We start from the raw sequence: 144,179 nt of genomic DNA on the forward strand, positions 1-144,179 counted from the left end.
TAATAGTGTTTAAGCTAAAAACTTGAACTTTCAGTGTTTGGATTACTTTACAAAAGCTATATTACAGTTTTTAAACAACTAAATATAATTCAAACTATATAACCTGAAAAAATAAACATTATTTTGGAATAACTGACAACAAAATGTCTGGCAGAGGAAAAGGTGTTCGAAGGAAAACTAGGAGTTCTCCGTATGAGACCCAATGGGATTCTAATAACCCTTCTAACTGGACAATAAACAAACTAAAAGAAGAACTTAACAAAAAGGGAATAAGAACACCTTCTGGTATGTCAAAACAAGTGTTAAAACAACTTTATTTAGAGAATTGTTTTGATGGAGTAACATCTTTAGAGACACAACAGACAGACACCGTTAGTGATGAGATTAACGCAGATTCCTCACCAGAGAGCACTCTTCCAATTACCTTAGCAGAATCAGTGCCTCAACACAGAAGCAGTGTTTCAAATGGTGAAAATGAGAATGGTGGAACAGACAGGAACATAGCTCAGTGTTTTGAAGGACTTCAAGAAACATTCAAACAGCTAATTTACAGAGACAATTGTACTCATGACACAGGTAGAGATCGCGAATTCAACCTTCAACAGTGGTACAACCATGCAGGGATTGGGAATAGGAGTGAAACGTCTAACAGAGGAAATAATACCGTTTTACATAGAAATACACAAGAGCATGCATCTTTCATCTCAGGACCACAAGTTGGAAATGTTTCATGTGGAGTGCGTTCGGATGAATATTCTGATGTGGACATTATATCTCCTTCTATTCAAAAGCAAATCATTGACGGTAAGGATGTTAATTTGGCATCTCTTCTTATCCCAAACTATGAAACTCCCCAAATTCACTCTGTTGCAGCTAATGGGTTAGAGTTAAATATTTCTGGGAAGCCAGATCCCCGTCTTAATAGAAAACTCACAATTCAAGAATTCATTAAGGCATTTGGCAAGTTTAAGAGGGTCATGTCATCAGTTTACCCTGACCGTAGAGCAGAGCTAGATGCTTATGAAGATGAGATTATAGATATTAGTAATTTTTATGGTGACAGATTTTATGATTACCATAAATTGTTTTCTGCAAAATCAGCAGCTCTTTTAAGGGAGAGAAGGATTAAAGTTGACTGGAGCAAAAGAGATAGGGATCTTCTTTCATTAATAGTTGCTGGTGGGAATGTAAATGTTTGCAAAATTTGTAATTTGGTTGATCACACTACTGCTTTTTGTCCTATGCAAACCTCCATGACATATCAAGACTACCCAGATAAAGTATCAAGGCAGGTAGACACTACTGATAAGTTAGGTAGAAAGAAAATTTATCATTCTGGGCGGGAGGTTTGCAATAATTTTAATACCAGTAGGGGTTGTACCAGGAGTTTTTGTCATTTTTCACATATCTGTAGCAGATGTAAAGTCGCTGGTCATACCCTATTATCTTGTCAAAAAGTTTTCCCCTCTCAAGGTAGGACTGAAGTACAATCTAAGCCACATACAGTAAACTCTTCACAAAAGTTTGAGAAAATAACAACAAATAAGCAAGGTCAATGACTACATGATTTCCCATATCTGGCTACTACTCCAATTAATGTTATTAAACTTGCAAAAGAATTAATTTCTCATCCTGACAAAAAATTTGTTAACTATTTATGCAATGGCTTAGAGAAAGGATTTGATACTATGGTATCTACAACAGATTTACCTATAAAAGAATGTAGGAATAGTTTATCTGCTAGGACACAACCAGATGTGGTTTCTGATTTGATAGAGAAAGAAGTTTTTAAAGGTTTCTTGTATGGGCCTTTTAAGGATCCCCCTTTTCAAAAATATAGGGTAAGCCCAATTGGTATTGCAGAAGGGAAATATTCTGGTAAAAAGCGTTTAATATTGGACTTATCTTCACCACATAATGATGATAAACATCTAAGTATTAATGATCTTATTGACAAACAGGATTGCTCAATGTCTTATGTTAGAATAGATGACGCTATTGATGTTATTTTGAAATTTGAAAGAAATTCCTGGCTTTGCAAGTTCGACATATCCGACGCGTTCAAAAATTGTCCAATTGTACCAAGTCAGTGGCCTCTTTTCTGCATAAAATGGGAAAAAATGTATTATTTTTATGTCCGTTTAACTTTTGGATGTCGTTCAAGCCCCAAAATTTTTGACCATTTATCCCAAGCTTTGTGTCATATTGCAGAAAACAATTACAAAGTTAATAGCATTTTGCATTTATTGGATGATTTCCTAACCATAGATCCACTAGATGCTGATGGTGAGAGGACTATGGCTATAATGATGATGATTTTCAAAAAACTGAACATTCCTATAGCAAAACATAAGACAATAGGTCCTGTAAAATGTTTAGAATATTTGGGTATTATTCTAGATTCTGAAAAAATGGAAGCTCGACTACCTCTTAATAAAGTTGATCGCATTTGTGAATTCATCAGAAAATTATACAGGAAAAAATCTTGTACAAAAAGGGAATTGTTGCAGCTTTTGGGTCACTTAAACTTTGCTTCACGTATCATTTTACCTGGTAGATCCTTTGTTTCATACCTCATAGGGCTGTCCACTACTGTCAATGATTTGCATCATTATGTTAAATTAGATAAGGAATGCCGTGTTGACCTAGAATTTTGGTTACTTTTTCTGAGCAGCTGGAATGGTGTGAACATGTTTTACAGTAGACAATTTTACTCAAGTTATGATATGGAACTTTTTACTGATGCCTCATCAACAAAAGGATTTGGTGGATATTTCAAGGGAGAATGGTTTTATTCATCATGGCCATCAAACATTGCTTATCCTGACAAAACATTTTCAATGGCTTTTCTTGAATTATACCCCATTGTAGTATCCGCAATACTGTGGGGCTCACAGTGGACAACAAAACGCATTCTTTTCTGGTGTGACAATGAAGCTACAGTGGCTATAGTAAAAAAGGGCCGTTCAAAGTGTTTACAAATAATGAAATTAATGAGAAAACTTACATGGTGTGCTTGTAAATTCAACTTTCATTTTAGTGCCAAACATGTTCCAGGATATCAGAATGATATAAGTGATGCTCTATCTCGTTTACAGATAGACAGATTCCGCAAACTAGCTCCCAGTGCAGCACAACATCCAATGAAGTGCCCAAGCAGCTCAGATGTAATGTGGTCCTAAATCAAGCAGTGAATGAACTTTGGAACAGTGCTATTGCTAATACTACAAGAACTGTGTATGATACTGGGTTCAGAAAATTTGAGACTTTTATGTTATTGAATGGTTTTCAATTTTCTTATTTACCTCCTATTTCTGAGGATATTTTAATTTATTTCATAGCCCACTGCTTTAAAATTCTGAGTTTACAATACTCTACCATTAAACTATATTTATGTGGAATTAGGTATAAATATGTACAGGGTAATCAAAATGATCCCTTACAATCTGCTCATAATACACCTTTAATCAGACTTGATTATGTTTTAAATTCTGTAAAAAGACTGCAAAAACCAAAAAATCACATAAGATTACCAATAACTTTCGAAATTTTGGAAAAAATTGTAAATTGTTTGAGAAAAGGTTTTTGTTCCAAGTTTACTGATTTAATGTTAAGAACTGCATGCATTGTCGCATTTTATGGATTTTTGAGATGTGGCGAGTTTACAGTGTCAAAGGCCTCACAGTTTGATCCACATATTAATTTATGTATTGAAGATGTTGTATTTCACTCAGACTTAGTAGTTTTGAAATTAAAACAATCAAAAACAGATCCTTTTAGAAAAGGCATAAATATACAGCTACATAAATTAGGTCAGCTTATCTGCCCTTACACAATTTTGTTAGAATATATACAAATAAGGAAAGAATTTTCTCCTACTAATCAAACTGATCCACTTTTCATAACCATTGATAAGAAACCTCTGGAGAGACAATATTTCATCACTTGTATTAAAAAAGTACTGGATATATGTGGTTTCAACTCAAGTCATTATAATGGTCATAGTTTTAGAATTGGGGCAGCTACAAGTGCTGGTAAGGCAAAAATAGAAGATCACTTGATAAAAACATTAGGGCGCTGGACTTCAGATAGTTACATCAGATACATTAGGGTAACGCCAGCATCTATTAAAACAGCTCAAAGTAGGTTAGGTAGAATTTAAGGGCATGCTCATTTTCAAATATTCCATACGCATGTTTTTTACAGAGATTCTGGATGATATTGTTTTTGTTTGACAATTGATTTTGATATTGTGTATTATTATGCGATAACATTTACTATTTTTATTTTTTTTATTTTTTTTTATTTTTTTATTTCATGGCTTTATTGAAGGTACCCCCTCCCTAACCTCACAAATCCTTGGGGACACTCAGCTGTTACCATCTGTGTTATGGCCATTTATGAAATTTTATCACTGGTTGTTTCAAAAATTTCACTCATCCCCCAAGAATTTCTGGGGATAAACTGTCAAATTTCATACAAATTCATTCCAACACCAATTCAACATCAACACTACTAGGCTTCCTCATAGCCTCCTTACAGGCTTCCTCATTGTCTCATTATAGGCTTCCTCATAGCCTCATAGGCATGATAGCCTCTAGGAATGATAGCCTCATAGGCTTCCTGATAGCCTCATGCATTTATTTTGAACCATCGTTCCAATTGGGTTGGTGTGATGTCAAGCCAGGGGTCTATACTTTGCTACTTTTCAGTATGCACATAGCTAGGCTCTTGGTTTAGGCATGGAGCAAAAAATTAAATTTTTTAGCTGAGTAGTTTCCCCAAGGGCCAAATTATAATTGTGATGTATATATATAAAATAAAAGTTGTAATTAAATTATGATTTATGATTAATTCAAACATGGATACCAATGGCATTGCTACACAGTATTTCCCAGGAGTTTATTTACAAGATAGGTGATAGCAGGAAAATTAGGTTGATAATAATGTGAGCACTAAATCCTTAATTTTACATATCATGAGTTCAAACGGTGTGTTCTGAAAGAAATCAGGGGTAATTAAATTATTTAAATTACTATGAAATTAATATGAACTCATTATGTGTGACTTTGAGGATTTTGTTCACTGACACATTTATTAGCAAAATTAAAATATAGGGCCGAAAGTTAGATCAGGATGGTTTAATTGTCAGGTCAAAGAATTTGCAAGAAGATATGAGGTTGGATGTTTGCTCAGGTGTTAACACACATTTCCCTATTACATAACAGATTACAACAGAAAAGATACAGTATAAACAAAAGACAATTAAAATAAGATTAGAACAGCATCACATCAAACAGAAATAAATTTACCCTAAAAAATATTTACAAAGAATCAGAACACAATGCAAACATGGAACAAATGACAATTAAACATATTCAGGATCATTTCTGAGAATTTTGTATAAATACTAATTTTAAAATGAATTTTTACACCTATTTACTGAGACTGTTAAAACAATGTTGTAATATTATAAGCTGATCAAAAGTTATGGTTATTTTAGCTATAGAAGATCAGAATCACTGAACCAACTAGTAAATACATGTAATTACTAAATTGGCTAGTAATTACAGGTATTTACTGAAATGTTTAGTAATTACGTGTAATTTCTAATTTCACCTATTTACTGTAACATATATACAAAGAAACGTCGCACGATACTGGTGTCACCTAAGGTTACACACTCAAAGACGTAAGACAAAAAAAAACGTTGGAATGCATGTAGTTCAGATGGCTTTTTACAATAAATTCTAAAGGATTGATTTTTTATATAAGAAAGGATTTTTGTTCTTAGATAAAAGATGTTAAGCTTTAGTTTTATAAACAAATTAAAAAATAAAAAAGTAACTTGAATTGAAACCATTTAATTATATACATTTTAATTATAAGGGCAATCGATTTCTTTTTTTATGGATAAACTATGCACTGCAAATGCATTCATTTTTGCACTCCATAATTTCAAGATGTCAAGGCAAAAGGACTACGCCATATCTAGCATGGCAGTTCTGCACAACTTGAATATATGCAAGGGAATAAGCGGGAACAATTATTATAGCTGTTTTTTTTCTATTAATTTGTATTATAGCGTATCCGACTAGAATCGGTAGGGCTTCAAAATAAAACATTAATTTTAAAGTTTTCTTAAGTTATTAAGCAACAAAATAAAATAGCCGTATTCCAAATCGTCTGTGAAAACTGCAATCATGACGATTAGACGGAACGTTAGAAGCACATTTTATTAAATAACGTCAAAATCGTATGTAGGGACATTGTATCGGACATTTTAGATTTATCTGATATCTCGTAAATTAGATTTAATTTATGGGAATTAAATATCAAAATAGAGATTTTTTTTTAACTTTTATCCATTATAAAAAAAATAATGTACCGAATGGCACTGTATTAAATAAACATCATGAAAACACAGAAAACGTAACCCTACGTTTAATTTGGTTGGCAGGGGACAAAATGTCGGGCATTGCTAATCAACTCGAATAAAAAGAATTTGTTTTAAAATTTCCTGATTATTGCATGAGGCGAAAGTGTGATCTTTGTACAAAATACTAGTATACGAATTATTTACTTTCGACACGGGGATTGCTCTGGAATTCCCTTTTTGGGACAATTTAAAAAAAATTACGGCAACCTTTCGTGCATGTATTTGTATCATCTTGATCCCTTTTTCTTATATTTTCGTCTTTTCGAGAGAGAAAAATCGACATTACGTCATCGCCCACTTATAAATTGCTTGTTCTAAACAAACTTTTATATCGTTTTGTAAAACAGATTATATGTTTTTTACGGTATTCAGAATTTCACAAAAATAAAAGTGTAACGCGGGACAATGAAATCATATTGCAAAATAACGGTTTTATTGAGTTTTAATTAATGAAAATGGTCTGTTACATATACAAAATTGCAATAATCTGAAAGAAGGGTTTAACAGCTTTAAAATAATATACAACACTTTATAATATCATTGTTTATGTTTAAAAATTAATAAGATGAATGTGTCTTGTCCGTGATTTCACCAAAGTAACACCAGTTCGACGTTTCAAAACAAAAGAATGAACTTATTTAAGACGAAGACAAAGTAGGACAATTAGAAGTATGATGCATGCAAATCTTACCAAATGCTGCGTCTTTTATCAAAGCTCTTTGTAATTGGTGTAAAGTTGAATGGTGGTGCCCACGGCCAAGAAAATACCTTTGGTCCAATAGTATGACTTAAATCAATGACGTCAAAGTCTAAATGACCGCAATAACTGGCATTGAATAGAATCCAAAAAAGAAAAATCCACATCCTGTTAAAAACAGTTGATGTATTAAATTCTAGTTCAACTCATTAATGTGAGTGACAATATTTAAATAGTTACTACTTATGTTAGAAGGTCTGTTAGATTACAAAGGGTCTCAATTATAGATTCAGATTCAATATTTTATTATAGTCTCACCACATACAAAACAAATAAGATTCAAAAATAAACATGAAACATTTTTAGACCTGAAGGAAAGGAAAAAGCTGACTGATAAGTCTATCAAACTTTTACTCTTAGAATTAAATACATTATAAAATGTTTCCATAATTTAAGAAAATATTTACCATAAATTAGACTTAAACATTGAAAAAGATTAAGCAAATACATTGGAAAGTTTTTAAACGTCCAATTATTGAAATTGTACCTAAAAAAGTAGAACTTTTGAAGAGATACAGCAACTTCTTTTTTTTTCTTTTTTTCCCCATAGTTTTATAGTATTCTACATCAATTTGAAAACTCATTTGATTCTGAATTAAAATGTGTTCAGTTATACTAAGGATTGTCTAAAGTATTGTCTCAACATTGTTAAAGAGTATCTTGTTCATTGACACAAAAACATCTGTCATTTGTTGTATTGAAATAAAAAATAAACGACTTATGTTATATAGCTACATATATGACGAATATATCGATAAATTTAAGTAAAAAAAAGTAAAAAATGAAATAAAAAAATAATACACATAAAATAAATTAAGTGATAAATAGTTATCAGAAGTACCAGGCCTATAACTCCATACACCAGACGCGTGTTTCGTCTACATAAGGCTCATCAATGACGCTCAGATCAAAATAATTTTAAAGCCAAAGAAGTTGTAGATCATTGAGAACCCAAAATTCAAAAATACTATGCCGAATACAACTAAGATAAATAAACTCAACAAAGATACCAGGACTAAATTGTGTATATACGCCAGACGCGCGTTTCGTGTACTATCGACTCATCAGTGACGCTCGAATCCAAAAAAGTTAAATAGGCCAAATAAATTATGAAGTTGTAGAGCATTGAGATTTGAGGGCCAAAATTCCTAAAAGTTTTGCCAAATACAGCCAAGGTAATCTATTCCTGAGGTAGAAAAGACTTAGTATTTCAAAAAATTCAAAATTTTGTAAACAGTTAATTTTTAAATGTAACCATATCAATGATAATTCTTGTCAGTACTATATGCCTGGGGTTAAACAAAAAATCCTAAGTATTTCGAAAAAATATTTTGTAAATAGGAAATATATAAAAATGACCATAGTGATAAAACTCATATTTAAAAATAAAAACTTACCTGTAACGTAGAAATTTGTGAAAGTTTAATATATCGAAAGTCTTTGAAGTTGAAAATTACGGAATCTTGAAAAAATCTCAACATCTAACTTTATATGCCATAATTTTCCAGGGGTAATGACGGGAGATAGATAAATATGCATAGCCTAGAAATAACAAAAAATTCCCCTACGTGTTTTTAATATATAACAGTAACATTTGTTTATATATGCTTCATTTGAAACAGAAGGGAAATCACTTACAGATATTTAAATTTCTATGTTTAGCCTCCAAGTACATGTTTACCTACTTAGTTCATTAATGTCTTTTTCTATTTAATCTTCATTGATTCAAATATATTTGTTATGACTAAAATAGGAAGATTTTGAGCTTTATCATAGCGTAAAATACGGTATTCCCATTCTTGAATGTTACATAACTTTTCTTTTATCTCATTTGTATGTTTTAAAATTGAGAATGGAAATGGGGAATGTGTCAAAGAGACAACAACCCGACCAAATAAAAAAAAACAAAAAACAAAAACACAACAACAGCAGAAGGTCACCAACAGGTCTTCAATGTAGCGAGAAATTCCCGCACCCGGAGGCGTCCTTCAGCTGGCCCCTAAACAAACATTTGTTTGTATACTTCATTTTGTTTACATTCCATGGGAATTAACTATCAAATTGTCTAACAGAAATAGGATCTCATTATTAGACATGTATTTGTCTTACTGTTTAAGTTTATTTTGGTAATTTTTCTGTATTAAATATAAAACTTAACTGAAGTGGCAGAATAATTCGTGTTTTGTCTAGACTTGAATGGACTATTAGGAAGTTTACTTGTTCAAATATTACTTATAAGAGATAAATTATCAAGCAGAAAAAGATTATTCACCGTTATCAGACGGATCTCAAATTGAAATTAAACAATGAAATTGAAGGATTTTCTATAGATTTTTCAGGTAAAGAAACGACCAAGTTGACAGTTTTGGGTGTTTTTAACCCTTGGTTCAGCTGTACAGGAATATATTTGTCTATATTATATACTTATTCATACACAAATTATTGTATGGGCTTAACAACTAGATAGGTGCAATTACTTTTGTAAAAATGAAGTAAAGAAATATTGATCGAAGCACATTTTGTATGTTCAATGTGCTGCCATATTTAATATTGCACACGATCAACAATTGATTACACATTATAAAACTGCAAATAATTGAAACATTTGATCCTTATTAATACCTTTATATGATATACAACAATGCACAACGAGTTAAATCAAGTATTGTTGCAAACGTTTTCACTGACACCACGTGTAATCATAAATCATGATTCATTTTATATTGTTAAAGAAATGACTGTAAGTTATATTTTTTCTGTTTTTGAAGAAATAACATCAACAATGTGTTACAGCAGATTATTTAAGAGTGTCCACCACAATTTTTAGATATTTCGAGCTGACAGAAAAATTATTTAAGTCATTCCTTATAATTTAATTTTCTTTTTCATTTTTTTAAGGAGTAAATCATAAAAGACGTTGATGACGTCAAGGTCACATATCAAAATTATGTCTTTAAGCTAATGGACAAACTACTATCCGCCAATCAGAAGACGTGTCTCATCCAAAATTAAGTTATCAGAAAATAAAATATTATGTAGGAATGCCTCGTGAGTGTGATTACAAATCAATATTCCGGATCATTATGAAATTATTTTAAAGTAAAATCATAGATAAACTGAACTCCGAGGAAAACTCATAGCGGAAAGTCCCACACAAATAGCTTAATCAAAAGCCATTTAGCTTTTTATAAGGATTGGTTATTTTGTATGAAAAACTATACATTCAACAAGATATAGATATATGAAAGTATTACACAGCTTAATTTAATAGATTCTTCATTGTACTAGCTTTTTAAAACAAAATGATTTTACAATACGGGAAATTTTGAACAACATTTCAACGCAAACATATTGTGTTATAGATAATCATTTAAAGCACGGGTGTCTTGCTTGTGCTAAATATTGTTGTGCATCCGCAAAATTTGTTTTGTTGTTGGTTTGTTTTTGTTTGTTTGTTTTTTTTTGCTTCCTTATTCCTGTACCTCTAGTTGCACTATATTTTTAACCTAAAAAAAATACTGAAAACAATTCGGCCTAAGGTTTACCAAAAAAAGACTGGGTCGATAACTATCAGTCCCCGAGTGTATCATCAGCTCAGTAGTCAGTATGTCGGTACTGACATGATTTAACAAACTATACTTAAGTATGTATTTTTAAAATATAGATCTTCAACAGTTTTGGTACTTATACATATTCGGATTTCAAATGTTTGGCTTTGAGCATTCCTGACGAAAGTTATTCAAGAAAAGCGCTTCGGACGCAAGAAATTATTAAAAATGATGTTTTCAATTTTTTTCAACATATTTATGAAAAGAGCAAATTAAAGTCAAGATAGACAAAACCTCGCTTTTTTTCTAAATCTATCAGTATTTTTTTGTAATCTGGGTATGCAAATTATGTTTATAAGAATTTTGAATATTACAACTTTTCGTATAAATCAATAATATTCTGTTAAAGTCTATAAGGTGACAAAAGGAGGTCAACTCGGAAGTCGCACATTTATTTTAAAGATTATAATATTATATAGATACCTTTTATGCTAGTAAATTTTAAAGTGTATGGTATCTTATTACACTGCATTGTTTCTTAATGTTTATTCCGCAATTCATATTCACGTTTCTTAGATTGATATCAAACTACTAGTTTGCTCATGCAATAGTAAATTTTAATTTAATAAAATCCCAAAACAATCAACAATTAGTTGTTTATTTCAGAACACCATAGAAAATGTGGGACCATCAGAACTCTAACATGTTCGAAAAGTGGTACAATCAAAACTGGTTCAGTTGGTATGCGTTCTACATTTATATTAACGGAACAAAAACACCATTTCTTTATAAAGTGCTATATCAATTTAAGATAAACATGTAGTTGCATATGCTTGAAAAACGTAGTTTAATGAGTTGCACAGAATGATTTTAAATGCATTTTATTAAACCCATTTTACTTTTATAAATGTAGAAATCATTATTTGATGTAGGTAACACATTTTGTAAAAACTTATACAACGCAACTATTGTAGAACATGAAACACGTGGAATGAAACGATACAACTATGTCATCACATTTAATTAACGTTTGTATTAAATATAAAACACAAATAATACCTACGCCAAAATGTGAAGTGCAGTATTCATTACGCGGAATTATTTCATACTTATTTATACATATTATAGTGTAAAGACATATTAGAAATACGAATAAGGTGCGTCAAATCAAAAGAGAAAACAAAGTGTATGATAAGTCCCTTAAAATTGAATATCAAGATTTTTAAAATCTACCAAATTCTTCAGATGTTTTGAAAAATTCGATTAATAAGAAACCTTTCTAAATTTGTCCGTTTATAAATTTTTAAACTTTTATGAAACGTAGGTTTTAACTTCTACCGGCATAGTTGACCTTAGTTGTTTGTTTGCGTTGTTTTTGGTATGGATTGTTTCGGTACTTATCAGTATCGGCTTTCAAATATTTAGCTTTGAGCATTCCTGATGAAGGTAAATGCAGAAAAGAGCTTCGGACGCATACAATTATCAAAGAGTTGTTTTCATTTTTTTTTTTATAATTTTGAATTTTACAATTGGATGAAATTTTGAAACTAGAACACAACTATAATTGAAATTAAAGAAATAAAACTATGCCGCCCTACAAATCGTATTCGTATAATATCATATAATTTTGCATCAATATCAAAAGGCAAAATATATTAATCATAAGAGGAGTTTGAAAGATAGAAAAATAAATGAATATCTCCCAAATCCGCCAATACAGGTAGATTTTACAAGGCAATGAAGCTGAAATATTCTTTGTTGCCAGTTTCTTTATACTATTGTCCTAGGTTAAATGAACAAGTATTTTCACAAACGATCTGCATTATGTGTTGAATCATCTGATACAAATGCATCTCAAGAAGAATGACAAGAGGTAGCGTTATACTTTCACTTTATGTTCTGCTATATACAGATGTCTTCTCTTGAAATAAATCATAGATTTTGTGGATAGTGTGTTGATCTCAATCTTTCACAATGAACTAAAATTAAATGAGATGCCATTGTGTTATAAACTAAACTTTCAGCAGCACTAGAAATGAATTAATATGTGTCATGTGATAAACGTTGAATATATCTATTGGCTGAACTGGATCTACTAACCATTCTAAAGAATCATAGTTCATCGCTGTATGTGTATGGTCTGTGTTTGCTCAATCTTTGGTTTAATTTCCTTGTAGTGTTTGATGGGCTGGGTTTTTTTTTTGCTCAAGTAATCTTGCTGTCTTTAAATACTATTAATCTGATTGTCCGTTGGTTTATTCTGACTTTTTTTCTCAGTTTTCGAAGTCTTTTATATGATAAATTTAACTTGATTCATATTTTGTTTAGTAACAAAGAATCGTATGACATTAATAGTATCTCACTTCATAGAGTAGAAAGAAACAAGAATGTGTCCCCAGTACACGGATGCCCCATCGGCAATATCATTTTCTATATTCAGTGGACCGTGAATACGGTGGAAAATCTTTCATTTGGCATCATTAGATCATATCATAGATAACATGTGTACTAAGTTTCAAGTTGATTAGACTTCAACTTCATCAAAAACCACTACGACCAAAAACTTGAACCAAAACTTTTACCTGAAGCGGGATGAACTGACAAACGAACAAACGAACAGATGAAGGGACGGTAATATCAGGGCCACAACTTATCAATCTTGAATTTCAAATATCAAATTCTTAATAAAATGTAGTAAAACAAGTTCAATGTATCAAAATATTGGTATTCATAAGAAAGGAACCGAGATGATAATTGGGATCAGACTTTGAGTGTATATATGTAACCAACACAATCTGACAGGTCATGAAAACCATAATAAGAGACATAGATTGTCTCATTAAAATTTACCCAACAATGCTTTTAATCATTTTTTTACTCATTGGTTGATTGATTTGTTGCAGGATTTTTATTATTTTTTGGATCTGCTAACCCTTCCGGGACTAAGGTCGCCCCTGATTTTTGGTAAGGTTCGTTTTTCTTACTCTTTTAGCTTTCTATGTTATGTTTTGCAAACACTTGTTTTGTCTTTTTGTAGGTTTTTTGTTTATTTTGCTATAGTGTTGACAGCTTGTCATTAATTTATCAGTTTGAATAATCCTTTGGTGTCTTCTGCATTTTTTTTAATAAATAAACAATTCAATTCTGCACTTTTTATTTAGTGAAAATAATTTTGTGTACAATAAATAAATTCTTAAAATCATTAACCAAATTATACAATATATTGATATAATGGTAATATTGTGGACGGCAAATATTTTCCTTAACAATCATGATTTTTTAAAGGTAAGATGACACAAAGAAAATTGCATATGACACAACCTCATACTAGAACATAAATATTACATAAATGACAAGGACATTGATTGATAGATGTGAACAAAAATCTTATCTAACTAAATAAATTATTCTCATCTAATTATACAACTCAACACAACCAATGTTAAACAACAAAAATGAAACACTAACAAAAAAAACAAAAAACAAAAAGATACAACAAATTTAACAAGAGTCAATCAAAATATATCTTCAGCGAATTATCGGTGAAAACAAACCAATGATGCTGTGGATTCATTATCATTTGTTGGATACCAATTTTCATGGATTTCGTTAGTATAAGGAAACAAGAATGTCAAGAATTTCAGTGCAATTGACAAGTATTCTATTGGAATGTATACAGAGTTTAATAACCTGTTATTCAGTGAAAATTTCAATCAACAACTTTACTGTTAAAATGACATCTAATTTACCTTACTCGCAAGCTTAAGTGAACATGAATGCCAAAATAGACAGTTATGCAGTTTATGGATTGCAGGACATACATCAACAATAACATGGACTCTAAAGAAATGTCAATTGGAACTTCCAAAATTTACAGACCATTTTAAAAGGACAAGAAACATCGACAGCAAATCGTATCAAACTGTTAGTTTCTATTGCAGATTGATGATAATGTATGATTTTCCATGTTTTCTGAAGAATATTGCAGAAAAGCAAAGAAAAATAAACATACCAAACAAGTTAAATATATTTTAATGAACAATCAATCCTAAATTGTAAATACTACTATATGCCATGAAACTACAATATGTTAAAGTGATTACAGAAACAACCTTATGTCCTATTTAAATGTCAATTGAATATCTATTTATCTAGCTAGCTAAACTCATCACATTAATCCTGATTAAAGCTTTACCCATATAATACAGCAACATCTGATTTGAATTGTTTGACTAAAGATAATGCTTTTCAGGATAACTATCTCAAATGATTTCTCAAGTAACATAAACAACATCACAACACAAATCATATTTTACTCATGAAACAGACTAAGGATGTAATAAATAATTTGAAAAAAAATGAACATTTTCAGGCTTACAAATTAAGATTCCTCATGGCAATCAAAGTCAGGTATCCTATTTAGATAAAAAGTATTAATTAAAAGATTGGGGGGAATAAAAATGATAAAAAGACCAAGAAAAAAACCTTTACAGAAATTAAATATTAACAAACTGAAACCCTGTAAAATGCTAACTAATTATTACTTGAAAAAAAACCAATAAATTAATAAACCTTATCATGCTTATTGAGTCCAGAAGTGAGTGGGAATCTGGTGTCAAATCATTTCTATGGAAAGGAAATGTGTCAATGCTTTTACAACGACACAATTTCATTCATTTACCTTTATTGGTTCCCCTAAAACTGACCCTATCACAAGTTTTATCAAGTATTTGACACTGTTGGTGCTTCCAACACTAGCAAGATAAATAAAAAGTGAAGATGTAAATAAAAAACTGCATTTTCTTTTCTTTTCTGTATAGATAGTTAATTTCAGCTTCAGTTTTGGAATGATCATATATACTATCAAATACAATCAGTCTCAGTATACAAAAACATAATACATTCAATGCATACAAGTGATAAAATGATACTTTTTTCATATACATAAAAAGCATACTTTTAAAATGTATTGGAGATTTAACGAGTCACAGAAAAAATGAAATTTACTGGTTTGAAGCATTTCAAATATGCTCAAAGAATGTATCAGATTATTCTTGTATTATCTGACTAGAAGCTGACTAGAAGTTGATGAATATTTTACTGAGGTACAATGTAAAACTATTATTTCTTATACATGTTATATATAAAAGCACTAATAAATATAACCAAGTATAATACAGAAATGACAGCCAAAATATATTTTACAGCACTGTCAGGAAAAAAACTGAGTCAGTATCTTAGTCAAAACTAAAGCAGCTATATCCCACTCCAAAAAAAGAGAAAAGAAGGGAAAAAAACTTAAACATCTTTGCCATCCTACCGTTTGTTTTCCACACCAAACAAGAAGTAACTTTATACTTCTTAAACTGACCTTTCTGTATGACAAACACATGTCCATGATGCAACTGCATACTAAGGACAAAAGTTATAAGCAGGGCATAAATTGAATAAGCTTGACTATCATAGTATTCAAGGTCAGAGTGAGCTTACATTCTCATGTCACACGTTCACAGATCCTGATGATAATACGTTTAGTTATCCTTTGTTTGAGGGGGAGGGAGCTATAAAGATGGAGTCTAAATTATAGTTGAAGTTCATGAGATATTCAAATATAACTTTCATTTCATATATGAATTTAATTTATCCTTATTTATCAAAGTACAGTTCTAATGGCAGTATCATTCCTTGTTATATTTGTATGCAGATTTTCATTAATTGCATTTATAAACTAATCTAGCACTTGAAATAACAGCTAAATGAAGTTCCTTATACACAATGTGTCATACAATAACAACAGATATGCACTGAATAAATAGCACTCAGATATGCTTTTTGAGTAATTTTCAATAATATGTAAACAAAAATAAAACTGAAATTGACTTTATATAACACTGTTACACTTAAATAACTATGTGACTTGGCAAAATAAAATTGCCTTATATAAGAATACAAGTAATAACATTAATGGAAGAGTAAATGTGACTTTTACTGTAAAGAAAATGAGATTCAGACATGACAATGCCATAGCATAGTAAAAACATTAGATATTTATCTACTCTGAAATGATGGCATTATCAAAACTAAACAACTAGAATAGAACAAATAGGAAAATTATGCCATTGGAAAAATGAATATAGCTATGTGTCTTACAATTGTAATGACAGGCACAGTATGAACAAAAAACAATATAAGATGAGTAGACAGTATGAATCAAGTATTGATATGTGCTAAAGTCTGCTGAATAACTAACAGACAATAAATAAAATTAAAGCTAAAATTTCCCAACTATAATCATTTCTGGTTTTCTGTTTTGTCATTTGACATGGCTGAAAACTTCTCATCAATCGTTTCTTGTAATCGTATAAAGAATGTATACAATGCTAATGCTTGGTTCTTTTTCATTTCTGTCCAATGCTCCTTTGTCTCTGTATCCATTATACTGTCCCGAGTCGACATTGACCAACTTGTTGACATGTCTTTAAAGGAGTCTATAACAACCCACTGGTGTGTTAAATACGAAAGCAGTTTTTCATAGATTTTGGTCAGCATATCTTCTTCTAAAGGTTTCAGTTTGTAGATGATTTTCATTATGTATTCTATGGTGTGTCTTGTACCCTGAAAACAAAACAAAAAAACATAAAATAAAGAATAACAAGAATGTGTCCTAAGTACATGGATGCCTCACTTGCACTATCCTTTTCCATGTTCCATGGACCATGAAATTGGGTAATAATCTAATTCTAAATTAGAAAGATCATACTAGAGGGAACATATGTACTAAGTTTCAAGTTGATTGGACTTCAGCTTCATCAAAAACTACCTTGACCAAAAACTTTAACCTGAACGGACGCACAGACGGACGAACAGAGACACAGACTGGAAAACATAATGCCCCTCTACTATCGTAGGTGGGGCATAAAAATATCTTAACTTACTAATAATTCTTCCAATTAGGTCTATTCTAAGCACACTAATAAATTTGTTTCATACATTTTGAAAATACAATTATTCTTATTTTTTTCAGGCTGACAATCAGGAGTATTTACAGAATACAGACTTAAGATAATCAAGTAAACTTAAATCAACAATTTCAATAACTATAATCATGATAATATTGCTATGAAATGCATTAAAATCTTTGCAAAACAAACCACTCAATCTAAAGAAAACAAATACATTGACTTCATTTATATATCCTCATATATAAAAAAAAGATATATACTCAACACTAAAAAAAAATCTGTCAAGTCATATACATCACTAAATTAAATAAAGAAAATTTTGACAAGCATTTGTGACAAACAGGCAGTAGGACTGAACAAGCATTTGTGAAAAACATGCAGTAGGACTTAGCAAATATTTGTGATAAATAGGCAGGTCTTAGCAAAAACAAGATGGCCACAACAAAAGCACTGTTGGTATTCCTATTTGCCATATGTTCTGAAATAGGTTAAATAAAAATACTATGTGCAATCCTAACTTCCTTTAGTGGCAATGGTCCTATGTTAAAAACTAATGATAAAAGGTCAGTTAGAACATAATTTTTCGCGTAAGAACTGTTTTTTTTACAGATGGACAGCAATTATAACAACAAAACCACCATGCCTTATTGACCCTCCAAGAAAAAAACATGTATGGTTGCTAACCCGATAATTTTTAGGACACCCTATATCAAAATACAGTCACTACGTGTAGTCCTTTAACCAATCATATATCTATAAATCTATACGAGGTAAGATAATAGTCAATATATAACTTAAGTTTCAAGGAAATAAAGTTTGACCTACCCTTTCTAATTTCTGGAGAACAGCATCTATTTCCCTAGTCTTCATAATTACGCTTAAATCTTGAGCATTCAATATAGGTTCCTTAAATAAAAATAAGAGAAATAAAATAAAATAAAATCTATTGACAAGAACTATTTAATATGGATTCTGCATATCTTGTATCTTTCTTCTAGATATGACGGCCAGCAATTGTATATATATATATATATATATCACTTTTAATGTAATTTGAGTTGGGAATTGGTAGTTTGGCAGTCTTGTTCAAAGGCAAAGTGGTATATTTTCTTATTCAACTAGCCAAATTAAAACATTTCATGTGGCTTCAACAAAAGAAATTCTTTGGAAAACCACTCTTTCAAAAGTCTGATTGTCAATATAATCAAAGTACTGAACATTGGGATGAACACAAGTTCTTGTAGATCATGTAGATGGCCACAAGCACACGTCTCAGAAAAAAAATCATATCTCTATACCCGAAAGAGAGGTTAATGTACCAGTTTCAAAACAAATCTGAGACAAGTTTGTGCATAGATGATAAATAAATGACAGGGAATTCAACCTCATCGTAATAACTATTATATTGTATTGTACAGATATAAATCAGTGTACTCTGGTTTGTTGTTATATTACATAAATAACACATAGCTGAGAGGATGATAGAATAGACTGTTACCCCAAGAAGACATCGTCAACCACGGCGAAGCCAAGGTTGACAATGCTTTTTCAAGGGGTACCAATCTGCTCTATCACCCTCAGAGCTATGTGCAATTTAATTATTTATACTGAATGTCCTATCATTATGATATTTTACATATTAATTTTATTCTAAAAGTATTTTCTATGACGTCACAACAATAACAACGTTATGGGTATGCTAAACAAACAACAAAAGATGTTTTATTTTTTATTTTGACAGTCAAATAATAAAATCTGAGCCACAACATAGAACTTAACCATTGTATTTAATTAGGCAATTTAGAAAAGGTATAGTGACATAAGTAGTCTCTAAACACATTAACTCCAAATGAAGCTTTGTTAGTAGAAGCCACATTAACTATGTGTATCAGTGAGAAAAATGTAAAAGCGTAAAACTATAGTATATATTTACCAATACACATAATTAACAGTGCCTGGTGATGTTTCAAAGCCTGACCTGTTTCGGTCCAAAAAGGACTTTCATCAGAGGCAGAATTGTGGATTAATGTTTGCACCCTATTTATATAGATATGGTAACCGGCAGTTGAGTTAACCAGCAGTTAAGATTTAACTAGCAGTTAAGTTAACCGGCGGTTCAGGTTAAACCGGCAGTTGAGTAAACCAATGGTTGAGATTTAACCGGTGGTTCAGAGTGAACCGGCAGATCAAAGTTATCCAGTGGATAAATATGTATCTGGTTGATATCTAAACAGGTTCAATTATCCTTTCAGTGAAAAATCCCGGTGGGATTTTCCATGGTTACAGTTATCAATGGTTATCTATATTTAGCTAATGTACATGTTACACAGTAAACTTTTTTTTACATTTAACGGTTAACATTTTGACCGTATACGGAAATCATGTGACCCGATGATATAACCATATTTTGGCTTTAGCATTGGATAAAGGGTGTTTTAATAATTTAAGAAGTACATGGTAATCATTAAGTCTTGATCTTTGGCTCATGATACACCTAAATATCAAGTCTTGGAATAGTATTTCATGTACTTCTTAAATTATTAAAACACCCTTTAACCATGGAAAATCCCAGCGGGATTTTTCACTGAAAGGATAATTGAACCTGTTTAGATATCAACCAGATACATATTTATCCACTGGATAACTTTGATCTGCCGGTTCACTCTGAACCACCGGTTAAATCTCAACCATTGGTTAACTCAAAACCATTGGTTAACTCAAGTGCCAGTTAAATCTGAAATGCTGGTTAACTCAACCGCCAGTTACCATATCTATATAAATAGGGTGCAAACATTAATCCACAATTCTGCCTCTGATGAAGGTCCTTTTTGGACCGAAACAGGTCAGGCTTTGAAACATCACCAGGCACTGTTAATTATGTGTATAGGTAAATATACACTATATTTTTGTGCATTGTATTTAATTACTTGATGCAAATTCTATTTATTGTCTTTTAAATTATTGATTTTGATTGGTCTGGAAGAGAGGGTAACATTAAAAAAAATTGTCGCACGCTCAGTCATGTGATAGAGTAAATTAACACCCTCATATTAGCCAATCAAAATATGGCATTTTAAAGTGAAGTATAATAAATTGTATTGACATATTTATATTTGTATATTACAGTTACATGTACATATAATTTTCATCCAATTGCATATCATTATATTCTAGGGCTGATAGAACTTCACCTAATTAACATGTTTACCATCATCAGATTGGCTCTAAAGGTTTCAGTGTTTGAGATATATACGCCAAAAACTGCATTTTACCCCTATGTTCTATTTTTATGACAAAACAGAAAATTCAAAAAAAAAAACCTTTATTCTAAATACCCTCAGGATCATTCAGCTGAAGTTTCGTTGGAATTGGTGCAGTACTTTAGGATCTAGAGGAGAAGATTTTTAAAAGTTTGAAAATTTGATAAACATGATAAACAAATGGTGTTAAATTGTCCTTAAAGGGAAATGACTTCTTAGGGGGTCAATTGACAATGATGGTCATTAACTTATTTGGTAGATCTTACTTTGCTGAACATTTTTCCTGTTTACAGTTTATTTGTGTCATTAATTATACTAAAGATATTAACCAAAAACTGCAAAATTTCCTTCGGAACAGTGAGCTTAGAGCTATGAAACAATAGCAAATATTTTACAAGATTTTCAAACATGGCTTTCAAAACTATATGAAATAATATTATGAAAAGAAAAGTAGGGCTTTGTTGGCAATTTTTTTAATAACACTTCATGGATTAATCAAGAGGAGAAAACATCCTTTAAAGCTGATGTAACATTGTTACCATGACTTTATTCACCTAAAGGGTGCTCACGGGTATAAATCAATTTTTTTTAAAATATAGAATTTCACTATGTTTTTCTATAAATAAACTTTGTCCTTTACTTAATAGAAAAATAAAATAGAAATATGGGGTCACCGTTCATTTAAGCTCACAAACAGCCTTTGAAAGAAGCCTGCATTATTATTAAGGTACTTTTTTTCTGTTGAACTAATAGGAGAAAAAAAAAGTTATATCGAAATAAAAAAAGATCTAAATTACAGAAGTCTCTTTAATTTTAGAATAGTTTAGATCAAGTACAGCTTATTAGAAAATGATAATAAAAAATATAGGTCACTGATGACTTTAAAAAAATATTTCAATTTTAATGCAAAAAATGGCATTTATCACCAAAGGGAGATAATTTGGAGATTTTTCAATGGTATAATTTTATGTCATCTGGGGCCAAAACGAATTGAATTTTTTGGTTGATTTACGTACCATATCATAAAGTAATAACTAATAGTGTAATAATTTAAATTTGTAATGAAAAAAAAATGTTAAAATTTGTTGAATATTTATACCCTCAATGCTATAATGACCATGACCATATTATTTACCTTAAGCTGATCTAACCAGGACCACATAATTTCAGCCAGTACATATTGGTTCTGTTCCTTGGCTAAATCTTTCCATGCTGAATCTTTGTTATTCAGTTTTTGCTAGAACAGATAAGCAATCATTTTTCATAATTATTCAAATAATTGTACTTTTAAAAATTGATATAGGATTGTGTATTGCAAGGTATTTAATACCCAGTTTATTGTTTTGTCCTTTACCATGTTTACAACACTGATAAATACTATTGTCATGTGATATAACTGATAGTACAAGTTATATTATTCAATGAAGAGATTATTAGCATGTGGATAGGTATATTTGATAACCCTAAGTATAGTACATGTAGTATCTTAGTCTAAATTTATCAATATGATTTTTCTAAAATTAGTAAAACCAGTGGCTATCCTATATAAAATCCATTTATAAAATGTGTATTCTTCTTCTTATACTAAGTATTATAGTTGACTGTCTATTAAATGAATTTGATAAATATGAAGTTGGGATCAAATCAACCATGAAGATCAAATCAACTTATTTGCATTCTAACGATTGACCAATTTTGCTGGAAGACAACAGATTGCTGGAAGACAACAGATTGCTAACAGACAACAGATTGCTGACAGACTATTGTTAATTGATGGCCAATCAATTGTCCAATTGGACAGAGTTTGAGGAAAAACGATGATAAAACAATATCAATAGCATTGGTGATTTATAGAAGTGATTACATTATTGTCATGAAGTGGATTTCAACAGTATGCGTTGAAACAGCTGGGATGCAATGAGTGTAAAACATCAGATGTCAAATTTAAAGAATTTCACCTGAGCAATATCTGTTAAAATATCTCACAACATTTTAACCGATTTCAGTATTTAACCCAACACTCTTTTACCTTTTCATAAAAAAACTTAAAATGCATGTCCATCATTTTGTCAATTGTAAGAATGTTCTAGCTATTACTATAACATATGTTAAGTATACCATGGTATACTGCATGTGGATTTACTATTATTGATGGGTTACCATTTTCTTAAATTTTGTCAGATCTGGCAAACATTGAAATAAAATGCTCAACACTTTACAAATTTTTCATACATTTGCAGGCAGACTTTGCCAAAACCATGGAATAAATTATCCACAAATAAGTTTCCTGCATTTTGAGAAAATTAGTGCCAATGAAAATAAATAAATCCTCAGTATATGTATCCAATATATAAAATCTCTACCTGATAAATATCAGCTGCAGTGTATATTTCTTCCTCAACATCAGTTGTTCCAAGAGCCTCTGCTACATCAATCGTTGATAAACTTCCTAAATCCTCACATACACTATCCAAATCATCACTTTTCTGTGACACAATGTCTGATGTAGAGAAAACATCAGTCTCAGTATCTGATTTTATACTCAGCTCTCGTTCAGGCTTAGGTTTTAATGCTAAAAGTTTTTCATCTGGCAAGTCTTCCATACAAACACTTTTTCTCCTTCCAATACGTTTTAAATGACTAGAAGTTGTACTAGTTTGAGATTCTAGTGACGGATGAGAAGTCACTCTTGGGATGTCAATTTCTGATTCGATGTTACCATTTTGATTTAGTTTTTTATCAAAAGAAGCTACACTTGGACATTTTCGTATTTGAGACAATGAATTTCCTTTCTTTGAAAGTTCTAATAGTCTTTCACATACCACATATATAACCTGAAAATAAAGACACATTTTAAGTGTAATTAGCTAGCTCAATTGTACAAGATTAGTCCACATTAGATAGTAATTACATATCTTTATATAAATACTCCTGAAGTATACAAAATACTCATACTCTTCATTATGACATGGTTTTTTATACAAATGTTTGCAATATCTATGTATTAAACATCAAGACTGACAGGAATATTATGATAGTTTTGTTAAGATTTGTTTTTCTATTTGTCTAGAACTAGTTGATAATATCCAGCATCTTCTACAATACACAAATGCAGAAGAGTGTTGACATCTATCAAAGAACTTCTTTCAATGTGGTGCTAGGTTCCGACTTGAAATTGAAGTTAGCAGCTGGTCAATATTAGAGGACTGCACTCTGATTTCAGATGAAGAATAGTAATAGAAGTGCTGTTATTTTTCTCTAGTATTTGCTGAGCATATGTAATAAAATGTATTTACCTTTTTTGTATATTTTACCTTTTTTACCACACTAATAATAGTAATTGTTTATCTAGGTTAAATAGTATCTCTTTTTTTTCACATGTGTTTTATTTTTGCTTTGTTAGCAGTAGCTAGTAAATAATGAAAAATTTACACTGATCCATTGAGTGGTGACTATTTGTCCATTTTGCATATAATGTAAAAGAAAACTAAATCACTTTTACCTGGATATTTGCATACATATGCTTCATAAATAATTGTTGTACCATCACAAAAAAGTTTAAAACCTCATTTTATTTGTAAGCATCTGAGATGAACATAGTTTCATTTATTGAAAGTTTTCTATAATATGTGTAGTTGTAGAACTATTATTTTGTCAGTAACTATAAAGTTTACAACTTACAACTTACCTATCTGATAAGCCTTATGTGTTGCATATAGGGCACCAACAAGGTCAGTCAATTATAGGTTGATAAAACTGATTTTGTAATATACTGTAGATTTTTTTTTCGTGGGGTTAAAATTTTGTGGTTTTGTCTCTATGTAAGATTTCATGTGGATTTAATTTTGTGGTTTCCAGTAAATGGAAGTGATATTTTATGTAGGTTAAATTTTTGTGTTTTTTTTAATTTATTTGATATAATCTTTCCACAAAATAAACAAAAATTAAATCATCCAAAACAATTTCTGTTTTTATAGTACTACATTGATTTTTCTTGATACAAGATGATCTGGCAGTAAACTTGTTTGACAATCAGAATTGAAGGGTATTATTTTGAATGAGCACCGTAAATCAAAATATGGCTAATTTAAGTCAACTGGTTTTCATGAGAAAAGTTCAAAGAAAGGATCTGAATGTAATAGAGGGAAAATGTAGTAAGAGTATTGGCTCTTTATAGACCAGTTGAGATTCAAATCATAATCAGTTTTACCTTTGGCACATATTTAAGTTTTCTTGCTTCGTAACCATGGAGTATTTGTTTCTGTCTATTGAGGAATTGTTGTAGACTAAATTCTCTACTATCTGAACCTCTAAATAAATAAATAAAACATGATTATTTAAACTATTTCAAAACTATATCAATGATTTGCTATTTTCCTTCTCTTTTATTTATCAATTGTTTGTTTACACTTATATTACAAAGTCAAAGGAGTAGGCCTGGGAAATTTAAGGTTCATCTGATGAAAAATTTTGAACACTTTCTCAACACTTACATGACTTTAATGTCTACTTCAGTCAATACAATTATTTACAAAAGGCTGTCACAACGACAGCAAACCAGATTTATTAACATTTATTTGTGTCCTGGCAATATCACAAGAACCATAACTGATGAACGGTGAAAGTGAAAATCTTCAATATCAAATTTGACCTCCATTTTTTCATCAGTATCAACATATTAAAATTTGAAAGAGCTTAGGTTGAATGGTTTATGAGTAAATGCAACAACATGAATGGAAACACCATTTTTTCATCTTTCAAGAACCATAACTCCTGAACCGTAAAATTCAAAATCCACATTATTGAACTTGACCTCCATTTTGACATCAGTAACAACATATTAAAATTTGAAAAGCTTTGGTTTAACACTTCATGAGTAAATGCACAGACACGACTGGAAACGCCATTTTTCAATCTTTCAGAACCATAACTCCTGAACACTAATAGTCAAAAAAGTCATTCTTAAACTTGACCTTCATTTTGTTGTCAGTAACAACATATTAAAATTTTAAAGACTTTGGTTGAAAGTTTCATGAGTAAATGCACGGACCACATTTGGTTGCTGACCGCCCGCCGTACATCCACAAATCAATAACCGACATCTTTGTCACAAATATTTTTGTTCTCATTTCAATTTCTTCCTATCTATTGATAAGTCAGAAAAAACAATGGTCAAAGAATATCAACATAATTTTCATAAAATGATATTTCTATGGAAATATTTTGCAAAAGATAACAAAAACCATATTACATACGCTATAGAAAATATAATCCTGAATGGTTTTAAGTACTGTTCAAATTCTCTTATCACTTCCATTTGTCCTCGGGTCTGGATTGCACCATGTCTATAAATAAAATAGTGAATTAAGATTATTTCAAATTTTTATTTTCATTGACATATATAGGGAAAAGTTCATACTTTCATGTTATCAGAATAGCCTAGCCTTCTTTAAGCATCTCTCAAAAGTATATGTTTTTTTAATGCATAATTTTCTAGGTCAATCAGAAGCTCAGTAGTCAGTATTTCAGTACTTAACAAACTTAACTAAAATTGTCCGTTTATAAAATTAGAAATTATTAAGAAACTAAGGTTTTAACTCCATCAGGTAAAGTTGGCTTTAGACGAATTTGGCTATCTATTGAAGGTATTTTTGACATATAGCTCTTCAACGGTTTGGGTACTAATATACATCTTTGGCTTTGAGCATTCCTGATAAAGATAAATCCAGAAAAGCGCTCCAGACGCAAGAAATTGATAACCTGTTGTTTTCAATTTTTCCCAATATTACAAGATTCTGTCTACGACAAACCAGTTTTATAGGTTATTCTTATGTAAAAAAGGTCTAAGTGAATTACACCAACCCAATATCTATACATTGTGGAGAAAGACACTTAGTAGCACACCCCTAACATACCTAGATTGTCTAAAATCTATGTATCAAGGCAACAAAGATTTTTGTGAAAAATATGTACTTAATTTACAGTCCTCTTTTAGGAATTCTTTGTCAAATTTATGTTAAATAACATGGAATAAATGGTTAATATACCAGAAGTCTGATCTGATTATCCCTAGTTTGACATGTTTTGTTCAGTATTAACTAGTAACATATATGCACAACAAAAGATGAAAATCCTGTCACACCATTTTATCTATTTTTATCATGTTTATTTAGAGTATTTGTGATTCTCTCTCTTAGACACAGATGTTTCTGTTGATTTGAGTTACAAGTTCATACATTTGATAAACTACTGTCATATAATAAATGTTCCTGGCCTAAATAAGGCAATATTGTAAAGTTATACACATTAATTATAGAGATAATAATTAACTCACCTCTTTGATCTTACAAACTGTATTGCATCATCGGCAGGAATTCTATTTGTAAACACTAAATAGGAAGCTATAATGACACCAGTTCTGCCTTAAAATAATATGAAGAAGTTTACATTATTTTATATTACATGTATTTGTAATTTATTTTCATAACAGTTTAGTAATTATTTTTTTTTAAGAAATAAATAAGAATTTGTGAATTTGTGAAGTAAATCACTTATTGACTTTATAAAAGTTACATTGCCCAGTCTAGCAAGGCAATCAATGACAACTTTTCTTTTTTGATAAACCTTTCTAACCCCAGTACGACAATGAACATTGATTGTTGTGATCAAACTTAATATAAAGTTCATCATGGAAATGGATGGTAATATTTTCTTGTAGATTGAAAGTTAAAATTCTAATATGGCAATGACTATAAACAACTTTTGTCTTTTCTGAAAAAAATAGAGTCAAGCATGATAACCAGTAATAAATTTGACTTATGTTAAAACTTACCAAGACCAGCATGGCAATGAATGGCAACTTTGCCATCAGAGACAGCAAATTGTATGACTTTAACCATATCCAGTATGGTACTTAAAGATGCTACACCATAATCATCCCTGGAAATGAAGCACAATTTTGTAAATGAACAATTCAAAATAACAATGTCATATGAGGGCACATATTCAATGGAAGTTTTTATAAATGTATAAAATATGTTTTATGCCTTTATATATTAATGTCTTGTCTGGTTCTATTGTGTCGTGGGAATGCTGTCTTTTCTTTTTTCATTTTTCATTTCAAATTGCGCAAAGTTCTTTTTAGCTATCCATGAAATTTTTTTCTAATTACATTTTTCATCTGAGCAATTAAGCTAAAAAATTGAGAATACTTTTTAATTTCAGATGTCAAAACTTCTCCAAATGAACATATCATTTTCAACTGATTATGCAAACCTAGAAATGTTGATAATTACATGAATTTAAAACAATTTCCTCTTCCTTTTTCAAGAATTATTAAATGTCATAAGTATATAGTGTACTTACCAGCCAAAATTGTAAAAATATACTGAAATAAACAATAAAAAAAATATATATAAAATAACATATCTTTTCATTCCAATTAATCTTGATCAAAACTAATTCAATTAAACAAATGCTAAATTTGAATAAACCAATTGTTTTTCTCATGGGCAAATGTATCTGTTATATCTAAGTACTTTCCTGTTGGTGATTACCTTAAATTTTTTAACAAGAATGCCCCACTCGCACTATCATTTTCTATGTTTACTGGACCGTGAAATTGGAATAAATTCTCTAATTTGGCATTAAAATTAGAATGATCTTATCAAAGGGAACATGTATACTAAGTTTCAAGTTGATTGGACTTCAACTTCATCGAAAACTACCTTGACCAAAAACTTTAACCTGAAGTGTAACAGACGAACAACGAACGAACAGACGGACGGACAGACGGACGGACGAACGAACGGATGCACAGACCAGAAAACATAATGCTCCTCTACTATCGTAGTTGGGGCATAATTACGTTCATAATTCAAATCAAATGAATAGCTGATAAAAACAAGTGAAACTGCCAGCTACTGCTCACTGATGATACCCACGCCACAAGTGGATAATTTTAATAGTGTTAAACAGGAAGTTGTTGAGTGATGAATCTGAAAACATGTCATAAGTAAACATTTCTTGTAATTCCGTAAAAACAAATTGTACTCATATATCAAATATGATAAAAAATATTCAAGACCTTTAATCAATGAACTTACTTCCATTCTCCATGAACATCTGTGGATCATAAGTAAATCCACTCTTCTCTAAACCATATCCACAATCAGCATGTTCTCCTGGTTTCTGTATACTAATCACTGAGGTTATACCTTTTCTGTTCAAATATAATATAAGTTGTCAACTTCAATGCAAAATATCATTGGTGATACATGAAAATCAAGATTTCAAAATTCATTACAAAGCAATGCTTAGACATATAAATATGTAAAATGAGGTAAATATACAATAATAAATGTGAGATATAATAAAATGTTAAGAAAAGCTGTTTTCAACTGATTTTGATAGTTTGTTCTTATGTTGTACTGTCAAACAACTGTCCCAGGCTCGAAGGAGTTTTTGATCATATTATGTATGTGCCTGTCCCAAGTCAGGAGTCTATAATTTAGTGATTGTCATTTGTTGCTGTTTATTTGTTTTTGGTATATTGTGAAGAACATAAATCATGCTGTTCGTTTTCTATTGAATTAACAATATTTCCTTTAAGTAATATGCAGTATGGGTTTTTCTCATTGTTAAAGGTTGTACATTGACTTGTAGTTGTTAACTTTTAAGTCATTTGTTCTCTGGAGGAGAGTTGTCCCATACAGACAATCATACCAATCTTTTTTTATTTTTATAGGGTCTGAAAACATTATTGATAGATTATGAATAATGATATCTTACTCTTTAAACTGTTTTATGATATCAAACTTTTTAATTGCTTTAGATGATGGTCTTGCCATGGCCAAAATATTGTCTGTTACCCTGAAATGTAGTAAGTTGATATATGAGATTAAACATTATGCTGTCAATTATATAAATATAGTAACTTTACTCTTTTAAATACCAATAGCCTGAACAGCAAAACAAGTAAAAACAGCAAAGATAAAAAAATATGTCATAACAGTATGATACTTGTGCATAAATATGCACCTAATAAAAACTGAATGATAATGTTGAAATTATATATATTTATTGGAAAATAAAGGAAATGGATGCATGATACACTGTTTTCATGTGGTTCCTTATAACCAATCATATTCCTAGAAATGTAGAAGAGGTAAGTATTTATCTTTGAAAAGTCACATGTCACATCAGTAGATAATTTCTAATTAAAACTTGTGAAGATCCTACAATTCTATCATTGCTGATTGCCAAACATAAGAATTTTTTATCATTAAAACTAAATTCAAATCATATGCCTTGTGAATACGAAGGTTGTCTAAGGAATTTGTAAATTATAACAAAAGCACAAACCAATTAGAGTAGAGTCCTTTAATTTCTGTTTTGTCTTCTGTCCAATTTTCCCATGTACAATATTTACATTTTTTTCCTCCACAAAATAAAGCACATTGTTTCTCTGTTGATATCAACGTTCTTGCATGCTCAGAAAATTTATTGTATCTTCCTTTTGGCTTTTTTCCTACATATTCAGAAATAATAATATGATTAATAGAATTTTTTTATGAGACTTTTCCAAGTATAAAAAGCAAAAAGCAAAAATGTCCCTAAAAAGGACACAAAAAAACAGCAAACAAGAGACTTAAGTCTCCATACAGTAATTTGTCAAGTTCCAAGTTCTAACTAGCCCTAATTTATAAGTCTAAAAAAAAATCACTAAAAAATATAAAAAAGAATTAATCAGAGGAGACAGGTGAGCCATCAACATCAATGCTGAAGATGACATAGGACCACAACACATAAAGTTTAAGATTTAAGAATTTGAGGTAAATGGTCACATGTTGCGGTTCAACATGTTCTTGGAGATCTCAACATTCCCCAATGTATCTTAATCATGAACTTAAAGATGTATGAAAAATATTCAATTTCTAAAAATAGGACACCTTTGCCATGTTTGCCCCAGCCTACTTTGCATGTGATGTGTCCATGTTTACTGAACCAAATGAAATCATGGTAAAAATCATAATTTGCCAAATATTTCAGTATATTCATCTCGTAATGACGATTTATATTCAGTTATAAGTTGATGTGATGACAACTTCATTGAAACTTCCTTAACAAAAAATTTAATCTGAAAATGTACTTTTATTACGATTACACTTCTTTGCTGAAGTCACTGGTAATCAGAATCAAAAGATTCAAAATTGCAATACGTCATAGAATTTAGTATAATTCATACCAAACCCATAATGTGCATATACCATGTAAACTATTGTACATGATTGTAGGTGGGTCATAACTATTGTATAACCAAGATAAAATCATAGTTATGTGGTTCAAGCTCAAAGCAGTTTTCCCACAGCAATTCTGCTAGCCATGTAATTACAAAAGAAATTTTCCAGAAACTCTTTAAAAATCATGACTGAATTGAACAGTTATCAGAAAATATGAGTTCTGTTCATTCATTTTCACTTTGAACATGTGGTACTTCTCACAGAACATTTGAACAGGATTTTTTTCAACTATGTTAAACATGTTAAAGTATTCAATGAAAATGAAGTTTGAATGTGATAGATATATAAACTATATATAAAGTTACCTTTGAGATTTTCATGTTGTTCTGACCAGTTTAGCTCTTCATCCCCTGGATGGAATTGTTCGTCAGGATGAGGTTCCATGGCACAATGTTATTTTCTACCACTAAGTAACTGATAAAATAATCAAACTTCACCTGAGGATAAACAAAAAATCAATCATCAAATCAAGACATTATCGATTGACTTTAAATAAATTTGTTATTAAAATGGAATCGTTACACAAAATTTCCAATGCATCAATTCCATTACGAAATCAAAATTTGACTTTTGGCTTCCTAATTAACTATCATTGTTTTTCCTCTACAAGTTATTGCTTTGAAATACCTGACTGCTACTAAAATATTGATGCTTTTCTTGCAATTACTCATTCAAAGGATTCACTTAACATGCTTAATTGCATCGGATAGTTACATGAAAGTAACTATATGTCAGAGAGACCGATTCTTGTATAGGAATAAAATACAGATATTATTGTTAATTGGTCATTAGTTTCTTTTCTTGCAGTCAGATTGGTTATTACACTTCAGAGGCCAATTTAGTACAGAAAATTGGTTATAAACCATGTGATACATGTACTTTTTCTACAAAGAAGCCTTATTCAGTCATGTCAGTATCGTATTCTTTGCCATAAATAATTACCTACTACAGCTAATTTGAGATTGATTATTACATAAAGCACATAAACCAATGAAATCAATATAAAGCAACATTTTATGGGAATAAAAATATTACATAATGATTACAAAATGGAAAACATTTAATTCTGGGATGTTCTACATGTTTCAAGGCAACTATAAATAATACAATGTCTTAGAAATTACTTTTTAGTTTGCTTCAACATGATTTATGATATTGACGTGTCAAAGCAATTATATTAGTAGGAAAAAAAATTATATAATGCTTAGAATGACATTACTCTCCGGACAAAAAACTAGAGGCTATAAAGAGCCTGTGTGGCTCACCTTGGTATATGTGAATTAAACAAAGGAAGCAGACAGTTCATGACAAAATTGTGTTTATGTGATTGTGATGTGTTTGTGCATCTTACTTTACTGAACATTCTTGTTGCTTACAATTATCTCTATTTATAATGAAGTTGCCCATGTAGTTTCAGTGGAAAATGTGAGTAAAAATTCACAAATTTTATGGAAATTGTTAAAAATTGATTATAAAGGACAAATACTTCTTAGGGGGTCAATTGACCATTTTGGTCATTTTGACTAATTTTTAGTCTTAAATTGCTGTATATTATTGATGTTTACAGTTTATCTCTATCTATAATAATATTCAAGATAATAACCCAAAACAGCAAAATTTCCTTAAAATTACCAATTCAGGGGCAGCAACCAAACAACGGGTTGTCCCATTCATCTTAAAACTTCAGGGCAGATAGATCTTGACCAGATAAACAATTTTACCCCTTGTCAGATTTGTTCTAAATGCTTTGGTTTTTGAGTTATCAGCCAAAAACTGCATTTTACCCTTATGTTCTATTTTTAGCCATGGCAGCCATCTTGGTTGATTGGCCTAGTCAAAAAACACAAATTTTAGACTAGATACATCAATGATGATTGTGGCAAAGTTTGGTTTAATTTGGCCTAGTGGTTTCAGAGGAGAAGATTTTTGTAAAAGTTAACGACGACGGACGCAGGACGACAACGACGAGGGACGCCGGACGCCAAGTGATTGGAAAAGCTCACTCGGCCTTTTAGGCCAGGTGAGCTAAAAAATAGGTAAGGCCACACTTTAAAATATTTTTTAATATCTTAAAATGTCAGAAATTTTTTAGTCTTCATGCCTATCTGATTAAAAAAACAAATTTATCCACATCAGGATAATAAAAGATTTTGTAAAGGCAGTTATTTTCTGGGTTGAAAGAAAAAGGGCAAACAAACTTTTTCTAAGAAGAATAATAAATTTTTGAACATAATCAAGAATCAAGAAATCTTTAGGGCACCACCAATTAAATTTTATTCAACAATCAAGTTGCAGACTACTGAAATAATTTTTTAATCCTGTGGCAGTTACCCAACAGACATTTATAACATGATGATGTCTAATGTCCTTCCATTTTCATACATGTACATGTATTAATTAGTACAGACTTATGGCTAATGGGCTTACAAAAGATTAATCTGACATGTACATGACAATTTTTATATAATTCTATTCTGATTTCACATTAAACTGCATTAAAGAGATTAAATTTATTGGCGTAAAATCTAAGATCAATAGAATATGACACTTTTAGATTAATAACAAGAAGATCCAAATGTCATTTTCCCACATTATCAGACTATAGGTTTATAAATTACAAGCAGCAGGCAAAGATTGAACGGATATTGTTTCCTAGGTAGAATCAATTAGGTTGAATCCAATTTGATAGTCATGAACAGAAAATTTACGAAAATTATGTAAAACAGAGACAATATTAAAGTATTTTGTTTCATTTCATTTTGTAGTACATGTACTTGGTATACAGGTATAGTAAATTAAGGCCTGGACAAAACACTCCATTGTTTAACAGTTTAAGCAAACATTTATAAACAAAAAACTAAATATTTCCAAATCAATTAATTAATACATGTAACATAAAAATGACTTACATCGCAACTTTTAGCTTCTTGCTAATAATGACTTAACCAACTGGACAAGAAAACTTGTGTAAAACTTGTTCATTTCATTTTACTTTATTTATAAAGAAAGTATATATGTATCTTACATAAAATATCCATTCTACAGATATCATTCAATATTTCTACATAAATTCTTCACTTTAAAACCTGTGATTTAAGTTTTATAATAAATCCAATTATACTTTCAGCATGTTCAAGTTTCAATTGTAAGTATAAAATTCATGCATAAGAAATTGAATTTGGATTAGTGTTGGGAACATTCTATTCTCTTTAAAATCCTTTTTAAATAAAAACAGGAACAATAATCCAATATTCATATTTCATGATGACCATGACGCGACAGAGTTTTTTTTTAACATCTACCGGTATAACTAGAATGTCTTAGACGTCACATGGTAGAGGTGAGAACAACCTATATATGCCATATATATTTATCAGGTTTATAGAGAGAGATTATAAGTTAAAAATCAATAAATCAAAATGGTTCGAGATTAAAAATGCATTGGTTGTGAGAAAATTATGTAAATGAAGCTATAGAATTTCTTGCATTTGGGATGTATATTTTACATAAACATGATATATTCATATAACATAATTGGATATTTTATGTTCAACTAACTGAAGTTGAACAGGAAAAACATTTTATGGTGAACTAGTATATATTTGTTTATGGGCCAGCTGAAGGACGCCTCCGGGTGTGGGAATTTCTCGCTACATTGAAGACCTGTTGGTGACCTTCTGCTGTTGTTTTTTTCTTTGGTCAGGTTGTTGTCTCTTTGACACATTCCCCATTTCCATTCTCAATTTTAAGTTCAACAAGTTCAAATTCAAAATGTCTTACTTTAATCTAAGCTAAATGTTGAAGCATTTTAACTAAAGAGTAGATTGGATTAGGCAAGATTTAATATTTCAAAATAGCATTCAATGGCTACTATATAAATAATATATTGCTAAGTGCGTGATATCTAGTAAATTGCTAACCTGAGAAAACTTTGTCAAACAAGACAAAGCTATATGTCATGTATGTGTTATCCAATTTATTATACTGAATGTGTTGTCATAATTCATACTTACATACATTGACATATGTGTATTGTCATTTAAATTTAAAATTAACAATACTTTACTTTGATTTCATGTACATAAATGTAATACCATTATTAGAATAAACAGCTATGCCATGAGCGCATGATACGCCAGTCGTTTTTTAAAAGAATAAAGTTCAATAACTTCTCAAATTGAGAAGAATGTAATATCAGAAATTCATGAAAAAACTGAAGGGAGCTTAAGTTTACTTATTAAGATTACTTATCTTAATTGATATAAATTAGTCATCAAAGTTTAATGATAACTGCTCAAAGCATTGTTAGAAAAAGGGAAAATTTTGCTTTTTTATGAATAAAATAACATACATCTGATACATGTGATATGTAAAATTAAAAATTGATAACAATCAAAAGAGAGCTTAAGTCAGTAGATATAATTTATAAATATTTACCAAACTTTCTTGCATATTGATGAAAGTGTTTTTGAGTTATTGTCAGAAAAACTGGAAAATCCCCCTTTTTAATGAAAAAAAAACCCAAAACTTGGAAACTTAAAATCTGAAATTAAAAAAAAAAAAAAAAAACGGAGCTCATGTCGGTATATGTAGATAATCAATTCATTGTTTTTTGAATGATCTATTTTTTTTATTGGTATGCACAAGAGGTTGACATTAACAAAACTGTCTCCCGCAGAGCACTGGGATAAAGTAAAATGTAAATTATCCCTCTATCATTTAGCAATCAAAAACTGGCTTTTTGACATGAAGTATAATATTTCAAAATATCACAATGACTAGATGAAAAAATATCCTTTCTCTTGATTTAAGAAACAGCATTTTTTTAACAATTAGCATCATTTTCATTTATATCATGCTGCTTTAAATTGCATCTTTTAAAAAATAATTAGCTAGGTCATGTAGGTGATAATTTAATTTTTCAACATTATGTTAAAAAAAAAAAATAGGTGTCAATTTAATATTTCAACAAGTTTGAAAAAAGTAAATAGGTGATAAATCAATCTTTCTTCATGTTAAATTACACAGCATTATTTCAACTAGGTACCACAACTTAGGTCTTAGGTCCTTTTTTGTCCTTTTTTTATTTTTTGAGAATTTGCAAACTGCATCGACTGTCTGCACAAATAAAATAATATAATACATGAAAGAAGGACCATTACTGGCATTAGACATGTTCAAGATGTTAGAGAAGGGGTTCTGCAGCTACCGTATATTTCAACATGCCCCATTTATTCTTCTTCATGTGTTCCTACATGTTGTATATGTCATGTTTCAAACACCCAAACATATTCATATAATTACTTGATTTGTTTTATTGATCTGATGTACAACATGGACAATGATGTAATTATAAAGTAATGAAATAAAAATATTTATTCAAACATTTGAAATGTTTATTTGCCATAAGGAGTTTTATAAATATTTCAATTCCATTTATACTTGCTAAACAGCATGTATCATATGTACAATATCAACATGAACAACTTTATTTATTTTCAAAGTCTTAAAGGTACAAATGTACTGTAGTCAAATCGCAGTGGTTCAAAACTCATTCTTAAAGATATGGTATATTTACAACAAAATAATTAATTGAAAATAGAAGAAAAGTTTAGTTATCATGATTATGTTCAACTTTCTTTAATAGTTTACAGTTTACACATCAGTAAACAATAACATGAATATAATGAATTCAGACATTTTTTTAAAATGTTTTTACTTTTTATTGAGAATAATTGCGACAACGATAAATTAAGGGGGAAAATCAAACCTTAGTTTTAAATTTGACAGTATTATTCCATTACAGCATCTCTTGAAAATGTCATGACTGTAATTAATTATTAATCTTCCATCTGCTTAACAATCACATATGCAATATATTGCTTTGCCAAGCACAGTTGGATACGACCCCAGAGGTCCAACCCTCAATAGTTGGGGCAAAAATTGACACAATATTCACACTTGATACAGCTCTGAATTTGGATTGTAATTAAATATTTGACACATACAAGTCATACATTGACATAGTAGGTTTCTGACACAGAATAACTGTCATGACTGTAGAACTTAGAATTAGTTATACGATTTGAATTTATATTTAATTTTTATGGCTAATGTGCAATACACCATGCTATTGCGAATTAAACCATACTCCCCCTCCCCCCCAAAAAAAATTTACCCCTCCGTTTTTTTTCTTTTGTGCAATACACCATGCTGTTGAGAACTGTGAGAACTGACCCTCCCCACCAAACAACACCCCCCCCCCCCCCCCAATATTTGTTTACACTCCACCCCACCCTTTTTTTTTGGCAAGAAATTTTCTTTTAAATTAGAAATACCCACCACAAATATGGACTTGGAAAATTTAAATCGGCTGAAACTCGGTTTTCTGGAAGTGTGCCGGGCTTCACATCTGTGTCTTACACAGGTCGTTCAGAGGCTTAAAACTTGCAAAAATAGTGCAAACCCAGGGCTATATAACTACTGATTGTTATTATTATTGAAATATGCATAGGAAACGACTACTTATGGTTTCAGGTCCATTTGAAGTAAAAAATTGGAAAAAACGTGAAATTCTGTATTTTTGGTGCAAATGACCTTATGTAGACTGCTGAACCAAGATCAGATTCACTCCCACCTAACAACTGTTGGGGTCATTTTGTTAACAAGGATCCACTCTACATGCTGGCTACAGCTGGCTACTTTTACCAGCATTCCAGAAATGGGTCTTCTGGGTCACGAGAATGGATGACGAAACTTCGTCAAAATTGATGTTTTTTGCACCTGATGACCAACTTTGTCATGTTTGTTACATATTTTTTTTTTTTTTTTTTTTTTTTTTTTATAGATTTCAGTATAAAGACAATACCCATATAGTGTCTTGAAGTATAAAATATATTTGTATTCCACATGAAATGGGAAAATGCTCAGTACAACCTCACATTTTCCCCGTTTCTAAGTTTCGATCATGCAAATAAATTTCATATTTCAAGAAACTATACATATATATTGTCTAAATACATATGTAACAAGATTAAGGTTTAGTTTTGCTATTTTGCCCTTCTTATTTCAGATTTTAGATCAGGTACATATGTATGTTAGATAGGGACAGAAATTTTGCCTTGCAATAGTCAACAAACAAGTTGCAGTCCTGAGTTATTAACCATGTGCACATGCAGAGAGCGTGGTACTCTCACTACATGCATCATTCTGACTGGACAGTGGCACTCTCACTACACGCCCCATTCTGACTGGACAGTGGCACTCTCACTACACGCCTCATTCTGACTGGACAGTGGCACTCTCACTACATGCCCCATTCTGACTGCACAGTGGCACTCTCACTACATGCCCCATTCTGACTGGACAGTTGCACTCTCACTACACTCCCCATTCTGACTGGACAGTGGCACTCTTACTACACCCCCCATTCTGACTGGACAGTGGCACTCTCACTACACCCCCCATTCTGACTGGACAGTGGCACTCTCACTACACCCCCCATTCTGACTGGACAGTGGCACTCTCACTACACCCCCATTCTGACTGGACAGTGGCACTCTCACTACACTCCCCATTCTGACTGGACAGTGGCACTCTCACTACACGCCCTATTCTGACTGGACAGTGGCACTCTCACTACACGCCCCATTCTGACTGAACAGTGGCACTCTCACTACACCCCCATTCTGACTGGATATACAAATGTAGCTGCATATTTAATAACTTGTACTTTGCTCAAATTTGACTGTCATACCATTCTTTAGTCACAAACTCAAAAATGACAAAAACTATTTTTTTTTTAAATATCCCTTTCATCCCCTTTTTCAAACAGACATGACAGACAGCGGTGGATTTTTTTTGCAGAGAGCCCACCAACCACTAATTATACTTTTTAAAAATGTTTTAAATAGACATGTTTTTAGAGACTAATTATCAGATTATCATGATTATCAAGATTATTAGTGTATAATATAAAAATTGAACTGTCTTAAGACGAGTACTATATATATACTAATACTAAATACTGGTGTATTTTTAAGTTTTGCGCCCCGCATATTATCGTATGCACAGGTAATTTCATTCTGTCATCAGAAAGTATATTAACAAAAATTTCGGATTCCAGCAACAAGGATTAAATAATTATTCTTGTGACAGTAATAATTGGTTGTTTTTTTTTGGTTTTCAAGGTATCATACAAATTAATCATATTTTACTGCTTCTTCATAGCATTGAAAAATGCATATTTATACATTTAAAGTTTTCATACAAAATGCTTTTCTTCTGTTATTTTGTTAATGTGATTATTAGACTATTTGTTTAAACACTAAAAAGTGGCAAATTCAGGAATCGTAGATAGTGTATGTCCCACCTATTTGATCACAAAAGTCATAAAATGATTATAGCCGATTCTAATTCCTTTTTCTATTGTTAACCCCCCTTTTTTTTGAATCAATATTTAATTGACTTTTGCAAAAGGAAATTAAACTAAATATTACATTTTATTTTTTTCAGAGACAGAACTGAAAGAACATGAAGAATGAAAGAAGAAACTTTAAGTATTTTTTTCCCACATTAAGGGAACTTGTGACAATCCTATATACATGATATACATGATATAGTTTGAAAATGGTTTCTTAAGATGTGGTACACATGATTTATTGTGTTTTGTTATAGATCTTGACCTTTTATGTTCTTCAGTTTTCTCAATATTTCAAAGGCGGATACATAATTTATATTGATCCCTCATAAAACATGTAAAAGGGATATTTATAACATTAAGGGGTTGCCCCCCAAATTATTATGACTTGGATGGAAAATTGTCTCATTGTCAGTCACACATACATAGACCAGATTTAATTATTTCTTGGTGAACGGGGAAAAATGCTTCAGAAATTAAAGAAATGTCAAAGTACAAGTGATAAATCAAGTTTTAATATTGTCAAAACCTTCTATTTTATGTTTACAAAAAAAAAATATAATCGCTCCCCATCACTTTTCAAGCTTCGCCTAAAAAATTTGCAAATTAAATATTTTTTTAATAAAATTTTCAAATAGCTCGCCCCAAATTTTGGAGTCCAAAAATCCGTAAAAATCTGTAGAACAAGAAATTAAATTGGTGTGGCCTTAGCGTTCACATTATCTTTAATCTCTATCGGTCTATTCTGAACCACCGCGTCACACTACAGTTAAAAATGCAATCGATCTAACTTTTTTACCTGTACAACTGTAAACATTGTGTATTAATAGAACTGATTTATCAAATTCATGTTTTGATACACACACTTGAAAAAAAATAATTGGATAAAGTTATTGTTTCTCTTGAATCAGAAGATAAAATTTTGGTGTTGTTGCAGTTTTCTTTAATTTTGAAAAAAAAAAACTGGAGCAAGGAAGTTACATGTACAACACAACGCCAGAAATACCGCGGTTCCTGCAATGAAAAATAAATCAACATACACAACATAAGAAAAAAAGACACAGATTTTGCAATCTATGCTACGGCGATGACATCATGTTTTCAGTTCATTTTAAAGGCCTTTTAACAGAGAAATAATGGTTAAACAAAGAACATCTGAGATAGTTTTGCCGCTTTACATGCACATAGTATTACATTATTTTCAATTCAATATTACTAGTTTAAACGTCATCCAATCTCTGCGTTAACATTTACAGTAAGTCTAAGATCAGTTAACTTTAGATCGATTCAAACTTAACTACCTCTTGTGGTGTTTTAGTTTAGACTGATTGAAGATCAATTCAAAGCATTTACATTAGCCCCTATCATTTTGCCTATACCAAAATGAACCGGTCTAGTTAAACATTTGTTAAAATCAATAAATATGTCCTAGTGTGAACTGTTAGAAATAACCTAATTATGAAGGTTATTAAAGTTATGGGTTGTTTACACATTATAGGTGATTTTAATTTGTTGTGCTTTTTTGTCATATAAAAAAAACTGATAAACGTCATAAAATAATTTTTAACAAAATTATCCAATGATGACTTTACAATATATCAATAAACTGACAATTTTGAAAATAATTTGTAAAATTTTATAAGGACCTCTTCCTCTTTCACAGGTAAAACCTATCTCATATTCTGTAAGTCTTACATTTTAAATCGGCTAAATTACACTTTCGGTTTACATCGCCATGTTGTCGTCAATAAATAACTTTATTCGTACACCCTTGTTTCTTTTTCATACAAGTTGAGAAAAAGCTAGATACGATATTTGAACCCGAACGTTCATTTTGTTCGATTGGAATGATTTGTCTCATCTTTACAAGAACTATAATTTAAATTGAAAAACAGTCTTTGTTTTGATTGTTAGACAAATAGTAAATTTCACAAATATAAAAACAATATTTTTATATTCTTAAATAATGCTTACAAAACATAGGTTACCAAAAAAAGACATCATGCAAATCAAGCGCACCCTGAGTTTTGTGGTTATTAGTGGTTATGTCCCCTTTGATTCAGAACTGTGAGAAATGAAAGTTTATTTTCTGGATTGATGTGAGGTATTGACAAACATTTTTTGGGATATTTGTTTTCTACAAATGATAACCTATATAATATCCAACAAAAAGTTGTTTATCTTATCCCTATCCTGGTTGTCAAAAATAAAAGAGAAAGGGGGAAAAGGGGGGGGACCAGTTGATTGAATGTATAGGTGATATCACTTTGATCACCAAAATACATAACAAGGCACAGGCACTTGTTTCTATACAAGGGCCATCATGCATTATGACATCTAAGGGGGTCTAAGCGTGACGCGGGATTTTTTGTAAGTGTGACATGTAAAAGTCATTGTGTTGTGAAAACGGGAAATGAGGTCTTGCGGGACCTGGGAAATGACAAAAAATGAAAATTGCTTACGTAAATAGTGTAAGCGGGATACTGGAATCTGACAAAACAGTGAGCGGGATCCGAGATCAGAACCCCTAAATGAGACCCCCATCTAATCTAATTAAAACCGATCTCCCATCACTCCTATTTTCTGATATGTTGTGTGGGATCAGCAAACAGGAGTGATGAGAGATCTGATATTTATGATTAGATTGCATGGCGTCAAACTGACCTTTTTCTCATAGAAATTTATTATCTAGACAGGGACATTCTATATTTACTAGTAGAATTATTAAACTGTCCCGGATCTAGACCAGTTTCCAATTATGATTTTATGAATGAACTGCACATGTTGGACTGTCATGACTGTGTCATTCAATAGAACATGTGTCATATGATATAATTGTGACATGACTCTGAAAGGTAAATGGTTCATTCCTCCTATTAGCATGAATAGTCCTATTCCATATTTATCTGACTTATTCTTTATATTGAGGTAATTCGTAAAAGAAAAAAAGACATGATGCATGCATGACATGTATTACACATGACATAAAAAGTGTAATATTATTTTTAGCTCACCTGGCCCAAAGGGCCAAGTGAGTTTTTCTCATCACTTTGCGTCCGTCATCGTCGTCTGTCGTCCCTAAACTTTTAGAAAAATCTTCTCCTCTGAAACTACTGGGCCAAATTTAACCAAACTTAGCCACAATCATCATTGGAGTATCTTGTTTAAAAATTGTGTCCAGTGACCAGGCATACCAACCATGATGGCTGCCACAGCTAAAAATAGAACATATGGGGTAAAATGCAGTTTTTGGCTTATAACTCAAAAACCAAAGCAATTAGAGCAAATCTGACATGGGGTTTAGGTGTAATATCAGGTCTAGATCTATCTGCCCTGAAATTTTCAGATGAATCAGACAACCCATTGTTGGGTTGCTGTCCCTGAATTGGTAATTTTAAGGAAATTTTGCTGTTTTTGTTTATTATCTTGAATAGTATTATAGATCATGTAGATCATGTAGATAGAGATAAACTTTTAACAGCAAAAATGTTCAGCAAAGTAAGATCTACAAATTAGTCAAACATGACCAAATGGTCAATTGAGCCCCTAAGGAGTTATTGTACTTTATAGTCAATTTTTAACCATTTTTCGTAAATCTTAGTAATCTTTTAGAAAAATTTTCTCCTCTGAAACTACTGAGACAAATTAAACCAAACTTAGCCACAATCATCATTGGGGTATTTAGTTTAAAAATTGTGTCTGGTGATCCGGCATACCAACCAAGATGGCCACCACAGCTAAAAATTGAACATAGGGGTAAAATACAGTTTTTGGCTTATAACTCAAAAACCAAAGCATTTATAGAGCAAATCAGACAACGGGGTTAAATTGTTTATCAGGTCGAGGTCTATCTGCTTTGAAATTTTCAGATGAATCTGACAACCTGTTGTTTGGTTACTGCATCTGAATTGGTAATTTTAAGGAAACTTTGCTCTTTTTGGTTATTATCTTGAATAATCTATAGATAGAGATAAACTGTAAACAGCAATAATGTACAGCAAAGTAAGACCTAAAAATAAGTCAACATGACCAAAATGGTCAATTGACCCCCTAAGGAGTTATTGCCCGTTTTAGTAAATTTTTAACAATTTTCGTAAAATTTGTAAATTTTCACTAACATTTTCCACTGAAGCTATTGGGCCAAGTTCATTAAAGATAGAGATTATTGCAAGCAGCAAGAATGTTTAGAAACGTATGATCCAAACACATCCCCATCACCAAAACATAATTTTGTCATAAATCCATCTGTGTCCTTTGTTTAATATTCACATAGACCAAGGTGAGCGACACAGGCTCTTTGGAGCCTCTAGTTTTATTATAAATCATATATATCTAATCGATGTAATAAATATGTTTCCTTTAACATGTTTTTTATCAATATGGTACACTTACATGTATATCATGTATGCACTTGACAAATACTTGAAAGGAGGAATTTTCCAGGCATGAATACATCAGGGCTGTCGCTTAGAAGTTTGGTGCCAGGGTAGACATATAACTTTACAATAGTGTATCATGCTTAGAATAACTCCAGTGTAAACTGTTTTCTTTCATGTTTCATACATTGTCATATTAGGTGTTATAATGATCACGCTTATTTTATAACGCAACTGTGTTTCATTTAGGTTTAAACATTACAAGTGTGGTTTAATGTTGACTTATTTCTGAGTAGGAATTAATTTAATTTTGCAAACAAAAACTTTTATTATCAAAAGTCTTTTTTTAAATTTATGTTTTATCCTATTTACCTGTATTTACCAGTCAGGGGTACTACTTAAACAAGTGATAGAAGGGGCCTTCAATTGCTACGGCGGTGTTTTTTGTCCCTTCCAAAAAGAAAAATATGAAAATATTAACTTTACAGAAAAACCAATTAAAAGTCTAGGGATATATTTTGGGCATAATAAAAAAGAGTGTCAAAACCTAAATTTTGATAAACAGCTAGAAAAGTCTGTAAAAATTATATCAAACTGGAAAAAAAGAAACTTAACCATGATAGACATGATAGAAAGAATAACAGTAATTAAATCTTTAATTATTCCTATAATCACTTATTTGGCTACAGTGAACCTTTGGCAAAGAATACTTGGACAAATTTTAAAAAAATCAAACTATGGAACAATAAGTCAGAAAAAGTTAAACGCACCGTATTAAGCTATAACCAACTAGATGGTGGATTAAAAATGGTAAATAAAGATAAATATATAGAATCTATAAAGATAGGTTGGATAAAAAGATTAACTGCTGATAAATTACTTAATTTGATGGTTTTACCAAAATGTTATCTAAATAAATTTGGTAGCAATCTACTTATCTTAAGAATAAATACTATTAATATAATATTCTTTACCGGGTACTAAAGAGCTACCAGTATTTTATCTTGATGTGATTAAAGTATGGTTAAAAAATGAAAATAATAAAAATAAAAATCCTAATAATTACAGACTTATCCGCCAAGAATTAAACACTTCTTTTTCAAAATTGGATAGACAGTAAAATCATTCATATAAATGATATCATTGATCATGTTGATGAAAATGGAGTATTATAAGTTTAAAGTTAAAAAAATAAATCAAACTGGATAGCTGAATTCTCAAGATTAAGAAAAGCAATTCCAAAAGAATGGTTTAAATATTAAATGAAGAATGTTCAATAAAAACTAGTGTTTTAATAAATTACTCACTATATATAAGTGAAAAAAATAAATGCCAACATAAACTAGAAAAATTAGATTCAAAGAAAATTAATTCAATTTTGATAGAATAGGATAAAGAAGTCCCAATAGGATATGTCATAAATGGAATAGAATTTTAAAATGTGAAAACATACTAATTGCATGAAGCTCAATATGTGCAAAAATTTATTCACAATTGTATACTTAAAAGATAATAAACTGAAAATGTGCAGATGGAAATTATTACACTTTATTCTTCCAAACAAAGTCTTATCAAAACAATGGAAAATAAGCCATAACTCTACTTGTAATTTCTGTAACATTACCTGATTACAGAAGACTATAAACATTTTTATGTAACATGCCACTTTTTAGATGAGTTTTGGGGGCAAATATATAAGATACTTGAATTATTTAAGATTGGTAGACACATTTTCACTGAAAAAAATTTAATCTGGGGATATAAAATTAATGATGAACATTATCATGATTATTATGAAATAAACTTTTTACTTACAGTTATTGTCATGATTGTATTCACTATTTACAAAATACATTATTTGTCAGAATATAGAAAACAAAATATCAACATATATATATATAATGTTTTTAGGTCAGAATTTAAAATAGGATTATTATGACAATTTTTTTTTATTAATGTTGAAGGTAAAGGGATACTAGAAAAGATATATATATTCTTATATTTGACAGCATTGGTTAAAATTCTACCGTGCTTGGTCAAAATATCAGTATTGTGATTTGTCAAAGGTGTCAAATAATTATCTTTATTCTCATTTTTTGGGAAATTTTAACGTGATTCGTCAAAATCAGTCGACTTTTTTATTGTCTAAAAGAAAGTGTACATTTTATTGTAATGCACCAAAAAGTACCGTTAGCGTTATTTGGCTAGAATTTTTACCGTTATTCGTTATGAAGGTACCCCATTACCACCCTCATGCATCCTTGGCTTTCAAATATTTGGCTTTGAGCATTCCTGATGAAGGTAAATCCAGAAGAACACATCAGACCCTTGAAATGTATTATATGTTGTTTTCATTTATTTATTTAAATTTGGTTTTGAGCTCCATGTGAGTACACTATAACTACATGTACAAAATGTATAGAAGTTTTCACATTCATCAAATTTCTGTTGACTGAATACGTCCTTGAGTGTGGGTATCTTTGTTGAACAGTAGCTCACTGCACTTTTTAAACCGAAAGTAAAAAATCAGTTATTGTATTGAAGATGTACAGTGAGCAGTTGGGAGGGCAGGTGGGCAGGTGGAGGGCTGCAGCCAAATGTTGTCTGTGCATTTGCTCATGAACCATTTAACTAAAGCTTTTAAAATTTTATAATGTTGTTATATAATTACTGACAACAAAATGGCAGTCAAGTTTAATAATGGTAGTTTTCACTTTACCTGTTCAGGAGAAATGGTTCTTGAAAGATTTAAAAACAGTGTTTTCAGTCATGTTGTTGCATTTACTCATGAACCATTCAACCAAAGCTTTTCAAACTTTAAAACGTTGATACTGTTGACAAAATGGAGGTAAAATTTGATTTTGATGATTGTAACTTTTACTATTTAATTTTTATTTAGGAGTTTTGGTCCTTATGAAATTGATAATTGCCGGGACACAAATAAATGTTAAAAAATCTTGTTTAAATCACTGTCATGACTGTCATTCTGACAGCTCTTGTTTTTTAATTATTGTCGGAAAGATATACATGATATATATGAACTAACATGACTAAATCATTAACTCATATTTATTGCTTTTTGCTTTTGTAGACATTTTGTTGCACACAGAATAAAGATGAATCAACAAGAGCTAGATGAAGTAGCTGAAAAGTTGGACATAAAATACAGTGTTCTGGACAATCTTGAGGATGGGAAGCTGACATACACAGCCAATATTGTTTTCAAAAACTGTAGTTCTGTAACATTAGATCATGAGAAGAAATGGGCTATTTATTTCTGTCACATAAGAATGATAGAACCTCCCATTCTTCCAGATGAAGAAGCAATCATTGTCGCCTCAGGGATCAAATTTAGACATATCAATGGGTGTTTGTTTACACTTGAACCTATCAAAACTTTCAAACCACTCGGTAAAAATGAAACATTAGAAGTTATGTTCAAAGCTCAGTATTATTCAGTTGCAAGGTCTGACCTTATGCCAAATTGGTATATCACATCAGAAAACCTCAAACCTAGAGTGTTGAAATCTACTAGTCATGATGATTTACAATATGTGCAGTCATTTGACGAGGAGGGGAAATGGAAACGGTTTTCATATAAATTAGATAACGGAACTTTAAGACTGGATAAATATAATCCATGGACACCGCAGGAGAGATTCATTAAAAATAAAATTGAAGACCTGAAGAAACCTGGAAAGGATGTAATACCAACCCCTCTTGAAATGGATATTGATAGAGTCAAGGACGTTGATTTGTCCTCTGGTAACTGGGTTATATATGCTAAAAAGGAAGTCTCCAAAGAGGCACATCTTCTTAAAGGTAACAAAGACTGCTTTTTGTCTTGTCTTGGAATGTTTGTCATTTGAGCACAGTTGTTTGGCTTTATAATTAGAGCTCACAGATGAGACATATATCTGTGTTGGGCAGCAGTCTATTTTATTGAGTAAGCATACATGGCATATGATGCATAAACCATGAATTTTGTAAAGGTTTTGAAAACTACTTGATAGAATACATGTATATACATTGTATACTCATGTGAAACATTGTCATGATCATGATGATTGTTAAATTCAAGAAAAAACTGCCTGTCAGAGTTTTCAGTAAAGGTATTGAACACATGGAATATATCATCAAGTATTAAGCAAAATTACCAAAATTTTAAAACATACACAAAAGTAGCTGTACATGTGTACTTTTTAACCACATGAACCATGTTTAATTATACATGTTATAGAAAAATAACTTCAATACAAGTCAATCTGTTCTTCACTTCAGCAAAGATGAGACACGTAATACATGTAGATTGTGCCATTTTCACTGTCCTTGGCACATGTGGTACATGTTCATATGTACATGTAGGAGTGAGACAGTTGACAAATTTTCTAGAGCCCTGTATGACTACCAATAGTGTAGACATTCAGTTTCTTTTGTTGTTCATATATACATACATGTACTGAGTAAATGACATGAATGAATTTAGCTTTTGGGTACCAAAATTCATGTAACTTTGCTACATATTTGATACCATGATATACAGCGTATCTTTCAAATTGATGGTAAATCATGTAAAAATTTAATTTGAAATGTTATCATAAAGAAAATTTATTTTACAGGTAGTGTTAAAATAGATTTTAATGTGAAAGAAATGAATACAAATGACAATGCAAGATGTGAAAATGTGATAACCTTGAAATTAGGACAAGTTTTTGATGGCCAAAATTCTGAAGCTTATGCCTTGACAATCAAAGAAAATCCTCCATTGGTTGAAATCATTGGAAACAAACCCTGTGGGGTATTCTATGGTGTGCAAACTCTGTTAGCATTATTAAAAGACAACAGAATTCCAGTAGTGAAAATTAAAGACTATCCACGCTATCCTTACCGTGGGATGCAGCTGGATGTGTCGAGAAACTTTCACAGTAAAGCTCAGGTCTTAAAGCTTTTAGATGTGATGGCCATGTATAAGATGAATAAATTCCATTTCCATTTAACTGACGATGAAGGATGGAGAATAGAAATTCCAGGGTTAGAGGAACTCACTTTGGTAACTTAAGAAGTTTAAGTGTTTATAATTAACATAATACCATATATAAAATGACTAATAAAAGTTTAGCAGCAAATGTTTTAATTTGATATACTTTAATTTTGGATGTAACGCGTCCACTAATTGGCTAACGTTATTTTGTTATGAGCATATAGACATAATTTAATCATGTGTCCAGGACGTCATTAATGTTTTTTCATGGTTTTTTACGGTTTAAATTGGAATTTAGAATGAAATTATAAGAAATGACTGTAATATTTTTTCTGTCTATTCAAAATAACATAAAAAATGTGGTGCACACTGTTAAATATTCCGCTACACGTGTTATTCAGTGTGCACCAAATTTTTTATGTTATTTCTTTATAGACAGAAAAAATATTACAGTCATTCCTTAAATAAATTTTATAAAATGAACCATAAGGTTCAATTTCCACTGCAGAAATATATATTCATGAAAGTATTGTTTCTGCAACTTTCAAAAGATTTAATTTTAAGTTTTACTTTATGAAACATGTTAAAAATTACATCATACGTTCATTTTGAATCTTGCACATATTCCTGCAGTTTTATGTCTCAGTTACACATCATGATGCATGTGCTGTAACGGTAAAATTGAACCTTGTAAATTTGAACATGATCACTGTACCCTGTTATCTGTTTTATAAGTAATTATAAATATTATGACTATATGATTTAAATATACATTGTGTTTTCAGGTTGGAGGTAGGAGAGGTCATGACCTTTCTGAGAGAAGTTGCATCCTCCCAATGCTTGGTTCAGGGCCAGATTTTGATACATCAGGTACTGGATATTACACAGTTACGGAGTACCAGGAAATATTGCAGTATGCTGTAGATCGACATATTGAAGTTATTCCAGAAATTGATATGCCAGGACATAGTCATGCCGCCATTAAAGCAATGCGAGCAAGATATCTGAAATACAAAGATGAAGGGGATTTAGAAAAAGCCAGAGAATATGTCTTGACAGATTTAGAAGACTCTAAGCATATCTTATCTTGTCAACTTTATGCAGAAAATTCCATGAATCCTGGACTTGAATCAACGTACAGATTCATTGAAAAAGTTGTTGTAGAAGTACAAAAAATTCATGAGGATGTTAGTCCGTTAAAATTGTTCCATTTTGGGGGTGATGAAGTTCCATATGAATCATGGTTAGACTCCCCTGCTTGTAAAAGACTTATTGACACAAAGGAAGTTAACAAGTTTAGTGAATTAATGGAATATTTTATTAAAAAGGTGGCTAAGATTGTTGCTCAGCATGACTTACATTTAGGAGCTTGGCAAGATGGAGTGATACATGATGAAGTACATTTAGAACCAATGAAAAGGGACTCTTTTCCTAATAAGGAAGTTGTTGCCTATGCTTGGCATAATGTTTGGGAGTCTGGTTTATCAGGTTGTGCATATAAACTTGCAAATGAAGGTTACAAGGTAAGATCCTATGACCAGGTTTTATTATATCCCTCTGTTGAGGTTTACAGACAATTATGCCTCAATAGCTTTGTGACCTTAAAAAGATTGGAATGGACAGTACAAATGTATCAAGTTTGATCCTATGTTTCCATTGAAATTGAAATGATTTGATCTAGAAAAATTAAGTTGGACGTACACAAGTAACATACAACATGTACAACAGTTGGTTTCAAGAACAACAACAAAATTGTATTGGACCGAGAAAAGGAATACCATAAACCAAGTATCATATTAAAGCACACATAGCCTTGAATAAAAGCTGCTTGACATACATGTAGTTAACATGGTTAAGATCAATAAACTTAATATCATTCAGCTGATTTCCAATGTTCAGCATGTTAAGTAATAACAGGTTAGTAGCTGAAATATTGTCATGGTATCCATATGTAGAAAACCTCACGATCCACAAAAATGTATGCATACATGTACAATAGGCAAATATATGGTGATAATATATATATAAGGTCAGAGATCATTTGTCTATCCAGTGTTGACTGAATCACAGCAAAAAAGAGAGACAATTCTGAGTGTCTTACTCACAATGTCAATGAATGTCCAGATTTCACTCTGAAACCTGCAATCACCAGCAATCACCAGCAATTATACCCTGTTTCACTGTGAACGTATGTGTCAGAAAGTGATTTAAACTAGTTTGCCCTATGTGGATATCTATATTTATGTTATAATGCAATAATTGATAACTGGCTGTTTTGTAGGTTGTGATGGCTCAGGGTACGCACCTTTACTTTGATCACCCACAGGAACCTGACCCAGAAGAAAGAGGTCTGTACTGGGCTGCTAGATATATAGATACAAGAAAGACATTCAGCTTTATGCCAGATAATATTTATGCAAATGCTGATTTCAAGCTTACAGGAGATCCAATTACAAAGAGAGATTTAGACCACAATGCTAAAGACCATCATCAATTGAAAAAGGAAAAGAATATCATTGGTGAGTTTTACAATAGCAATGGCCATAATGAGCCTGATAATATTTTTTAGAATAGATTGAATGTTAGTCAAAGATATATAAATGTAGGATTGATCACACATAATCCTTTATTCAAGTCTTATGCTTGATTTCTAAAGAAGTTTCAAAAATCATTGTTTCCTCCTAACCTATAATATAATAATGATATGATGTGAATAAAATTCAAGGAGACAGCAACATAACAACATAATCAAGAAAAGAAAGCAAAATGTCAACATAGGTATACATTTGTTCCTTAGGGTAGTTCTTTTAAATTATATTGTAAGTTCAAAAATTACTGAAATATTTCATTAATCTGTTCAAAAAAGTGGCAGATTTTTGTTTCAAGATCTTCAATTTACAAATCTTATTAACCACATGGTATAGCAATTGTACAGCTCATAGGTTCAATCTCATTTGGTCCTTCCAATTTAGTTATTTAGAACCATAAGAGTTTTTGTAATATTTATCTTTTATTGAAGATAGCTGATGCAGATTTTTGTTGTAATGTATTGAAAAATAAAAGGAACTCCAATTTCTCATAGAAATGTGTTGAAATGAAGTACATTTTGTATATATACATATATTGAGATAGTTGGTGAATTTGTGAACATGAAAATATTTGTTAGTGAAGGTAAAATTTAAAGAAATATCGATATTAAAATTTTATTATCATGCAAAATTTCAGTATCTTCTTATCATTATCAACAAGAATAATTTCAGGCATGCAAGGACAATTATGGTCAGAACTTGTCAGACTTCCAGACCAAATGGATAGTATGATATTTCCTAGATTACTTCCTTTGGCTGAAAGAGCTTGGCACAAATCCCAATGGGAGAGTGAAGAAAAGCAGGACAGCAGAAAAAGACAAGAGACAGCTGATTGGACATTATTTGCTAACAGCTTAGGATATAAAGAGCTAGAAAGATTAGATAATATGGGAGTGGCTTATCATATACCACCCCCAGGTGCAAGGTATATTTTAATATATTTAATGTTCTGATTGTAATTATTAGCTTTTCTGGTTGAAAAGACCATAACCATATATATTCAAACCCTTTAAAAATTTACAAAATAAATTATCCAATTCTTTAAATTATAATTCTCACACTAGATGAATATGAAAATATAATTTTGTTAAATTAGTTTGTTAAAAGCACACATTTGGTTATATGATTTTGCTGCATACTTACCAAAAATGATATTTGTATAGAATATTTTTAACAAAATCAATATGAGTAGCAGCTTTTACTGATACTGATTTTGTGAAAGTCATTGGTTATGAAATGTGTTTTCAAACTGGCATTTAACATACCAAATCCTCCCCCTATTATGCATGTTGTGTGAAAAGTTGATGTTTTTCTCTCTTGTGTTTTCAAGAATTGTAAATGGAAAATTAGAAATGAATGTGGCATATCCTGGACTAAAGATGGAGTACAGCATAGATAATGGTGTCACATGGTCCTTGTATGACAATCCAGTAGAAGTCAAGTCTAATGCTGATATATTGTTAAGAACCAAGTAAGTCTATTTATAGTATAAACTGGATAACAATGTGAAGTTAAGGGCATACCACACAGTAGAGGGAGGCGATGTCTAGGCAGTTAAAAGGAGTATGTCCTGTAAGGGCCGATTTTGGCCTCAAATTTCAGGTTCCTCTGACTAAAGATTTTGACCACTTTTTAAACACTTTTGTGTCTATTTTATTTGAATCAATTAGTTTATGTGAAATATTTTAACTGATTCAGTTATAAAAACGCACCAATTCAAGCTGAAATATGAAAAATTTACCGAATATGCCAAAATATGTCACTTCTCAGATGTTTTTTGTCAAAAATGAAAGTGGCCGCATCCGTGTTCATCCTCAACCTTTATATATGTTATGTATTATCATAAAATACAACTCACATTTTGAAGATTAAGGATGAACATGAATGCGGCCACTTTCGTTTTACACGAAAAACCGTCTTAAATTTAACTAAAATGCTTGAATTGTGAAGATTTCAGTAATTTAGCATGGCTTAATGGTGCTAGTACCCGATATATGTGCATTGTATTGTATTGTCAAAAACAGTCCATATTTATGTAGCAGAAGCATTTTACTTTCCAATAAATAACTAAAAGTTTACATTTTAACAATTTTGTAAAACTGCTATAGTTTGGGGCCAAAAAGGGGTAATAGTACAATTTGGAAATTAGTATGGCGTTCATTATCACTGAACTAGTATATATTTGTTTAGGGGCCAGCTGAAGGACGCCTCTGGGTGCGGGAATTTCTCGCTACATTGAAGACCTGTTGGTGACCTTCTGCTGTTGTTTTTTATTTTGGTCGGGTTGTTGTCTCTTTGACACATTCCCCATTTCCATTCTCAATTTTATGTCTTACTGGACCTACTCCTTTATCAGTTCATTTTGGAAATTGACATATGATATACATAAAAAATAATGTAAATTTTACTTTATATATAAACGAATCTGTCAATTCAATTTGAAAGCAGTTGTAAATGAAAATGCTGTATATTTAAGCTCGTAAAATCAACTGCAGTGGCATATAAATTCCATACATTAAAAATCAATAGGTTTAATCTAGTACATTGACCTTAGCATATTTACAATAGACACATTCTTTATTTTCTCCAATCTCAATTGACATAGATTGTGAGATTTCTCTCTTAAGGTGGGTGGTTCTCTTCTGGCCGTACAACTTCTTCCACTGATAAATACTGACCGTTACACGAGACAAAATATTGCTAAAAGTGACATTAAACACCAATCAATTAATTAATCATTGAAGTCACATGAGATATGACCACCTAATACTACAAAAGTGAAAAACAAATGAGTAAATCACCAAACAGGCTTGTTTCTTTCATTTTTCATACATTTACATTCTATATTCCTTCCTAATACAAATATTCAAAGTAAGTTATGAACTTGAGAAATCCCTACACTATAAAGTTGACCATTTACAGAATCCTTTATCTCTTATTTGGACATGACCAAATCCAACTTCTTAATGGCAACATCACAAATAAAAGAACTAAAAAAAATAACAACAAAAGCATTTTAAATGAATGTGATTTGCATATAACACTACACATCAGATATAAGAAGGTATGAATATTCATGCAAAATATAACCATTTTAAAGATACAAAATATTTTCGTCCTGACCACTTGGTTTCTTGGGCTGGTTTCGGATTGGTCAGGAAAAACATATAAAAACAATGGAGGCCGATTAGGCACCCCTTTCTGAGGAGTCTACCCAAGGGTCAAAATCTACACACTAAACACACCAATAGATGTTACATCCTCATCATGGCTATTCCTGCCCAATTAGATCTGTTTTCTTTTAGCATGTTTAGCATTGCTGAATGTTGTTTTGCAGGAATATATTGCTGTGAAAAAAATAATATTACGGAATTTTTAAAAATTCAATCTGTTCTTTTAGATCGGCCAATGGGATTAGAAATAGCAGACATGTGGTACTGAAGATGGCAACTAAAAAGAAGGAAAATTCAAAAAAGTAATTGTTCAAAATCAGAAAAATAGCATTTATAACTGTTCAATATCAAAATATACATGTACTATATAAAACAATGCTTACATATATCACTGTCTGACTGTTGTATTTTTTAAATGGTTTTATGGCCTTTTGTTTTTGAGAAACTGAAAGAAGAAGGTATGAAAAGAGAGGTTATTTTGTCAGAAACTAAACAATATCATGTTTTTTGTTGTCATTCTTGTGTTTTTGGTTTTTTATTTTACTTTATTTTTTGAGGGAGGTTTTCAAAATGAATATCTTATTACATTTATAATTTGGTAGTGTCAGTGTTTATTTATGTTAAGACCAACATTTTTGTTATTGATTTTTAAACTAAACGAAATTGTGTATAAGGGAAATGGGTATATATCTATAATATTAGCTACCCATTTAATGCTTATTGCATTTAAGAAGTGAACTTTATGAGTCACAAATAACAAGGGCTTAATCTGTAGATGTGTTATGTATTAATATCTATATCTTCTTGAAGAGAATATCATGAAAATACATAGTGATTTCCTACACTCTAATTGAGGTTAAATTAATCAATCAAGTAATATTTTGATTTTATTAATATATGAAAGTCAATGGTTTTAATCGGTGCGTTACGTTTGCGCGCATTAGCATTACATTTGCGCGCAGCTTTTAATTACAATTGCGCGCATTTTTTGACAGGTAAACTCAGGTAAAATACAGGTACTATAACTTATTTATTTATAATTTGTAGCGTTCAATTATTTACAAGTATAAGTACTCATTCCGTTAGTCTTCCATTGTAGTACCCTGCTCACCAACGATGAGGTAGAAATGGAATTTCGAGCAAGATAAGTCCACTTTATTATACACAAGCACTAAATCCTAGAAATATACTGAATGACTTTAAAAACGCAACATACATTAATTGATTGATTTTTTCTTTTAACAAATCATGTTTGATTTCCATAAAACTACTATTTATGCTTACCATACTTCTTTTTCTTAGAAAATTTTAACATCTGACTGTGTTTATTGAACATACCGGATTTTTGAAGCCGAACGAATTTCCTAAAGCGAAATTGTGACCCTTAAAAGATTTTTTCATTTGGTTTTTTTTGCATCATGAAACAGTTCTTTCAATTCTTGGACACACTTAAATCAGTTTAAAAATGTTGTATCTCAATATTGCTAAGACTGAGGAATAAAAAACTGAATCAGCCCATAATAATGCTGCAAACAGGAACAGGTGAATGTGCTGTAAACATACAGTTTGACTTCTGAAACTTCCGCGAACGATACGATAATTTGAATTAATAATAATAATTGATATTATAAAATTTTTTAAAAATAGTCAATTATAATTTAATTTGATTTTTATTTATATTTTTACCTGAGTTTACCTGCAAAATGAATGCATGCAAATGTAATCAAAAGCTGCGTGCAAACGTAAAACATTTTAATCCTCAAATGTGCGCAAATGTAGTGCGCCCGTTTTAATAACCATTTGTGTGTTTTGTTCTTGTAAACACAGTCATTAATTTTATTAACAATTTGCTATTACTTTTTTGAAATTTTTGAAATTTTTGTCTTTAGTTGGAATGCCTAAGATATACATGATATATATTATTTTAATAATCATTTTTGCCAAAGACACATCCAATAGTCTCAGGTGAAGACTGACTTTTTAAGCTGGACAGGTGTATACCAGATTTGTCCATTATTATTATTAGAGTCAGATTGTTGAAAATATGATTTGTATCGAAATCAACAATTTACTTTTGATTTACAAATGCTGAATAAGTATGCATGATCTAGTTTTGTTGAGTGATATGACAAGTATAGTTAAAATGATATTAATTGTTACATAGAGGGATTTATTTGTTTGACAGGAGTTGTTCTATTATTTTGATCACATTTATATCATAAATCATTGGCCTTTATTGATTCAGCAAGAATTGTTTTATAATGTGAATAACAACAATCTAGTGACTCTTTTTTATAACAACAAAATCTTATGAGTAAAACTACTTATAAGTCATAAGGCCAGGATTTTTTAATTTGTTGGTTTACGGATCCGCCGACCCGATTTTGCCGATTCCTAGAATAAAAATAAAATTGACTTTTCATGCTTTTTTATTCCCGCTGACCCAAACAAATACATCATCCCTGAAAAATAATTAAATTCTTCTTTTATTATGAAATGAAATGCATGAATCACTAACAAAATTGATAACACTCTCTGTTGTGAAAAAATAAAACTTCCAGTTTACATTTCTAAAAATAGACAAATCAATTATAACTGACCTTGAAATGTCGTTTACGCCAATAATTTTGCGGAACGAAATCTGTTTTTAAAACTCATTACACAATAAGTTGGTTTCCCTTATTTGTCATCAGTCTGTAAGATGCATAATCTCATAGAAATAGACTTGTCCAAATGTGGACAGGTGGAAAGGAAAAGCACCTTGGAAGTAAAAGTTTTGACTATCAACAAGTCATTTAGAATTTTCTTGTTTCTTGGATAATAAAAAAAATATTGTCCATTTGGCTTAAAAACGGGAATGCATGACACTAAATTAACCCGATTTTCTCGTTTTTTCCGTGGACGAGTCTATTCTGTATCTGTATGTTATCTTCACCTCCTTTATAGGAGATCAGTGATTTCTCACTAAGGTAATTAAGGTCTGTTACGTTTTTGACACGTGTGTTGAAACTTATTTTCGTACGACGTTTTTTACACAGTTTTCGTTTTTGAAGATCATTACTCATCAAGTCTCACCAAGTTTTCTGGAATTGATTAAGAGCTACGCGAATTTGTTTTTCTTGTTTGTGAAAAGACGATATAATTTCGTCTAAAATGTCTGTGAACACCCCCCCCTTTTTTACGGCAAATCATTAGACAATGTCATGCGATATTTATGACAGCTGAGCAAAAATATTTCATTGAACTTAAATTTGAAATGATGACAAAATAGCATAAAAGACATTTTGTTAGAAAGGTGAAATGTATATTTATTTTGCATTTTTTTTTCTGTCTTGAAAGATATTTTTTTTTCTTTTTTTTCCCGACCGACCGACCCGACTTTTTCATGGGGAAAATCCGTAAACCAACAAATTAAAAAACCGTGGCCTAAGCATTTCAGTTCAACATTTGACTCATTTCCACCATAAGATTTTTTTGTGAAAAGAGTCGCAGTATTTCAGGAGACTCGCAGCTATAAAATTTTCAGAAAAAAAAATATTTTTCATTACAAATTTTGATTATTACCTTAAGTAGTTGTTACTTTAGCATATGGCACAAAAATCATTCCAAATAATCAATTCGAGTTGGCTCCAGCTGACTTTTAAAATGTAGATGGCATCAAAATAGCTCCAAATTATCTCCCTTTGGTGCAAAAATGCCATTATGTGGCATTAAAATTGAAATATCTGTTTTAACTTATTGATGACCTATATATTTATTATTTTTTTCGAATAAGCTGTACATAAACTAAATAATTGTATAATTTAAGCAATTTCTGTAATTTAGTTCTTTTTTTATTTCGATATTACCGCTTTTTCTCCTATTAGTTCAACAGAAAAAAAGGACATTAACAAACTGTATGCCCATTTTGGAGGCAGATTGTGAGCATAAATGAATGGTGAACCCCTTTTTTTATTTCAGTTTTCCATTAAGTATTTAAAAGACAAAGTTCATTTATAGAAAAATATATCAAAATTCTATATTAAATGAAAAATTTGATTTAGACCTGCGAGCCCCCTTAATATATAAATTTCATAAAAGAATGTTACCTCATTTATTGCTGAAATTCCTTGAGACAGGGCTATGTTTTTGGTATCAGAATCAACTGTTTTTCTCAGTCATAGTTAAAAGGAAGAAGAGGTCATGACATGTTTAAGTGTCAAAATAGACTATTTTCTCCATGATGGTTGAAAGGTCAGAGAGATCATGACATGTTTTAATGTCAGAATGTTATTATTATTTACAATATTTATATAGCACATATATCTAATACAAATTACTTTCAGCTCTTAACATAAATACAGTGAATGCAGTAAATAGAGGTGTTTAACATTTAAACCAACAGTACAATAAGAATAAATTAAAATTTTGAACAAATATAAAAAAAAAAAATAATAAAAAGGCATCTTCTAAAATGCAAAGAAAAAAGAAAAAGATAAGTGTTACTGTAAGTATAAGAAGTTGTATATAAGCACTGAAAAAGAGTCTTAAATAATGTGGTTTACAAAATATTTCAGAAAAAGTTTGATGGAATGTTCATGTCTTAGATACCTCAGATTAGACTGTTCCAGAGGATGGCAGCAGCTTTTACCTCTTTAATAATTTAAAGAGTAGAGAGATAATGAATATATTTTAGTATAAGAATTGAGTGTGAAAATTTAAAAAAAATCATGGTTGATCGGACTTTCATATTGTTTAAAAACACAAATCAGTCAACCTTTAGACAAGGTTCTAGATATACACTATTATACAAGTTAAGTGTACTAAGATAAGTATATTATACAAATTTATAAATGATTTGTGATAAATAATAATTTGCATTGTTTTCCTTAATGTTTTCTGCTATTCAGTAATGGCTCTTGATTAATAAATCATTGTCAATTGAAGTCTTGTTTTTTTTCCTTGAACATCGTTAACAAAGGGTTGAATGATTTCTTTTCAGGGAAAATTTACATCCATATTAATGCAATTCTGAAGCATATTTTATCTAAAACTTGTCCAGGGATAGTTATATCAAAAGTTATCTTTGATTTTCTTTAATAATCTGTCGAATTCCTACTATATCATCAGTTAACCACTTACTTATTTTCATAATGAGTTCACTAATCTTTTCCGAATCAAACTCAAATTCTTGTTTTTAGACCATATAATATTGAACTATTGAACCCTGCCGTGCTGGGGCAGTTATATTATGGCCATACGCAAAATACTTTTATTTGACTCCAATGGCGCTCCATACATTTGGAGGTAAACGTTAAACCACTAACTTCGTGGTATGTGCATGTTTCCTCAATCTGACACTATTTATTGTCATGTTTCTCACTTTTAATGTTCATTTTGAAATGTCATTTTGAAAATTGAAATCGGACAAAACATTTTTTTTTCACTGGTGGGTTTCCTTTCGAAGTCTGACACACGAATTTCTGAGGACTAAACCTTTTTCAAATAGTGTAAACCCCAGGGTATATAAATACTGATTGTGTTTATTATGGAAATAAGCATTTCCGGTTTAAGGTCCAGTTAAAGACAAAAATTCAAATAAAATTAAAAAAATTGAAGATTTTTGGTGCAAATTACATTCTTTTGACTGGTGTACCCTGATCGGTTTCACTTCCACCTAAAGAACTGTTGTGAATTATTATTTACAATATTTGAATAGCACATCATCTAATTAAAATTATTCTCAGCTCCTAACACAAATACAATCAATACAGTAAAAAGAGGTGTTTAACACTTAAACCAGCAATACAATAAGAATAAATTAAAATTAAAAAAATAAAATAATAATAAAAGAGCATCTTCTAAAATGAAAAGAAAAAAGATGAAGATAAGTGTTACTGTAAGTATAAGAAGATAAATGTAGGAACTGAAACTTTGCCTCGGGATTCCTTTGTCAAAGGTAGCTTTTTTTTAGAAATGGTGGAAGTTTGGTATTGTCTTTGATAGACATTCTTATCGGCGTTTTGCATTTGCGCCGACCTGCATTTCATTTGCGTCGATTTTTTCTTTCATTTGCGCCGATTTTTTACTTCATTTGCGCCGATTTTTTTACTTCATTTGCGCCAATTTTTTACCCTATTTGCGCCAATTTTTTTACTTTATTTGCGCCGATTTTTTTACAGGTAAGTGCTATGTTTCATTTATCATCATAGACCTCTTCCGTTAGCCAGTTGTACAAATGTTATGAATTGTCAATCAATATTGGGATAGCCATTTTCCAATGTCACTTCATTTGTCTTTATACTCTGTGCTAAGCCCAACATACTGGATTTTCATCAACCAGTTCTGAGCCATATGAAAACGACAACAATCTATTCTACATTGTGGAAAATTATTCATAATTGCGTTTAGTCCGAGATAACTGCTATATTCCTGTCATTTGCTGTTCGCCAATATATGTAATTCTGTATTTGACAAACATTGTAGGCTTAAGATGCAAGTACAAAGGAAGCCTGTTATTTTATTTGGGATAACTACTGTACATCAGATTCCTGAATTAGGACAGGTGCAAATATAAGCTATATAGTCGATTTAATCTTTTAATTTGTTCAAATTCTGCTGATGCAATGCGAGTTTGTAGATGTAACATAGTTCGAGCGAAGTATGTATATAACAGAATATCTAATGAATTATTTTTATTGGACCTCAGATCTACAATTATATACAAACGCCATGATAACCTATGCAATATCATATATGATTGAACTTCAACTCTCACTCACTCAGTCATCCTCTTCGTGCCTGTCAGCACATAAGGCCTGAATTAGTACTCGCCACATCTGCCTGTCTTTGCTTTATTCTCAATCTCCTTCCAGGTTTCCCCAAGGTCTTTTAACTCTGATTCTACCATTCTGCCCCAGGTCTCTTTTGGCCACCCTCTTTTTCGTCAAGCATCAGGTGTCCATCGCAAAACAATCTTGGTGATATCCTCATTTCCATTCTTCAAACGCCATCTCCCCCTTTTAATATCTGTCTCAATACAAGACTGATTTGTTTTGTGGTACAGCTCTTTGTTGGTTATAGTATTTGGCTAGAATATCTTACAGATCTTCCTCAAGTAAGTGTTATGGTATGAGGAAAACTTTTTCATGTCTGATTGGATAATTATCCAGCAATCTGCCCCATATAGAAGGAATGACTTCACATTGCTGGTGTTTTCAGACTGATTGACCTTCTCAGGCTTCAATGACATATATATTGAACTTCAAATAACGTCATGTGCATTTAGCAAAACGATAGCAAAATATACTGGCCATAAATCCGACTTAGGTAAGTTTCGAAAAATGCGTTCACTAAAAGAAAAGTATTGTACATTTGACTGCATAGCCCTTGAATTGATTAATAATTAAGGTACATTGGAAATTTTATTTTGCAAGAAAAATACATATGAAAACCGTCAAGAGAAGTTGTTATGAGGCTTCTATAAAGTAAAAATAAATCATGGCATCTTCCGAAAACATCATATGGAATATGATGTTTTGTAAAATTGAGATTGGCAAATTTTATCCTATTAACGAACCAGAGCTGATCACTTTATCTGAATGGGTCAACGATATTCGACCTTTCGTTCAGAAATTACGATGTACTTAACATGAGCATTAGGGTTTCGAATCCATTAAAGAACCAGGAAATTGAGAATGATTTGTACTCTTTGCATGACAAATATGTCGTTGTTCCATCCTCCGATAAATCCACCAATAATATTGTTATCGTATTAAAAACCAGAATATGCAATGTCTCACAAAAGTGCTTGGAATAAAAAGCACAACTGGTATTCATGCATATTCTTTAACATCATTTTCAAAAGATGAGATTTGGCAAAATCACAAATCTGGCCCTCTTTCATTTAAAATTGATATTGACATTTTGAAGAAAACGAAGAAAATCTACCGTCATTATACTCAGTACTTAAACTTAAAAAAAAAACAAATTTGTGAGTTAACAGTTTATTAAAATATTATGAATGAGAGTAATGCAGCATTTATCAAATTTGATACTTATAATTTTCTGAGGTATGTACTGTGTTTAATAGTTAGTTACATGTATATTGCCCTTGATTTTAACTTTTATCTACATTATATAGGTCTAAAAATTAGCGATAGTAATAACATGTGCACACCATACACATGATACAGGTTATTGGGTAATTATTAGAGATAACTGAAGATAAGCAAGGGTTTGACATGCACAAAGGAATGTGAGGTTTGAATGTTGGAAATAACACAAATAAAAACATGGTTTTAGCTGTAACAATTGTTCTTCTTGGTGCTGTATCATACGCAGCAGTACTTCGAGGTATTTAACTTCTTTTTAGCTAACACTTTCGTAAATCAATTTATACTATTTATTACTATTAAGTAACTATGTTTTTGAAGCCATACCATTTACTACACCATGTATAGTATCACAAACGCGGTGTCATCCTGGTTTGCCCACTTTTAATTACATGTATATGTAAACATAGAGGGAATTGTTGTTTTAACAATTATAGTTTATTTCTGAATTATAGTCATATTTTTTACCTTTTATTTTACCTGTAAATGTTCAAAAGAACATTATATTCTGTTATTAAATCAAGGAAAGTGTGCAAAACTTTCTAAATTTTATATATTTTTGGCAGGAAAATGTATTTGTATTCATACAAAAAATAGGAAAAATGTGCACTTGAAATGAACTATTTTTCCAATTTATCAACAAATAGTTTTAATTATTGGTACATTCTGAAAAAAAGGTAAAAAGTAAAAGAATGAAACTAAAGATTTATTAGAATAAATCTCATTGAATATCTTTAACTTTATTGAACTTTTTTTTTTTTAATTTTATTAAAATACACTGTTCTGAAACTTAATATAAAAAATATCCAATTTATTCTAACAACTAGAATATAAATGCAACTGTTCAATAGCCAAGCTATAAATATAACACAATGTACACAGTAATCTGCATCCAAGGTAGCATTTACTTTACAAAAAAACAAATAACAACAATAAAATATTTTTCGATTTATAATCATGATTGCTAACAACACCAGTTAGAACTTCAACCAGAAAGGCTATTTACTGACTATGAAACAGCAACCAACAACGCAGCACGAACAGTGTGGCCAGGGGTTAATGTGAAAGTCTGCTACTTCAACTTCACCCAGTGTATTTGGCAATAGTCACAGAAATATGGACTACAGTCCTATTAAAGAGATGAAGACATAACTCAACTGCAACGAGGAGCCGCAGTACTACCTCTTGGTCCACCCCACCTTGTTGGGGAAGTTTGGCTAAACACCAAAGAAGACATTTAAGAAACTTAAAACATACTGGCTACAACTTCATTTACAGAATACATGACATAGTTCAGGATTGAAAGCTACCGTGTTCTTTGGAATCACTATTACACAGAAGGACCCCCACCACAAATCACTTGGAAGGATGGCACAACAAACTTAAGAAGAGACTCAAACATGCCCACGCAAACATCTACGAGATCATTGAGCTACTGAAAAAGACACAGGCACTTACAGAATGCAACATTATTCAGTATGCAGCAGGAGGAGCCCGCCCCCAAAAAGATGACGATACAGAGTATAAGAACCAGACTCCAACTACTGAAAGAAAGATTCCAACAAGGACTAATCAGCGTGGTAGATTACTCGGACGCAGCTGATGATCGATCCCATCTTCTCCATTTGAACTGGACAATGAAGTGAAGATTTGTGAATATCATGTTTTGTGACTTTTGGGGTGAATTTAAAAGATTGTATTTATCCTCATTTTACATATTTCTTTATGCAATGCATTTATAAAATTGAGAATAATGAGAAAAAATATTTGATTTTTTTAATATTTTTTTCTATACAAAAAAACAACCTGAATATGCAGAAAACACTTAATAACAATATACCTGACCATACCTAAGTTGGAACAGACTATACAATTGTATGCTCATTAAACCTTTTGTCTTTTTTGTTTTCTTTACTAATAGATAATTGGTAGAATTAAAAGTGGGCAAACCAGGAGTAAACCCACAAACGCACGATCATCTCAAACATTAAAATAAATGTTTGAATTAGGAGAAACAATACTTAATAGAACATGTATATATCTGGTCGTATCTTATGATTATTTTAATTTGGAGTTATTTACGTTGTCTCGCCTGAGACGAGAATTATGACGATACGTATTGAACACAGAATATAAAAAAGGAAGATGTGGTGTGATTGCCCATGAGACAACTCTCCACAAAAGACCTAAATGACACAGAAATTAACAACTATAGGTCACTGTACGCCCTTCAACAATGAGCAAAGCCCATACCGTTTTCGTAGTCAATACTTAGAATGGGTTTGTGCTTGAAGCTCTTTCGACATCAAATACTCTGTGAAACTGCATTAATGATGAGGAATCTTGAAAAGAACGCTTTTTATTATAATTATTCCAGAGCACATCTTTGTTTAATTTTGTATATATTCGTATTTTACTGAGAAATGATATAGTATGTTTCGCAACCTATGAATAACAGAGTAAATAGAATGTAGCAAAGTTTTTAAAAGTTTACTTATTTTCATACCATGCATAACTGCCAAAGGAATATTTTTCAATGCAAAAAGTAACCTATCAAAATAAACTTCAAAAACATAGTGAGGATCCATGTCTTAAACGCGTATGTCATCAATGTTATAATTATAATATTTATTAAAATTTAAAACAGTATATCACTAGTAGGACTCTTTTTGAAATGTTCGATTCGACCATGATTCTTCACTCAAATTATATAAAAAGTCATGTTATTTAGTATGATGAAATTTTGGAAAATGCACATCTTATAATAATTATAGCATTATTTGTTTAAATGACAAATGTTAATGAAAACTGGAGGATTATATACAGTCCGCCAAAAGTTAAGCACCACCCTATATTTAACATCAATGATATTTTACAGCACCTTTTAATCTAAAAAAACTCAAAAGTAAACTAAAAAGATTTAGTAATCATAAACAAAATTTAGGTCAAATTTTAAAACGGTCTTTTTAAACTTTTGGTACTCTAAATTTATGTTTGAAATACTGTCAAAATTGCAACTTGTTAGGGCAACAAAAAAGTTTCACTTTGACAACAAAATTTTATTGTTAAACAACATTTAATATGCGCACAATTAGCATAGCATAAAGTCAGAGGACCTGATAATGTCTACATGAAATTTCGCATCAATATGTTGTGTATCCGCCCCGCTTCTCTTACACGGCGTCTCATGCTGTGGACAAGGCGTCTCAAATTTGCAAGTGGAAATCTCTGCCATTCCAAAACTATTGCTGCTCGTAAATCTTGGAGATTTTGACAAGCTGGGTTCCGGCGGTTAAGATTTCGTCCAATTGCATCCCACACATGCTCGATTGGGTTCATATCCGGAGACATGGCCGGCCAAAAGATACTGTCAATCGACTCTTACTGCTTGTAAGCTGTCAAAATTCTCGCTCTCTGCGGTCTGCCTTTATCGTCCATGTACAGGGGACGATCAGCAAGTGGATGGCCATCAAAATGTGGAACAACAATGTCACGTAGCACTAAGTTCCTGTAAATCTGACGTACATTCATATTCCCTTGTAAGACATGCATATCCAGTTTACAACTTAACGAAAAACGTCCCCACACCGTGACACCACTTGCACCAAAAGACTGAGTTGGGAAAATGCTCCTTTGGTTATAGGCTGTATTGCGTTCCCGCCAAACGCGCATACGCCCGTCTACGGGCCGTAAAAGAAACCGACTTTCATCAGACCAATGCATTTTTCGACAATTGCGGATGTTCCAATGAAGATGGTCATAGGCCCACTGCATACGAATTTGGTGATGCCTTGGTAACAGATGAGGACGTCGAACAACTCTACGTGCTCGCAAGTTAGCGTTATGAAGCCTCCGGACAACACTTCGAACGCTTATCCTTCCTCCTGGTGGCCTTTGCTGTCGTAACTGAGTTGCAGGTGTAAATGGATGAGCCCTAGCGGTGCGAATTAACAATCTGTCACTTCGAATTGACGTTTTTCGAGGTCTTCCAGATCGGGGTCTGTTATTTACACTTCCTGTGATTCTCTGACGTCGTAAAAGTCGAACGATGACTGTATGATTGACGTTAGAATTGTTACCAATGGTTCTTGTGCTCATACCTGCAGTTGACAGTCCAACAGGTTGCCATCTTTCAGCTTCAGATAACTTACGTCTTGGCATCACAGATAAAATGGCTTAAAAGTGTTAATTTTACCTGTGCAGGTAATATAAAGTGGAAAGTTTGGATGTACCCAAACCTGTTTTCCACACTGACCACGATAAGGTAAATTAAAAGCCGGTTTACAGGTTTATATGAACTTATTATTGCATCAAATTTATACACAATATTGTATATGTATATTGTTATCATTTAAAAACAAACAATACGATTTAGCAATACTTTTATAAAAATTATAAGGTATCATATGTAGATGGTGCTTAACTTTTTTCGGACTGTATATAAGTATTAACACAATTCGTAATGGTTTCTCATAAATCCTGTCTCTTGCTATAATGATTGCTGCCGTATGTTTAATTATGAGTAAAATATTGAAAAAATATATTAAATTCAAATGTTCAACTTTCTTCATACAATGATATTTCTTTATAATGAACTATAGCTTAACTTAAATCGATAAGAATAAGAATCGGTAAAATACAGGAAAATAGAGAACATATTGTAGGTAAACAAATAATTTTTTCGGATATTTTCTCTTATAACCATGATAAAGCATCTGTCAACGTTTTATAAAATTATTTTGCATACCAGTTTGAAAAAAAATGTTTATCTGCAAACTAAAAAAATAATACGTCCACTACTCAGCAAAGACTACAAATTATAAAGAAAACATAACACCGACAGTTTGCTCTTTTGAATTGGATGACACTCCTGTACCAGTTTCGTCAAATTAATGAAGGTTTGACAAAGTTGTTGGTGTCTAATAAACAAATGTACCAAATACTTAAATGTTCGTTCAAAATAAGAAGTTATGGGTTTTTTTTCTCTTTCGTCCTTACTGACAATATGGTAAACTTAAGGATAAATCACGTATGATAATTCAATGATATTTGATAATCACTCGTTTACACATTGACACAGATTATTATACAGGATGATGTTTTGGTCATGTACCTTCAGTCATGGTTTTTTTTACCTTGAATATTTTGCATAGTTTACACTTCAAAGGATTATTATTTTTATTTCAACATTTGCATTTTACACACAGACGAGACATATCTCCGTGTCACCAGTTTATTAAGCTTGATATGTATCCTATAGAACGATGGCATTTAAAAATCCGTAACTACTATAAACGTGTACAGCCTTTAATTTTTGTTTTGCAATTTTGATATATTATTTTGTAAACAATATCGCATTTCCTATTCTTTATCATACTATTGCAGTAAAATTGTAAGTCAGCTAGTCAATAGAAATGTAACATTATATTACTTAAAATTAACGTTATATTCTAATGAAAATTCTAAATGTATAGCATCACAGAATTAGGACATTTTGGTGCGGAATGCTCACACATGATGTCACTTTCTGTCAGAAACATTTGGAAATAGATGTGTCAAGTTTACTCAGTTTAAAAAAAATTATATTACCAACGCCTTCCCAAAAATATATTTTACCCAAAATCAGATCATTGAATGTGACAAGCTGAATCAAATATAACTTTGCTAAAAAGATAACGGCAACAGTTGTATACCACTGTTCAAAAGTCACAAATCTATTAAGCGAAAACAAATACGAGTCACAAACCAAATATGAGGAAAATACAAACAAAAACACTGAACTGCAGCAAAAACAAACGCAGAAAAACAAATAAACGGACTATTTTATATGAACTGCCATATTCCTGACTTGGTACAGGAAATTTTTAGGAAAATATTGTAGGTTGTATATACCTAGTTTTTTGGCCAGCAAAACCTCCCACTTAAATGGCAATGTTAAAAATACTGCCAAAATGGCATTACGGGACGACAGGAAAAACAGTACACATAAACACTCGAGAGAGAAAACACTTTAATAAATAATATAAGCAAACCTTGTCTCACGTCCAAATATAAATCACTAGATATACAATTATATAAAATGTAGGAAATGTGGATATAACTGTCTATATTAGAAATACCCAAAACGACAACAAAGAACGTACAAGTTTTAAAACCATTGTATTTTCGGCAGTTCTTTTGCAGTTCTAGTATGGATTTCATCAAATTTAAGAAACTTGGAATCTTAAAAGAATACGCAAGAAAAATGCAAAGAACAAACACAAAATCAATCTTGTTGTCTGATGCACATCTGAAAGACATTATCTAACTGATTTGAAATTCTTTTTGGTAATCGAATTCAATGGGTAAAACAAATGTGGTCATATGATTCATTTTTCGTTTTTATCTTATCGTTTTGTACTTGAACTTTTCAAAAGAGGATTGGGGTTTCAGTACAGGTCATACGGCTTATCTATGCATGTACTTATAATGCAGTATGACCATTTGCAAATGTAAAAGTGCTTATCATATTTGATTTATAGCATATAGTTTTGATACAATATCGCCGACATATGAGTAAACACAAAAATTATTACCACATGCGAATATGTGTTAAATTTAGGGAACAACAGATTACCGATTTGCAAGTCTCATAAATAGATTAAAAGAAGCTAATTGAGGTTATATGACACATCTCGTATTCCCATTTGTTTAAAAAAAAAATTAGAAAGAAGTTTTAGAAATAACAAAAGTACAGAATTCCGAGGAAAATTCTAAATGGGAAGACTCAAAGCAAATGACAAAATTAAAAGCGGATACACATCAAACAAACGAATAACTCACACATACTGTTTTTACTCAGTAGGGTTACATTTGAAATGATTTTTTAATATACATTTGTGCCATTACTCCTTATAACACGTTTATCTAGTAGCTTTTAGAATAAAATATGGTGTGGCTTTATGTTGTATGTCATATTTTAGTAACCTTTTTTTTTCTTTTTTCAGAAAATAGAGGAATATGTAAAGGTGAGTTTTTTTAACTGTATTCGGCAAAACTTTTTTTTTATAAATTTTCTGTTTACGAAACATTGAATTTTGCGAAAAACTAAGGATTTTCTTATCCCAGTCATAGATTACCTTAGCCGTATTTGGCACAACTTTTGGGAATTTTTGATCCTCAATGCTCTTCAACTTTGTACTTGTTTGGCTTTATAAATATTTTGATATGAGCGTCACTGATGAGTCTTGTGTAGTCGAAACGTGCGTCTGGCGTACTAAATTATAATCCTGGTACCTTTGATAAATATTTACACCACTGGGTCGATGCCACAGCTGGTGGACGTTTCGTCCCCAATGGTATCACCAGCCCAGTAGTCAACACTTCGGTGTTGACATGCATATAAAAAAGGTGGTCATTTTTATAAATTTCCTATTTACAAAACATTGAATTATACGAAAAACTAAGGATTTCTTATCCCAGGCATAGATTACCTTAGCCGTATTTGGCACAACTTTTTTGGAATTTCGGATCATCAATGCTCTTCAACTTTGTACTTGTTTGGCTTTGTAAATATTTTGATATGAGCGTCACTGATGATTCTTATGTAGACGAAACGCGCGTCTGGCGTTCTTAATTATAATCCTGGTACCTTTGATACTTAATTAGGATTTTTTGTATCTCAATGCTTTTCAACTTTGTACTTTATTTGGCCGTTTTCAACATTTTGGGATTCGAGCGTCACTGATGAGTCTTATGTAGACGAAACGGGCGTTCTGGCGTGAAATTTTAATCCTGGTATCTATGATGAGTCTATTTTTTTAACATTTCAATAATAACCATAAAGTTATCGTATCACGAAGTTCCTGATTCTACATTTTTCTCAAATCACACCTCAACGAATTGTGTTTTTTTTCTCACAGCCCAACTCAATTTAAGTTTATAACCTGGAAAACATCCTGCACTATTTACAAAACGCTGATTACGTGTTTTGTATAAGAACAATATTAAGGGAGAAAATATCAAGGGGGCTAATAAATAACATCCATGACCTCAAAACATAAAATACGACGACAAACAACAAAGACGATTAGCAGTATACATTAATGTCTTTTTCGGTCTTAAACTTGATATTTTTAAAATCCTTTAAAGAATTATGTGAACACAAATGAAGGAAACAGTAGTATGAACGCTGATATTTCTTTCAGATACCTGGTCTAACGTTCCAGATCCTTGTGTACACAACCCAAACAAAACCATATATTTTCCTCACCCTGCGGATGTAAGAAAATTTATACAGTGTGACCTTCTTGGAAGAATGTACATTATTCAGTGTCCTAGAGGAGAAAAATACGACTTCACTACATCATCTTGTGCAGGAAATGCTTCTACACCAACGGGCACTACGCCACAGTTGGCTACAACAACAATACAAGTAACCAATTCACAAACACCAGGACAAACCACTTCGCAAACACCTAAACAAACTACTTCGCCAACACCTGCACTAACCAATCCACCAACACCTGCTCCAACCAACCGACCAACAACGGCACAAGTAACCACACAACCAACAACTGCTCGTGTCACCACTTCACCAACGCCTGCGCAAAGAACTACTTCTGCAGCTTCGGCAACGCTATCGAAAAATCCTTGCACGAATGCTAACTTTGCACACGGACTCAATTATTTCGAACACCCAACTGATCGCAATAAGTTCATTGAGTGTGACCTGACTGGGAATGCTATAGTCATGTCATGTGATCCAGGATTAGTATGGCTTCAAAAAAATGTCACATGCGCTTTTAATATGCAACAAGCAGGGTTTAAAATTCCAACAGGTGCACCCGTTCAAACTACTTTAACTACAACAGTTGCTCCAAAGATTACGACACCAGCGCAGAATCCATGCACTCCAGATGCTATCAGCCATAACAAGCTTTTCCACCCTCATCCTGATCCTCATAAGTTTTATCAGTGTGATATGGCAGGAAATGTCCAGACATATGATTGTCCCCCAACTCTTGTATGGAATAGCGTTGCTAATACATGTACTGCTTCTTACTTAAATCTTCCAGCGGTTGGTTAAAAGAGAAAATAAAGAAATAAAAAAAAAATCTTTTTGTACAAAGTAGTTTTATCGAAATTTATCATGCTGAACTTACTTTAAATAAAGCTTATACTAACAATGACCACTGTCCTTTCCTCGATCTTGATATCTATATCACTAACGGAAAGCTGAATACTAAAATTTATGATAAAAGGGATGATTTTTCTTTTCCTATTGTTAATTATCCGTTTTTAGATGGTGACGTTCCCTTGTCACCATCTTACGGTGTTTATATATCTCAACTTGTACGATTCGGTCGTGTATGTAACAATGTTTTAGATTTTAACGAGAGAAATTTATGTATCACTGATAAATTATTACACCAGGGTTTTCGATATCACAAACTAGTCAAAACATTTACTAAATTTTATCATCGGTATAAAGACATCATTCGTAAATATAGCTCAACATGCAGACTTCTTATACGTTCCGGTATTTCACATCCAATTTTTTATGGAAATATTCTGTATAAAGCACAAAGGTGTCAGTATTCACCTCAGAAACTTACAAAACCTTTGAATAGACTTATTAAGAAGGTATATAATTACGATACTGTTGTTAAGTCATTAAAGATTGCATATTTTGGCGTTAATATTGAGTCACTGATATGGTCTTTGCGTCGGAACTAAACACATTTATTCTAAAAACAGTTGTTGGCATGACACGGGTTATGTTCTTCTCATATATGTTATGATGGTATGATACTAAACCCCTAACGGGAAGGATTGTGCCTGATGTTCATATGATGAAATCATAATCTTTCAGTCAGTTTAATTGAAGTCTGGAGCTGGCATGTCAGTTAACTGCTAGTAGTATGTTGTTATTTATGTATTATTGTCAATTTGTTTATTTTCTTTGGTTACATCTTCTGACATCAGACTCGGACTTCTCTTGAACTGAATTTTAATGTGCGTATTGTTATGAGTTTACTTTTCTACATTGGTTAGAGGTATAGGGGGAGGGTTGAGATCTCACAAACATGTTTAACCCCGCCGCATATTTGCGCCTGTCCCAAGTCAGGAGCCTCTGGCCTTTGTTAGTCTTGTATTATTTTAATTTTAGTTTCTTGTGTACAATTTAGAAATTAGTATGGCGTTCATTATCACTGTACTAGTATATATTTGTTTAGGGGCCAGCTGAAGGACGCCTCCGGGTGCGGGAATTTCTCGCTACATTGAAGACCTGTTGGTGACCTTCTGCTGTTGTTTTTTATTTGGTCGGGTTGTTGTCTCTTTGACACATTCCCCATTTCCATTCTCAATTTTATTTCAGCTCAAAATGACACAAATAGTCATTACTTTGTCTTCGATTTCAATAGTCGATGGAAGACTGTACATTATAAAACCGTAAAAAAAATATTAAAAAAAAATAACAATGCTAACCAAAACATCTCAAATTGAGTAGGGGAAAAAGTGTTGTTTGTATTTTCTAAATATCGAAACACTTAAATAAATGTTCACTTGATTTTTTTCTCAACAAGTATACATCAAAGCTTCATGAAAATTTGTGCCATGTTTGAATATTGTGAAAGTAAATCCTCTGTGTATCTTCTCATTGTCATTGTCTTCTTCATCAGTGATAAGAAGAGTGAGCAGTAGCAGGCAGTATTTTTTCCATTTTTTCAAAGCTTTTCAAACACCTATGAGTCCAAAAGTCTTAATTTTCTTTTATATTTTAAATTACGTATCATTTGAGCCGAGTTCAGAGTATATTATCTCTTATGTTTTCCGCTGTTACTTTTCGAAACACCAAGAGGGTATACAGTTTGTGAAATGCAAAGCTGTGCCAATTTCCTTTGTCCCTTTTCCAACTCTAAACATTTTGAAAATGAATAAATTTGCATGATTCAACTTTTTTCAGATTTCCTATGTATTGTATGTAGATCACTGAATGTTATAGGGGCAACCTGGTGATTTCTATACGTAACTTCATCAGTTTCCCAACAACAATCCAATCTGCGCAGAATTTTAACACATACAGCCCGTAACAGAGAAGTGATCGAATTCGCGTTTCTTTACCGTCAGAATAAGTTACGTTGTCGACAAACTTATTTCAGAAGTGACATAATTTAATTTTCTCCATCGACTAAATATTTCATGTCCAATGTGTAAGTTTTCATTGTTTAGGTCGATTTTTTTTTCTTTATATCGTCTATAATCTATACTTTCGTTTCCATGAAAAGGCGAATATAGCTTACGTTTATATACAACAAGAACGAATATCACTGTACATGCTGTAGTTTATACATTGTTTCTTTGAAAGTTGTTACTAGTATTATATAAAGAATTATTTGCATAACTTTATCCAGGTTCATTTAATTTTAGAAATCACCGATTACTTTATACACTGCTTGCACTGTGAATATTTATTGGATTCAACACTGTAATAGTTTTTCTTTCGTCTGATACAGAATATCCCATATCTTTTCTTTTTCATACCTATCTGTTTTTTTATGTCCCTGGGATTATGTCAATCATACATTGTTGCAATACCGACATATAAAAAAGTAGATGTGGTATTATTGCCAAGGAGACAACTATCCACAAAAAGACCCAAAATGACACAAACATTAACAACTATAGGTAACCGTACGGTTATGCTTGTACTTTGTCACAGAAAAAACTGAAATAAATTTCTTTCAAATCGAAGCAAAAAATAAAAATGTACCCTTTAACATTTGAAAAATGCTCTTTATCTTAAGTTATTGACGAATATTTGAAATTTAGACCTCTATAAGATGTGATGTACGGCATTTCATTTTATCATTGGTAATGATCCATATCTGACAGAGAAGAAATATTCATAATTCTCAGAAAGTTTTCGTAAATATTGTTAGATACCACTAATCGTTCCAACAATCAAGACAACAGAGACAAACAGGGAAACAAATATGAAAATGAAAAGATATGACCTAAGTGCTAGCATGTTCAGGGACACGGCACCCAATTTACAAAAAAATAATTGATGTGTTAAGGAACTGTAGAGAACTCCACAGGTTTTCAACAAGGGAAGAATTCAAAACCTTGAATACGAAAGCCTCGAAATTCATGATACTTTTTCTGTGCGGTAGTTATATCTACAAAATCCAATCATGTACACGACATATAATACATGTATATTCATAAAAAAAAAGTCGTATAATTTACGCTATCGAACAAAAAATCAGAAATACGGAATATTATAAGTGAATGGTAAGGAAATCCGTTTCCCCTACACGTTTTAAAAGTCAAAGAAAAATGTTTTTCCTGATACAAACGTTTTAAGAACTAGCTTTGTGTAACCTATAGACAAATTCGACTGTATATAAGGTCGTGTGGTCTAGCGGGACGGCTGCAGTGCAGGTGATTTGGTGTCACGATATCACAGAAGCATGGGTTCGAATCCCGGCGAGGGAAGAATCAAAAATTTGCGAAAGCAAATTTACAGATCTAACATTGTTGAGTTGATGTTTAGACGAGTTGTATATAAGGAAGTTAATATGCTTGCTCTGATTTGAAACTATCTTATAGAACTTTCTTTAGTAATTGAGAACCTATGTTGTTTATGGTAATAGGTGAAATGTTGGATGATCCATCAAAATGACGCAAGCGCAGTTTTTTTACTGATTTTTACTTAAAAAAATAGTCTCTGTGTGTGCCATTGCAAGAAATAGTTTTGCTAGTTATTTTGTCATATTTAAAAAAAATTCTCAACAAAATTTTCCCGTTTAAACTGTACTAGAAAAAAAGTTTGGCATGTGAAACGGACGAAGAAATATTCTAAAAGCAGTACAAATACCAGTCCTCCCTTTTGTGTATACATATGAGAAAACATTTCAAAGTTATTGATTGAATTCAAATCCATCACACATAATAAAGGACTTCATTCCTATCAAACACCTTTTTAATTGTTTACCAGTATATTTCTTTTAGTTTTGGGTAAAATTGTAAAGGAAATAATACTAATATCAAGACGTCCTTCCATAAAACCTGTTTTTTCTGTTCCGGCTGACTTTGAAGAAATGACTACTTTTCGCCCAATCGAAATGATGCATGGACATATTTTGTTTCATATTATTAGAATTATTTTCAATATTTTCGGTATTAAACTTGATTATCGACATATGAAAGTTTGTCAGCATTGTCAATCTTTTTAACGTTAAAGTACCAATAGTTCGGTCACTACTCACTGAAGTTTGTCGATAACGTAGCTAGTTTTGACGGTAAAGAAACACCAATTCGATCACTTCTCTGTTACGGGCTGTATTTGTTATTATGCATCTCCAAGTTCCGTTTCTGCCATCACTTAGCCGTCGCCGTTGGTGTAAACTATTTCAAACATCTTCTCCTATAATTCCTATCAAACTTCAGCTTTATTAACGATAAAGATAAATTGTAAACAGCAAAAATGTTCAACAATGTAAGATCTACAATACATTTGTATGACCAATAAAGGCAGCAGTAGTATAACGCTGTTCGAAATTCATAAATTGTCAATTGACCCTTAAGATCTTATTACTCTTTAAAGACAAATTTTCACAATTTGTTCATCTAGTTTACTTACTTTAAAAAATCTTCTCATTTGAGAACTGATGAATCAGTTTTAACCAATTTTGGGCTGAATGAGTTTCAGAGTATATAGTATAAAAGATTTAAGCAAAAATTAAAGGTGAGCGATTGAGGCTCTTAGGAGCCTCTTGTTTATATAATATTGTGAATGACGCCTTATAGATGATATATTGTGATTTCCTTGATTGAGAATTGCTGCTCACAAGGAAGCTATTAAACCAAGAGGTCGAAATGGTGAAGTTGAAATCATCCCTTCGTAAATTTTACGGACGCCATCGCGAGTTGGTTGACCGTTATGGAGTAACCGTTTCATATATAGATGATATCGGATATGCTTCTTATGTCGTAACTACAATTCCCTTCCCATTTCACGAATGGTACCTACCGAATAAGACTATTTACCGGATTTGTAATAACGTAAGCAGCACGACGGGTGCCACATATGGATCAGGATCTGCCTACCCTTCCGAAGCACCTGAGATCAACCCTAGTTTTTGGTGGGGTTCGTTTTGCTTAGTATAACTGATGTACTTAGGTGAGGTTCGGTGAAAATTAATAAATTAAGAAGTTAAAATTGATACTATAAGCTGGTAGAGCATCAATTAAGGATAGAAATAAGCTGAAAATATTGATAGGTCATGTACCTCCTTTTCGCTATATTTGAGATTTAAAATACGGCGGGAAAAGGCTGACTCGGACTTTTACCTTATATTTGCATTGGTAATTTTAGCTCTCAAAACAAAAAAAAGAAAATTAAGAAACTTCTAAAATTTTGGTAAATGACCTTTCATGAGCTATTAAGTCTTATATGAAAAAATAAGTGGGTGTTATTGGGCAAAATATTTTATATTGTATTGTATGGAAAAACACAAAAGAGTCCGAACATTAAACACAAATTCCAAAACCTCACCCAAGTACATCCTTAAGATTTCAATATTGTGTCTTCTGTACTATTATTTGTTTTTTTCTTATTTTGAGCCATGGCGTTGTCTGTTTATTTTCAATCTATAAGTTTGACTATCCCTCTTGTATCTTTTGTCCCTCTTTTATAGATTTCCCAAATGAAGAACTTTTACTTTAATGAAGTCATTTTAGTAAATGAATGCTATAAAAACCCAGTTTGTGTCATTGAAAACACCAACTACTTTCTAGATTTGATTTTATGTGCTGCTCCTTCTTGAGATGGAGTTGATTTTTAGCTCACCTGGCCAAAAAGGCCAAGTGAGCTTTTCTCATCACTTGGCGTCCGTCGTCGTCCTTCGTCGTCTGTCGTCCGTCGTCGTCTTTAACTTTTACAAAAATCTTCTCCTCTAAAACTACTAGGCCAAATTTTACCAAACTTGGCCACAATCACCATTGGGGTATCTAGTTTAAAAAGTGTGTCCGGTGACCCGGCCAACCAACCAAGATGGCCGCCATGGCTAAAAATAGAACATAGGGGTAAAATGCAGTTTTTGGCTTATAACTCAAAAACCAAAGCATTTAGAGCAACTCTGACAGCGGTTAAATTGTTTATCAAGTCAAGATCTATCTGCCCTGAACTTTATAGATGAATCAGACAACCCGTTGTTGGGTTGCTGCCCCTGAATTGGTAATTTTAAAGAAATTTTGCTGTTGTGGGTTATTATCTTGAACATTATTATAGATAGAGATAAACTGTAAACAGCAATAATGTTCAACAAAATAAGATCTACAAATAAGTCAACATAATCGAAATGGTCAGTTGACCCCTTTAGGAGTTATTGCCCTTTATAGTCAATTTTTAACCATTTTTCGTAAATTTTAGTAGTCTTTTACAAAAATCTTCTCCTCTGAAACTACTGGGCCAAATTAATCCAAACTTGGCCACAATCATCTTTGGAGTATATAGTTAAAAAAAATAATATCCGGTGACCTTGTCATCAAATCAAGATGGCTGCCATGGCTAAAAATAGAACATATGTGTAAAATCCAGTTTTTGGCTTATAACTCAAAAACCAAAGCATTTAGAGCAAATCTGACATAGGTTTAACTGTTAATCAGGTCAATATCTATCTGCCCTGAAATTTTCAGATGAATCAGACAACTGGTTGTTGGGTTGCTGCCCCTGAAATGGTAATTTTAAGGAAATTTTGCTGTTTTTGGTTATTATCTTGAATATTATTATAGATAGAGATCAACTGTAAACAGCAATAATGTTCAGCAAAGTAAGATCTACAAATAAGTCAACAAGATCGAAATGGTCAGTTGACACCTTTAGGATTTATTGCCCTTTATAGTCAATTTTTAACAATTTTCATAAAATTTGTAAATTTTTACTTACATTTTCCACTGGAACTACTGGGTCAAATTCATAATAGATAGAGATAATTATAAGCAGCAAGAATGTTTAGTTACGTTAAATGTAAAAACACATCACTATCACCAAAACACAATTTTGTCATGAATCCATCTGCGTCCTTTGTTTAATATTCACATACATGACATAGACCAAGGTGAGTGACACAGGCTCTTTAGAGCCTCTAGTTTATGTCGCCTCGACAAAGTCTAAAAACGATACTTGAGTGTGTTTTTCGGGCTGCGACATTGAAGATACCCCAATGATGATTGTGTCCAAATTTGGTTTAATTTGGCCCAGTAGTTTCAGAGGAGAAGATTTTTGTAAAAAATTAACAAGATTTTACAGAAAATGTTTAAAAATTGACTGTAAAGGGCAATAACTCCTAAAGGAGTCAACTGATCATTTCGGTCATGTTGACTTATTTTTAAATCTTATTTTGCTGAACATTATTGCTATTTACTGGTTATCTCTATCTATAATATTATTCAAAATAGTAACGAAAAACAGCAAAATGTCCTTAAAACTACTAGTCCAGCGGATATCAGAATAATTGATCACTTTATGGTAAAAGCATGAAACTTGGCATAGTGAAAGATTAAGGGGTATAGAAAAAAATTTAGATATGGAGCCACGAAAAAAAATTCCAATATGGCCGCCAAATTCAAGATGGCCGACATTAGTATAACATAATTCACTTGATGAAGTCTTCCAATTTTAATGAGTTCAGAAGATGTCACAAACTTAAGGAAATACAATTAAGATATGTCAATTATTATTTTTTTAAACCTTATAATACAGAAATCATCAAAATGGCGTCCAAATTCAAAATGGCGCGTCAAAATGTCTAAGTTTGACAGTATTCGTATGTATACACCATCATTGTGTGATAGAAAGTTACCAAATCCGTGAAACTGATCATTTGATATCGACAAAGGCCTACAATGTACCATTAATGCCTGGGTGCATAGATAATATTTTCAAAATGGCGGCAATATTCAAAATGGCGCCGTTTAACATGTCAAAATTTGACGTTTGTTTTCAAATATGGTATAAAAATGACTAAAAAATAATGGATAATTTATTTCAATACAAGCACGTATATACAAACATTTTATTATTCAATGTAACAGGTGACATTAACTATGAAATAAAAATGGCCGATACAGTTCAAAATGGCGTCTTCGACGATTTCTTATTTTTCACAGTTACAGGTAATGACCTTAGAAAATTTCACAATTTTCCTGAAATGAAAAAAAACCAACATATGCAGTATTGAATCAGTGCAAAGAGTATTTCTTTTTTAGAAATGAGATAAGAAATAAAAAACAACTCACAAGTAACTATTTAACATAACAACAGATTAAAATTATAATTAAAATATGATACAAATGCAGGGAAATAAAAAGAAAGCACAGTCACGATCAGTTTCTCTTTCACAGTCCGGTAAGCAGTTGCATAATGCTGTGCATTTTAATGCTGCTTTCAAGAATTTACATGCTCCTATTCATCCTTTCTTACATCCACAGTGGATGAACTCTTGGCATGACATTGAAGTTTCAGCAAGCACAGACCAGAATGGTACCCAAGTACCATCAAGTTTTCGCATCCAAATAAATCTGGTGATGGCATATTTGAATTTGCAACTAAACAATTGCGCCAAATAACACTTCCTTGGTAAGCTGCACATTTCGTATGTTCAATGAAGAAGTGCATCTCGTGATGGAGGAATATTGTCAATTGTTCTTGTCTTCTGCGTGAAAAAAACTGTTTTCTAAACTCATTCACCATAATAGCTGTACTAGACCGATCATACAAAAGCACAACATATCGTTCTATTATTTTTTAACACTTTTAAAATTTCCACTTCATTTGGATTTTCAATAACCTGCAGAAATGCTTCTGACAACTCCTCATATACGAACCATGTGTCCGAAGCTGATTTCGTACCTTTCCCAGAAAAGGCTGAGACTGTGTCACAACCGGTAAATGAATGGAACAGTGGAAAGACTTTTGATTTTAATGGTCCTAGAGCAAGGCACAATCCATGAATTGAAATATATAGAAAGTTCTTTCCAGTGCCAAAACCTATCCACAGCTGTTCAGCCATTTGAATTCCCCTTTTAATGCAGCTGGGAATGAGGAAATATCAATTGAAAGTTCTCCTTCAACTAATGGGATATCTGGTTCGATGAATATTAGTACAGCTGGTGGAAGATTTGAATAACTCTCTGGTAAAAGAAACACTCTCTTTGACTGGCATTTCAACATAGGTTCAGATTGGTCAAATGTTTGAACAACGCCTTGAACATCCTCTGAAATATGTTGGAATAAAGATATACCTGTACCATGGAATGAATCTTTTAACGAGAAACTGCTTGAATTGTGATCAATGTTGTCTACAGCAGATGAAGTAAATACATTTTGTAGTGGATTGGTAGGGCAAACAATACCTTCTTTGACATAACGACGACAAGCATCCTTGGCCATGGAAGTAGAAATTTCTAACACTCGGTCGTAGGAGACAGACAGTCCAAGTTTGAAGAAAGTATCTACTAGATCACGGTTTTCTAGTCTTACATGGATCATGATTCCCAAATAAGCATAAACTGGAGGTTCATGATCTTTCATGTGACGGTTGGATAGTTTCTTTGTACAACTATACATCAGAAGATGTGCTATTGTTAATGTCGACTGAGAATATGAACGATCCTGAATGTTGGGTTCAAATTGAATCATACTGACCAAAGTAAGCAATGACTGGGGTACATAAGCTTCCTGATATCCCTTTGGGAAGGTTCCTTTAAATTCTGAATTTGATGCGAAAATATCTTTACGAACAAACGTAGCTGCTTTTGATATGTTGACAAACTCATTATCAAAGTCTTCTATGCAGACTCTCTTCTTTGAAAGCAAGAATGTTTTCAAGACCTTGTTTGTAAGCATCTAAGTTAGGGAAATTACAATTCTGTGTTTTAGTCGTGTACTATGAAACATCTGCACCTAGACATGTTATTCTTTCCGTATAAAGTTTACATAGATCTGACAATCTGAAAATGCAATACCATGGATTTGACTTTCCTTCTTAGATTCGACATTATCATTTTTCATTTCAATTTGAGATGCGCGATTATATAAGGAAACAAAACATTTAGAGTGGAACTTTGCTTCCTTTGCAATTAGATCACCAGCACTTAACTTTGCAAGTAACAACGTGTCATTTAATTTTACTGCTCATTCTCTCACACGTGTATCCTGTGCAAACGTTGAGGACTCATGAAGGGGTTCTTGGCCATTTTCATTACAGAAAAAGCACACAGACGGGTTAATGGTGGACTGAACGGAGAAGCTATGTCTAGTTTTCTTTTAGATGTGGTTGCTTTATCATCTATTCTCTCATGTGATGTTGGGTTTTCTGCTCTATCCAACTTTGTCCTGTTCAGTTTTAAGTTGCAAGATTTGTGCCAACATGCCTTTTGGTCAATGAAAGACTGTGCTATTCCAGATCCCGCATCTAAATATAAGTTTTCAATGCACACATTAATGCCTTCAGGCATCAGTCGTAATTCATGAAACTTCTAAATATTGTCAGCTAAAGATTGATAACCAACACCAACATTGAGACGTTTAGAATCATATGGGCATATGGGCATATACGTTTTTCATCTATTATTTTTTGGCATAGGATGCAATTTGCCCAATCAATATTATTTAATTTAGTTGGTTTGTCATATTCTACACTTGATACCCTGAACGTCTTTTCAGTAGCCATGTTGTAAGAAATATGATCGTAAATTAGTTTATATATTCCTTGTATATAACTTCTGTATGCCAGACGCGTGTTTCGTCTAAAAATGACGTATCAGTGACGCTTGAATCGAAAAAGTTAAAAAGACAAACAAAAAGTATGTAATTTAATATTTGATTACCTGAAATCCTGAAAGTTTTGTAAAGCACAAATATTTGTTGATTATTAATAACTTTCTAGATATACACGATATAGTTTCTGATAATAAGACTTTTGACGGCCATTTTGAATTTGTCGGCCATCAAGCAATTATTTTTGATTGTTCCATATTCAGAAAAGATTAATTAGCATCATAACTAGCAATTTGCAAAGTTTTTTGCTTTTATTTTCAAATGATCAATTATACCATTTTTTTTTTGGACTCTACCTCATGACTGTTGGTGGCCATTTTGAATTTGTCGGCCATTATGGAATTATTTTGATTACTCCATATTCATTAAAGATTAATAAGCACCATAACTAGCAATATGCAAAGTGTTGTGCTTTTATTTTCAATGATACATTATACCATATTTTTGGACTCTGTCTCATGACTGTTGGTGGCCATTTTGAAATTGGCGGCCATTATTGATTTTTTTTTATTGTTCCATATTCTGAAAAGATTAATAATCATCATAACTAGCAATATGCAAAGTTTTGTGCTTTTATTTTCAAATGTTAAATTAAACTATATTTTTGGACTCTGCTTCATGACTGTTGGCGGCCATTTTGAAATTGGCGGCCATTGTGGAATTTTTTTCGATGGCTCCATATCCAAAAATGTTTATAAGCATCATTACTTACACTGTGCAAAGTTTCATGCTTTTACCATAAAGTGATCAATTGTCCCAAAATATTGGACTTAACTGCTGGACTATACCAATTCAGGGGCAGCAACCCAATAACGGCCTGTCTGATTCATCTAAAATTTTCAGGGCAGATTGATCTTCTTGACCTTATGAACAATTTAATCCCTGTCAGATTTGCTCTAAATGTTTTAATTGTTTTTTGAGTTATAAGCCAAAAACTGCATTTTACCCCTATGTTCTATTTTTAGCCATGGCGGCCATTTTGGATGGTTGACCGGGTCACCGGACACAAATTTTAAACAAGATACCCCAATGATGATTGTGGCCAAGTTTGGTTTAATTTGACCCAGCAGTTGCAGAGGAGAAAATTTTTGTAAAAGTTAACGACTACGGACGACGACGACGGACGACGGCGACAACGGACGCAAAGTGATGGGAAAAGCTCACTTGGCCCTACGGGCAATGTGAGCCAAAAAGAACCAACGTCAACCACTGAACTACATGCTCCTGACTGGGGCCAGGCACATTTATATTGTGGCGGAATAAACATGTTTGCGATCGCTCAACCTACCCCCAACCTGGCACAGTGGTTTACAACACAATATACGAACCAACTATACAAATATGCCGATATAAGGCAGCACTCGCACCCGCAAAGTGGAAAGGAATTAATATTTTCCCAATCCACTATAAATAAATATGTTAAAACTAACTATACAAACTAGTTGATGAAGACTTAACTCATTAGACCGATACGAAGCAGAAAGAAATCTTAAAACAAAAACACAGACCAGATGTGGTAGGGTATTAATAATACACCCCTAACAATAGAAAAAACACAAATACAGATCTTAGTTCCCGTAGTAAGCTATAGCTTGCTCAGAACCAATAACAGCTAATAAAAAAATAGTATATTATTTCTTTACACATTCAAAAATCATAAATTTGTCGTCAGTTTATTTATCATTCTACATAAGAAATTCATCACGGATACAGTGAAAATGGCATTTCAGGATTCGCACATAACATTCACTGAAACACGAAGAAATAAATTTGGAAGGTTTATTAAAAACAAAATGGCAAGTAACACACTGTCCATACTATAGTGACTAGAATCGATAACTATGTACTTGGACCTACCATGCAAGTCTGATTCCTATGGGGATTATATGGGACCGACGATCATTGAAACTGTTGCATAGTTTACATGTTAACGGTATGGACTTTCGATTTGATATCAGTGACTATTGACTGCAAAATTGAAGTCAAAGGCCAATTCGTCGGTTTGATTTTTTATCGTTATTCACTGAAACTGACAGAAAAAATAAAAAGAAAGAATTAGGGTAAAATATTTGCACAATTACATTTTCAGTGAAATGATTTATTGTGATTGTGTAAAAAAAATCTTTATGAAGAATTAAAAAAAGCAAGTGCACTTAAACTAAAAATGGGAATATAATATAAATGGTAAAAATCACTAATACGTAGAAAACAACTTTAAGATAAAACTTTAAGATATTACATATTAAGGATATGTCGACAAGTCTTCTTGTGGATTGGTACTACGGGATCTATCTTGTTAAATATCCGGGTCAATGCGTGAGTCTACTACAAAATAGGTTATATCAGACATGGGATTTCCAGTTTACAGATACGCATTAATCCCGTCATTGCTTCTTTGATATATCACTGGATTTTTATTTGACACTAGCACATGTAGCAACGCGATGAGAATTAAGAAGGAAGAGCATTCCCGACCGCGGCATCTGACTTTCCTTGTACTTAAAATGATGAACATGTTTCTTTTACTTTAGTTTTTGTGTTAAAATTGGAAATGATTAAATTTCAAATTGTTCATTCATATCACCAAAAAAGTTTTAATCACTTACTTACTATGATATTGTAAGGGGTCTTGAAAGAGTACGGGAACTAACGGAACAAAAACAGTTACTGTTATCCATTCGGAATAACAGAGATTACTATTGGGGTTTGAATTGTGATTTTTGTTTCTAAATATTTAACATTCTATTTAAACTTAGTGCACGGGTAGTAAGGTTGTCATATCGAGGGGCGTTTACTACAGTGATTTTGTCATAGTCCGGTTAAGTTAGACATGGTTGTGTTATGAGTTTTTATTGACAATCAATGACACAATATAAACATTCAGATTTTTCTCTAAAGGAACCTCTGAATGTAAATTCAAGCTGGTGAGTATCTTTGTCTATTGCTAATATGTTAAATTTAGTCCTGGTATCTATGATGAGTTTATTTAGTACATTTTAGTTTTCATAATATAGTTCTAATTTGACACAGAATAATACTTACGTATGTCAAAATTTATAAGTAATCGTTGTTGTTCGTATCTAATGCATAAAGTACAGTTACATCTTTAATGTCTGTTACATCGCATATTTCGTTATGGTTTAAATCTGCCGTCAAATATTCCGGAAAAAAACCTACATTTGCACACAAATTTTTCGGTTTCATGGTTTGGTTCATTAGTGTCATAGTTTAGTGTATGTTCGACATGGTTCAGTTATGTGATTCCTGTCGTTAATGATGGACGAGTTGTTACGATCAAAATATACAGACATTATGTACATCTATCAAAATACGGTTAAGGTGGTACCTAACACTTTCACTAAAATTAATTTGGCTCGTTTAATTTTCTTAAAATTTTGACAAAGTATTTACTTTGACCCTTTGACAAAAATATAAAAAATTTAAAATATTTGAACCAACTATTATTCAGAAAAATTACACTGGTTATATAGCAGTTTGACAAAAACTTATTTTGATCATTGAGAAGCTTAATATTCCCATTATAAACACAACGTCATTAAAACGTTCTGCTGATTTTACAGAGTTATCTCCCTGTAGTGTTCCACCTTAAATGATATTTTCGCTGATATTTTTTTCATGTTAAACCCGTTCTATCCTATTTTGAGTCAATATACTAGTGTCGCTATCTTTTTGTATTGTTGTTTTGTTCCTAGACGAGTAGCTCTGAGTTTTATATATATAAAAGATGAGCATCTGCTCGCAAAATTACACTGGTCTAGAAAATAAGTCGTCTACGGTAAAGCTATGATATTATCATTATAATTATCATAATCATAGAACAAGCACGTATTTTAAGAGATCACTAGAGTAATGTATCAATATATTTCAACTACAGCAAATTTCTTTAAAAGTTGGTGTATTCGGAATCCAATTTTTTCCGGAAACTTGATTTTTTACCAACTTTTGCCATAACCCCAATCTCCAAACAGTATCAAACGCTTCCTTAAAGTCGATAAACGTACAATAAAGTTTGTTACCAAATGATAAATATAATTCTATCAGCACATGTAAACAAAATATGTTATCCAGAGTTGAATAGCCTTTCCTGAAGCCAGCTTGTGCTTTTGGAATTATTTCAAATAAGTCTGCATATTTTGAAAGTCTCCCATTCAGTATGGCAGTAAATAATTTTCCCAGAGAAGATACTAGAGTAATTCCTCTGTATGAGTCAGGATTAAGGGGACCCCCATATTTTTGAAAAATGGCAAAATAATACCTAATGTCCAAGCTTCAGGAATGGCTCCAGAGTCTAATATTTTATTAAATAACTTAAGATAAAAGAGGCATCATAAATTGAATGGTAGATTTCACATATTTATTGATGACCATATCGTAACCTGGCGCTTTTGCAATTTTTAAATCTTTAACGGCTTTAAAATTTCATTTTCTGTAATTTTACCATTTAAGATTGCATTTACACGTTCGTCATTGCAATCTGGTATTTCAAAATCTACATCATCTCGTTCTCCGTCTGTTATCTCAAATTTTTAAAATAAGCGTGAAGTTCGTCAAAATCGATTGGTATGTTTTTATCCTATGGTCTTTCAAAATTATTCAAAACATTCGATAATTTTTTGGGATCATGTGGATCCATACTACGCAGCTCGTTTTCAGCTTTAAATTGAAACTCCTAGTAACTTTTGTTCATTACTGTTGTATATGCCTTACTAGCTATTTTCAAATCGTATCTACTTTCCTCCGTTTTAAATAAATTATGTTTTTTCTTTGCTTGGTGAAAATACTCGTTTTAAACGACATTGCGCATTAAACCACGGTTGATGTTGTTTTGGATTTCGATTAATTTTGGCGGGTTTATTTTCAAAATTTTCGACGGCTGAATCAAGAAACACTTTATTTAAACTTTCGACTAATTCGTTAAGGTCAGTTTGAAAATTTTCATTAAATTATCAAGCGTGTCTAACTGGTCCGACAAGTTATCAATGGTCAATTTACTTTCAACGCTGTCAACAAATTGATCTCTTTTGTCACCAATCCAACGAATATGCTTACTAGGCACATTCGGTGAATTGTTTATCAGGTAACATCGCTGAAAGATTGAATCGCAATCTACAATGAACATCAGAAAATAACGAATCAAAATCTATAACTTCAAATTCCGTAATATAGGGGAACAAATCTCCTGATACTATTAAGTAATCAACTAGGTAAGACTAGTTTCTTTGCTAGTTACAAAAAGTACAGTTAGATAGTAAAAAAATAATCTTTCGGTACCGATTTTCAAATTAGTCCTAAACATTGTTGATATCAACCTATGATGTAATTTTATAAAATGTTGGCAAGCATTGTACATTTGAGATGACTAACAATGCAAGTTTTAATATAAAAAATGTTTCCAAGAGAAATTATTACTAAAAATCTCTGATATAAGTTTCATAATAAAATTCGTCAAGAATTTTAAACGTGAGACCGGGCGAGTGAACTCACAGACGGACGTACGCCTGATTTTCCCACAACCCTGCAATGCGTTACGCGGGGAAAGAAAATATATATAAATGCACGATTTGCCGTTTTCGCCCACCAAATTGGATCAAAAGGCTTTTTTTCCTCTTTAGTCAATTATAGTTAATTGTGTTACTTTAATTTTTCACAATCGCCTTCAAACAAACTTCAATATTAAGGTGCCACAAGTATGTATTAATTTGGATCCAAACCATGACTAATGTAACCAAAACCATGACAATTTTTTAGACTTTTAACTGAGCCATGTCAATCGCTTAATCAAGCCGTATCAATTTGGATATTTTGCTTATCCTGCGTAATTTCCTTTAAAAACAACAATATCAATTTAGATAGTTTGACTTACAATATAGATTCAAACATTTAATTTGCTTTTCACTTGCTCATTTGAAAAGAATTCAGGCAGTCCTTTTGGGAAGTAACATAACTTATCCATGACCAACTTAACCAAACTATGACAAAATCACTGTGCTAAACGTTCCTTGATATGACGGCCTTACTACCCGTGTTTGTGTTACGACGATTGCGTTATATCTTTTCATGTTTTCTTTGGTTATGTTTTTATTTTGGAACTACATTCCTTGCATTCCTCGTTGAAGCAAAAAGTTATTTGCGATGATGCTTTCATTTATTTATTTATTAGCTACCAATTCTTCTGTGCTAAAGATTAGCTAAAGGCGGAATCGACATGACAATAGATAGATAAATGTATTAGTGAACGAAAATGTCAACTATGAACAGTTCTTTTCATTCATATGCACATTAAAGATTAATAGTATGTTGTAAGAGATAAAAGATAAGGGTTGACGTGTGTAAAGCGTTGTATTTTAGTTTGCATTTCGGGTTTGACAAAATGGTGTCAATAAACATGGTACCAGTTTTAACTGTTCTGCTATGTGTTTTAGCTTGTTCATCTGGATCAAAAGGTATTTATGATGTAATAATAATCACTTAGTTTTTATTGAACTAGTACAGGAAATATATTCAACATATTATATATATGGTCGATTTTGGGATTAGCGTTTAAATACGATTAAACGGTCATATATATGTATATATGATGCATTTCTTTTTTTTATTTCCACGAATCTATATTGTGAAGTGAAAAAGATGTGTTCTTGTATCCATAAATCTCTTTTATGTATATCTTTCCTAATATATTCAAGACAACTGATTAACCAAAAACTCCCAGCAAGGTTGAGCAAAACAAATGTTTAAACGACTTTTTACAATTAAATAAAATTAGTTTATTTATCACCTTTCCTGGAAATTCAAATTTAACAACTTGTAGACAAATTTTTATAAGTTATACGTGTATATTTTTAGCTTCAAATAAGTCTATATGCTTATCTGTTTATCGAAATGTGCACTTAAATACTTGGTTGATATGAATTCGTTATCGACAATTTTTTTTCTGATTATATAAAATTAAATCTGATTTGATATATCAGCTCAATTTGAAATTTCAATTTTTGTAAGAAAGAGTTAGATAAAAAAGTAAAAGTTTTTTTTTATTTAATAAAATAAAAAATAGACATGAAGAGACTTTTGATATTCGAAAAAAAATTAGATAACATGGCTGCTGCCCAATCTTTTTCTTTCTTATTATGAATCTTCGAAAGGCAAATTCATAAGTTTGATTTTCTATTGGGGAAAAAAGTGCATATTAACTCAAACATTTGAAAGGTTTTTGAAATAGAACCAGTAACATTTGGTTCTCATTCAGTCTCTTTTTTTGGCTCCTCTTTGGTTATTTCATTTATGGACTATTTAATACACAACAATACTAATTATTTATAATTTCAGAAAGAAGAAGAAGAGGAATTTGCATTGGTGAGTACACATTTTCAAACTTTGATAACATTGAGAATGGAAATGGGGAATGTACAACAACCGGCCTTAGAACAGAAAACAACAGAGGGCCACCAAAGGGCCTTCGACACAGGCGATGTCTTCCCGGTGTAAATCTAATACTTTGATTGTATTTCATGTCTGCAAGTCTTTTCCTTATAAATTATGGATCTGAGGCAACTATCCAAAACAGAGGCGAGAAAGAAAGATGTTATAAGCTTTAAAAAGATAACAGACGAGTATGTTTAAATGTGATATAATCCAATGAGACAACCACCATCTGTTTTGGTTATACAGCCCGTAACAGAGAAGTGATCGAATTGGTGTTTCTTTACCGTCAAAATTAGCTACGTTATCGACAAACTTAATTGAATAGAGACCGAACTATTGGTACTTTAACGTTAAAAAGATTTACAGTGCTGACAAACTTTCATGTGTCGATAATCAAGTTTAATACCGATAATATTGAAAATAATTCTAATAATATGAAACAAAATATGTCCATGCACCATTTCGAGTGGGCGAAAAGTAGTCATTTCTTCAAAGTCAGAACAAAAACAAAAGTTTATGGAAGGACGATTTCCTTTACAATTTTACCCTTTAACTAAAAGAAATATACTGGTAAACAATTAAAAGGGTGTTTGATAGGAATGAAGTCCTTTATTTTTTCGAAATACAATGTGTACCGTATGTGTGATGGATTTGAATTCAATCAATAACTTTGAAATGTTTTCTCATATGTATACACAAAAGGAAGGACTGGTTTTTGTACTTCTGTTAGAATATTTCTTCGTCCGTTTAACAATCATGCAAAACTTTTTTCTAGTACAGTTTAAACTGGAAAATTTTGTTGAGATTTTTTTTTTTTTAAATATGACAAAATAACGAGCAAAACTATATCTTGCAATGGCACACACAGAGAATTTATATTTTTTTTTAGTAAAAATCAGGAAAAAAAATTCTCCAAAATATACCATGGCCAGGACCTGACAGTTTTTAGCAGTGTACAAAATAAAAATCGTCCGGAAAACTGCGCTTGCTGTCATTTTGATGGATCATGCAACATTTCACCCATAACCAGCATAGGTTCTATACGATAGTTTCAAATCAGAGTAAACATATTAACTTCCTTATATACAGTCGAATTTGTCTATAGGTTACACAAAGCTAGTTCTTAAAACGTTTGTATCAAGGAAAACATTTTTTCTTTGACTTTTAAAACATGTAGGGAGGACGGATTTCCTAACCTTCACTGATTTATTGTTCGATAACGTAAATTACACGACTTTTTTATGACTACGTGAACTTGTGCCATTTATTTTTGCTGTTCTTTAGGAAGACAATTTACAATAGACATGTTCGGGATGAAAATTTCAGGAACTCAATTTTCGGCTCTCTTTTGACACCATTCGCGAGTATGGTCTTGAGGAAACGATGATAGTCCGTCGGAAGGGGACGATAAATGGCTGACCCGTGTTAAGAGAGAGCCATATCTCTTGCACGTTAAAGACACCCTTGTAGATTTCGAAAAAGAGTAGGCTAATGTCGCTACAAAAAAAGAAGTAAAAACACAAAAATACTGAACTCCGAGGAAAATTCAAAAAGGAAAATCAAAAATCAAAAGGCAAAATCAAAAGTCCAAACACATCAAAGGAATGGATAACAACTGTCATATTCCTGACTTGGTACAGGCATTTTCTAATGTAGAAAATGGTGAATTGAACCTGGTTTTATAGTTAGCTAAACCTCTCACTTGTATGACAGTCGCATCAAATTCCATTACATTGTCAACGATGTATGAACAAAACAAACATACTCAAAGAGTAAAAATGTACAAGGCAGCACTCGCACCTGCAAAGTGGAAAGGGATTTATATAAGTTGCAAAACTTGTTTCCCAATCCACTATAAATAAATATGTTTAAACTAATTGTGCAGTGAACGGAGGATACATAACCTTATAATTCTGTTTGGAAACAAAAATAAATTCCCAATATATAAATATACATGTATGAATATACATTTATTATATGTCGTGTACATGATTGGATTTTGTAGATATAACTACCGCACAGAAAAGGTATCATGGATTTCGAGGCTTTCATATTCAAGGTTTTGAATTCTACCCTTTTAAAAACCTGTGGAGTTCTCTACAGTTCCTTTAAACATCCATTATTTTTTGTAAATTGGGTGCCGTCTCTCTGAACATGCTAACACTTAAGTCATATCCTTTCAATTTCATATTTTTTCCCTGTTTGTCTCTGATGTCTTGATTGTTGGAACAATTAGTGGTTTCTAACAATATTTACGAAAATTTTCTGAGAATTATGAATATTTCTTCTCTGTCAGATTTGGATCATTACCAATGATAAAATGAAATGCCGTACATCACATCTTATAGAGGTTTAAATTTCCAATATTCGTCACCTATAGTTGTTAATGTTTGTGTCATTTAGGTCATTTTGTGGATAGTTGTCTCATTGGCAATAATACTACATCTCCTTTTTTATATGTCGGTATTGCAACAATGTATGATTGACATAATCCCGGGGACATAATAAACAGATAGGTATGAAAAAGAAAAGATATGGGGTATTCTGTATCAGACGAAAGAAAAACTATTACAGTGTTGAATCCCATAAATATTCACAGTGCAAGCAGTGTATAATAAATAATCGCCGGTTATTTCTAAAATTAAATGAACCTGGTATACAGTGATGCAAATAATTCTTTATAACAACTTTCAAAGAAACAATGTATAAATTACAGCATGTACAGTGCAATTCGTTCTTGTTGTATGTAAACGTAAGCTATATTTGCCTTTTCATGGAAACGAAAGTATAGAGATTAAAGACGATATAAAGAAAAAAAAATCGACTTAAACAATGAAAACTTACACATTGGACATGAAATATTTTGTCGATGAAGAAAATTAAATTATGTCACTTCTGAAATAAGTTTGTCGACAACGTAACTTATTCTGACTGTAAAGAAAGTCGAATTCGATCACTTCTCTGTTACGGGCTGTATATTGGTCATTCGATTTTCTTTAATTCATTTTCCATATTAAAGCTTTTCATATTTTAGATTTTATCTAAGTCTGCATTTTGTACTATACTAGTTTAGTTATGCTTTTAAGTTATGTGTAACATACGTTTGTTGTGGTGATAAGTTAATGAAATGAAAACTTTCATGAATTAGGCTGTGCGAATATATCTAGTAATGTCAATGCAAAGACTCCAACGGGAAATCAGTTGTAATTGCTTCTTTCTGTCGTCTCATCTGTAATAACTGTAATAAAAACAAACAATAAAAGAACTTAAGTCCCCCAAAAAAATTGAGAAATTATTGGCTACCAAAACTCATTATTGTTACTTAAAAGTTTATTTATATTTTCAGACACATGGTCAAATATTCCGAATCCATGCCTAAGTAATCCAAACAATACCATTTACTTTCCTCATCCTGGTGACATAAGGAAGTTCATACAATGTGACATGCTTGGGAGAATGTACATCATACAGTGTCCATCCGGCGAAAAATACGACTTCAAAGCCTCTTGTAAGGCTGAAAATGGTGCCAGACAACCTATAGTGACCAGAATACAAGCTATCAACACTGCACCTGATGCTATCACCCATACTACTCCACCGACACATATCAACACACGAATTCAAAATCCTTGTACAAACGCTAACATGGCCAAAGGACTGATGTATTTTCCATATCCTGAAGACCCTCACAAATTCATCCAGTGTGAACAGTCTGGGAATGCTCTAGTGGATTCCTGTAATGGTACTTTGGTATGGAACCAACAAAGATTAGCTTGCGTTTATAACCTACAACCCGGAGTAGGACAAAGCACCACGACAACATCATTAATCACAAGTGGGACTACCAGTAGTAATTCACTACACACGAATCCATGTCCTTTGAATGCTGTTAGCACTGACCAGCTATTCCATCCACATCCTAACCCACACAAATTTTATCAGTGCGATGTTTGGGGTGATGTCTATGAAAATGATTGTCCCAAAGATCTGATATGGAATGATGCCGTGAAGACGTGCTCGGCACCTTTTGTTGTTGGTTAATTAAGTTTTAGAAACATAATTAAACTCTCATTCATAATTTCAGTACTGATTACTTTTAACATAATTTTTGCTATCGCATTTCTACAATGTCCGTACCATAATTGAACCATATCCGAAATTGTAAAAGTACTGCGAATTTCGATTAGAACGAAAATATTATTTTAAATGAAACGGAAATATTTGATACATGTACATGAAATGTAAAGTTGTTGTTTAGATATTTAGTATGAAACTATTCTCAAAAACTGAATTTTTAATTAATATTTCACTGACCCCTGTATATTGTTTTAGAGGTAAAAAGAAGATGCCTCGAATATTCCATTTCTGTTATTACTTCAAACACGCACTAATTTTAAATTCATTAAAAGGCCGTTCCTAAATTTTAACAAAAAAATAACATTAAAAATTCAGCAACTGATAATGTTTCAATTAACATGTACGTAAATATCGACGAACTTACTTCTAGATAGACACACAAAATCTTCAGCAGCTACATATTCTACATTACATTTTTGATTTTGATTTTTTTTTAATTACGGAGGGCAACTGGCTCACAATATTTGGACTAGTTAAAAAAAATTTAAACTAGAGATTTTGTGAATAAAGCGCACAGAAAGATCCGTGCAAGTCAATTATTTGCTTACAGAAACAACAAAAAGAGAAGTTAGGATAGAAACCGAAATAGGAGGTGCACCATTACAGAATATCCTGAAGACTGGCTCACAATATTTTGACTAGATATTCTTTTTTTAAACTAGAGGTTCTGTAAATAAAGCGCACAGAAAGATCCGTACAAGTCAATTATTTGCTTACAGAAACAACAAAAAGAGAAGTTAATATATGATAAAAACGAAATATGAGGTGCACCATCACTGTAACAGAATATTGTAAAGATACTGGAACAATTCAACTAATAAAGGAGAACCTGCCAATATAAAACTGGTTACTAAATTTGTTTAGTAAAATAATAAAAAAAAAAAAATCGAATTGAAAATTATATTATGAAGTGCAGATTCTGAGGAAGTTTCATTAAATGCCTGGGTTCCGAAAGAATTCGGCGGAGAGGCGGATAATATAAAAAAAAGAAGATGTGTATGATTGCCAATGAGACAACTGTCCACAAAAGACCAAAATGACACAGACATTAACAACTATAGGTCACCGTACGGCCTTCAACAATTAGTAAAGCCCATACCGCATAGTCAGCTATAAAAGACCCCGATAAGACAATGTAAAACAATTCAAACGAGAAAACTAACGGCATTATTTATATAAAAAAAATGAACGAAAAACAAATATGTTACACATAAACAAACGACAACCACTGAATTACAGGCGCCTGACTTGGGACAGGCACATACATAAATAATGTGGCGGGGTTAAACATGTTAGCGGGATCCCAACCCTCCCCTTAACCTGGGATAAGTCAATTTTACTTGCATGCAAAAGTCTTCATTAAAACTATTCGTGTGAAGAATTTAAAACGCAGGTTAAACATCATGTGAGTAAGATCTCGTAAAAAAAAATCTTCCTGCCAAGCAGTTTTTAGTTGGCGCGGTTTAGGAGCAGTAACAAAAGCAGACAACAGAAGAACGCACGAATGAAATTCAAATCTTTATATTCCGATAGTTTCAGAAAGATGAGTATACTCAGCAAAAAAATAAATGTTTTTGTCTCTCCGGTGTCGTTTTATAGATACATATTAAAGACATAGATATAGGAAGATGTGATAAGAGTGCCAATGAGACAACTCTCCGTCCAAATAACAATGTATAAAAGTAAAACATTATAGGTTAATGCACGGCCTTCAACACGGAGCCTTGGTTCACACCAAACAGCAAGCTATAAAAGGCCCCAAAATTACTAGTGTAAAACCATCCAAACGAGAAAACCAACGGTCTAATCTATATAAAAAACGAAAAACGACAAACACGTATAACTTACATAAACAAACAACTACTGTACATCCGAGTCCTGACTTAGGAGAGGTTCAAACATTTGCAGTGGGATTAAACGTTTTAATGGTACCAAACCTTCTCCCTTTTTCTGAAACAATCATAGTATAACATCAAAACATAGAAAAACACAAGATAAAATTTCAATTGGAAGGCTTAACTCAATCAAATAACGAAAATTAGCATACCATGAACGAACAAATCCGACTTGTGACACCCAAATACAACCACACAGTTAATAAAATTATTAGGGACAAACATTCAAGGCCAAAAAGCAAACAAAAAAGTCCAATTATGATGTATGATTCATTCACATAACGCATATTTCTTATGTTACGAAGTTTTTGTTTGTGATATGCTCATTTTACTTGACCTCATTTTCATGGTTCAATAACTGTCTTCAAATACAGAATGTTTTGTCATGTGAAATACTCAATTCTTGTGAGTCATAGGTTAACGATATTTGATATGTGGGATCCTTCGAATTCGACTTGCAAGGTCCACATATCCGTATATCAGGATTCACAATGACCTAGGTAAAGTTTGTGTCGGTATCTCTCAGACACCATAAGCAATATTTCAGCTATATTTAGTGTTAGGATACATTAACGACTGACATATTCCGTCTGACCTTGACCTCATTTTTATGATTTATTGGGAAATGTTAAGATTTTTTCTGTTTGTTTTGTTTCAAGGAAACTATAAGCAATATATCAGATGTATTTGGTGCACATGCACTTGTTTCAGAAGTTCTTTTCCTTTATATCTTTATATAACACATTGAGGAATATTAAGGGGATATGAGAAAAGTGCCTGTGATTTGGTGTATGGAATAATTGTAATGTGTACATTCTGTCCAGCAGGTTTCATCTGATCTTTACCTTTTTAGAAGTTTATTAGAGAGTGCAATTTTTTTTTTCTTTTCAGTAAGGTTTTTTTTTAGCAGATACTTCAAGCAATATGATAATGGGGATTTGGTGTATTGATGATTACAAATTGTATATGAATGTGACCTCATTTTCATGGTTCAGTTGGTCTGTTAAGTTTTCATGTTTTTTTAGTCTGTTTATCGGTATCTACAAGCAACATTTCAACTATAATAAGTGTATGGAATGACTGGTAGTTGTTCATGTATGTCTGGCTATGTTCATCTGACCTTAATCTCATTTTCATAGTTCATAATAAATGTTAAGCTTTCATGGATAAATCTGAACTATATTTGGCGTATTGAATGATTTCATTGTGTACATGTTGTCCGGTATGGTTCGTCTGTCCTTGGTTCATTTGTCAGTATTCATCTTACTTAAGTATGTCTGTTATTCAGATACTAAAAGCAGCAACTGTACTTCTTGTATGATATGATTGCAAGATGATCTGTCTGGCATGGACCATCTTTCCTTTAACTCATTCAATTGATCCTTGATAATGTCGAAGTTATGTGATATATAATGTATTAAGAACTTTACATTACACAGGCTTTCAACATTTATTCAGTCGCTTTACGTAAAGCAGGCGAGACATTCAGAGTTTACATACTAACATAAATGAACTATCACTGTTAGGACAGTGTATGGAAGGTTAAACTTCCCTGATATTCTAGACACATTTCTTTAATAAAACATGAAATCATTTGGTTATAGGTTAACTTAAGGAAATACCATCAATCATAAAAAATGAGAACGTTAGGGTGGAGTTACATGATTTCCTTTTCTACCATAAATCATATTACCTTTTTTTACAGTTTCAATTGGAGGTCATGGCACGATACACGAAGGTAAAAGTTAACACGAATCAGTTCGATTTCATTTCTCCCTATAACTAGTAATTTTTATTTACCAAGAAACAATTGACTACGATACCATTTTTTTTAATTTAAATTTTAAATTTTGTAATTTAAACTGCCCAAAGAGATTTGTTTTAATTTAAACGCATTCTACTCACATATAAGGGAATTGTAATGATGCCTCAGCGACAGTGAATATAGCCAAATAGAATGCTTAATGTGTGCTTCGTAAACAATATAATACTTTTCATTTGTTTTTTTATGCACCCGTGAGTTTTATTTGCACCCGTTTGTAGTGTTTGGTCTATTATAGAGTTTAATTTGCACCCGTTTGTAGTGTTTGGTCTATTATAATGTTTTATTTGCACCCGTTTGTAGTGTTTGGTCTATTATAGAGTTTTATTTGGACCCGTTTGTAGTGTTTGGTCTATTATAGAGTTTTATTTGCACCCGTTTGTAGTGTTTGGTCTATTATAGAGTTTTATTTGTAGCCGTTTGTAGTGTTTGGTCTATTATAGAGTTTTATTTGCACCCGTTTGTAGTGTTTGGTCTATTATAGAGTTTTATTTGTAGCCGTTTGTAGTGTTTGGTCTATTATAGAGTTTTATTTGTACCCGTTTGTAGTGTTTGGTCTATTATAGAGTTTTATTTGCATCCGTTTGTAGTGTTTGGTCTATCATAGAGTTTTATTTGAACCCGTTTGTAGTTTTTGGTCTATTATAGAGTTTTATTTGCACCCGTTTGTAGTGTTTGGTCTATTATAGAGTTTTATTTGCACCCGTTTCTAGTTTTTGATCTATTTTAGAGTTTTATTTGCACCCGTTTGTAGTTGTTGGTCTATTATAGAGTTTTATTTGCACCCGTTTGTAGTTTTTGGTCTATTATAGAGTTTTATTTGCACCCGTTTGAATTTTTCAATCTATTATAGAGTTTTATTTGCACCCGTTTGTAGTGTTTGGTCTATTATAGAGTTTTATTTGTACCCGTTTGTAGTGTTTGGTCTATCATAGCGTTTTATTTGCACCCGTTTATAGTTTTTGGTCTATAATAGAGTTTTATTTGCACTCGTTTGTAGTTTTTGGTCTATTATAGTTTTATTTGCACCCGTTTGTAGTTTTTGGTCTATTATAGAGTTTTATTTGCACCCGTTTGTAGTTTTTGGTCTATCATAAAGTTTTATTTGCACCCGTTTGTAGTTTTTGGTCTATCATAAAGTTTTATTTGCACCCGTTTGTAGTTTTTGGTCTATTATAATGTTTTATTTGCACCCGTTTCTAGTTTTTGGTCCATCATAAAGTTTTATTTGCACCCGTTTGTAGTGTTTGGTCTATTATAGAGTGTTATTTGCACCCGTTTGTAGTTTCTGGTCTATTATAGAGTTTTATTTGCACCCGTTTGTAGTTTCTGGTCTATTATAAAGTGTTATTTGCACCCGTTTGTAGTTTCTGGTCTATTATAGAGTTTTATTTGCACCCGTTTGTAGTTTTTGGTGTATTGAGTATGCTTTGCAATTTGTTTTGTATCGATCGTGTGTGTTAAACCATTTGCAATTGACTTTTACAGTTTATTAATATGTGTCTTATATTGTGTTGTGTTATGCTATCTTATGTTATGTCGCAACACCACTTTTCCAGTTAGGGTCATGCCATGTTAAATCCCGCCACTTTTTCAATGTGCCCGTACCAAGTCAAGAGTCTTTAATTCATTGATTGTTCTTGGTTACTGTCTGTCATATAGGTTTGTTTTCCTAAATTGTACTGTATAAAGTAGGCCCTCGGTTTTCTCGGTTAAAATTGTTTTACAAGTTTTATGCCGACACTTTTTATATCTGACTATACGGTATTGGATTTTCTCATTATTGAAGGCCATAGGTTTTAGGTTGCTTAATGTCCAGTGCCAAATATTTCATGCAATTTCAGGACGCCGACGACATATACACCGTCTGTGTATCATATGACTTCAATGTATTTTATTGTTTCACTTATTGTGTTTAACGGAGAATCGTGTTAAAACAAGTTTACACTTGAACCCTGCAACATGTTCATTAGTGCCTGTTCGAAGTCAAGACCTCGTCAATTTTTAGTTATTTTTTGGAATGTTTATTTTTTTCTTTGGTGGATTAGGATTCAGATAACATTTCATTCGTACTCTCTGATTTTAGAAAGTCAAAATCTTAAGATAAGAAAAGTTAAAATTTCGAGTTAAAGTCGAAATTTTGAGATTTGAAATGTCAAAATTTCGACTTTAAAAAAAAGTTCACTTCCAATTTTATTTTTTCTATGTCCCTAATACGCTTCCGTACTCTCTAAATAATACGTTATCAGAAACCATTGATTGCAAATGTATTCACATGTATTGCTATTAAAGAGATCGGCCACGTTTGTGATAACATCTGTTATTTATGTGTAAATAATGAAAAAAAAATAATAATGAATTAAAACCACCTACATATTGTGTTTTGTATGCTGATGTTTGTCTTTAATTCTTTATTTGACTATCACTGTGGTCTCTTTCCCCTCTCTATTATAACGCTATAAATATTTTACTTTCCGATTTTTTCCCATGTCTATTTCCCCTCTGATGTTAGTGTGAACTTTTGACACCTCTATCACCTTGTAGTTTCTGTTTTTCCTACTATATGATTAATAAACATTTGAACGTTTTGCTTTAGGTCACCTTTTTAACATTTTGTCCCAACGTAGTACATGTGTATCCTCGATCCTTATACAGGTTTGAACTTGTCATTATAAGAGGTTTATAACAGGACAAACGAAAAACTCAGATGTTCAGAGGCGGATTAAGGGGGAACGTCCCCTCCTTTTGGAAAAAAAAATGGTTGCTTATATAAGGAATCACTGAAGCGTGACTGGAGCGGGTCCCTCTTAGGTCAGTCAGTGGGCCCCCACTTATGAAAATTTCTGGATCCGCCACAGTGACTGATGTTAGATGAGTTATGCTCACTAATCAACCTCCGCTCTTGCTTTTGGGTGAAAAGACAGCATATTTTTATTTACATAGTGCGCTAGTGACCTAATACGATATATATGGGGTGAGTAAAATCAATATGGGGTGAGAGCTTGAAAATGGCACAAACATGCGGCAAGGTTAAACATGTTTTGTGAGATTTATCCCTCCCCTTTACATCCTAGCCATTGTAGAATAAAGAAACACATAGCAATACACACAGTAAAACATAGTTTAAAAGAAGACCGAGTCCAATGTTAGAATATGTATACAAAAAGAAACTAAACAAAATGACAATGGTGCATAAAATAAAAAAAATAACTGCTAGCAGTCACTGGCGTGCCAGCTCCAGTCAATTAAACTGATTAAAACATACTATGTCTTCATCATACGGAAATCAAATACAATCCCTCTCGTTAGAGCAAAACTTTGTATGTCAGTGTTTCTAGTCAGACAGTATTGAAAATTGGTCTTTTTAAAGTTTGTCAAAAGACATTTTTTTCATAAAAAGAAAAAAGCTTTGAAAGACATAGGCGACACATTTCAATTCCTTTGGTTGTTCTATAAATTTAATGATTGATGCAAGTCCTGATTCTACAGTAATTGACCTTCTTTTATTATAATATAGTTTTTGTTCTTTCAAAACTTAGAAGATTGATCGTAAACTAAAATTTGCTGTTTAGACAAAACTGGTTTGTATAGAAAATTGTTTTTATTTGAAAACGTACAAACATCAATATACACGCAGATACACGTGTACATGTACATTGAATATATTTGCATATTAAACAGAATAATATCTCTTTGAAATTTTAATTTAAATTGCATTTCAGATCGTATTTCTGGTATTAGTCCTGGTTGTTTTGAGTGTTAACGGTCAAGCGACAATTGTCGTGTGCGATGATGACTGCACAGAAAGAGGTATTTGTTTTTAAAAAATAAAAGTTTCTTTCTTCCATGGGTCGTCTGATCTCTCAAATAACATATGTTGTCCTAATTACTAATATGACGTTTTGACTGAGGGGACAACCCTTTAATTTGAAAAGGAAGGTTCTTGAAAATATTTTTATCCCCAATTTGATGACAAAAAATATTGTGGTCAAGCAATTTTGAATAATTCTGTATCCTGATTTTCCCTATACAAAAAAAATAATTTGATTGATAGGGTCGAAAAACTAAAGAAATGTTCAGGCCGTTTGGGCGATATATACTATATGACCATAATGGATAAGGAATCTTCGACTGAGTGTAAACTTTATCTTTTATTTACTGTTTAAAAACTAGAATTTTCTCTTTCCATTTTTTGTAAGTAAGAATCCTATAACGATGCTATAAATCATTTCCTACGTGTATGAATGATTATCTGGAAATACCCGCTTAAACCTAGCATCAGCACCTACATATAGAATGAAAACAGTGTGGCTGTGGCCATTGATTGGCACATTAAATTCACCCATTGACAAGGACAATTTAGGTGAACGTTTGTATGTAACGACCACTATGCACTTTTTAAAGACTCTTAAACTATGGGGTCACCAAAGGTTCTCAAGACCTAAATAAAGTAATTCGAAAAATTAATCAGAAATAACACGATGTTTTGATTTATATCAATTATATAAATCAAAACATAAAGATTATTCCTGATTAATTTTTCGAATTATTTTATAATTAAAGGCGTTTAGAAACCTTTGTTGACCCCACAGTTTAAATGTCTATCGTAGGTACGTCGTGAACAGTGGTCGTTACAGACAAACGTTTACGTAAATTTTCCCAGTCAATGGATGAATTTCATCTGTCAATCAATAGCCACAGCCACACTGTTTTGAATTTCATTCTATATTAATTCCAAAAATGGGACAAAGCCGGCTTAAACCAGTAAAGCAGCGCGAATGGTAACACTTGATATGAAGACTAAAACTGACACAACACATATCAAATCTGATTGTTGTGAGCTGATAATCTTTTGACAGGATGCAATATATTTTCCACCAAAGATTAGTTTTCCCATATTGAAAATGGGAAACAAATAAATTAAGGACGGTTGCCAAAGTAAACCATTATAGGTCAATGTACAGCCTTCAACACGGAGCCTTGGCTCGCACCGAACAACAGGCTATAAAGGGCCACAAAATTACTAGTGTAAAACCATTCAAACGGGAAAACCAACGGTCTAATCTATATATAAAAAAAACATGATACTTCTCACAGATGATAAAGGAATTGTATAATAATGTTTCTTCACTGAACATTTTTTTTTTTATGTCGAATAAAATCGCTAGCAAGCGTTACTACAAACCATTATTATCTAAAAAAAAACCAAAAAAAAATAGAAACACTAATGTTTACGTCTTTGTTAACGACTTTCCAATGGTTAATTTATTTCTTAATTATTATAATATTCTTCTTAATTTCGAATTTTCCATTTTTATAGAGACTGAAGCATTTACAGCTGGTTTCTTACTAGCCATTTTATCTGGATCATTCACGACATCTTTTGGAAACATGATGGGGATAGATATGACATCCGGTATGATGGGTGGAATGATGACGACGACTGCTGCCCCAACAACCACTCAATTAACAACAAAAGCAACAACAACGGCTTCAACTGTCACAGTAACCCCGGTTGTTTATCGTGAGTAAAATTGGAAATATAGATCGGTTAATACAAATATATATTTATGTTACCTGCCTCTCTATCGACCATATTGAAATTTTTACATTTTAGTTATAAGGGAACGACCATTTGATATTTGGGAGAAGGGGGGGGGGGGGGGGGGGGGGGGGGGGCAGGAGGATTTTGAAAATGAATAACTCAGTCTTGATAATCACTAAAATAAATGGTATGTTCTGTGCTAGTTTGAAAATAAATTACCTGACTTGCTTATAATCCTGGTACCTTTGATAACTATTTGCACCACTGGGTCGATGCCACTGCTGCTGGACGTTTCGTCCCCGGGGGTATCACCAGCCCAGTAGTCAACACTTCGGTGTTGACATCAACACTTCGGTGTTGACATGAAAATCAATAATGTGGTCATTTTTGTAAATTTTCTGTTTACAAAATTGAATTACCTTAGCCGTTTTTGGCACAACTTTTTGGAATTTGGGATCCTCAATGCTCTTCAACTTTGTACTTGTTTGGATTTATAAATACTAGAACACACCCGCGAAATCGCGGGCATTCAGAGCGTATTTGAAAGGATGTAAAGTGTTGTAGGAAGAGTTTTGTAAAAGATTTGATTTCAGGAAAAGTATCAAAAGTCATAGGTACTTGGGGACAGGCAAATGTTTTTTTTAACCCTCCTCCTTTATTTCCAAAATTCCCATTTTTTGTTTTCTATTAATTTCATTATGAACATACATTTAGTGTACATGTATTATGAACATTCCAGTCAGGAGCCAGTTCAGTGGTTCAATGATATTTGTTTTTCGTTCATTTTTTTTGTACATAAATAAGGCTGTTAGTTTTCTCATTTGAATTGTTTTAGTTTGTCATTTCGGGGCCTTTTATATCAGACTATGCAGTATCGGCTTTTGCTTATTGTTGAAGGCCGTAAGGTGACTTTTAAATGTTAATTTCGGTGTCATTTTGGTCTCTTGTGGAGAGCTGTCTCATTGGCATTCATACCACATCTTTTCTTTTTTGTAAAACAGTTAGTGACTTTAGAATTTCAGAAAAGGTATCAAAAGTCATAGGTAATTTGGGACAGGATAATTGTTTTTCTAGCCCGGCTCCTCCTTTTTCTCTTTTAATTTTATTGACACATGAATAATTTTAGCGCTTATCTGTATATTATGAACATCCAAAAAAAAAGGGGGGGGGTCGGGGGCAGAGGCGGAGTTAGGGGCCCGCTCCCCCTTTTCTGGAAAATAATTGGTTGCTTATATAGGGAAGCACTGTGGCATGACCGGAGCGGGCCCCTCTCAGGCAGTCAACGGGCCCCTGCGAATGAAAATTTCTGGATCCGCCACTGCGGAGGGGCCCTGATCCCAATATCCCGGGCTTTAAAACATGAAATCCCGAGGTTCTGAATTTATTATACAAATTGAATATCTCGACATCCCGAAATTCGAAAAAAGAAATCCCGGATACCGAAATGGTTAATCCTGAAATTTTGATCTTAAAAACACCCGTTCCAGACGTCCCGAAAGTGTATTTTCTTTTTACAGTCAATTCTCAGTTTAATTATTAATCCACGGCGGTAATTGATATATATTTCAGACCCTCTCTATTAAATAAACCCTGTGACTGCCGTGGATAGTGAACTTGAAAGTGATATCAGACAGAAAATACACTTTATTCGTAGTATATATGTATTTGTTTCAAAGTAAAAAGAAAAACGCGAACCGGAGGGTCTAATCTGACTTAAATTCTCAGTTTAATAATTGATCCACAGCGGCCATTGATATATTATTCAGACCCTCTCTATTTAATAAACCCTGTGACTGCCGTGGATAGTAAACTTGAAAATGATATCAGACAGAAAATACACTTTATTCGTAGTATATGTATTTGTTTCAAAGTAAAAAGAAAAACGCAAACCGGAGGATCTAATCTGACTTAAATTTCGTCCAATGACGGATATAAGACAGAAAATACACTGTATTCGTAGTATATTAATATGTATGTTCAAAGTATACAGAAAAAAACGCAAACCGGAAGTCTAATCTGACTTAAAATTTCGCCCAATGACGGAAACATATCCGGACGTCTTTTTTCTCGTTTTTCACCCAAAATACCTCAATCTGAATAATCATATGAATGGATGACAAATGCGATTATGCACTGTACCAATAGGACACAGAGGCATGATGATTAATTTATTGTGGAAAGAAGAGAAGCGACACCCAAAATGAGGTCTTCTCGTTTAATAGTATAGATTTTGATATGAGCGTCACTGATGAGTCTAATGTAGACGAAACGCGCGTAATACGTACTAAATTATAATCCTGGTACCTTTGATAACTAATTGCAATGTATTGAAAACAAATAACTCAGCAGGTCTAATCGAAAGTATGAGATGGCACTAGATTCTTCATAATTTCATCTTTTTTCCAAAAAAACTCGGGAAATACTTCCCAAATCTTTTAATAATAAAAGTATAAATATTAATTAAAATATACTTGAAATGTCTGCATATTGGTTTCATTTAACTGGAGGTATATTTTCTCAGGAACATTTACCTTACTTGTATTACAGGGCCGTAACTTCATTGAGGCAAATGCCTCATATAGGAAATTTCAAAACCAAACGCTTGTCTCCATATCAAATTGTGTTCAGGGCGAGTGCCTTGCAAGAAGCAAGTTCTGTTCTCCCTCAGACGTAGCCCCTGATTTTTCGGGATCAATGTTTCTTATTTATTTGTCTTTTGTTCATTGATTGCCCTTCTGTATTCTGTTAGTGTTGCATTCCTTTCGTAATTTCGTAATTTTGTTATTAACTTGTCAGATCATGAGTGAAAAAAAAACAGAAGCCACAGACTTAACTATGTAAATTACATTTTTGCTTTATGCTTATCATGCATACAAGCCTTTTGAAGTTGTCCCAAGAAACTTGAGTCTTACATTGAGTCTATATATTTTGCTTTGAGAGCAAATATTGTCAAAAAATTATTAAAACAGAACTTGCATTTCCAGATTAAGGTCTCGGTAACACCCAGAAAGCATGATTTTGCACCATTTGTTCTCTAGCTTCTTGGGCCTTCAGTGGCTCCAAAACGCTTTAATAAAAGTTTGACATCGCTCCGCTCGGCGACACATTTTTTTCAAAACTAAAAAAAGAAAAGGCTAGATACAAACAACTGTAATACTGTGTATGTATGCAATACATGTACGTAGTATATGCATTGGGAATATAGAAGATTTATTTATGCAGATGATGATGATTAATTCTGATTAAATGGTACATAATGACCTGACTAAACATGAATTAAAAACATGTATTTATAATAATCAAATAATTTAAAATATTATAAATATAATAGTGAAAATAAATAATCAGTCCCTTGCTTTAATTAAAGAAAATGAAAAATCTTGCTTCAATAGTGCAGAAAATAGATAGCCTGTCCTCCTAGTTTTCAAAAACAAATAACCGATCCAAAACAAATCGATTTGTCGTTTTAACCCCATGACGGTTAACAAATTGTACCTCGTATTATTCATCTGGAGCCAGAATCAAGAACGATAATAGCCCTAAATACATTAGAATTTTTAAAATATTTCTCTTAAGTTAAACGATAACTATTCCTTATTTTTATTACAAGTATATATAGCGTGACAAATTTTAGTTTTTTTTCCGTTTTTTTGTTACGGAAACTGGTTTTTGCATATATATGTAGTAAAGCATATTTGTCCTATTCATTAACTGGCTACCCGCTGGTTGATACTTCGACACATGAACATAAGATTGAAAAAACAGCAGGGGTCCAGTTTATCCTATTCATTGTTTTCGTGCTCAGTGATGTCGGAATTAGAGTTTCTGGGTGTTTGCTTGGAATTGGTCTTATACCAACGGGGTGTATACCTTGACGACTTGTGATGTCTGGAGCCAAGGCCTGAAACAATATTCAATAAAACTTGAAATAGTTTAAGTCTCTATTTCCAAAGAGCGCATGTAAAAGTGACGCTGTTTTATAATAATAATCTTTATTCTCATAAACCATAAGGTACAACGGTACAGAGATATACATACATATAGCAATGCAAACAAACTTATTTATAATAACATCTTATACACAAACATACATACACACAAACATACACTAACTATCGTTAAATACACACATGCACATGTATCAGTATGTACAGAATATACAAAATAGGGGTTATGTTATTGCCTAGAGAACAAATGATTTATTTATTTGGCGTATAAATCTACATAGTTTTTCTAATTTAAACCTGTTATTACAACTCATTACTTCTTTGAATTTCAAAATATTTGGCCTTTGCCACAAATTTTTATCAATTAGTTTTTTTCTGTCATTTTCAAATAATTTACATTCCAGAATATAATGATATTCATCACCAATACAGTTGTTATTACATTTCAAACATTTTTTATTTTCCCTTTCTATACCATTCCACCGTCCTGTTTCTATAGGCAGTCTATGATTTGTGGTTCTAAACTTACACAGCGTATAGATATCTTTATCTTCCAATATATTTAAAAAAACATTCAAACTGAAATGTCTCCTTAAATAATCTATAATTTATAGATTTTGGTGAATTTAACATAAGTGAATGCCATTCTTGTCTAAATTGATCATGTAGGCGCATCTTTATCGAAGGGATAAGCCAATCTGCGCTAGGAAAAAGCTGAGTTGTCCAAATATAGGAAAAGCCAGTATCATTAAAAACGTTTCTTAAAAACTTTAACCATGGCGATTCAAAATGATTGTCGACCGACAATTTGTATAATAATTGATAAGATATATAAGACAGTTTTGAATCCTTTCCAGATAAAAGTTTTGTCCAAAATGCAATCATTTTAAGTTTGATATCTAGTTGAATAGGAAAAATGCCAAGTTCACCATAAATCATATAGTTTGGGGTGGATGATTTTAACTTAAGTAACAATTTACAAAATCGTAATTGTGCTCTTTCAATACATTGAATATTTTTACAAAATCCCCATACTTCTGAGCCATACAAAAGAATGGGCTTTACCATTTTTTTAAACAGTTCTACTTGACATTCAATAGCTAAATTATGAATGCGACCTCTTTTTAAAACCTCATACATTGCTTTTGTTGCCTTCTCCGCTTGCTTTTTTATTGCTTTACTAAAATTGCCGGTCCTGCTAAATAATATACCAAGATAGTTAAATTCATGAACTATATCTATATCTGCCCCATTTAAGGAAAATTTCAAATCTGCACAAGGCCTTCCCCTGGAAAACACCATGACTTTGGTTTTGTTAACATTAACCTTCAGTCTCCGTATATTACAGTACTCTCCAAATTTGTTTAATATTTTTTGTAAGTCTTCTTTTGATTCAGACATTAGGACCGTATCGTCTGCATATAACAGAACAAAAAGTTTCACGTAAATGTTCAACTTATCTTCTAGTAAATCTGAAATAACGTTAAGACCCTGAAGATTTTCCGTCTCTAAAAAATCTTGCAAATCGTTCAAAAATAAGGCAAACAGAAAAGGCGACAAATTCTCACCTTGCCGTACACCAATATCACATGAGAAATAGTCTGATTTCTGTTTATTATATAGGTAATAACTGTGTTTCTTTGAAGTTACCACATTAATTATTCAAGTTGAAAATTGGAATTAACAAGATGAAAGTGACTATCAAATACGTAGTAGAAGGATATCACGTGGTATTCATATGAGGGGTTTCGAATGTGATTATTCATTGTAATTCAACCATTATTTTGAAATTGTTGAAGCATACAATGTAACTTCAGGTGAAAAGTGGTAAAATTAATCAAAAATATAAATGCTGACGATGATTCGGAAAATATTGTTTTCTGTTTTTGCAAGAATAAGTGTTTTTCTATAGTTTATGATTAATTTAGATATCAATATATATAATACAAAACATGTTCTTCTGTTTTAGCATTGTCAAGCATGATCATTTGTGAAGATAAGTCAGCAACAATAAGGTGCACTTCCCCCTCAACTTTAATAATATCTGAAGGATTTTATGGATTAAGAGAAGCTAATCTATGTTTGACGACCCCTACCGGCAATTTGGTACAAATATGTTCAGCTAACACGGCAAACACCCAAGTGTTAACATTATGCAATGGAAAAGCAAAGTGCACTCTGAATGCAAACGATTCAACTTTTTCTAATACGTGTACAGGCGAGAAGTACCTGGAAGTGAAGTACAGGTGTTCTTGAAATATTAGCACTAGTAGTAGTGAAATAAAACTTTAAAATAATAAGGCGATTTCTGTTTTATGATATATATTTGCTTAACATTAATTTTCTTTGCTGTTAGTTACACCAATTTTCTGTAATTTTATGTAGTACATGTAAGTTAAACATATTACATGTATATATATGATGTATTATTACATTTTGTGATGTAAAGATTTCGGTTAATTTTGCAACAATAAAACACATTACATTTTCCTTAAAGTATAACTAGTAGTTTCAGGATAAATTCGTTTTAGTACCAAAAAAAAAAAAAAAAAAAGATTTGATAACTAATAAAACTAAAACACAATTAAGAGTCACCCGAAAAATAAAAAAAAATATGTACGGAAAAACTATTCAGGGACAATTTTGATACACTTTTGGTGTATTTGTGACCAAATTATGCATGTATACCTTTTTAACTATTAAAAAAAAGAAGTTGAAAAGATATTCTGATTTTTCCCCCGAATGAGGTAAATTAAAGCTACAGGTGTATATATATAAAAGAAGATGTGGTATGATTGCCGATGAGACAACTATCCACAAAAGACCAAAATGACACAAACATTAACAACTATAGGTAACCATACGGCCTTCAACAATGAGCAAAGCCAACACCGCATAGTCAGCTATAAAAGGGCCCGATAAGACAATGTAAAACAATTCAAACGAGAAAACTGACGGACTTATGTATGTAAAAAAATGAACGAAAAACAAATACGTAACACATAAACAAACGACAACCACTGAATTACAGGCTCCTGTTGTATGATTGTCTTTCGAATAAAAATATCAATTTTGGTTTTAGATATAAACTATTCGATAAAATTTGTTAAATGGATGTCTGTTAAATATAAATGCGCAGACAAACCCTATCAGAATGGGAACGCTTAATCCTATGCATCTCGTAGAGAGGCTGTTACACTCTCAGTAAGGACTCTCTATATTGGTTTCACAGTGGGCCTTTGCGAGACGAAATCGTATTCTAATCAACCAAAGTTCTATTACCCTTTTTTCTAGTTAAAGTTTTAATTTATCGCCCCCCCCCCCCTTTCTGGTCTTTTGGATCCTGTTACTGATGATTTGTTTTAATTTCTCATCTCTGAAACTTAAATTTCAGTTTATAATAATCACGCAAAATGTTCATTGGCCGTATAATTGTTTTTTAATAAGGGTTGGCCATACTTATGGTTAAAGTAGTATTGGATGATTCTTTACTGCTTGAAGAGACTATTAGATTTGATAAATTTTGTTTGTCTGCAATTCTTTTTTTATTTGAACTTGTGGTATAGTATTCTCCTTGTAACAGGTGCAATTCCAGATTTATGAATTTTAATTTGTTGTTGCACTTTATCGTAAACTCACAGCGATGCCATCAACATGAAGCATCGAAGGTTCTCACATCACGACAAGTTTAAGACGGCCCCTGGTACCGGTTTGATTTCATTCGATTTGAAGATACATTTATTGTCGACATGCGTACTTTTGCAATACAATTGGTACCGATAATGTAATTATTTCAGATGTAATGATAGAAGGATGTTGAAAATTTGCAATTTATGCTTGTCAATATTGACACGCAATAATAGTGTCATAAAATCTAATCAAAGAGCTGATAGCTCTGAAGTGGAAGAAGGTGAATAAAAGGTAACTTGAATTACCATAAAAGCAGCCCCCACTTACCCAGGCTGCTTTGTTCCATTATCGTTAAAATGTATTTTTTTTCTTCAAACAAGAAAAGGTCATAAGTACATGGATTTCCCATCCGTACAATCATTTTCTATGTTCAGTTGACTATGAAAATTAGGTAAAATCTTTAATTTGGCAGTAATTAAGAAGATCATATCAAGAGGAACACATGTGTACTAAGTTTCAAGTTGATTGGATTTCAACTTCATCAAAAACTACCTCGACCATAAACTTTATAACCAGAAGTAGGACGGACGGACAGACTAGAAAACATATTGCCCATAAATGGAGCATAAAAATAGTAAGACTTGTTACATAACTTTTGAAAGTTTCCATATTGGTTTTTACTGCACAACAACAATTTTAAAGGTTACAATTTTTAGCGACGTATTTTGCAAGATCTGGATTGTCTAGAAAAAGTGTCATATTTGTATGATGAACTTACATGCCTTTTCCTTAAGTCTGTTTGCATGATTCTAGTTATATATTAAATCGGTAGAAAAAATATACATGAAGCTAGCAGACCAGGGTTTATTTTCCAGATTAAGAATATTAGATGCTTGTTGAAATTTCCAATTTTGAATTATGCACAAAGATGGACCTTTAACAAGTTGGGAACAACACTCCAAATGAGGGTAACCTAACTGGAAGATCATCACAACCCACTGACAATCAAAGTGATGGATATCACTCATGGAAAGATTAGAACAGTAGTTTGAATTATTTCATATTAAGGTATGGTGGGGAAAAATTAACATTCATAAAGCACTATTGCTGAAAATTGCATTTGTCTTTAGAAGGAAACTTGCTTTTTCAGTATGAGGATAAAATGAGCTCAAATTAAATAATAGGGGTCTCTTAATTTGCACAATTTTATTTAAACTGCAGTTTATATTTTATGGAAATTATGTTGCCTGTTCTGAACATGTTTAAAAAAAAAATCAAAAAAAAAATCTAGTAAATGTTACCAACTATACTTGTAAGACATAAATTTAGACCAACAGCTTAAAACTTTTAAGTGCCAGCAAAAAAAATCAAAAAATGTTGTTTTTGGGCATTTTGTAAGTTGAAACAGAGGTTATATGTCATTAAAGATTAAAAGTTTAAAGTGCCTTTTGATCGATTTTTAAAGTATTTTTCGACACAGGGCATTGAAAATGTACTTTTTCAACGTCAACCAATTAAAAAACTTATTTTATTGAAATGTGGATTCTTTCTTGATTGCAAAAATATATATTTACTTTTAATAAAAATTCAAATGACTAAAATAGACATAATGCATGTAATGATTGATGGGAAATAAACAATGGTTAGTTATAATTAAAAGTTTTAAAATTTCAAAACTGTTTCAAGCCAATTCCTGATAAAAAAAAAAGTGAACTAATCTAAATTGTTGATTAATTACTGACGATTATTGGCTATTTATCAAGTAAATTATAGGCCATACTTGAATACCTTTTATATATATTCATATTTTTTTTTTTAAGATCTTGTTAATCCATTAATCATTTATCTTTCAGATATAATTTACAGAATCACTTTATGTAATGTAGATCAAAAGTAATTTGCAATAAATAAATCTATCACCCTTATAAATATCAAATATCTAATATACACATTTGTGTATTCAGTTATGAGGTCAACTACTTCTTTATTAAGATGCATATTGGAGTGGTTTGTGTAATTATGTAAGACTGAGGTTGATAGGTAATGTGGTCAATTTGATTGGCAGTTTAGGAGGTGGGGCATTGTAATTAAAGGTCCACCTTGTCTCTGATTGTTTAGTGATAATGACAGTTGTCAATCATACTAGTTGAATCAATACCCACTTACCTAATCAAAATGTTTTTTTAAAAAAGCCTGCACATCAACACACCTTAATGACATACATTCTTGAATGAACTGCTCCAATAATAAACCCATTTTTTTTCAGTTTATATGTGTATTATGTGCAAATACATGAGAACCATAGGGAACTATATTTTTTAGTGTGAATCCATTTAGTAACAGTAGGTAACCTGTCCTGTTGTTAGGGAGGGTGGTGCCTAAGTAAAGATGTAGAACAAGTTCTAATCTTTCCAAAAATGAGCACAAAAAAAGTCATTTATATTCATATTATTTGATGAAACTTTTCCCGTAGAACTAAGCATCTATTAAGTACTGAATGGTCAAAACATCATGTTTTTTTATCGACATAAATTTTGTCGTTAATGTAACCAAATGATGTAGAAATTGTGTTTTTTCATCAAATTTCCATCAAATTGTAATGTTTATAGTTCCCTTATTGCCTCTCTATTTGAATTAAATAAAATAATAAGAAGAATCTGTTTCTTGTTTTGTTTTATTTTGTTTTTGACAAATGATTGTTCACTGCTTGCAAATGAATCATTATATTTATATATCTTATCTGTATATATTTTTGTTCGTGTTTCCATCTCCTTATCATTTGTTAATGTATAGACAAATAAGAAAGAAATAAGCTCCACATGTATATTTGCAACATCGTAAATTAATTAAAAAAATAACATACACTAACACTAGTACTGCATGGATTTTAAGCATTATGAAAGTCATATTTGTAGAAAGCTTAAAAAGACTTAAAAACAGTGTAAAATGTCTTGCTATTTACTAACATTTACAAATTTAAATTTCAAAATTTTACTAGGATCCAACTACTAGACCTTTTATTAGTCTAGTTGCACATATTGTATGTTAAATTCAAATCATATATATATGGAAGTGTTTAACGACCTTGACTGGCTTTTCAGCCCTCGCACGGTCGGCTCGGTGCCCGAAGACGATTGGTGAGCATTTAAATATTTTGTGCCGTGGGTCAGGAACGGGTAGCAAAGGACGCCGAATGGAGGCCGCCATCTTGGTTTTGGTGAGTTGTTTTTGGTTTGTTGACTATTTTGGATTTTACTTCTTCACAACGGCTGCTTTCAGGGCCAGTTTGGTCAGCTTGGCAGCCCGCTAGCCTCGATGATGGAGTACTGGTAGATGAATCGTGGACGTAGTTCTAAAGATGACAGGAAGCGTTATCAGGACCCAAGCCGTGAGGCAGGAAAATGAAGGTCGTATCACCCAACAGCCTAGGATACAGCCCTCGGACGTTAATCGGCATGACACTCCCCATAATAGACAATGGTTTTGGAGGCATGTTAACGCGGGTACGCCAACTACTACGTCTCTCTGTACGGCATGGATTGGTTTCTGTCATCTTAGTAGTATGTCGTTGACCATCTAGCAATAAACCCTCATCGAAGATAGCGGGTAAAGGAGAGCTGACCCAGCACGTCCGTTCAGCTGTAAGGACTGAGACGTGACTGGATATGTAGAATTCAAATCAGATATTCAAATCAGATGAAAAAAAAAAAAACTAATCCGAAAAACACCCTGGATTTCTTCAGTATACAAATGTTGTATTATTTCTGAATGTATTACTCATTTTGTTTTTTATGTCTAGTATTAAGTTAGTAGCATGGAACGTCAGGGGTATCATGTCCTCTACTATTTGTCTTAGTAAACTTGTAAAAGACACTGATTGTGATATATGTGTAATATCTGAACATAAATTGAAAGAAAGGTCTTTACATTATTTATCTACTATAGAAAGAGGGTACACCTGTATAAGTAAAGCTGATGCATTACCCATAGGGTATAATGCATATCATGGTAAGGGTGGTATTGCCATATTATACAAAACTTCACTTCAGTTTTCTGTAAATGAAATAAGTGACATTAACTCCAGTAGAATAGCTGGTATTGAACTTAAAAACCAGTCTTATGGTTCACTTTTTATCTTTGGTGCGTACTTACCATCTGATGACTCTATTGAAAATTATAAGAGTGAATTAAATATACTAGATAATTTATATACATACTATAGTGTTTATGGTAATTGTATAATTGCAGGTGATTTAAATGCTAGCTGCTTAGGTAAAGACAGATCTATGTCAAATAATTATAAATCAAAAGAGTTATTAAAATTTGTATCTAGGCATCATTTGTTGTATGCCGGGGGTGAAATACAAATAAAAGGGCCAAATTATTCGTATATAACCAAACAAACAATGTTAGATTATATCTTATGCAATGAAAGTATGTATAGAAAACTAAGGTACTATGAAATCCTTGATGAAGGGAAGATAAGTAGCACGTCCGATCATTTGCCAATTGTAGCTGAGTTTGTGATAGACTCAAACCCGCATCGTGTAATGAACTCTTGCGACAAGTTACCTGCTTGGCATAAAGTTTCAGATGCGCAGATAAATGAATACAAAAAACTGCTGAATGATCCCGTTGATATGTTGATTGATAAAATGAGGTCTTTTTCTAATGTCGATATTGACGCCATCAATGACGAATTCGTTAACATTTTACACACTGCTGCTGACATTGCAATCCCGAAATGCGGTTTTAATCCACATACAAAGCCTTACTGGAACGCAGATGTAAAACGAGCACATGACAATGAAAGATCAAAGCGTAGATGTTGGGTACTAGAAGGTCGGCCTCGAGGCATGCATTTTGACTCTTATCGAATGTACAAAAGGGCCAAGTCCGAGTTTAGACGTGTACAACAATTGGCTAATGAACAGTATATACAGAGTTGTTATGATGATCTCAATGAAACTGCCGAATGTGATGTGCGTCTGTTTTGGAAACAAATAAAGCGTTTTAAAGGTCGTTCGTCTAAAGTGTATCCAGAGATTGTGTATGAAAACAAAGTGTATAATACTCCCGAGTCTGTAGCAAACTGTTTCGCCGAATATTTCCACGATATATACCAACCAAAGGATGAGAATAATTTTGACAATGACTTTAAATGTTCTATCGAGAGTACATACAATGACATTATTAAAACATGTGGTGTTGAAGGTGAATACTTACCTGGTGGGTTGATAACTGAAAAAGAAGTTACTGAATTAATAGGACAGTTAAAGTATAGAAAAGCCGCCGGACATGACAGAGTCCAAAACGAACATTTGCGTCACGGAGGTATCTCTGTTGTGAAGTGTGTAACTGCTATATTCAATATCATCGTCAAAAAAGGGCGAATACCGCAGGACTGGAAGCTAGGTCTCCTTGTTCCTATCTTCAAAGGTGGAACCAAGTGCAAGACTTCACCGGATAACTACAGACCAGTTAGTTTACTGTCCTGTATTTTGAAACTATTTGAAAGCGTTATTAAAGCTCGTTTAATAAATTTTGTGCTATTTGATGAAAACATTCCGAATCTCCAACAGCAAGGATTTCAAAAGTACCTTAGTTGCTTAACAGCATCATTTAACCTACATGAAACTATTTATCATAACCTTGAATTATTCAGTAAAATATTTGTTGCATTTTTAGATAGTAAAAAAGCTTTCGATACTGTATGGAGAATTGGGTTAATGTATAAATTGTATAATATAGGGGTAACAGGTAAAATGTGGTCAGTTATAAATGACTGTCATATTGGTACCATGAGTTCTGTAGTTGTTAACCAATGTCATTCTGATTTTTTTCCTGTATTACAAGGTGTAAGGCAGGGAGGAGTATTGTCTGGTTTATTATATTTAATATTTATAAACGAAATGTTGGTTGAACTTGAAAAATGTAACCAGAAAACAGGTGTATATCATATAGCCAGTTGCTCTCCTGCTCTCGCTGACGACATTTCATGTATTGGCACAACCCCGTCAGGTTTACAGAGAATGTTAGACACATGTACTGACTATGCTAATAGATGGCGTTTTTGCTTCAATGCGAAGAAATCTTGTGTAATGCAATTCTCCCTTAATCCACGAGAAGTTCGGTTACAACACGATTGGCATATTGCAAACAGTGTTCTCCCGTTAGCAGAGGATTTTACTCACTTGGGTATTGAACTAAACTATAAATTTAGATCGACAGAAAGAACCTCTAACTCATGTAGAAGAGGCAAAAACTCATTTTTCGCTCTTAACGGTGTATGTCTCAAGTCAGCAAATCCATGCGTTCTACTTAAACTGTATAAATCTATTGTGTTACCTACTGTACTGTATGGTTGTGAAATGTGGACTAATTTAAAGTCAAACGATATAGCAACGTTGAATTGTTTTCAGCACTTTATAGTCAAGCGTATTTTAGACTTGAGAACTTCCACTAGGTCGGATATGTGTCAAAGTATACTTGGATTGCATCCTATTACTTCAACTATAGAGATAAAGAAGTTATATTTCTTACAAAAACTTTGTAGCCTTGATGGTAAATTCCTGACGAAAAAACTATTTCTTGTGCGCCTGTACTCTTATTTTATTGACACCGAACGTAAACATTATGGGTTCATTCAAGAAATTATGGATATCTTATATAAATATTATCTTCATGAATATGTGATTATCTTTATGCGAGATGGAGTTTTCCCTTCAAAACAATCTTGGAAAATTATAGTAAATAATACGGTAGACAAAGTACAAACTGATGAATGGACTCGTCGAATACATAGTGACAATAACTTTTCTCGTTTTAGAAATATTCACCTCTCGGTCAAAGTCCCTGATTTCTGGAAATGCGCTAGATCATCAAGAGAAATCATAAACGCATACTTCATAACAAAATTACTAACTGACATCCCTAACAACACGGGAAGTACTTGCGAGCTATGTGACAGACCATTTCTAGATGTGTACGTACATGCGTGTTGTAGTTGTTGTGGTACTCAATCAATCAGAGATGCATGGTGGGATTTCATTATTGAAAGGTTTCCATTGGAATTATTTGTCGAACTGTATTCATATGATGATGAACAGTTATATTGCATTCTTTTAGGCAAGCACACATCAACAGTAAATATCGACACTGACAGTTTTCTTAGTTTGTGCCACGTACACGTTGCACTCTGTGTTGCTGAGTATAGCAGAGTAATGAAGGATGATACAGTAGCGTGCTAAGTACATGAACTGTCGTTAGTGAGAGCAATTGTCTTAAAATGATCTTTTGGAAATTTGCTTTAGTTATTGTAAATAGTGTAGTATTGTAATATTGTATTGTGTTGCCTGTTATGTAAACTTTTGTAATTTAATTTGTTAACATATATGTTGTTCATTGAATCTCTTGATAGAGGAAATAAAGAAATGAATGAATGAATGAGTTATGAGGTCAACTACTTCTTTATTAAGATGCATATTGGAGTGGTTTGTGTAATTATGTAAGACTGAGGTTGATAGGTAATGTGGTCAATTTGATTGGCAGTTTAGGAGGTGGGGCATTGTAATTAAAGGTCCACCTTGTCTCTGATTGTTTAGTGATAATGACAGTTGTCAATCATACTAGTTGAATCAATACCCACTTACCTAATCAAAATGTTTTTTAAAAAAGCCTGCACATCAACACACCTTAATGACATACATTCTTGAATGAACTGCTCCAATAATAAACCCATTTTTTTTTCAGTTTATATGTGTATTATGTGCAAATACATGAGAACCATAGGGAACTATATTTTTTAGTGTGAATCCATTTAGTAACAGTAGGTAACCTGTCCTGTTGTTAGGGAGGGTGGTGCCTAAGTAAAGATGTAGAACAAGTTCTAATCTTTCCAAAAATGAGCACAAAAAAAGTCATTTATATTCATATTATTTGATGAAACTTTTCCCGTAGAACTAAGCATCTATTAAGTACTGAATGGTCAAAACATCATGTTTTTTTATCGACATAAATTTTGTCGTTAATGTAACCAAATGATGTAGAAATTGTGTTTTTTCATCAAATTTCCATCAAATTGTAATGTTTATAGTTCCCTTATTGCCTCTCTATTTGAATTAAATAAAATAATAAGAAGAATCTGTTTCTTGTTTTGTTTTATTTTGTTTTTGACAAATGATTGTTCACTGCTTGCAAATGAATCATTATATTTATATATCTTATCTGTATATATTTTTGTTCGTGTTTCCATCTCCTTATCATTTGTTAATGTATAGACAAATAAGAAAGAAATAAGCTCCACATGTATATTTGCAACATCGTAAATTAATTAAAAAAATAACATACACTAACACTAGTACTGCATGGATTTTAAGCATTATGAAAGTCATATTTGTAGAAAGCTTAAAAAGACTTAAAAACAGTGTAAAATGTCTTGCTATTTACTAACATTTACAAATTTAAATTTCAAAATTTTACTAGGATCCAACTACTAGACCTTTTATTAGTCTAGTTGCACATATTGTATGTTAAATTCAAATCATATATATATGGAAGTGTTTAACGACCTTGACTGGCTTTTCAGCCCTCGCACGGTCGGCTCGGTGCCCGAAGACGATTGGTGAGCATTTAAATATTTTGTGCCGTGGGTCAGGAACGGGTAGCAAAGGACGCCGAATGGAGGCCGCCATCTTGGTTTTGGTGAGTTGTTTTTGGTTTGTTGACTATTTTGGATTTTACTTCTTCACAACGGCTGCTTTCAGGGCCAGTTTGGTCAGCTTGGCAGCCCGCTAGCCTCGATGATGGAGTACTGGTAGATGAATCGTGGACGTAGTTCTAAAGATGACAGGAAGCGTTATCAGGACCCAAGCCGTGAGGCAGGAAAATGAAGGTCGTATCACCCAACAGCCTAGGATACAGCCCTCGGACGTTAATCGGCATGACACTCCCCATAATAGACAATGGTTTTGGAGGCATGTTAACGCGGGTACGCCAACTACTACGTCTCTCTGTACGGCATGGATTGGTTTCTGTCATCTTAGTAGTATGTCGTTGACCATCTTGCAATAAACCCTCATCGAAGATAGCGGGTAAAGGAGAGCTGACCCAGCACGTCCGTTCAGCTGTAAGGACTGAGACGTGACTGGATATGTAGAATTCAAATCAGATATTCAAATCAGATGTAAACTAATTTATTATATAAACTTCAATTTAATCCTTGAAAGGAGGTCTAGTTTGCTAAAATAATTTACAAATTTTACATTTTTTTATTGGTCCAAAATCATTTAAATTCATTTAATCAACATCCTTTTATGATTATTTGATTAAAATATTAATCATTTTTAGTCTTTTTGCAATTTACAATTTTAAAAGCAAAATAACTGAAAACAGGATAAAACAAAGGGAAGTAACAAAAAAGTATTTCAATATTCCCAATACACATCGTTTTGATAACACAACGGCAGTTAGCCGGAGGTAAACATCGTTGATTACCAGTATGTTTGACACCCAAGTTGTCAAGTGAAGCCATATAATTATACATCTTCTTTGATGTTCAGGTAAAATTTAACACAGGTGTCAATTACACCCGTACAGTAGTAAATGTTCAAATATGGAGTCTGAAAAATTTCATACACGGGAGTTTTTGCTCCTAAACGGGAGGTTCACTTGTATGTTACGAAGGGCATCTAATTCACATGACAAAAGAAAACCATGAATAAAGACAACACTTTATATATCCTTTTTATTTATATAAAAACAAAATCTTCTTGTCTGCAGGATTGAAAATTCGTAACTTCAAGGGCGAACTTGTAAACAGGGCGAGTTGTCCCGATACCAAATTCACGCATGCGTAATACAAATATCTACAGTTAAAACATCCTGTTACAAGTAAACAAATAACGTTCATGTGGATGAGATGAAATCTAGTAATTTACATTAATAAAAGGGTCATATTTACGATAGTGATTGTTTTACAATCATAATTTACAAATTAAATGATTCAGATGCCTAATCATGTGTAAAAATCGGTGTCAGGAATCTAAGTTGTTTTGAAATTGTAATACACAGAAACGAATGCGGCATACAGAGACTCAATGCCAAGGGTCGGCCCCTTAAGTCTTCAGAAGACTTGACGTCTTCTTCCACTAAAAACTTTCATTTATAGACTCAAACTAAATTCTGAAACATTCTGAGAGATTGAATTGAAGTAAAAGGCAATTTGGTTTGACTGTGGAATCAATCAAGACTAATGAATCTTTTTAAAGCCTATAGTTTCAGAAACAACGGCATGGATGATCTTGAAGGTCTTCCAATAAAACAACAGTTGTGGTTAAAAGAAGTTGTCACAAAGTTTATAAATACAAGTGTAAAGCCCCAGTCACACTGTCACGAAATGCTACGTTTCAACTACGTTCTGAATAAAAATGTCCCGTTATTTTGAAATCTAGGTTCACTAGGTTTGGGCTACGTTCTTATCACGTTTTGCTGTACGTATAAGTACGTGTAGACCCAAGTTTCCACCATGCATTGATACGTTTCATTACGTAGTAAGCACGTTTTGTTACGTTCAGCTAAGCTTTGATACGTATTTTCTAGGTTTCTACATCGTTTCAGTTTTCGCTACGTTTGTTGTTGAATATACAAATCATACTGGGCAGGACCCGCTTTGAACTAAGGATCAATACGTTTCGTTACGCTTCGTTACGTATGTTCTAGTTTCGTTACGCTTTCAAGATAGTAAAACAGAGCTCTTGAAACGTGACAGTGTGACTGGGGCTACTTGTGTTTATTTGTATCTAAAAATTGACAAGTTGAACGATTTAAAAAATAATCAAATTTTATTAATAAAAGATATGACAACATAAATACATTTCTAAACTTAACTAATAAGGACAATTTTGAAAACATAGTTATATATACCCAGATGGTTTTCTATGTTGTGATGTTATGCTATTGTTTCAGAAAAAGGGAGAAAGTTTGGATCCATTTAAACGTTTAATCCCGCTGCAAATGTTTGCACCTGTCCTTAGTCAGGAATCTAACGTACAGTAGTTGTCGTTTGTTTATGTAATATATACGTGTTTCTCGTTTCTCGTTTTGTTTATATAGATTAGACCGGCCGTTGGTTTTCCCGTTTGAATGGTTTTACACTAGTAATTTTGGGGCCCTTTATAGCTTGTTGTTCGGTGTGAGCCAAGGCTCCGTGTTGAAGGCCGTACTTTAACCTATAATGGTTTACTTTTTAAATTGTTATTTGGATGGAGAGTTGTCTCATTGCACTCACACCACATCTTCCTATAAACATTAATATGTTAAGCAACTTCCCAACTCAGTATACGAAAGAAAGAATCGGAACTCCGTAAAACCTATCTGTTTGTTTTGAAAATGAAATCATTGCATCAAAAAACAATTTCTCGAAAAAAGATAGTCAATATTATTCCAATTATTTGTGGTATAAATGTACATGTAAATGAAAAATAATAGATAGTTGACAACCGAGCTCCGGGAGGGTTTTAAAGAATGAGAAATTTAAGGTCACCACACCTGTTATTCTACTTATTTAAGATAATTTTAACTTTAATCGTATCAAAAATTTACCAATTACATCAAATTTTATCTTAATTTATTTACCACTCACTTTATATCTACAGGGTGGTAATGACAACAGCGAACAATTTTAACTATGCTAACATTGAAACAAGATAAGTTTGTTTCCTATATCCGTCTGTCCATTGTATGACGTGTTGCAGCGAGAGCTACCTGATAAGCAATCTCCCGAACTGTCACGATGCCCCGTTAAATACTGGGTATTCTCCTTTCGTCTGTCCACTAGGCCCATCTCCTGAACGGCTCACATCGATATGATTTCCCTCAAGGTTGCAGTCCTCCTGTTTGGACTTGTTGCAGGATCTCTAGCAATCAGAGGTAGGCTTTGTTTAATACTAATAATAAGTCAGAAACAAAACAAAATCAAATTAATCAAATTAATCAAATAGAAAACAAACAAAAAAAACATTTTACTTAAGACTAGCCGTTTACCACATGTTTTGCAAACTACATTTAATTTTAATTTCTAAACATTTTGTTAAAATTGTTTTTGAATTTATTGATCATTACACATTCGATTTGATATTAAACTTAACTGTAAATGCTAGAACGTCTTTGAGATTGAAATTAAACATAACGAAAACATTTAATGTAAAATAATAAAAAATAAGGATAACGCACTATAAGGAATACAAAAAATAATTTTAAGCATTGCTTTGTCTTAACATATATTCGTTCAAACCAGCAAAAAATTAATATAATGCAATGCCAAGCAATTTAGTTAGATATATATTCTGGATAGTATCGTTTTCCTTCTTTAAAATTGAAAGCTCCCATGGAGGAACACTGTATTTACTAAAGCTTTACTTTTTTTACAAATCGGTATCTGACTAATAATATTAGATTACGTTTTCTAACCGTACTTTTTTGTTTTGTTTTAGCCAAAAGACAGTTAAACTGCGTTGGTAAGTAAATTATTTAATTTATATTTTTTAATAGAAATCTAGAAGAGGACATCCTCTCTGATATGTTGCTAGTTAGCTTTACGTACAGGTATCATATGCTACACCCTCCTATTGAAGGAACGTTTACGGTTTCACTTAATTTTTTGTAATTTGTGCTTGTTATTCATTTTCTGCACGACTCTTCCTGATTTTGCTGATCAAACAAAGCAATACAGTTATAACAACGATACAAATATTGTATTAGAATATTGAAATACATGTGTATTTTTTAAATTTTATTTAATTTATTTCGTTTATTTATAGCGACACAATATAAACATTGATCATTATTTGCATCGTTTATACAGGAGAAGAGGGGGATGCACCGTAGCATATATTTGACCGGGCTACATTTTGTATGTGCCTGTCCCGAGTCAGTACTTTGTAATTTAGTGGATTTCGGTTTTCTAATATATTTAACGTTGATCCTGGGTTTTTTATGCTGATAGCACGAAATGAGTTTTCCTCATTGTTAATGTCCGTACGGTGCCTTAATATGGTTGTTCTACGACATTTGATCTCTTGTGAAGAGTTGTCTTATTGTCAATCTTACCAAATCTTCTTCATTTTAGTACGTCAATATTAACAAGTAGTTCTTGCGTATTTAGAACTTAACAAAGTTTTACCATACAAATATACCTAAACATGAGAAATGACGAACATTTAGTGTCAGAATGTTTTGACTTCAAGAAAAATGGGTATTAATCATGACCAAGTGATTATCGAGTATCTGCTATTCATAAAAGGACCACGTATGATCGGTGACTAATGTTCCCGTGTACAACAACTGACAAGTTTCAGTCGAAAAGCAAATATGCTAGAGAATCTTTAAAAAAAAGTCTCACAGATTTAGATGGTAAATAAAATCATGCAATATATTCGCTATTTATATGAATAATGGATATTTCTCTTTTTTCAAAAATATTAATTAAATAAAATAAGTGTTTTTATATAAAACATGTACGTTTTACAAACATACATTTGAGTATTTTGGTTTATTGAATAATTACACCTTATGTAAGAAAGCTGGGTTTTGATTTGTTGATAGTAAGTGTATTTTTTACCAATTTACTTTTATCAAATAAATATCGTTCATTCTTAAATAGCGCCGGGGTATATGCAAAAAGGATATGCCTTTTTTACCCTCTCTGTCATGGTATTTGCCAAAAAATACTCTATCCGACTGGACGTTTGTAATGTCACGATCATCAATGCGTTTTGTAAGTTAGGGGTATTTGCGAAAAATACCAGTCTTGAGAATGAATTTTCCTCGCCTTCCGGCTCGCGAAATTGAACATTCTTTCGATTGGTATTTTTCGCTAATATCCCTCCTTAACATGATATATATCTGTTCAATAAAATATGATTCTGACTATATTAAAATTCGTGAATACATAAGAATAAATCGGAATGATTTTTAAATGACGTTTTGCTTGACGTTCATTGGCAAATATTTCATGAGGCGAACAACAATATAACAATGAAAAATGATCATATCACTGTTGAAGGCAGTATGTTGACTGTTAATTTATGGGTCATTTGTGATAGTTGTCTCGTTGACAATCATACGGCATCTTCTTTGTTTACATCATCAGAGTGAGTCGACCTAGGTAGGGTTTGTTTATTAAATGCTTTTGAAAAAGGGGTAACAAGAAACGCGTTAGCATAAACTTGACGAGTTGTAGTACGATTGTCAATCAAGCAAAGCTCAACTCTCGAAGATGTAGACAACGTAAGATTACCGCATGTCATTCAAGAATGAGCAAAACTCATACAATACAGAAAGATATAAAGTATCCTGGCTTGACAATATGTAAAATAATCCAAAAGAAAATTAAACAAATAAAAATAAAACACCGTGATAGTGGTTCCCTGTTTAGGTGTCTCTTGATACTTTTGTAACTTGTAAAATTTGTTCTATTTTAGATCTATTGTATATCCACCTCTTTTCTTAACGTTGAGTATTTATTCTGTTTTCTATTTAGTATATACATTTGTCTATAGCTTTTGAAGACCAGTTGAGGTTATTTCTCTTTTTTTTCAAGGCGATTGACATACCCCAAAATATTCTTTTGTTTAAGCTTGTCATATGTTGACAGCAGACTTGTGGTGACCTTCAGATATCTTAGACTTTATTTTTTTCGATAGCTCTTATACGAACAACCCCTTCTTAATATTATATTCGTATAATAAACGAGATAACAAATTATGGCATTATTGTTATACCAATAATAAGTTCAGCTGAACTTGAACGCAAACCAAACGACAACTTACATTTTAATAAAAAGTATGGAATTTATATTATAATTGTTCATGTTTTGTTTTGCAGATCAATGGACGAATATTCCAAATCCATGTCAAAACAATCCACAGAAAGCAATATATCTACCTCATCCAACAGACGGTACTAAATTCATACAATGCGACCTGTTCGGGAGAATGTATATTATTCAGTGTCCAAAAGGAGAATCCTATGACAGATCCACTGCATCCTGTACACGTGGCAATGTTGCACCAACTGTTGTTATACAGCCAGTTGTAACAACCCAAGCAACCACCACCACAAGAGCACCACAAACAGGGGCTATTAATCCATGCTCAAATGCAAACCTCGCACAGGGACTTATATATTTTTCCTATCCTCTTGATACTACTAAATTTATCGAATGCGATTTACTCGGGAAGGCAATGATTTTACAATGTAACGTCGGCTTAGTATGGAATCAACAAAGATTATCATGCGTGTATGACTTGAAACCAGGAGGTGTTATCACCACCACCATGGCACCAGTAACGAGCGGACCAGGTACAGGCACCGGAACCGGAACTGGTACTGGCACTGGTACCGTAAATCCAGGTAGTCTTTGTAGAGTAAACGCAAATAGCTTAGATGATTTATTCCACCCACATCCAGATCCACACAAGTTTTATCAATGCGATCTTTGGGGAGATGTTTTTGTCAACAACTGTCCAACGAATCTGATTTGGAATGATACAGCTAAAACATGTTCATCTCCATACGTTAAAATTGGACCAAACGGAAATCTAGTTGGTTAAAACTGTAAGACTCATCTTTTATTAAATAATGTTTTTTTATAGATTACTTTGAAATAATTAAAAGAATATAAAATGTAAAGTTGTGTATATTATATTTATTAATTAACATAAGCCTTGTGCATTTGAGCCACATTTTGCATGACCAAGATGTTGTTTTCTTCCTGTGGTTTGATTTCAATAAAGAAAAAAAAAGACTCAAAATACTGCAAAAATGTTACCAGAAATTACTATGACACATGTAAATACATCTGTTATGTGCTATATATTTATAGTTTTACTTTAAAAGGTCAAAAAAGAATGATTACATATGTATCAATATGTAACACTAACAGTTATAAGATACCAAATTCAAATTCATAACTTGAAAACAAATTGAAAGTGCCGGAGCAAAAAATGAAAAACTTCAAAAAGAAAAAAAAGGGTTCCAACTGTTCACAGATCAAAACATAAAAAAAAAACCATAACACTGAGCAACTGTGTGCAGGAATGTACATAAAATATAATCATGAAATCACTCATTCTTTTAAAATTTCATGGAGTAATTCAAAAGGAGTGAAGCAATTTAAGTTCATTGCGTTGATTTTTAAAATAAAATTTGAACAACTTGTGTTGTTTGTTTCTCCTTATTTTTCTGTCCATGTTTGGAAATCCTATCCGTTTCCTCAATACATATTAGACATATTTAAATCTAAGCCCGTGTTCACATTGACCTAAATTCGGTGTTGTGTTAGTGTAACTTACACGTAAACTAAACAGAATTGTGTTCCCATTGATAAAACTCAATGTTAACATGTAGTTTAAATCATGTTTTGTCTACACACAGTCGATACTCAATGTAAGCCTTGTGTAGGTTAGGTGTACATAAAACTAGGCATTTAGGACATTAGTTTAACCGTGTTTATATTTAAAGAGGAAACTTTTTTTGAATAAAATTGATAATTTCAACAAATATTAATAAAGTTTTTTACAATTTTTTTTGTCTAAAATGTATATTATGTTTAATTGATTAAAAAAAATAACGTATTTTTTTAACCCTGATAAATTCAAAGCAGCATCATTGCCGAAGCAATGAGGCAGCACCCATTGATTTTCGGGGGAATGGAGGGGGGCTATAGATTTTTTGGAAAAAAAGTTGTTTCCAGTTTTTGGAGAAAAAAATCGTTTTCTTAACACTGATTTATTTTATTTTATTTTTTTCGCTCTCAGCTGCCAATATATTTAATGCTAAAATTGAAAGAAAAAACATGTTTTCGACTTGTCACTTAAATTTGTCATGACCCCCCCCCCCCTTTCCCCATTAAGAAAATTAAATAGTTGCTGCCTAATTCATTTGAAAAGGTCTTCCTGAATCGACTTGAAGTACATAGAAATATGCGCCACTGGTTTTTACTCAAACAAAGATTCACGCATAAATGCATTACTAAAAAAAGTGTGAGGTAAATGATATGTTTGTCTAGTATCTCAGATCCGTTAATTGAATCACCCTTAAAATAAAAAAAAAATCATTACTCTCTCCCTTTGCCAAATACTCCTTGGAGAAGAAATATCATTTAAAACAAACAGAAAAGATAAAAATGAAGTGATCCCTAATATTTCGATCAATCCTTTTTTTCGGCTGTAAGCACGCTGCTGCAGCTAACGTTTATAATGCGTAATCGAGACATCTCTTGTATATTCAAACTACTGCAAATTATAAAAATGGCTTTCATAAAGTAGCAACCACTTAACTTAAGAAAAAAGGGGGAGGGTTATTATTTTAATCTATATTTAACACTATAATGTATGGGGAAACTCTTGATTCAAAATATTTTTTTTATCATCTGTATGACCAGAATGTTTTTTTATCAAGTTGGGGATCGGAATATTTCCATCTTCCCCTTTTTAAGTCAAATGGTCGTTCCCTTACTGCTAGAAAAAAAACTAATCGTTGTAAACATGTTTTCTGTACACGGCGTTTGGTGTGAACACGGCCTAAGAAACATGGATAATTATTTAGTTTCAATATGTCGTTAAACTATAATAGTTAGCTTTAAGGAACTACGAGTACTAGCTCTTAGTCTTTTTAACACTTATATCTTGCTATTACTCCTCTGTCCAGGGATAGAAGATGGTTAACCCCATCTTCTTCTTTATGTAAATCCCTCCAACGTTGGAGCACACAAGCTGTGTTCCCTTAACGGATTAGTTTTAAAAAATGTTAACATGTTCACAAGTTATTCCAAATTGTAATGAAATCCTCTACCAGAACGTTGCACATGCACACTTTCAGTATGCGCTGGTTCCATGTAAGGAAATTGATTGATTGTCGTATGTGGCTGTTTATACTGCAATCAGCTATTTTACTATACAGATAAAGCTATACGTATAAACGTTAACTTAGCTTTATACGCCAATGACCTCAACTAACCTGTAAGCCCCCGCCTTCTTATCGGAACTGTATTTCATCAACAACGTTACGTCACAACCATGACAACGTGTAGTAACAATGGTCAAACTTTTATGAATTTAAACTTGTTATGTCTTCAAATTGGTAATTTATATACCATGTTTATTAAATGTTATTAATTAAGTTCATTTTCCCTTTCTAATCCTTAAAATGTAAATGTCCTACCGCCTGAACTACGGTCATAGGGAAATACCCCAAAATGGCATACCCGACGCCAAGGGGGTTCGGGGGGGGGGGGGGGGGGGGTTTGTGAGTTCAACAAACCCCCTTGGAAATTTCTGGCTACAGGCCATTATGGTACCCCAAAATGGAAATTCCAAACACAAATACATATTTTTTTAATTTTTTTTTTTTATCGCGGATTTCAGTATATCGGCACAAAACAGGGTAAATGCTCGGTACACCTCACATTTCCCCCGTTTCTAAGCCTCATACAAATAAATTTAATATTTCAAGACACTATACGTATATTGTCTAACTCTCCAAAATCTGGTTTGTTTGTGTTTTTTAAACACAAACAGACATTGTTTTTCTCTTTTGGGGCTGTTTTCATTTTGTTATGCCGCGGCTATAGGGTATTGGGCTAGCTCATAGTAGAAGTCGTAGAAGGCCGTACGAATGAACTACAGTTATAAACATCATTTTCTGTAGTGCTCTTTTTGATTGTTTTCTAATTTTTAATCATAGACATCCGGCAAAAGTCAGTGTTCCGGTAAGTGAACATGTCCTTATTTAGGGGCGATCATGGATCAAAGTTCAATGCCGCCATCACGGGTGTCATTCGGTTTATCGAGAGAAATGATCGTGAAAGAATATCTAACGGCGGTCAAATATTGAGAGACGATCGTGAAAGTTCTGGTAACGGATCGTGAAAGACATTTAATGTACATTACGGGAAGGATTGTGTCTGATGTTCATATGATGAAATCATAATCTTTCAGTCAGTTTAATTGAAGTCTGGAGCTGGCATGTCAGTTAACTGCTAGTAGTCTGTTGTTATTTATGTATTATTGTCATTTTGTTTATTTTCTTTGGTTACATCTTCTGACATCAGACTCGGACTTCTCTTGAACTGAATTTTAATGTGCGTATTGTTATGCTTTTACTTTTCTACACTGGTTAGAGGTATAGGGGGAGGGTTGAGATCTCACAAACATGTTTAACCCCGCCGCATTTTTGCGCCTGTCCCAAGTCAGGAGCCTCTGGCCTTTGTTAGTCTTGTATTATTTAAATTTTAGTTTCTTGTGTACAATTTGGAAATTAGTATGGCGTTCATTATCACTGAACTAGTATATATTTGTTTAGGGGCCAGCTGAAGGACGCCTCCGGGTGCGGGAATTTCTCGCTACATTGAAGACCTGTTGGTGACCTTCTGCTGTTGTGTTTTTTTATTTTGGTCGGGTTGTTGTCTCTTTGACACATTCCCCATTTCCATTCTCAATTTTATTCTAGTTCAGAATCTTCGAAAAAAATCGCTTAATTTTCAAAACGCGGAACAAATTTAATCCAAACAAAAAATTATGTTTGTCTAAACAACATAACTGTGAAAGAAGATAAAGAAAATATGAAGTACTTTTTGAGAAAACACAAAAGGCGCAATGCGTGTCTATGAAATTAATTACAAATAACACGCTTTTTGTACCTATATAAATGGTCATATTTCAGAATATCATGATATATTTGAAAGTTAATCTTTGGTGTATCTGATAGTACAGTAAAATTAAAAGTATGTTCTTCCATTTAAAGCGTGAATTTGTTTATGAAAACCTTGAATTTGTTGAATTTCAATCAAACTTGATCGTGAAAGATCAGGCAACGCATTATTTTGATCGTGAACGAAAATGTGTGACCCGACTTAATACTAGTAATCAGAAATCAGTATTTCTTTATCATTTGATTTATCTGCAAGTGGTTGAAACCTGTAACTATTTTGATAAGGATGAACATTAAAGCAATTATCTTTTTTTCTGTTCAACACTTCACATCGAAAGTTAAAAAAAAAACCAAACCAATAACGTGTCTTAATAAGTGTGAAAGATTCAGCTCTGTGATTCGGTCTAGTGCACTTCAGGCAGACCGACACTAGTTAGCCAAAAATATGAATATGCAACGTTCAAACCAAAATGTTATCCATCAAACAAAAAAATCATAACAAAAACAGCACATTTCATGTGTAATTTAGGATAGAACGATCATAACCAACATTTTGTGCAACAGAACTTTTTAAGTTATTTATATTTGTTGAACGTCTATAATATCAAGGGTTTTACTAGAAGTGTCAAAATGCGCTTAAGATTGTCAATGTTTCATAAAAAAGGCAAAGGTCAGATGAACCATGCCATACAGATCTCTACAAATATCCCGTACACCAAATATATGTGTTCCGATCCTTACAGTGCCTTAGAAACTGACAAATGTAAAAGTTATGCTTGTCCAATTAATTCCGATCATAAGGTCAAAAGTATATGAACTCTGACCGACAGCCAGAAATAGACATCTTACTATCATTTAATCAATCAAACACATTTGAAGTCATAATGGTCATATAAGAAACATGCAGACAGACATGTACACCATACACGAAACACCTTGTCGCAAAAGCATACAGGTATATATTCAAATGGCCAAACAACATAAAACTAGGAACTATGGAACGCCACGACTGCCTTGTGTTAATAATCAGCATTATACGCAGTGTTCACAACATTATATGAAGTGATCACAGCATTATATGTAGTGCTCACAACATTATATGAAGTGATCACAGCATTATATGCAGTGCTCACAGCATTATATGCAGTGTTCACAACATTATATGAAGTGCTCACAACATTATATTAAGTGCTCACAACATTATATTAAGTGCTCACATTATATTAAGTGTTCACAACATTATACGTTTTTTGTTGTATGATGAGATTGATGTATGATGAGATTTATGAATGATGAGATCATTCGGTAAACTTCGTTTTTTAGCGGAAATTACCGAATCCATAATTGGTAAATTACGGTAAATTAATGCCCAGCAAACAAATTTAAACAGTTATTATTATATATGTGATCATTAAGGCAGTATACCATATTTAAAACGGATTGAAATAAGTAAATTAAGAAGTATGATCAATTTAACCCAAGTTTATTCCACACCAGGGCATTTTAAACTTATTTCGAGGATTAGTTTCACCATATTCACAACTTAATATGTATATATATTTACTAGAACACATCCGTGATATCGCGGGTCTGTGACTGAATTAAAGAATATAACTATGCGTAAGCCTTATTTTAGTATTGGTATTGTCATCTGATAAAGTCATGCCGATTATAAGATGAAGTTTTCTCTGCTTTTAACATCTTTCTGTTTGAACCCGTCGACATGGAACTTGTCAATTTAATATTGGTATTATTGATTTTGTTTGGAAAACAAAAGTCTCTGGAAAGGAGTATTTTTTAATCAACAGTTTTGTCCTTTATGAGTTATGAATAAAATTGAATCTTTGATTCGCTGTTTTACGTCTAACAAATTGAAAACTGTACATGCTGTACCTATACGCCTTATTTTAAGTCCAGATTTTTATTATTCGTATTGTCATCTTAGAAAGTCATACTGATTAAAGTACTACAATCGGGAACAATGTGACAATGATTGAATTAAGTAGTTTCAACCCTGTGATTACGACCCGTGTATATAGCAAAATCTTAAATACAGCGTTTCGTGGTACTCCTGTCAGATGCGGAACGTACAGATAATGTAATAGTTAACAGGTGAATATATTATTGGTATCGATTCGACCCGGAACTTCTTAATTATTGGCAATATTAATTATGTGGAAAACAAAAGGGTCTGGAGTGATGTTATTTTTAATCAACAGCATGGTACTATATTAGTTATATATACTCTCAGATCAGTACTTATAGTGTCTTTTTATTGTTGGGATATACAAGTACCCGCCCACATGCACGTTCACTCTATTTTCTTGTTAGATCATATGTATTTATATTTGTACCCATCTAATGAGTTAATATAAAAAAGAAGATGTGGTATGATTGCCAATGAGACAACTATCCACAAAATACCAAAATGACACAAACATTAACAACTATAGGTCACTGTACGGCCTTCAACAATGAGCAAAGCCCATACCGCATAGTCAGCTATAAAAGGCCCCGATACGACCATGTAAAACAATTCAAACGAGAAAACTAACAAGCCTTTTACAACTGATTTTCATAGTTCGTTCTTATGTTGTTCTGTTACGCCACTGTCCCAGGTTAGAGGGAGGATACCAACATCCCGCTAACATGTTAAAATCCGCCACATTTTGCATATATGTGGCCGTCCCAAGTCAGGAGGAGCCTTTATTTCAGTGGTTGTCGTTTGTTAATTAATGTGTTATATACATGTTAGTTTTTCGATCGTTTGTTTGTACATAAATTAGGAATATTTTTCGTTTATCATTTCGGGGCCTTCTATAGCTGACTATCCGGTATGGGCTTTCCTCATTGTTGAAGGTCGTACTGTGGCCGTTTAGCTGTTTAAAATTTCTGTGATGTCATTTTGTCTCTTGTGGAAAGTTGTTTCATTGGCAAGCATACCACTTTTATATATATATTAGACCGTTGGTTTTCCCGTTTGAATGGTTTTACACTAGTAATTTTGGGGCCCTTTATAGCTTGTTGTTCGGTGTGAGCCAAGGCTCCGTGTTGAAGGCCGTACTTTAACCTATAATGGTTTAATTTTTAAATTGTTATTTGGATGGAGAGTTGTCTCATTGGCATTTACACCACATCTTCCTATATCTATGTACCGTGCAAACTGACGAACAAACGTAGTAAACGTTTTATTCATCCCCACAAACTCAATTTTCATAAGAGATGATAACTTTATATGAAAATGTTAAACAGGGTCTTGAAAGGGTAAATTTTTCTATAAAAGTTTAAATTTCTATATAAGACTGCTGATCATATTTAGAAGACAATCTTAGTACTTGCCGTGCTAAAAAGCTTGTAAAAAAATGGAATAATTGATGTAAAGTTATGTTTAACACCTACAGTGAAATGGTTTAAACTGCATTTACCATATCTGTTAGATACTTATTCATGTAAAAATGCCAAATTCTGAAAATCGATGCCAAAAATGACTCTATCATGACATATATAAGCTAGCGTAATATGGCACCTATGTGTTATAGAAAGCTGACTGTTTTATTTAAAAGGTAATTAAGCTTTTTAAAACTGAGTACGGACTATAAAGTGGCACCTTGCTAAATTTCTTCAGTAGGAAATGAATTCGAGAATATATATCATATACATTTTCCTACGATATTTCATTAAATAAACTTTTTATTATTTAACTTACATTTTGCCATTCGTATTTCTTACGACGAACAGAACTACTTCAATCATTCACCTCTCAGTTTCATCTTTTCCTTACTTATTTCAATCAGTTTTAAATATTGTATGCTACCTTATGATAACATGATTTTAATAACTTTTTAAATCTGTTTGCTGGGCATTTATTTACCGTAATTTACCAATTATGGATTCGGTAATTTCCGCTAAAAAACGAAGTTTACCGAATGATCTCATCATTCATAAATCTCATCATACATCAATCTCATCATACAACAAAAAACGTATAATGTTGTGAACACTTAATATAATGTTGTGAGCACTTAATATAATGTTGTGAGCACTTAATATAATGTTGTGAGCACTTCATATAATGTTGTGAACACTGCATATAATGCTGTGAGCACTGCATATAATGCTGTGATCACTTCATATAATGTTGTGAGCACTACATATAATGCTGTGATCACTTCATATAATGCTGTGAACACAGCGTATAATGCTGATTATTAACATAAGGCAGTCGTGGCGTTCCATAAGGAACGCCATGAATGCCTTATGTTAATGACCAGCATTATATTCAGTGCTCACAACATTATATGCAGTGCTCACACCATTATATGCAGTGCTCACATCATTATAGTAAGTGTTCACAACATTATATGAAGTGCTCACAACATTATATGAAGTGCTCACAACATTATATTAAGAGCTCACAACATTATATGCCGTGCTCACACCATTATATGCAGTGCTCACATCATTATATTAAGTGTTCACAACATTATATTAAGTGCTCACAACATTATATGAAGTGCTCACAACATTATATAAAGTGCTCACAACATTATATGCAGTGCTCACAACATTATATACAGAGCTCACAGCATTATATGCAGTCCTCACAACATTATATACAGTGCTCACAACATTATATTAAGTGCTCACAACATTATATTAAGTGCTCACAACATTATACGCAGTGGTCACAACATTATATTAAGTGCTCACAACATTATATTAAGTGCTCACAACATTATATTAAGTGCTCACAACATTATACGCAGTGGTCCAAACATTATATGCAGTGGTCACAACATTATATGCAGTGGTCACAACATTATATGAAGTGGTCACAATATTATATGAAGTGCTCACAACATTATATGAAGTGCTCACAACATTATATGAAGTGGTCACAACATTATATGAAGTGGTCACTATATTATATGAAGTGGTCACAACATTATATGAAGTGCTCACAACATTATATGAAGTGCTCACAACATTATATGAAGTGCTCACAACATTATATGAAGTGCTCACAACATTATATGAAGTGCTCACAACATTATACGTTTTTTATTGTATGATGAGATTGATGTATATTTTGAGATAAATAAATGATGAGATCATTCGGTAAACTTCTATTTAGCGGAAATAACCGAATCCATAATAACGGTAAATTAATGCCCAGCAAACAAATTTAAACAGTTATTGTTATATATATAAGTTATCATTAAGGCAGTATACAATATTTAAAACTGATTGAAATAAGTAAATTAAGAAGTATGATCAATTTAACACAAATTTATTCCAGGGCATTTTAAACTTATTTTGAGGATCAGTTTCACCACATTCACAACTTAATATCTATATATATTTAAGTGTTTATTTAATTGCATCGCCGAATGCAGTTGGATACGACCGTAGAGGTCCAACCCTGAACCCTTCGGACAAAAATGAACACACTATTCACGCTTGATTCAGGTCTGAATTTGGAATGTAATTAAATATTTGACACATAATAAATTTCTGACACAGAATGATTATTACTTACAGATGGTGGTATTCTGCTTTTCTGCTGTCATATTCTCTTGACTGCTCATCTTTCTTCATATTTGAATCCCTGTCGCTCTCTGCCGGGTGCTTTGATGTCTTCAGATGGTTCCAACCTTCACCAGATGTTTCGACCCTGTACCATTGCATCCTCCGGTTGGCGGGTCAGTAGAGGTGGCCAAACCTCTACTCGTCAGCACTCGGCTTCCAGCTCAGATCATCTCGGCGATGCCATAACCAGCAAGATGAACGCTCTGCTGCTTGCCTTTCCAACTATTCCCATTGCCTGTAGCATCCTCCATACTGACTGTGCAGGAAAACCTCTGCAGCCTACTTCTACTGGGAACAGCCATGCTTTCCAACCTCTTTCTCTACATGTTGTCATCAGCTCTGTATACTTTTCCTTCTTCCGCTGGTATGCCTCTTCACATCTCTCTTCCCAAGGAACTGTCAGTTCTATTGCAACTATCATCTTTGACGGCTGTGACCACACTACAATGTCTGGGCGTAGGGTTGTCTGTACGCATTCTGGAAACACAAGCTTCTTTCCAATGTCAGCTCTCATGTTCCAATCACTGCCCTTGTCCAAGATGAAGTGCTGTTGAGACTTTGTTGCATGTCCAGTATCTCCCTCTCTAACGAATCTGATCTGTTTTGCCTCTGTTTTTGATGGTCTCTTCTCTTTTCTCTCTATATCAAGGATTTCTGCTAGATGTTTTAGGACCTTGTCGTGTCGCCATCGATACCTTCCCTGTGTCAGAGCAACCTTGCAGCCTGAAAGTATATGTGCCATAGTACCTCGTTCACCACATAACTTGCAGCTTGGTTCTTCTATCAGTCCCCACTGGTGTAAGTTTGAAGGGGAAGAAAGTGTATCGTACACTGACCTAAGCATGAATGAGATTCTGAATGGTTCCATCCTCACCAACTCAATAACTGTAGTCAAAGTAATAAAAATTGGTTATATAATTTGAATTTATACCTTATTTTTTGCTTTTGCACTACGCTGTTGCGAATTGCCCTACCCCCAATACCCTCCTTTTTTGCTGTTTTGTGCAATATACTATGCTGATGCATACTGACCCCAACCTCAAGAAAAGAAAAATGTATCCCCCACTTTTTTTCTTTTTGATTTCTGAAATCTGATATGGGGAAAAAAAATCTTTACACATAATTTTAAAGCAGTGTAAGGGAGGTAATCAAACATGTCTGTATTACCTCAATATATTTGGATTACCTTCCTTACACTGGTTTCAAATTGTTTTAATTGACCATTAACCAAGAAACCCTTGTTTTCCCTCTTTTTTGCCTCTAATTTCTTAACGGTTTGAGCCATATCACCTCCCCCACCTACCCCTCCGAGCAAATCATAACCATCCCTTTTGTAGTTTGGAAACTTGTGGTATAATTTCAGAGAGATTCATACACTTCATGACTGGAAACTTCAAAAATGTTTATTTCGACCCCTAATTCCTAAACCGTTAAGACCATAACCCCCCCAAATCAATCCCAACCTTTCTTTAGTGGTAATAAAACTTTTGTTAAAATTTATTTGATTTTGTTTCACTTATACAAAAGTTATTATCCGGAAAACATCTGTCTTCGGCGACGCAAACGATGACGTGACAGCAATATACGACCATTTTTTTTCATATTTTTTTTTTTGCAGTCGTATTAAAACATGTAGATTTATACACATATATTGTGCATTTCTGAATAAATATATTCAGATTACTAGGGATTGTAATTAAGATATGTTATGACCCAGTATTTTTCAAGGAGAACCAAATATCTGTCAGAAGTATACTGTTCATTGCATTTTTTTTTATCAACGTTGATCGGCAATTGCAAATAGAATTTTACTTAAACATTTAATATTTTCAATCATATTTTAAAAAGGCATGTCATAGCAATGTTTGGTGCAAAATAACTAGTTTGTTAATTTAAATTCTTTAAATAATATAATTCGGACTATGCTATACATAAAAGTCAAATTAGTTTCGAAAATTTTCCATTTTTTCCCCGTGAGTGATCCATATCCAGGAGAAAGAAGCCCCTCATAAATAATCAAGATCCGTCGTCAAAAGTAACTTTCCGGATAACGAAAAAAATATTCAGATATGAAATTTTCAACCTTTTACATTGATCCTAACATGGGATGGAAAAAAAATTGGTAGCAAAAATAACAAAAATCCCCAGACTTTAGACAAGATTGTATGTGGGAAGGATTAGAACACCAATAACAACAACGATAAGAATTCACAGTAAATAAAGGCAACAGTAGTAAACCGCTGTTCAAAACTCATAAATTCATGGACAAAAAACAAAATCGGGGTAACAAACCAAAACCGAGCGAAACGCATTAAATATAAGAGGAGAACAACGACACAACACCGAAACGCAAAACACACAGAAACGGACCAAGCATCAGACAAAACCCACGAGAATAACAAATATAACATGAAAACCAAATACATGAATTTGGGACAGACAAGTACCGTGCCACGTCTTATCTCAATATCTCAAAAATAAGAGAAAACACAAACGACTCAACGTTAAAATGCAACACACAGAGAAACGAACAATAATATAACAATGACCATCTTCCTGACTTGGTACAGGACACTTTTAAAGGGAATAAAAGTGGTGGGTTGAACCTGGTTTTATGGCATGCCAAACCTCGCACTTTAATGGCAAAGCTAAATATAACATTGAAATGACAACATAATATTACAGGACTACAATACAAATAAATAGGAGAACATATTAGACAAAGAAAAACATGATTAATAGATAACAAAAAGCATCAGGTTTAAAATTCAATACGCCAAAAACGCGCCTTGTCCACACAAGACTCACCAGTGACGCCCAGATATAAAAGATCGAAAGTGAAAAAAGTACAAAGTTGTACAGCACTGAAGATCAAAAGTTGAAAAGGTTTCGCCAAATACGGCATTGTTTTTATTCGCGGGATAAGAACATTCTTATTATATAGATAATTCATGCTATTGCAAACAGTAAGTTTTATCAAATGAGTATGAAAGAGATATACACATAGAAACTGAAGTATTAACTAATTAAAGAAAACTAAACCTGAATACATAAAGCCTAGATATAAAAGATCGAACGTGAAAAAGGTACAAAGTTGTACAGCACTGAGATCAAAAGTTGAAAAGGTTTTGACAAATACGGCATTGTTTTTATGCACGGCATTGTTTTTAAAACAATACTAGATTTAGAAGTTCTCCATTAATATAATTATATTACAATTATATATTGACATAATAACAAGAATCGTTTTTTTTTTGTGCTTCTGTTAACAAAAAATATTGTGCGGACTTTAAATAAAATCAAAGAAGTGCTCAGCAACAAATAACATTCCTCTTTTATGTGTTGTTGCTATCATCTGGACCTAAACGCAAATTTGAATCTTTTTTCGAGGTCCATTGTTATCAAGAAGTGCGATCTAAATATATTTATGTGCGGTTCGCGTATGATTTTTGAAGTATGTAATTTACTCTATTGTGTTTTCACAATAGTAGTAAACCGGTTTTGGCGGTCAGTATATAATGAAAGTTTGCACGAGATTTAACTATCGAGGTTTGGGCAGTGACCATTATCGTACGTTTCCTTTGTATTGAAGTTTAATTTCGTAATGTCTGATACCGAACCTGATAGACTACTTGATATGGAAGATGTAGAGATGCCGGGCCAAGCTGCTTCTGATGAAATTACCAATGCTGATTTGTTGTCGCTGATGAAAACTTATTTTACCAGAAAGTTGACGGGAATTGAGCGAAATTTTGCAGATACCACACATGATCTTGCACGAAAGGTACAGAAATCTGAGAGTTCCTTCAAGTTCAAGGGTAACAAAGTGCAGTTTGATTTAAATTCTGATTTGTTAGATAATATTGATATTGCCGTAGACTGTATAGAGCACCGGAGATATGAGAAGGCCGTTAAAGTGTTGAAAGAATCTGGTCAATCTTTGAAGAAAAGGAATAAGCTGATTCGTATAGCTGATAAATCTGAAGGTGGGTGGAAAACTGTGGACGAGTATTTGTCGGATGACGTGGCTAGTGATTCAGAGGATGAGAAGCGCATTCGGGCGGCTGATGGCAGAGCAGTGAAGAAATTGAAAACCGTGAAGCAGGATAAGCGTCAAAACATAAAGAAAAGACCCGCGGAATCTGCTGGTGGTCCGTCTAGTATTGCTCACAATGGTAATAATGGTGGTTTTTCTCAGCAACAGCCCTTTCTTGTCGCGGGGGCCGCCGCCCCCATCACATCTCGTCGAAACAGAGCTAGGGACATCTGTTACAACTGTGGTCTGTATGGACATTGGGCAAAAGATTGTAAAAAAGGGGGACATTCAGCAGCTTCCAGAGGAGCACAAAACTGAGAGATCTCCAGATATTCTTAAGGTACAGAATGTAGACAATTTTGACTCTTTTATGATTATGAATCTGGTACCTCTTGTATAAACGTTAAAAATAGACTGAGAAATTCTTTAGATTTTTGGAAAAATATTCATGCTTCAAAGTTTATTTTAGATTTAATTGAGAATGGTTATAAAATACCTTTAATTAACGAACCAGAAAGCGTTTTGTTAAGAAACAATAAATCTGCTTTAGAACATAAAGATTTTGTAGAAAAGGCAGTTCAGGAATTAATTGATGCTAGCTTGATAAAAGAAGTATCGAACAGACCGCATGTTGTTAATCCGTTAACTGTATCGATTAATTCATCAGGTAAAGGTCGTTTAATTTTAGATTTGAGACACGTAAATAAACAAGTTGTTTACAGTAAGGTTAAGTTTGAGGACTGGAAAACTGCCAGTCAGTTTTTGACAAGCGATTGTTATGGATTTGCTTTTGATTTAAAAGCAGGATATCATCACATAAACATTTTCCCCAATCATCAGAAATATTTGGGGTTTTCTTGGAAGTTTGGTGAAACGGTAAAATATTTTGTTTTTACAGTTTTACCGTTTGGACTCTGTTCAGCGGGGTACGTATTCACTAAAGTTGTAAGACCTTTAATTGCTCACTGGCGCAAAGACGGTATCAAAATTACAGTGTATTTAGATGATGGTTTATGTTTAGCGGAGACTGAGAAGCTATGTTGTGAACAGTCTGTGAGGGTCAAAAACGATTTGATATTGTCAGGTTTTGTTCCAAACAAGGACAAGTGTATATGGACACCTGTTCAAACTTTACTTTGGCTTGGTTTCACTTGGAATTTGAAAAGTTCTTTGATGGAGTTGCCGTTAATTAAAATAGAAAATTTTGTCAATTTGATTGATGTAATTCTGTCTAAAGCTTTTAAAGTTAAAATTAGGTTATTAGCTAAATTATGTGGAAAAACAATTTCCTTTTCAATAGCTATTGGAAATGTTACTCAAATTATGACAAGGTGTACTTTTTCTGTTATAAATTTAAGACAAGACTGGGATCAGTACGTTGATTTGAGACAGCACTCAGACAGTATTCAAGAAATTATGTTTTGGAAGCAAAACATTCACTGTTTGAAGCCAGTACCGTTATTACGGAATAATTCTGAATTCAATGTTTTCACTGATGCTAGTGATATAGGTGCAGGAGGTTATTTGCAAGGTACTGATTATATTGCACACAGACAGTGGTCTGTGACAGAGGCAACAAAAAGCTCCACTTGGAGAGAAATCAAAGCAATTGAATTAGCATTAGATAGTTTTGCGAAAGTATTAGAACACAGTTCAGTTACTTTTTTCACAGATAATCAAAATGCTGTTAGTATTATTAAGAAAGGAAGTAAATTACCACACTTGCAATGTTTAGCTTTATCAATTTTTAATACTTGTGTGTCGTGCAATATTTCATTATATGCACAGTGGATTCCTAGAGAGGAAAACGAAAAGGCTGATGCTTTGAGTAGAATTATTGACATTGATGATTGGGGCATATCTTTTGAATTTTTCGATTTTTTGAATAGCATCTGGGGACCATTCACTGTTGATAGGTTTGCTAACATGCATAATACAAAGCTGACTAGGTTTAATTCGAAATATTGGAATCCTGCAACATCAGCGATAGATGCATTCACTTGCAACTGGCATGGCGAGAACAATTGGTTAGTTCCGCCAATTAGTCTAGTTAGTAACTGTATTAACCATTTAGTTTCTTGTAGAGCAGAGGGTACACTTGTTGTCCCTAAATGGCAGTCTGCTGCATTTTGGCCTTTGATTTTTAAACAGAACTCAGAATACGCTTGTTATGTTGTTGATGTTTTAGAATTTCATGAAGCGGAAAGAATTTTTGTTGCTGGTAACAATTTAAACTCTTTGTTTGCTAATGGCAAATTTCACGGGAAAATATTAGCTGTACGTTTAAATGCTTCGGTTGTGTAATATGTATATTTATTTTACAGATTTATATTACCACTGGGTATTGCATTTTGCTATGGTGTGACTGTGTACACGCATTGGACTGCCTTTTGTGGTCACTGGACCCTCATCTTATTGGTCGCTGGACTATTGTTATAGATTGCATTGTTTAACCAAGTCACTGGACTAGTATGGATATAGTTTCAAGGTACTGTATTTTATATTTATAATTTTATTTTGTATATATATATTTTGTAGACAATATTTTCTGTTGGATTTGGGTCACAGAACGAGCAGATTAAACATCCTGAACTTAAATCATTGTTTAATAGTTTATCTTCAACCATTATTGATGCTCGTGCAAAATCTACAGTAGAAAAATATGCTGGATATTTCAAAAGATTCGTTAAATGGACTGAAAAATACTCTGAAATTAAATGTGTATTACCCTGTCAAGAATTGTATGTAGGTCTATATTTACAAAATTTAATTCAATCAGCTAATCATTATAGCGTTATAGAATCCGCTTTTTATGGAATTAAATGGGCACATAATCTTGCTGGGGTAGCTAATCCATGTGATTCTGAAATTGTTAGATTGATCGTAGAAGCATCAAGAAGAAAGTTGAACAGACCTATAGAGAAAAAGAGTCCAGTTACTTCTGATATTATGATCAAATTGTTTTTGAAGTACAATTCAATTGGTCGTTCTCTTAAAGATTTACGCCTATTAACAATGTGCGCACTATCTTATACCGGATTTTTAAGGTATCAAGAACTTTGTAGTATAAAAGCAAAGCACATTTCCGTTTGTAATCAATATATAGACATTTTTATTGAGAAGAGTAAAACAGACTGTTACAGGAAAGGCAGACATGTTTTGATTTCAAAGCTTGACACTCCACAATGTCCATGTACAATTTTAGACTGTTATTTAAAAGAAGCAAATATTGATTTGTCTTCAGATATGTATATATTTAGACCTTTGTCATTTTTGAAGAAATCGAAGAATTTTGTTCTAAGGAAGAAAAACGATAGTTTGTCGTATACCAGAGCGAGAGAATTAATTAAATGCGCATTATCAGAGATTGGTTGTAACTCTAAAGATTTTGGTTTGCATAGTTTTAGATCGGGTGGTGCAACAGCTGCCGCTCAAAACGATATTTCAGATAGGTTATTCAAAATACATGGTCGGTGGAAATCCGACCAAGCTAAAGATGGCTATGTATTAGAAAGTTTACAGAAGCGATTGTCAGTATCTCAAAATCTTGGTATATAATATGTACTTAACATCAAGTTTGCTTTCTTTGTGCGTCGAGATGGTCATTGCGCCTAACAGTACCTAAATATGTATTTAGTTTTCTATGATGCCTTTATCGTATAAAGGTACATATCTGAATGTGCTCAGATATGTATGCTTT

The 144,179-nt window shown here is 32.4% G+C and overlaps 7 protein-coding genes across 7 annotated transcripts; 6 read left to right on the forward strand and 1 right to left on the reverse strand.

Moving 5' to 3' along the window:
* Positions 1-1,688: 1,688 nt before the first annotated feature.
* LOC134710236 (uncharacterized) lies at positions 1,689-3,182 on the forward strand. The gene has a single exon (XM_063570545.1). It carries the CDS (start codon positions 1,689-1,691, stop codon positions 3,180-3,182), a length of 1,494 nt encoding a protein of 497 aa, XP_063426615.1.
* Positions 3,183-13,881: 10,699 nt separating this feature from the next.
* On the reverse strand, positions 13,882-41,479 carry LOC134720833 (protein tyrosine phosphatase domain-containing protein 1-like). Its single transcript, XM_063583386.1, has 14 exons — positions 41,382-41,479; positions 31,573-31,704; positions 30,330-30,495; positions 29,757-29,837; positions 29,072-29,187; positions 28,332-28,353; positions 27,799-27,905; positions 27,301-27,388; positions 26,222-26,311; positions 25,177-25,276; positions 23,330-23,800; positions 22,102-22,203; positions 18,532-18,612; positions 13,882-17,359 (listed from the first exon to the last, which is right to left on the reverse strand). The coding sequence occupies exons 2-14, from the start codon at positions 31,649-31,651 to the stop codon at positions 17,036-17,038; spliced, it is 1,827 nt and encodes a 608-aa protein (XP_063439456.1). The 5' UTR covers positions 31,652-31,704; positions 41,382-41,479; the 3' UTR covers positions 13,882-17,035.
* A 238-nt stretch (positions 41,480-41,717) lies between these two features.
* Positions 41,718-59,729, forward strand: LOC134720840 (chitobiase-like). The gene is made up of 8 exons (XM_063583399.1): positions 41,718-41,790; positions 47,154-47,884; positions 48,682-49,112; positions 49,829-50,566; positions 51,325-51,562; positions 52,304-52,556; positions 52,962-53,102; positions 55,032-59,729. The coding sequence occupies exons 2-8, from the start codon at positions 47,179-47,181 to the stop codon at positions 55,108-55,110; spliced, it is 2,586 nt and encodes an 861-aa protein (XP_063439469.1). The 5' UTR covers positions 41,718-41,790; positions 47,154-47,178; the 3' UTR covers positions 55,111-59,729.
* Positions 59,730-62,981: 3,252 nt separating this feature from the next.
* LOC134707338 (mucin-2-like) lies at positions 62,982-72,067 on the forward strand. The gene is made up of 3 exons (XM_063567016.1): positions 62,982-63,138; positions 69,884-69,904; positions 71,084-72,067. The coding sequence occupies exons 1-3, from the start codon at positions 63,078-63,080 to the stop codon at positions 71,962-71,964; spliced, it is 963 nt and encodes a 320-aa protein (XP_063423086.1). The 5' UTR covers positions 62,982-63,077; the 3' UTR covers positions 71,965-72,067.
* Positions 72,068-89,052: 16,985 nt separating this feature from the next.
* Positions 89,053-94,251, forward strand: LOC134720847 (uncharacterized). The gene is made up of 3 exons (XM_063583410.1): positions 89,053-89,192; positions 90,073-90,099; positions 93,515-94,251. Exons 1-3 carry the CDS (start codon positions 89,120-89,122, stop codon positions 94,207-94,209), a joined length of 795 nt encoding a protein of 264 aa, XP_063439480.1. The 5' UTR covers positions 89,053-89,119; the 3' UTR covers positions 94,210-94,251.
* A 7,496-nt stretch (positions 94,252-101,747) lies between these two features.
* On the forward strand, positions 101,748-109,818 carry LOC134707343 (rhamnose-binding lectin-like). Its single transcript, XM_063567031.1, has 3 exons — positions 101,748-101,832; positions 103,343-103,546; positions 109,484-109,818. Exons 2-3 carry the CDS (start codon positions 103,414-103,416, stop codon positions 109,768-109,770), a joined length of 420 nt encoding a protein of 139 aa, XP_063423101.1. The 5' UTR covers positions 101,748-101,832; positions 103,343-103,413; the 3' UTR covers positions 109,771-109,818.
* A 13,001-nt stretch (positions 109,819-122,819) lies between these two features.
* LOC134720858 (uncharacterized) lies at positions 122,820-126,834 on the forward strand. Its single transcript, XM_063583419.1, has 3 exons — positions 122,820-123,072; positions 123,636-123,659; positions 126,028-126,834. The coding sequence occupies exons 1-3, from the start codon at positions 123,009-123,011 to the stop codon at positions 126,753-126,755; spliced, it is 816 nt and encodes a 271-aa protein (XP_063439489.1). The 5' UTR covers positions 122,820-123,008; the 3' UTR covers positions 126,756-126,834.
* Positions 126,835-144,179: the final 17,345 nt, after the last annotated feature.

Source organism: Mytilus trossulus, chromosome 1, assembly GCF_036588685.1.
Source record: "Mytilus trossulus isolate FHL-02 chromosome 1, PNRI_Mtr1.1.1.hap1, whole genome shotgun sequence".
Lineage (NCBI taxonomy): Eukaryota > Metazoa > Mollusca > Bivalvia > Mytilida > Mytilidae > Mytilus > Mytilus trossulus.

Coding starts and splice junctions, on each gene's coding strand:
- LOC134710236 (XM_063570545.1), top strand. CDS start 1,689: ATGGTATCTACAACAGATTTACCTATAAAAGAATGTAGGAATAGTTTA.
- LOC134720833 (XM_063583386.1), bottom strand. CDS start 31,651: ATGGAACCTCATCCTGACGAACAATTCCATCCAGGGGATGAAGAGCTA. Junction 30,496..31,572: donor ACAACATGAAAATCTCAAAG/GTAACTTTATAT, acceptor CTGAATATGTAG/GAAAAAAGCCAAAAGGAAGA. Junction 28,354..29,071: donor GATGTTCATGGAGAATGGAA/GTAAGTTCATTG, acceptor TGTTTATTTCAG/TATATTTTTACAATTTTGGC.
- LOC134720840 (XM_063583399.1), top strand. CDS start 47,179: ATGAATCAACAAGAGCTAGATGAAGTAGCTGAAAAGTTGGACATAAAA. Junction 47,885..48,681: donor AGAGGCACATCTTCTTAAAG/GTAACAAAGACT, acceptor TTTATTTTACAG/GTAGTGTTAAAATAGATTTT. Junction 50,567..51,324: donor TTGCAAATGAAGGTTACAAG/GTAAGATCCTAT, acceptor GCTGTTTTGTAG/GTTGTGATGGCTCAGGGTAC.
- LOC134707338 (XM_063567016.1), top strand. CDS start 63,078: ATGGTTTTAGCTGTAACAATTGTTCTTCTTGGTGCTGTATCATACGCA. Junction 63,139..69,883: donor ATACGCAGCAGTACTTCGAG/GTATTTAACTTC, acceptor TTCTTTTTTCAG/AAAATAGAGGAATATGTAAA. Junction 69,905..71,083: donor AAATAGAGGAATATGTAAAG/GTGAGTTTTTTT, acceptor TATTTCTTTCAG/ATACCTGGTCTAACGTTCCA.
- LOC134720847 (XM_063583410.1), top strand. CDS start 89,120: ATGGTGTCAATAAACATGGTACCAGTTTTAACTGTTCTGCTATGTGTT. Junction 89,193..90,072: donor TTGTTCATCTGGATCAAAAG/GTATTTATGATG, acceptor TTATAATTTCAG/AAAGAAGAAGAAGAGGAATT. Junction 90,100..93,514: donor AAGAAGAGGAATTTGCATTG/GTGAGTACACAT, acceptor TTATATTTTCAG/ACACATGGTCAAATATTCCG.
- LOC134707343 (XM_063567031.1), top strand. CDS start 103,414: ATGATGGGGATAGATATGACATCCGGTATGATGGGTGGAATGATGACG. Junction 103,547..109,483: donor AGTAACCCCGGTTGTTTATC/GTGAGTAAAATT, acceptor CTTCTGTTTTAG/CATTGTCAAGCATGATCATT.
- LOC134720858 (XM_063583419.1), top strand. CDS start 123,009: ATGATTTCCCTCAAGGTTGCAGTCCTCCTGTTTGGACTTGTTGCAGGA. Junction 123,073..123,635: donor AGGATCTCTAGCAATCAGAG/GTAGGCTTTGTT, acceptor GTTTTGTTTTAG/CCAAAAGACAGTTAAACTGC. Junction 123,660..126,027: donor AAGACAGTTAAACTGCGTTG/GTAAGTAAATTA, acceptor TTTGTTTTGCAG/ATCAATGGACGAATATTCCA.